Source organism: Bombyx mori, chromosome 10, assembly GCF_030269925.1.
Source record: "Bombyx mori chromosome 10, ASM3026992v2".
NCBI classification, from domain to species: domain Eukaryota; kingdom Metazoa; phylum Arthropoda; class Insecta; order Lepidoptera; family Bombycidae; genus Bombyx; species Bombyx mori.
In genome coordinates, this window is record NC_085116.1 from 17,352,435 (window position 1) to 17,496,613 (window position 144,179).

Sequence of the window (144,179 nt, forward strand, 5' to 3'; positions counted from 1 at the left end):
AGCGCCCCCGAGGCGCGGGGACCTCTTGGAAGGTACAGCCCAGGCTCGAAAAAAAAAACGCACGAATGAAATAAATATTAACTTTCGCGGCTTTCGACGTGGTTTTCGCAGTGAAGCCAGGTCACCTGACATTAAGCGGTCACTGAAGCGAATAACATACCGAGATTAACTCCGTTGTCCTTCTTAAAACATGACGAAGTATTGCATTATTATAATACAGACAAATAGCATATAGAAGTCGTCGTGGCCTAAAGAATAAAACATTCGCTGCATTCGTGTCCAGTGATGCGACCGTGGGGGTGGTTTTTCTAATCAAATACTATTTTCATGTCTTCCACGAAGAACGAACAATATTGTGTAGTAAAAGTCAAACTTGGTAAAAAATATAATTTGCATAATCACTGCGGGCAGGGCGTCTTGTGAGCCCGCCCGGCCTCTATCCCGGTAAAGTTTCAGTTTAAAGGGTGGGACAGAACTTATACTATATAACGGAGTCTTAAACATGATATCTCAATGCGGGTGGCGGCTATCACGCAGTAATGTCTGAGTACTACTGAACATCAGATGGGCAGAAACCCTGGTCACTCGTCTAAGCGATCAAAAATTCTTTGTAAAATGACTGACATCGGACTGGCAACGGATCACAACTATGTCTACATTGAAATGTTTAAACCTTAAACTCCGATTGAAGAAGTTTCATAACGCCGAGGGATCATGGAGGAAAGTCGTACTCATGAATGTGATTTCTTCACAAGACCACTGTCAAGTTTTCATTTATTAAAAATTTTATTTGTCTGCGGCACGGCGTGACTGGTAGCTGGAGTCATTGAATTAACATCAAGCTCGATGTGATTGTGGTAATTGAGTCACGTTGACTCGACTGCGCATCGCAATCCTCCGAAACCACATACCGGTGGTAGTTCATGTAGTGGGCCTACGTTAGCCTGGCAAGACGCAATTTCGGCGATATTATAGTTATCTTATACCTTTAAACGAGCAATTCTTGTATATTAACATATATGTATACTTAGTCTGGCCATAAATACTGTCACAATTAAAAAAAAAATAATCTATGGCAAATAACATTAATTACTTTTACAGTGTGTTAGTTTAATACATAAAAAGTATAAAAAGCTTATTCGAAGTGGTCTCCATTGGCTGCAATACAGTCATTTAAACGTTGAGGCTAGTTATCAATAGAAGCATGCACTCTTTCCATGGGAAAAATTTTCACTGCCAATCGTATAGATTGTTTTAGGGACTCCAAATTATCATGGCGTTTAGAGCAAGCCGTACTCTCTAAAACTGACCATAAATCATAATCCAGCGGATTAAGATCGGGCCTAGACTTCATAAAATTTAGTACACAGGAGATTTCGGGGGCGATAAATCGATCTAGCTACGATTTATTTTCAGAAAATGTTGTTTTATTCGTATTTTCAATAATCAACTCTTCCCGACATCTATTGGCGAATAATAATACTATTTTTCTTAATTGAGGGCAACTAACCGCTTTAAAGACACAACAAAATGTCGTTTTAAAAAAAAAACCGGTCATCATCTCGTTATATTTATGAGCTCTAATGTCAGAGCCATGAGTACGTTTGCCTTTACATCCATAAGCATATATCAAAATGGAACACAAACGAAAACGACTTCGGCTGCTCTACCATCAAGGAGATGCGAAAGCATCGATGTCAGATCGTTTTTAGTTTTTTCATAAATGGCTATCTGTAATGAAAAACATCCTTTTTGAAATGAATGCATTAAGTATTGTTCTATCGTTTGTCAGCAAGAAACAAGAGACTGCAAGAATTAAATGTCTCGATGCTCTAATGATTAGGGGACGTGAATGCTGGACCACGGGAGGGGGCGTCGAGCCCTGGTCTGAGTGAGTTTGTTGAACGTATATATCAATCACCGCGGTATTGATTTTGTTCTGGCTACGCAGCTAATATTATTTTCATTTACAAAATCAGCGAAAAGTCCTAGATGCTTAAAAAAACAACATTCTAGATTTTGGCTTAGATCAGTGGACTTGCTTACGTGTTGTCCATCTAGCAATGTTAAGTGATGATATTTATTAACAACTAGCTGACCCGGCAGACTTCGTAGTGCCTCAATCGATAAATGAAAGACACATCAAGGGGACACATCAAAGGAAAAACAAAATTGTTTGTTTTTATATAATTCCGAGTTTTTTTATATTTTCTTACTTTTTAAACCTTCCCTGGACTTTCACGAATAATTCAAGACCAAAATTAGCTAAATCGGTCCAGCCGTTCTCGAGTTTTAGCGAGACTAACGAACAGCAATTCATTTTTATATAATAATATAGAGATTATAACTTTAATGCTTATAGCCTACTTATAGAAAAACAAGTGGGAAGAGGTTATGAAGTTATGTGTATATAAAATACGGTAGAGACTTCGCCTTCATGCTTCAAGTACCGGTAGGAAAATTCACGATGTGATGTCTATGAACGATTCAGATAATCTGTAGGCTGGGTTACCCATACATGCAACTATCTATCTTTGTTTATTTGTGTGAAAGCTTCCAGATTGATTCAATGTTAATATAAAGTTTGTTAGGGCAAATCTCCGCGGAATAGGGCAGCGCGTTGCCAGTAGTCACCACTAAATCGTCAAGTGATGCACTGAAGGACGAAGCGAGTATGGCGGGCTGGAGGGCAGCTCCGCAGCCGCTGGTCCCACGGCGGGCTGCGGGCTGCGACACTCGCGTTCCACCCACCGCTGCGGACGCACGTTATGGCGGCCACGCGCTAACTGAAAATCGTGCAGTGCTGTGAATTGTACGCTCCAATCTCTTCGAATAACAATTCAATTACAAAACATCATGATAAGGTATGTATTATATTGTTCTGTTATTAAAATAACGACCGTGGCACAGACGGTCTAATTTTCCTCTGGGAAATCCGCCGCGTCCCGTGAATCCGTGGATTTTTGTAGGGTTAGCTTTATTGACCCGAAATCGCATGTTTGTCGTGTAAAACGGTATCTGTTACGGTATACGACGGGACGGGCCGCCTTCGACGCGTCTCGACGCTGGATATTTGCTTAATCTGAACAAACTGAATGAGAGGTCACGAAATTACATTAAGGTTGGCTGACTGTTGACTCAGTGGTCCATCGGAATCTGGTTTGTGCGGAAACTACAGCATTTCGGGTCACGGATAGGGCTTTTTCGCGAGAAATCTTCGTTCGGAAATAACCACAACGTCTTTACTTAAAAACAAGTTTAAAAAAGTCAACTTAAGGAAAATCGTCCACCATTTATGAGTATGATACGTTTTATGAACACAATTCCATTTCATAAGCCTACTGTAATATAAATAGCATACAGAACAGTGTGTAATTAGAACAATCAAATGCAAGTAACGGAACGTGTTTAATTGTTGCATTATTACGAATGGCGTTATAAAGATTGATGTACCGGTGTTATGATGAACGGAATCTAGCACGTCGATCGCCGTCTGAAGGCTGAACAGTAGATCTTCGGAGAATTTTAATTAGTGACGCAATGACCTCAACTCGCATCTTTTTGCATAACGTCGAAAAAAAAGCAAAAACCAGTTGTATCATAATCGCAAAAACCGACAGCGTGAGTCAGTCTCTTGGTTCGTGCTAGTGAGCCGGTCACATCCTTGCATGCTTCTCATTCGAAGAGACGAAAGTCTTGGATGCGCAATATCCATTTTCATAAAAAAATAATTCGCGAAGCTGAGCACTTTACTGTTACTTTTAGTGGCAGTATAATTTAATTTATTGGTCCCGGTAATGTGGAGGCTATGTTTGTCCATTTTTATTTAAATAATTACGTTGCGGTCCATTTGTCATATTATATGCTGTTTTAAGAAATCTAAAAACTTTTGTTTATTATTTAACTGGCTTTTCGAATTTCATACTTAATTTCTATTTAATATCATTAAACTAGATTTTTTCGTTTATAATGGAACTTTTCAAACAAGTGCGAAAAGCTCTGCGCTCCTGAGCTTGACATTTTCTTGTTTTAGGTGCTGATAGGTGGACGAGCTTACGACTCAATTAACTTTAAGTTATTGCGATATTACAATGTAAATGCAGCCATCCAATGCAGCAATCATTGAGATATGAGGTCGAAATCTTAAATATGTTGCATAACAACTACCACGACCCTCAAACCGGTGCGCATTACTACACTACGGCCTAGTAATGGGCAGGAGGGTGGCGGCAGTCCGCTGTATGTTCTATTAACAGCATCTTGCTCCTTAGTAGGCAGTTTTTCAAGCGAATCACCGGGTTGTCACTGTCGTCTATGGGCACTGGCAATACCAGTGGCACATGCGTACCGCTACCAGCGGTGAATTGGTTTACATTGCCGGCCGGCCCCAATGATTGTTCTCAATAGCTCTGCGATTAGACCCGCGCAGTATCTAGGTCACAATACCGTGTAATCATTTACGACGCTAGAGACACACAGATGGACTCGCAATCTTTCGATTGTATGTAGATTTGCTTTTTGGCAGTAGACTGGGTTATAAACTAGCACGGATTGTTACCAAGCCTGATTTAGCTATAGGCGTATTTAGGTTCGAAGGATATGATGAATTTCTGGTCGTAAGCCTGTCTACTTATCGGCTTTTTTTCTCCTACCTATGCTGATAGCCCTAACATGTAGGTGAGCTCTCGGGGCTCAAACTGCGACGTCGCTCGTCTTTTATGGAGAGATACTATAGGATTGGAGTTATGGTCGTCGAGCTCCACTACAGTACACGGGTCTTTCTTCGCTGGCAGTGTTGATTCTTTCTCTGGTTGCTCGGATTGTCGGTAATCCTGAGCACGCGGCTGTTTGAAGCCTCTGGATCTACGGATGGGCTTTAGTTCATTTTCTATATTGCACCGTATGGTCTATAGGGAGTGCTTTGAGAAGTTTGTGGGAACAGATCCGTTATTCCTTTTTACCATCGCACCGCGATCATCAAAGTTCATTTCTTCTTCCTGAAACTATTGGGTTCATGCACTTTGAATTTCTAGAGATTGTTGTCGTCACGTAGCGAAGGTTCTAGAATAAAATTACATTCCAGTGGAGCCCTTAGCAAGCAATGCTTGTAACCGCTTACGATTTGGTCGTAGGGTCGCAGGCTCGCCTGTCGGTGATGGCAATAAAAAACGACCCTCGTTATGTAAGAAATAAAATTTACAATACTATAATAGTTATATACTAGTTGCTAAATGGTTGCTAAGTCGTCAGTATTTTGACATTGACGTAGTCCTGACATTGTTGACGTTCGTATTTAACTATCAACCAGTGAATATAGTTTTATTTTAAACCAGTAGTCCCTCAGTAGTTGAAATTCGATTTTAATTATAATAATTGAAATTATAAGTTTGAACATTATTATGGTTCTATTGTCAGAAACTATTATACTTCTAATCACATATTTGGCCAAGATTACACTAGACAAATAATATTAAAGACAAACAATATTAACCTATTCTCAATTTGCCAACAGACTAACAAAGAAGTATAAATGCGTGTGTGTGTCAAACACATGGTAGTGTGTGTAATGTATTTTTATTCATAATTTTAAAGAAATATTAGAATTCTGTACTCCGTTTCTATATTCTCTATAAGTGTGGGAAATTTCATACTCCTCCGTCCTCATTATTTTCGTAAAAAGGGGTAAAAAGTATTTTCTTTACGTATTAATATATAGATTATAGTTTTAAAGGAATATAAATGAAAAACTTGTTCGACATTTGATCGCCTGTTTTTTTTATTGCTTAGATGGGTGGACGAGCTCACAGCCCACCTGGTGTTAAGTGGTTACTGGAACTTGAACTTACTGGTTGAGATATAAGCTCTAAGGTCTCAGTATAGTTACAACGGCTGCCCCACCCTTCAAACTGAAACGAATTACTTCTTCACGGTAGAAATAGACAGGGTGGTGGTACCTATCCGTGCGGCCTCACTAGAGGTCTTACCACCAGTAATTACGCAAATTATAATTTTTCGGGTTTGATTTTTATTACACGATGTTATTCCTTCACCATGGAAGTCGATCGTGAATATTTGTTGAGTACGTATTTCATTACAAAAATTGGTACCCGCCTGTGATTCGAAAACCGGTGCATCGCTCAACACGAATGCACCGGACGTCTTATTCTTTAAGCCACGACGACTTCAACTTTTCTCCGACAGAGTAATTTCCTAACATGAGATGTTACTTTATTAGCTTTGTAGGCTATCACGGGCGATGGGCAGGACGAATGAGGATAATATTAGCGGGAGAAATACGCATAATAGTGACAGTGTAACCGGAGCGCAGTATGACTCTAATAGTGTTTGACGCAAGACAACGCGGTAATATAAGCATTTTTGCAGCTTATGTAATTAAAAAAAATCGCGCACATGATATTAGTTTTGTAGTTGTATACGTGAGCGGATACTTGCGTAATCTAATTGTTGGAGCGTTGTGTGAATCGCGAATAAACCTCGTTACAATAAATCCGTGCGACGTCGCGTGGTGTCGCAAGAGCGCGGCGCTTGTCGCCCGGGACTTGCACGGTACGACCGCGCGGAATCGCAATGAGAAACGTGCGAATTCGATCGTGAGTAATTCGGATGGACAGCGATAGTCCGGTACAGTTGCCGTAGTCTGGTACAGTTGCGCAGAGAAGGGTTTTGTTCGATTGGTATTTAGTTACCAGGATTTATTGTTTTTTTTTTTTTTTTATGATTGGAAGTTTACTGGTGGCCCGAAGGCCTTTCCAGTTTCACCAGGACAGGTGGGCGAGCAAAGGCTCAGCCAAGAGGGGTGGGATTTGCTAACAACTGCCCGAGCGCCTCCGAAGGAGACCTAACAACTCAAGAGCAATTGTTTCGCGAATTAATCTACTACCGGATCGGAATCGCGACCCGCTGAGAAGATCCGGCGAGAAACTCAGCGGGCTGATGCATGGGTTAGGTTGCACGTCGACCTCTTTGTCGAGTTCGACGAGTACGGTTACCGGGGTCCCTAAGCCTGCCCCTAGTATTAGAGCTGAAGGCATCTAATGCAAAGGTTATTGGATCTGATGGATCCGTAAGGACGTGTCTAGGGCGTCGACGGTGACTGGCTCCTGCATGATCAGGATTCGGGGAGTAGTCAGCGGCGGCAACGATAAGGCGATTATCATGACGCATAGCCTTATCGAAGTATCGTTCCGACGCTGACTTCATGTATTTCCGAATTGATTCGAGGCCCAGGTCGTCGTGTAGGTCAACGTTCCTCACGAACCACGGAGCCCCGACAGCTAACCTGCAAAAGCGGGATTGTAGGGATTGGAGGGTGTCTATGTGTGTGCGGGCCGCGTGAGCGAACACCACACTCGCGTAAGTCATGACGGGCCTTATGCAAGTTTTGTAAAGTGTCACCTTGTTCCGAAGGGACATTTTACTCCGCTTACAGATCATGGGGTAGAGTCTACCGAGAATAAACGCGGCACGGTCACGGACTGATTTTATATGCGGGCGGAATGTCATCGATGCATCCAGGGTAACGCCCAGGTACTTGACCTTCCTGGCCCAGGGTATGGGTTGTCTAAAGAGAGTAATCGGGGGTGTGAGATTCCTCCTCCTAATCCGGGAGGAAATCCGTGTGGAGCTTCCCCTCTGAAATAGCACCGCAGTACTTTTCGCAGGGTTGATGTCTATGCGCCATTTTCGGAACCACTGTCCTAGGGCTAGGGCTGCGCTCTGAAGCTTCTTCGCGATTAGGGACTTATTTCTACTAGAATAGTAAACAGTCGTGTCGTCGGCGAATAAAGCTAAATGGGTCGGCGGCGACCGGGGAATATCGTTGACGAATAAGCTAAATAGGAGGGGTGAGAGGACAGAGCCTTGCGGGACTCCAGCTGTGAGAGGTCGTGGGGAGGAGCGGGTTCCCTCGACTCGATATCGAAAAGAGGATTTATTGTATCATTAGGCACACTCAAACTTCGTTATCTTTTTTTTTTCGTTATATCTTCTGGTACTTATTAAAATTAACGCATGAAACGTTAAAGATTACAGTACAGTTCAGTAGCCGCCTTGGGTTCTGGAGGCGAAGGCGCTCGCCGCTGACTATCAGTGGCGGGCTGACCTTCGTGCCCAGGGCGTGACACGTCCCAGCCCCAGTGTGGTCGAAGCGCGGAGGGCCCAATCTCGGCGGTCCGTACTGGAGTCATAGTGCAGGTGGCTGTCCGATCCTTCCGCTGGTCGTAGGACCGTCGAGGCGATTCGCCCGGTCCTTGTGGATTGGGTGAATCGTGACAGAGGACGCCTCACTTTCCGGCTCACGCAGGTGCTCACTGGGCATGGTTGTTTCGGAGAGTTCCTGCACCAGATCATAGCCGAGCCGACGGCAGAGTGCCACCATTGTGGTTGCGACTTGGACATGGCAGAGCATACACTCGTCGCCTGCCCCGCATGGGAGGGGTGGCACCGTGTCCTCGTCGCAAAAATAGGAAACGACTTGTCGTTGCCGAGTGTTGTGGCATCGATGCTCGGCGACGACGAGTCGTGGAAGGCGATGCTCGACTTCTGCGAGTGCACCACCTCGCAAAAGGAGGTGGCGGGCGCGTCCCTCCCTGGCCCGCCGCCGTTGAGCGGGGGCCAGGGAGGCGGATCTCGCCCAAGCCATGGACCTCTAAGTGTTTCGGTTCCCCCTCGCATGTCGGCCTGGGGACCGGCGAGTGGGGCCTAAGAAGGCGACGTGCAAGTTGCTCTGCACGCGTTTTACGCAAGAGCATCCGGGTGATGGAAGGCCGGCTATCCTCGAACTACGCTGGTTCTGGCCCAGCGGGGTATTCCGTAGGATAACTCACTCGAACCGGCGCCATCTAGGCGGGCTTCGGATAGCCTGCTGTCCGAGAGGGCTGGTGGTCGTGGCGCTGATGACCACCGGTCCGGCGTCCCGAGGGGGAGGGTGATGGGAGAGATGTGCTCCGCACTAAACGCTTCACTTTCCCCCCTTTGCCTTTTCGTGAGTTCTGTCTCATGCGAGGTTTGGACGTTGGTTGTTGAGCGACAGGAGGTTTTAGTCAGTTCGACTCCACCCCCATCCTCAGTGGAGGGCGGAAGTCCGGCGATTTCCTCCTGAACAAAAAAAATACAGTTCAGTAGTTCATCCGGGCTCGGCTGTCACTAGAGACCACACCGCTTCCAAAGGACGAGTGCTTAGACAGCGTTATGAAAAAATCGTTGAAAAGTATATTTCGAGATAAATTCTAAAATATACAGCGCTAGAAGCTACGTGCCTTATCAATATCAACAAAAGTGTTGCCACAAGACACAAGGACTGACAATGCGGTAATAAAGAAACTGCGCTTCAGCAATACTTGATTTTTGTATAAAGATTAAAAAATCTGATTCTTGCTACATCATTTTATTTTCGGAACAACGATAGATAACTATAGGTAAAAGTTGTGTCCCAGTAGTCGTCAAAAGGCTTGCTTTACTCGCCTCCTAGGTTCACCACCAGCAAGACTGGTATTTTGAGACCCTGAAAATCACAACGTGAATGCCTCCACCAACTCTAAGACAAAGGATGTACTATATTTAGTTGTTTCGTCCTTCGTACAGGAACGTATAAGTATTTGTCACAAATAAAAAGTTTAAGAAACACACCTTGTAGAAACAATCATGTTACATACATAGATGGTGCCTCTGAAAAATAAAATAAAAGTTTTGCAAAAAATGTGGCTGTCTATTTCCTATGAAATGTTATTTATATTATAATCCACGTATTTATTAATTGAAGGTGAAATTTAAGAAATCCCGGTTAAAATCCACTGAAAAATCATTTCTCAAAAAAACCGCGTAGGTATGTACTTTATACGCACACAAGGACTTAGGTATACTTGTTTAGGGTAATTGAATTATGTTGTAATATTAGTATAAAAATTGAAATTCGCATAAAATATTTATTTAATCATTAATAATTTACTTACATAAATACAGCCTCAAATCTTGATACGCGGCTAACAAACTCTTGCAATGAAAATCACAACAACGTAACAAATCATGTGTTAGATCGACATGCGGCGGCTTATCGCGCGCTTAAATACAAGTTTCAAAATTTAACTTCAAAAATCTAGGTCTACAAGTGATGTGAATTATTTGTAATTCGTTCGCAATTTTTGTAGCTACACATACATTACTTTAAATTTTAGTTGGTATCACGTGCACTAAAGTGATTCACGTTTTCTCCCAGGTCTATTGTTTACTGAAATAAAAATATCCAATGCTTCAGCATACATTTATAATAATACAAGCTTTATACGAGGTTCCACTAGCGTTAATCATGAGGACTTATAGTATTTCGCTTGTGATCAATACTTTTTTGTGGGTAAAAGGTACCTTATGTTCTCACTGTGCCCCTGACGACGTGTAGACAAACTTTCATGACGATGGGTTGAGCAGCTAGACGCGAAAGCCGAAAAAACAAACAAACATACTCACTTATGCCGTTAAATAAATAAATAATGGCGAATAAATTTCATACGGTTCATGTGCTACAAGTATACAGTGCAAAGAATGATATACATTATGTATATATCATTTATGGCCACAAGAATGTTTGTGTAGTGGGAATCTCGGCCCAGAAGCGAGGTGTGCCAACTATCGTAACAAGCGGAGTATTAGTAAATACTTTAAATATTTTTGTATGTCATTTTGTATGTCAGTGTAAGGTATAATTTATAATTGTAATATGTTTCACATTTAACATATATATGGTTCCTCCATAAGGTCGTATATCCATATTTTTAAATTAATAATATATTGCCAATATATTTACGCATGTAGACTAACAGTTTTTGTATTAATTGTAATTAATTGATCAAAATGATATTCTCGAGGGCGACACAATGAGAAAGAAGACGAAATAATTAAGCACGGATCTGTATGAAAGCCTTTTTTTGTTAAAAGAATACGTGAAAATATTGACAAAACAATATATGTACTGACAATATATGTTACGAGGTTATATTCAGTAATAATGTATTCGTATTGGGGACATCAGCCGTGCCGGCTTACAGTCACGGTTTCTGCGTTCCACGCCACCAATTATTGTAGCCAATTGTTGTAACACCGGAAATAAACAGTTTATCAACAGTATATTGAATTTTGGTAATGTTTGTCTGTAATATTGACGGCAATATAAATGCAAACTTTAATTCATTAACTCCCTTCCAGATGTACAAACAGACAGAAATTTTGTGTGCGCACTCAGTACCAACAATATAATAAGTAGTATGTACAATGTTTTCATGAAAACAAGAATACACAATGCTCATCGAATTAAATAGTGTTTTAAATTGTAACTGTTCTCATAAACTTATCGGGGACATGACCCTTTATATGTTTAGGTTATTTAAATGCAGTTGATATATTGATCTCAATTTCTAATGTTTGCTGCGGTAGTACTGGCTCCAGTTACCAGTACGTCAATACCTGAGATCACGATTTGTTTTTTTTTGCACTCACCCCCCGCCTCGTAATGTCTATTTTAAATTAATCATATTTTTTATTCAACGCTTACTTACTTGTTTAGTCAGAAATAACTTGATGTTTCATTGAAATTTTGAAAATCTTTACAAACGCGCCACGCCTAAATACTTTTCCAAATCCATTTGGTTCATATTATTATTTAATTTCGTCTTTTTTTTTTCCTACCTAAGCTGGTAGCCTTGAGAGGCTATTCCAACGGAACCTTAACTAGTAGGTGAGCTCACGGGGCTCAAACCTAACCAAGTTGCTAACACGAACCCTAGCAAGAGCCGTGCTTCGCAGAATCTACCACCAGATCGGAAACGCGACCCACTGAGAAGATCCGGCGAGAAACTCAATGGGCTGTGTCTGTGGGTTAATTTACTCGTCGAGCCCTTCGTCGCAAGCGACGGGTTCGACGAGAACGGTGACCGGTGCTTGAAGTACCTAAAAGCTCCGTTAGTGGATCGGGAGGATCCGACCGGCGGCCACGATGAAAGGGTTCTCGTGTCGTGCCGCTTTATCGAAGTGGAATTTCGTCACTGTCTACATACAGTACTACCAGTCAGTTACGTAATTCCGTGACGTAGACCTGGGCAGAATGAAATACTACGTTTGTTCATTTGATGTGAGCTCATCTGCCCATCTAAGCAAATAATATTAGTACGACATATTCATCTGATTTAAAGTACTTTTACGAGATTAAACCAACTTCGTGTTTATTATTGTAATTTTACAGTTTCCGATATTAAGCCGTACAAGTAATTATAATTTTTTCTACAACTCGCGAAATTTGAAGTAAATCTATACTAATATTGTAAAGTTTGTTTGTTTGAACGCGCTAATCTCAGGAACTACTGGTTCGATTTGAAAAATTCTTTCAGTGTTAGGTAGCTCATTTATTGAGGAAGGCTATAGCCTATATAATAATTTAAAATCACGCTAAGATGAGAGCACCAACAAAGATTATTTCAAAATCGGGTTTTTTCCCTTTTGAGAGCTTCCGCTGCGTGCGCTGCGGAAACGGTTAAAGTTTCGCTAAAATAATGTATGACAGAGTTGTTCCCCTTTAAAAGATCTAAAAAAAATCCGCGATAGATATGTTTGACTCGCTACAACGTTTTTTTATGTTAAACAAATTTGTTTTAAAATAAAGCATTATTTGTGAAGGTGTTTTTATAAAGATGATATTAATCCTTATCCAAACAAATACGTTATTCATTACAACATTGAAACAGCCAAATCACTTCAAGATAAGCTTTGAAAATTATAGATTTTTCTAGATTTCTCCAGGATCTCATCATCAGATATGATTACAGGACCATTCGGGAAGTCTACCCTTTCGAACAAAAAAAGAAAAAAAGAATTATCATACAAAAAAAATATGGTCGAATTGATAGCTTCCTGTTTTGAAGTTGGTAAAAAAGCGTGATTTTGGTACCTTAAATAGCTCCTAAACATTCTATTATTCAAAAATAAATTCACTTTCTACGTAAATGAAGAGGCGGGTAAAATTTAGCGTTATGCCAAAGTAACTATTCCACGCGGACGAAGTCGCGGGCAAAAGCTAGTATTAAAATAATTTGTTACGTTTTGCCCTAAATGTCTAAAATTCATTCATATTTTGCACTTTCTTCTAGCCAGCCGATATACATCTTCCGATCATTTTCCGATCCGGTGGTAGATTCTGCTAAGCACTGCTCTTACTAAGATTAGTGTTAGCATCGTCGTCAGGTTTGAGCCTCGTGAGCTCACCTACTCGCTTGGTTACGCTGGCATATCCTACCTAACCTCCTAACCTAAGCTGGAAGCCTCGAGGCTTCAAAGCAAGCTTGGGTAGGAAAAAAAACGGTCCACATGATTTGCGTAATAAACCATCTGCATGTTATATATATATATGCCTCGTATAATACAAGAGAGATGGCACATAACGCGTGTGTAATATGAAACAATAGCGTTACTACAAACAAGTGTCACTGGCCACCGTCCATTGTTCCGGCCTGTTCAAACAGAATCATAAATGTTCATTATACACTATTCAGGAATGTACCGATACCGAATACATCGAGAAATCGCGATTATAATAATCTAGCGACCCGCCCTTGCTTCGCTTCGGAAACTGTAATTTATTATTAATTTCTCCCCTATTTAATGGATGTTATTATACATAATATAAAACTTCCTCTTCAATCACTCTATCTATTAAAAAAACCGCATCAAAATCCGTTGCGTAGTTTTAAAGATTTAAGCATACATAGGGATATAGGGACAGAGAAAGCGACTTTGTTTTATAGGTACTTATTTTTTTTTTCCTACCTAAGCTGATAGTCTTGAGAGGCTATATCAGCGAAACCTTAACTAGTAGGTGAGCTCACGGGGCTCAAACCTGACGACGTTGCTAACACGAACCCTAGCAAGAGCCGTGCTTCGCAGAATTTACCACCGGATCGGAAACGCGACCCACTGAGAAGATCCGGCGAGAAACTCAGTGGGCTGTGTCTGAGGGTTAATTTACTCGTCGAGGCCTTCGTCGCAAGTGACGGGTTCGACGAGGACGGTGACCGGTGCTTGAGGTACTTAAAAGCACCGTTAGTGGATCGGGAGGATCCGAAATGACGTGTTTGGGGCGACGTCGACTGCTTTCCATTTATAGGTACTATGTAGTGATGTATATCTACCCGAACGAAACTCTTAGAAGCATATTACTTTTGTTATTTATTCATGAGCGAATCAAGACCCTGCTTCAGTGTACTACACGGGCGCCACCCCTACGAGCATCACCATATATGTAAATGTGGAAAAGTTCAAATCAATCTTATAAAAACCATGTGCAGCAATAGAACACAAACAAAGCCGTAATTACATTTCTACATACCGGAAGACTAATAGCAGGTAGATAAGCGGTTGCATTTGTCGTCAACACTCAGTAATACATTTGAAGTTATGCTCAAAATATTTTATTTTGCAAAACTGCACTAAAAACTATTCTGACATAGGAAGTAGGACGCTAGGGCAGATGCCAGCTAACACGAAGGCTTTGAAATAAATCGAGCAAGAAGTAATAATACGTTTTATGAATATTGTGAGAAGTATAGAAATCAGCTGAATCACTGGGTCAATGCTCTGGTATGGCGGTTTGGCGTTATATCAACATTGTGGGTACATAAAATATTAGTTTGCTAAATGAAGCTAATAGATATTGTTTTTAATCCAGTCTGGATAAAATTTTATAGCTATTTCAGTTTAGCGTAGCGTTTTATAGGCAATCAGGCATTAATTTGGTAACTAAAGCGAGCTTGCACCGTGTTTTGTCTGTTTCGATATTTGTATCAGAATCTAATAGTAGGTACTTTGTCAATCTTTTTTAAATATTTTTTATTGCATTTATAGGTGGAGGCTGGAGGTGCTCACGGCCCACCTGGTGTTAAGTGGTCACTGGAGCCCATAGACATTTACAACGTAAATGCCGCTTGAGACATGAGTTTTAAGGCCTCACACTTGTAACATTACAACGGCTACCCGCCCTTCAAACCGAAACGCATTACTGCTTCACGTCAGAAATAGGCAGGGTCGTGATTCCTACCCGTGCGGACTCACAAGACGTCCTACCACCAGTAATATACCAGAAACATACCAATTAAACCAAGACCCAAGAAATTACTACACACGATAAGTTTCGCCCCTTTCATCGTTTTATAGCTCACGTTAGTAGCAATCGACAACAGCAGCCGCCGATGTCATTAACAATGCCGCAGTATTCGAGAGCTGAATTATTGTTCGACACTTTCCGTACGTCTTCGCCTAAATATTGCGACCTTCACTCATCAGTGAGCGAACTACTCTGAGTGTAACGTAACTATAATTTAATTTTTAATTATTAATTTTTGTAGGATTTTTGTGTTATTTTTTTCACGAGTTTTAGACATATTGTGAGTTTTCTGAACAAGATATTAATTAATATTTGTGACCATAAGAACAGTTAGTGGTTTGAAGATATGTCTGTTAGTTTATGGTTCTTTAGTTAACGTTGTTAATAGAAAAAGTATTGTTTGGAATCTTGTTGGATAGAAACAAACCGTGTTAGTATTATAATAAGCGGGCCCCGAAAAACATTGAAAGAATAGGAGTGTGGGAGAGTCTTGCGCTATTTTCCATATCTAGTGAAAGTGTCTGCGGAGCGGTAGACCGACGCTCTTACGTCATCAGTTTACATTCTACTTTATATGAGTTCGTTTGTTTTGTAACACGCGCCGTTTATTAGTATGCGGAATCTTGTTTTAACAATAAAACAATTTTTGTATTGAAATTGGACGATCGATCGGTTGGTTTTTACATCAAAACGTACGAAAAAAATATGTGTGCCAGTGTGTGATGTGTCAGAAGATTGACACTTTTGTAGATTCCGAAATGAGCACATTCAAGGATCGTTTAATTTTTTTTCCCCCTACCTATGCTGATAGCCTTGAGAGGCTATTTCAGCTTCTCCTTGACGTGTAGGTGAGGTCACGGGGCTTAAACCGGCTAACCTGCTAACACTGGCCTTAGCAAGGGCAGTGCTTCGCAGAATCTACCACAGGATCGAAAAAAGGCGGCCCACTGAGAAGATCCGGCGAGAAACTCAGTGGGCTGTGTCTATGGGTTCATTCACTCGCCGAGCCCTTCGTCGCAAGCGACGGGTTCGACGAGGACGGTGACCGGTGCTTGTGGTGCATAAAAGCACCGTTAATGGATCGGGAAGATCCGTAATAACGTGCTTTGCGCGACGTCAGGTAGTGGTGGTCAGGTAGTGGTTAGTGGATCAGGAGGATCCGAAATGCTGCTGCTTTCCATTCGGTCCGCAGGATCGGGTATGTAATTCCCGGCGGCCACGACAAGAGGGTTCTCATGTCGTGCCGCCTTTTTGAAGTGGCGCAATGATGCCGACTGTAGATACATACTGACTGAGTCAAGCTCCAGGTCATCATGGAGATCCACGTTCCTTAGGAACCATGGTGCTCCGACAGCTATCCTGCAAATCGTTTAATGTGGCAGTCGTTTGCGAAGTATATGAAGATCGAGAGAGAGAGACCTGGCGGGCGCAGTCCGACTAGATGGTTCGACAAAATCCGCGCCACACTAGAGATCCCATTACACGAAGCCCTTCATGTGGTCAATAAGCGAAGGCGCTGGAAGGACATTACAAGGAGTAAAATCCTCAGCAGTGAGGAAACAACGCGAGGAAGACGTATGCGATAAACGATCAATTTTATAGCTCTGACGGGAGAATGAGTTTACAGCTCACCTAGAGTCAAGTAGTACCTAATTGGAGCAGGTTGACATCGGCGCCATCCATATTTATACGTGAAGTCGGAGTATCAGTTGTATTGTATAATGGCTGCAAATGTATTCTTTTAAGCACGATTGCATCCAATATAACGCCAGTTAATGCTCGTTAGCGATCACTGCACGCTGGCATCTGGCTCTTACGACATCCATGGGCAGAGATGGGATGAAGCTATTTAAGGTGGACCCCTCAGAGCCATTAGTGTTATTGAAACTTACCACCTCATGTACCAAGGTGTTCGCGCTTACTTAACACGTTGACTGCCATGTAGGTCACCGGTGCCCTACGCGGCGCACAGAAGTAACTACGTCGATTTCTTTCTTTTTTTCTTCTTTTTTACTAAGGCGCCGGTATATCTAGTAAACTCTTGATAAGACGAATCCGAAGATACTGACAGTGAATCTATTTCTAAGAGACCTAAGAGATTAAAAAAAATAATTATCAAACAAAAGAAGACAAAGTTAGGCAATTCAGGCGCTTAGTAACAGAAATCGACATCATTACTTCAGTGCGCCGCGTAGAGCACCGGTGACCTACACGGCAGCGAATGTGTTAATGATTCATGTGACACCAACAAACTACGATATGTTTGATCTTAAACTGAGAGTCGCACTTCTTGCAATAAGCGTTTAAATGCATACCATCACGGCTGGTTCTGGTTCTCGGAAACAAGTGTCACTGTATGAGTGTAATGAGTGAAGTTCAACACATTACGCACGTGTGCACTTGTAGAAATATTGAAGTATGTATGTGTGGGTGTCTTGATTCATGCGTTCGCATGTAGATTATGGCATTAATGAGCCACGTAAATCACCAATTTTTTTGTGATATCTCGTACATAATCTTAGGATACGTTTGAGGTGATCCCGTCATTTTCAAAAAACCATTGCATCCTGACAAGAGCGAAAATAATTCCTAATTCTGATATTTCCTTGTGAAATATTCCTTTTGGTCTTAATTAGTCAGCAGCAACGTGTTCGTAGCATTGCTGATCTTGATCGAGCTACGAAGGATAGATATTTGCAGAGCGATGGTCGATTTTCATACTATATAGTATTTTTATTTTATAACTTAGATGGGTGGACGATCTCACAGCCCACCTGGTGTTAAGTGGTTACTGGACACAACGGCTGCCTCACCCTTCAGACCGAAACGCATTACTGTTTCACGGCAGAAATAGGCAGGGTGGTGGTAGGCAGGCTTAGTCGTCGTGGCTTAACGGATAAGACGTCCGGTGCATTCGTGTTGAGCGATGCACCGGTGTTCGAATCTCAGGCGGGTACCAATTTTTCTAATGAAATACGTACTCAACAAATGTTCACGATTGACTTCCACGGTGAAGGAATAACATTGTGTAGTAAAAATGAAACCCGCAAAATTATAATTTGCGTAATTACTGGTGGTAGGACCTCTTGTGAGGCCGCGCAGGTGGATACCACCACTCTGCCTATTTCTGCCGTGAAGCAGTAATGCGTTTCAGTTTGAAGAGTGGGGCAGCCGTTGTAACTATACTTGAGACCTTAGAACTTATATCTCCAGGTGGGTGGCGCATTTACGTTCTGGATGTCTATGGGCTACTTAACACCAGGTGGGCTGTGAGCTCGTCCACCCATCTAACCAAATAAAAAAAAAACCTACCCTCGCGGACTCACAAGAGGTCCTACCTCCAGTATAGTACTATAACGAAAACTTTTGAAGCAAACAATGATAATGTACTATACAAATTGGAACGTAAGTTTGTCTTACGTCAGAAGTAGGTAGAAGGCAGGTGAAGTAACTGCCTGTACCATTAAATACCGGCAGCGCCGTCACCAAAATTGTAGCTGAATTCCAAGCGCATAACTTATAAGGAATGCGATTTTCCTACAATTAATTCTATTTATAACGTGAATGCTTTCATTTATACCTCTACATACACTTTCGACTGACGCACGGTCCGAATGCTAAGCAGTCAGTTTATTACGAATGCGAACCCACGGCCCTGCGTCTTCTGAGCATATAAATGCTTAGGAATATGCATATGCATTAATATTTACTATTAAGAGATGCATCGGTGAACATTTCCTGTCGTACTTTTTTTTTTATTGCCTTTGTAGGCAGACGAGCATACGGCCCACCTGATGGTAAGTGGTCACCGTCGCTCATGAACGTCAGCAATGGCAGGGGCAGTGCCAAGCAGCTGCCTACCAACAACCTACACTGGTATATCGCTCCTGATGGCCGACACTGCAACACCTTGAGGTCTTCCAATTCGCAACAGAGAACTTGGTCGGTCTTTACCTGGAGTACTCTTATTTTGAAGTCGAATAATCTGCTGGAATTCAATATCCTATAAATAAAATTAAGCGACGCGGCACATTTATTTATTTATTTATTGCTTAGTTGGGTGGACGAGCTTACAGCCCACCTCGTGTTAGATGGTTACTGGAGCCCAAAGACATCTACAACGTAAATGCGCCACTCACCTTCAGATATAAGTTCTAAGATCTCAGTATAGTTACAACGGCTGCCCTACCCTTCAGACCGAAACGCATTGCTACTTTACGGCAGAAATAGGTAAGGCGGTGGTACCTACCCGTGCGGACTCACAAGAGGTCCTATCATCAGTACAAGAGGTCCTACCACATATTACTTTTTTTTTTTTTTTTTTATTTTTTTTATGATTGAATGATTACTGGTGGCCCGGAGGCCTTTCCAGTTTCACCAGGACAGGTGGGCGAGCAAAGGCTCAGCCAGGAGGGGTGGGATTTGCTAACAGCTTCCCGAGCGCCTCCGAAGGAGACCTAACAACTCAAGAGTAGCTGCTTCGCGAATGAATCTACTACCGGATCGGAATCGCGACCCGCTGAGAAGATCCGGCGAGAAACTCAGCGAGCTGATTCATGGGTTAGGTTGCACGGCGAACTCTTTGTCGAGTTCGACGAGTACGGTTACCGAGGTCCCTAAGCCTGCTCCTAGTGTTAGAGCTGAAGGCGTCTAATGCAAAGGTTATTGGATCTGATGGATCCGTAAGGACGTGTCTAGGGCGTCGACGGTGACTGGCTCCTGCGTGATCAGGATTCGGGGAGTAGTCAGCGGCGGCAACGATAAGGCGATTATCATGACGCATAGCCTTATCGAAGTATCGTTCCGACGCTGACTTCATGTATTTCCGAATTGATTCGAGGCCCAGGTCGTCGTGTAGGTCAACGTTCCTCACGAACCAGGGAGCCCCGACAGCTAACCTGCAAAAGCGGGATTGTAGGGATTGGAGGGTGTCTATATGTGTGCGGGCCGCGTGAGCGAACACCACACTCGCGTAAGTCATGACGGGCCTTATGCAAGTTTTGTAAAGTGTCACCTTGTTCCGAAGGGACATTTTACTCCGCTTACAGATCATGGGGTAGAGTCTACCGAGAATAAACGCGGCACGGTCACGGACTGATTTTATATGCGGGCGGAATGTCATCGATGCATCCAGGGTAACGCCCAGGTACTTGACCTTCCTGGCCCAGGGTATGGATTGACTAAAGAGAGTAATCGGGGGTGTGAGATTCCTCCTCCTAATACGGGAGGAAATCCGTGTGGAGCTTCCCCTCTGAAATAGCACCGCAGTACTTTTCGCTGGGTTGATGTCTATGCGCCATTTTCGGAACCACTGTCCTAGGGCTAGGGCTGCGCTCTGAAGCTTCTTCGCGATTAGGGACTTGTTTCTACTGGAATAGTAAACAGTCGTGTCGTCGGCGAATAAAGCTAAATGGGTCGGCGGCGACCGGGGAATATCGTTGACGAATAAGCTAAATAGGAGGGGTGAGAGGACAGAGCCTTGCGGGACTCCAGCTGTGAGAGGTCGTGGGGAGGAGCGGGTTCCCTCGACTCGATATCGGAAAGAGCGGTTCGACAAGAAGTCCCGTATGATGAGCACGAGACTATCCGGCACGCCCATGTTGAATAGTTTGAAAATCAAACCGTTGTGCCAGACTTTGTCGAACGCTTTTGCGACGTCGAAGAAGAGAGCTCCCGTGTATAACGGTTTTGGTCGATTAAGCCCCACAAGAATGTGCTCCGTGAGGCGGTGCACCTGTTGAACGCATGAGTGATTTGTACGGAATCCGAATTGTTCATCGATGAGAATGCCCTTGGATGAGACGAAGTCTCTGAGGCGTTTGTAGAGCAGACGCTCATACAGTTTGCCTAGAGACATGAGGAGGCTAATCGGGCGGTAACATATTACTATTTACAGGTGGTAAGGCGTATTGTGAGACCTCGTGAGTACCAGTTACTCGTTTGGTTCGAATGGAGTCTGACAGCCTCTTATAATTAGGTGAGATCGTCTGACCTAACACAGTAATAAAATATCCCACTAGTGATTGTGTGAATGCCCTTAACTGACTTCTGTACTATTGTGGTAGCAGAGTTTGTGAGGCCATGGCTATCTGAAGTCTCTAAAAAGTTCGCGTAACTTTGTCAGGCTTTGTCGCTGTTTGGAAACCTTAAAAAATACAAGGAATATTTTTTCCAGATAAGATAACCTACAACAACAGATATTTTATTAATTTCATACAAACAAATAGTATCTATCTCTCATCTGGTGATATTTCGGGGCATCTGGAAACATGCCTTTTTATCTAATGGTAGAGTAGTCAACCTTTTCTCTATTATCTACTATTTTACCAGAGCCGCTAATGTCATATTCAATATATATACTGAGTCTGACGGTGGCCCCGTTACCATCTCAAGGGGTCGCAGGTCGGGAGTAGAATATAAATTTTGCACGACTCCGAAGAAGCTTTCCGTGTTTTATTAAACAAATTATCATTTGATTCCGTCTGCATAATTATAGTGTCTCGAGAATTTCAATTCTCAACAGATTTAGCACAGTGCATTATTTAATGTCTAGTTTTAGTAACTTGCTAATAAACAAGCTTAATATTGTATATGTGGCGAAGTAGCGAACGCACCGGCAAGCCCAGTCAATAAACTTATTAATATCTAAGAATGACTATGTTTTGCATAACATCATCCATACCTCTCTAACTGAAAGTAAGAATCTGATATTATATATCCTGTTCAGTATTCTGCATGCCTCGGCCCAATTCTTTTTTATACCAACGTTCTCTGTGTGTACATCAAATTTATGTTTGCATAATTAGGCGACACTCAATTAATATTGTCCTTACTGAAAACGTGAACAAGCCGCATACATTTCCAATATAATATCTTATTTACAGTATTGCTGTGCATATACAAAGATATGTATTACATAAAGTGACGTAATTTAAAGAATACAATCAGGTAAAGAGCCAGTATGCGCGAGTATAATATTGTTAATGCCGGAGAACTGTTTCGGGACCCTCTTCTTCCAAATGTGTAAAATCATATCATACTAGCCATTTATACGAGAGTCGTACTAGTAACTTTACATAAGTAGATGAGTTCACAGTCCACCTAATTTTAAGTGGTCACCAGTACCCATCGATACTATTGTTCAATATGAAAGCCTCAATTGTATTGTAATAACTATTGTGATATGGTTCAAATCAAAACGCCCGACAATTATTGTAGCGTATGGCAGGACGGTTGTACTTATCCAGGTAGTCTTGCTATACGCATAACGAGCATTAATGCGAACCGAAAATGAGTATTTATATATACTCCAGATATATGAGGTCGTCAGCGCAAAAGTGGCCTAAGCTTATCATAGCAATTAGGTTTGAATTTTCATGAATTTGAATTTGAATAGGCGAAAAAAACAATACGCGCAAAAATAATGTTTACAAAGCTATCTGTTACCTATGGGTGAAACTATCGATAGACCGGTTTTGCATCAAAATTTATTATATTTTAAATAAATTCCAATACACGTCATTTATTTATATATACATACACAAATAAATGACGTGTTATATATACCTATATATGTTCGAATTCCCAATATCTTCAGTCAACCTTCTCCGACCGGAAATCGAATGATCACATTTTGTATGAAAACAGGTGAAGCTAATTAAACACATTAAATTTAGTTCAAGACATTGAGCCGTGCCAGTATTATAAATACAGTCTAGGAGTAGCTGTCACTGAAAACTAAAAGCTGAGAAAATACTCTTCTCTACACACGCACATAAATTTCCAAATAAAATATTATGCTCAAATTCAACACAGACTCGTAATATTGTATTTTCTAGGAAGCCACCTTTCTCGTATTTTCCTTAAGTGACTCACTTTAAACAAATAAAATACATATTAGGAATTTGTTTGTCGCAACATGGACGCCGCCGTCTTCAATTTGTGCCGTGTATACTCGTACAAGGCGAGGTCCTTGTTTGACCGCGAAAATAAACGTTAAACGAAGGCGGAAAACTTTTTATTGTCGCCATTAAAGTTAACAATGTCAGGGGCATAGCTGACGTTCCTAAACTTAAGCCGTTTGAAGGACATGTCAAGGTTCTACATTTTATTCACACCCTTTGAATTAGCTTCACTTGTCCATAAGTACTATCAGTATAACGCTATGTAACATGAATGAATGTCGTCGTGGCCTAACGGATAAGACGTCTGATGCATTCGTGTGTAGCGATGCGCCGGTGTTCGAATCTCAGGCGGGTACCAATTTTTCTAATGAAATACGTACTCAACAAATGTTCACGATTGATTTCCACGGTGGGTACCACCACCACCCTGCCTATTTCTGCCGTGGTGAAGCAGTAATGCGTTTCGGTTTGAAGGGTGGGGCAGCCGTTGTAACTATACTTGAGACCTTAGAACTTATATCTCAAGGTGGGTGGCGCATTTACGTCCTAAATGTCTATGGGTTCCAGTAACCACTTAACACCAGGTGGGCTGTGAGCTCGTCCACTCATCTAGCAATAAAAAAAAAAACAAGTGTATATTTATGAAGGTATTTGTCGCAATACAGACTCGTATGCTCCAGATTATTTATTACTTAAAATATTTATACACAATTAATTTAGTAAAACATTTATACAAAATTAATGAAATGGAGTGAGACAGGAAATGTTTTCAATATTTGAATGTCTGTCGACGGTGCTTGACATAAATAATAATTAATCAAAATCAACGTATTCATCAATATCTCAGCCGAATTATATTTATGCTATTATACTCGTAAACAGCTGTGACGCATAATTAATTGGCCGCCTTAGAAATAAGATAGTGTCAACAGCGCCCTGAGCCGCGGTAGCCCCCCCTAATTTTACCTGAAGAATCTGAAGCGATAGAATGTAGAATGAATAGCTTACATAGCGATAGCGAGAATCATCGTGAGGTAAACACGATCTGTTAGTATAACAGCACTGAGTCATTGGTGATTCATCGAGTTAACATCGAGTTTAGTTCTGATGCTTATTTGATAACGAATACAATAGTTATTACCGACGTGTACAGGGTTTGTTATGATATTAGACAAGTTCTCATGCATGTTGTCACAAGTTCGAAACTGGACGCGAGCCTCCACCTTTTCAGCATCGACATACATATATGTATCGGTAGAATATATGTCAATGATTTTTAGTAAGTCAAACGAATGGTAGCTCACCGTGACAGTTCCGTTAGCGACTATCAGTTAGCAACTACAACCACATTGCATCAATGTCGGCGTTGCGCTATAATATTATAGCTAAAATGTCACTGAACCCCTATGCTACTTGTACTATTCCTAATTAAAAGTACTGTTACGTTTTGATTGCGTGCTTATTAGTTTCCAACATTTCGAACAATTTGCAGTTTTCACGCGGCGGTCACCCACGACTTAGAATGATTTTATCCGACCCAGGCGACGGATTCACTCTCAGTGCTTTTAGTCCCCTCGAGCATCGGTCACCGTCCTCGTGAAACTCGTCGACTATGACGAAGAGTTCGACGTGCAAACTAACTCATAGACACAGCCCAATGAGTTTTTGGCCGGATCTTCTCATAGGGTCGCGATTCCCCTCCGGTAGTAGATTCAGCGAAGCACTGCTCTTGCTAAGGCTAGTGTTAGAAAAATTTCTGAGGTTGAGCCCGTGACCCAACTTACCCGTCCTGGCGTATCTGGAATAGCCTCTTAACCTACCAGCAAATAGGCAGGGGAAAAAAATTGTCACTATTATTGTGAGAATAGAAGAGACGCCGTTGCTACTCCTATTCTGGATCTGTGCAGGCTGTACGACACGTGCCTTCTAGCGCTCGTGGCCAGCAGCTGTGAGCGAGCGACATAATTAGACGACGGATGCCCTCTAATCTGTGGTCGGATCAGAGACGTTACAATGTTATTTATGTTAATTATTGTTAATACGAGAGTTATAATTTGCGAGTTGCGAGTTTTAAGCACGTGCGTTCCGTTTTAATACGATCAGTTTTCGCCGGCCTTCGACCAGCGCAGCTGTTTCAATTAGGTTCCGTCAAATGTTTTAGGATAATAAAATTTAGGCCATTATATATTTAATTGATAAAAATTATTTAAATATATGAATTTATGGAAGAACGTTCTAAATTTTGAACTGACTACAAGTTCTGTTACTTGTATTAATTTAAATATATTCCTAGCGGAGTCCTTGATGCTCTGAGCCTATTATTATGTGGACATAGTATTTGATGTATACATCAATTATATTATTTTATCGATCATAATCGAATGCAAGTATTGAAATCAACTTATTTGATGAATTTGATCAAGTTCGGTTTTAAAATAAAATAAAAACATTGCCATATTATATTTCGTCCTCAACCTCCTGATTCTAGTGCTCATCAGCCTAGTAATAGAGGGTAGTAGTACGGCTAAATGAGATTATGAAGTCGGCGCGCTGAATGCAAGGTCGAGTTTGAGTGCAACATTTTAGTGCAGCGCGGTCTGTCGTCATGAAAACGTATAATAACTCTCATCACTCTCGGTCTCCGCCCTCGAGGATCGGTAGAGTTACACGCCCTCCCACACTTTTATTTCAAGAGTCCGGGTGGATATTGTTTTTTATTATCATCAGACTTTCCTGTCTTCCATGCATATGCATTGAATTAGTATATTCCCCGGTTTTCTCGAGTCCTAGACATACCTAATCAAAACCACTTTTACAGTTTAAACTGTTATTTTACAGTTACCATTTAAGTTAGCCAGGTCGACCGTGACCACAAAAACTGTAAAGTGACCTAATTCATGGCGCACCGTGGAACTCAATAGTGCCATGTGTCTTCTACTTTCAGAATCACATCTCGACGTTAATTTACGAGTGAATTGATACGAATAAATGTTTTTTGTTACAGGTAATAAAAACCAGGAAGGACAAGACGATTCATTTGCATACGATTTCAGAAGAAAAAAACCATTACACTGGTAATATAACTTGAATGTGTTACCAACACAAAAAATACAATGCCTACTAAGTTAATTGCTAAAAATAGACATTGTTTTAAGACTTAGGAAGTTGTCTAGTCTGCAATCTAGTGCATAACAATGAATCTTTTTACGTACAATTTGAGATTTTTGTCTCATTGCGATGTTTTACGTAGATTGAATTTAAAACGCAAATTAAGATGCACGGCGATTAAAATTTAGTTTAAACGGTGACTGATTTTGATAACGGGTTGGAGACAACTTGAGCGCATATTACGTTCATTACATTAGATATTCATAAGAGCTTACAGTTACATTCCATACGATCATCCTGCCCAAGGATCCCGCTTATTGCTAAGTACTCCAACGTTTTAATTTGAAGACTATGGCAACCGTGAAATAATAGTTGAGACTTCGACATTGCCTCAAGGAGGGCTGCGGTATTCGCTCTGTGATGTCCATGAGCTTCAACAGCCACTTAGAACCAGATGGAGTATGAGCTTGATTGCACATCTAGAAGCTATAAAAGCCTTTTTTTTAGTGGGTCAATGACTGCGTCTGTCCCTTGGTTTGACTAATTGAATACATAGCTATCAATAAGTTTTTAGTACAGTTCCCATGGGTGTTCTCTTATATATTCGATTTGTGACTAAACTAATGCAATCTGCATATTTATGTCGTATTGCTGTGTGAAGCAGGGACAATGTACCAAACACCCATTTGCACTCTTGTTGTTATTATATTTAAAATCAGAAATATTACGAAACTTACACATTTACTTTTAAAGGCTTGTAGTATATCGCTTTATTATATATTTACCAGAAGGTTTTTACGCTTTATTTTATATATTTTTTATTTTATAATTTTTTTTTCTTAGATGGGTGGACGATCTCACAGCCCACCTGGTGTCGGCCCAAGTGGTTACTGGAGCCCATAGACATCTACAACGTAAATGCTGCCACCCACCTTGAGGTATAAGTTCTAAGGTCTCAAGTATAGTTACAACGGCTATTCGAACACCGGTGCATCGCTCAACACGAATGCACCGGACGTCTTATCCTTTAGGCCACGACGACTTGAAATGTATTAATAAATTGAAATTGCAAGTAGCGGCACCATATTAATAAGCGTACATATGTACCGACACACAATTGCGCATGCGTCAACGGTAGCCGCAATTGAAGTCTCGGTGAAAGTATGAACTTTCGCACATCTATCATCTCTGTCATTTATTTTGAATTAGAAAAAGACAAATGGCATCGGTTCGAAATGATTATTTTTGGCAATATTTGGGTTACCTGGTCATTTCTTTTAGGTTTTTTTTGTTATGGTTTGGTTGATTGACTGGTATTGATGTTAAATAATGTTAGCGTCGCTCCCAATAGAGTAGCAATAGTAATTGGGTTATAAAAAATGCTTCGCATCGTTTTGCTAGTCATTTTGACCTGGATTTCTTTGATGTCAAGCTTGATGTTCCGTAAGCATTCCTATAATACAATCAAACTAGATTACTTTCAGATTGTATTAGTATGAATTATTTCCTAATGTCATTTACCATCGTACCGGCCGCTGCTACGTAGGGTTCGACCTAAAGCGGTTCATCAACACTGTGTTTTCAAATATATATTTTTTAACACACGTCTTACGGAAACTCTCCTCTCTCATTTCTTTCTCCTTGGAATGAGTTCCCTTCCCTGTTTTTCATGAGAGCTATGACTTTATCCAAACAAAGTTTGAAAAGAGTCCTCACGGGAGTAGCCGCTAATGATAAGGTAGATTCGCTGCCTTTGAGGACAATAAAACACGACCTTCGTTATGTAAGAAATCGGAATTATCATTGTATCTATTGTAATAGTTATACAGTGGTTGCTAAATGGTTGCTAACTCGCCAGTATCGCGGCATTGATGCTTCGTTCGACTCCCGGCCAGGCAAGGTTATGTAACGTTTGATCAAACTGTCATAAACAAATAAACAAATTGTGTTTTATAAACATGTGTTGGTCACGGAGGACTTTAAATTTACACATTGTCACATTAGCGGTGTGACGTCTGCTCCTGACTTGTTAGTGGAAGGTAGTATTAAGGGTTCATACGCGTGAGTACCTCTATCCTGCCTACTTTAACCGCGAAGCCAGCTTAAAGAATAAGATATACAGCTTAGTTATCCATATTTTTATTTATTACTAGCTGACCCGGCAAACATTGTTTTACCATATATGTTTAAGATTTCTAGGGAATTTCTAGTGTAGAAAAAAAACTAACTTATTGTAAGTGTGTAAGGATGTGGTAAATAAGTGAAAGAGGTATGTAGTGCTGTGAACGATGAGGGAATATATAATAAAAATAACAAAACCTCATTCAACCACATAATACCTCATTATAACAAAAAAAAATGTCCAAATAAAAAAAAAAATGTTAGGGGTGGACAACCCTAATCACTTAGGGGTATGAAAAATAGATAGTAGCCGATTCTCAGGCTTACTGAATATGCATAAAAAATTTCATGAGAATCGGTCAAGCGGTTTCGGAGGAGTATGGGAACGAACATTGTGACACGAGAATTTTATATATTAGATTATATATTTCTTTAATATGTTAATTAATAATTATTCATTCAAAAATGAATGAAGAAACAGAATACTTAAAAATGAATGTGATAATTCTCAAGTGTTATTAGTTTTAATCGACCAGTGTGTGAACACTGGTACTTATAGAAATAAAAATCGACTTAACAATCTGGTCCACGAGGCTTACTGGTGGTTGGTCGTGCCGCGAGTCAGCAGGCGTTAGCGCCGCCGGCTCCGGTCGGTCTGCCAGGACAGCTAGGTCAGGTGCTCCATTATTGCACGATGAAGACTTCCACCACTATAGGCTTGACCGGTCACCGTCCTCGTCGAACCTCGATGAGCGAATTAACCCACAGACACAGCCCACTGAGTTTCTCGCCGGATCTTCTCAGGGGGTCACGTTTCCGATCCGGAGATAGATTCTGCGAAGCACTGCTCTTGCTAGGGTCAGTGTTAGGACCACTCCGGTTTGAGCCCTGTGAACTCACCTACATGTTAGGGCGAAGCTGAAATAGCCTTGAGAGGCTATCAGCATAGGTAGGAAAAAAAATAGGCTTGAGTAACTGATAAACGTAAAATTTACTACCGATCTGTACTATAAAGTGTTTTAACGTCACAATATGACATCACCAAGTTACATCTTATTTGTTTATATAGACCTGATCACTCAAGCGTTTTTAGTGCAAACTATTATAAATGAAAATATTACGGTCTCAATAGAAACGTATTGTATTAGGGACGGGCGGCAGGCGTTGTCTGTGACCTCCGCTGCCAACCCTCAACTCGGCAAGATGGATGAAGTCCGCGCACGCACACATCAGATCGTTTCACATTACGTACTCAACAATTAAAAGCAAAGTAATGCTTTGTCCTGTCTCGAACTCACGATCTGGGAGTCTTCGAGTGTAATAAAGTGACTGCGACCAACTGACCTACAACGTTGTGTCGGAAACAATCGTCATTACAAAATATCGATGAAAACAACTATAATATATAAACGAATGATGTGTATAGTCTCGTGTTTCGAAACTTTTATTATTGTAAATAGTCTTACACGCAGGCTACCTACCGTTTGAAAGTAGACGTTAGTTCGTTAGTTCTGAAAAATAAATTTGTTTGATAAAAAAATACACTTACGTCTTTATGGTTCTGTTTGATTGTTCTACGCGCTCGCAGTTATTTAGGCGTTTAAAGTTACGTTACTTAGGAATTCAATTGTTGTGTAAATTAATTAATTCAGTTGCGAACTTATTTGGCTGATTAAAAACTGTATTTAAGTATCGGCTGTACGTTTCGGAGGCCTCAGTAGCTCGGAGGGTGTGAAAAAAAAAAAACTGGAAACATCACTACCAATTTATTCATAGGTCGGCTTCGTCGTCCTACCTATTTCAGTCGAGAAGCAGCGGGATGACCCTTATTCAATGCAAGGCAGTCTCCGGTCTCTAGGTCGCGGTACAGGTGGTGACTATTCACGATGAGCAGACACCACTGGTGATAGGACCTCTTCTTGTGAGTCGGCACGGGTAGGTACTACCACCCTACCTATTTCTATCGTGAAGCAGTAATGCGTTTCGGCTTGAAGGGTGGGGCAGCCGTTGTAATTATACTTGAGACCTTAGAACTTATATCTCAAGGTGGGTGGCGCATTTACGTTGTAGATATCTATGGGCTCCAGTAACCACTTAACATCAGGTGGGCTGTGAGCTCGACCAATCATCTAAGCAATAAAAAAAAACACCAGTCTAGGCTGTCGTGATGGTTAATCAGCCGGCTTTTTTCGAGTTCATTCGATGAAAACAAATCCTTATTAATTCTGGTCTCGCACAATCGATACAAGTCCATCGTCTGTCCTCAAACGTAATTATATCGATATGTTCTCATCCCTGTATGTGGATCACGTAGTTAGGAAGCTGTGACTAAAGCAGGGTTTTCCTTCGACCTCATGAATCTTGCAACAGCCGGTATTGTATGTGATTGCGGGCACTGATGACTCGTGTTTGTGCTGCGTTCAATCATCGCTTCCCCGTATCTGCTGATATGTAATCGTGGATACTGGTTTGAGGTCTCTGAACAAATATAACGTTTATTATACGGTAAATAAAAAAGAAAAAATTAAAGGTTTATTATTCTAGTAGATTTTTACAGACGCTTTTAAATAATCGTAGCTTACCACCGGTTCGGAATGCAGCTTCGGAAAGCTCGGAAAGCTTAAAGCTTTTTCTTTTTTAGTATGTATAAATTTTTTTTAATATATTATTCCAAGTCCAATATTACCTGTGTATATTGTGTTTACTTGCATTTGTATAATATTATTATTTATTATAATATATATATTCTGGTGAAGCGCACCACCAACCGAAGTGATGACCACGACCACTCTGCCAAGAGTGCATACGACTGAGAAGAAATCAGAGGATATCATATTATTATTATCATACTTCTAGTATTGATCGCGTATATCTCAATATATTGTGCAGAAAGACACCAGAATTCGGTTTGTCTGTATATTGTCTGTCAATGAATAATAAACATATAAGGGAGTAGTAACTAAAATAGAGTAAAAGAATATAATCCAGTTATTTTTAGAATCCTATTCATATTTTATGTCTGTTTTGAGAACCCCTCTTGAACTACTGAATGGATTTCAGTTTTTTGTTACCGATGGACGGAGATTAATTTAGAGGTTTAGTCAGTGCTCAGAGTAGGCTCTGTGTTATTGAAATTGAAAGTAGTAAAAAAAAATTGTGTGGTAAAATTGTGCAAATAGTTTGAAAAAAGAATGCACAATATTAAGGCATCTCATTTAGGTACTAAGTAATTAATAAATAATTTTCAAATTTCGTCCCACGTGTCACAGTCCCGTGTGATTCGGCTCGACCTAAATAGCAGTTAATCTGTGTGAGCGAGTGTCAGAGTTTCCTGGCGCCGGAAAGTCTCGTGTAGCTAGACCCGTACACCCGCCTCCTGTCCTGCACCGCAGCCTGGTCCCTTTAATTATAATTAGAAGAACTAGAACATTGCCCAAAATCTGCTACTGTAGATGTGTGCAGCATAATTTCACAATTGCAAACGTGCGTGTTGTATATGCTATTCTCAAACCTGCGACCTAGAGCTGCAGCGTCATCATCATCATCAACAGCCCACAGTCATCCACTGCTGGACATAGGCCCGGTCTACGGCTCTCCTCATCCACTTCTTGCCGGCCACCGTTCGGAGATCATCGCAACACCTAGCCAGGGGGCGTCCCGCGTTACGTCTTCCGCAGCGCGGTCTCCACTCGAGAACCCGTCTGCTCCAGCTATCGTCAGTTTTACGGCATGTATGGCCAGCCCAGAGCTGCAGCGTCACATTGATTTAATTCAATTAAAGTCATTTTAAATTCAAATAATATTATTCGATTCACACCTCAATACCCTTCATTAAAAATGGAGATATTGTAGTCGAAAGCCTTATGTAAGATAGATTATTGGTTAGAATTTAAATATGTGTGTTTGTATGCCGGCCGGGTGTGCTGCGGCCATCGGTCAACAAGGCGTCGACGACGGCATTGTATCAACTTTGTCATCGAAGACTTGGAACTACGTGGATTGAATGTGTCGAGCTATGGGGAAAACGGTCTATGGTATTGTTAGGAACATGTCATTAGTTTTTCCCACCGCAGAGAGGTACTTCTTTCGACGCCATTCAACACACATTTATATCAATTTTATATCTTAATCTACTCCTATGGCAGATAGATTTCCCTTGCTTATTGTGTCTGTCGAATAAATTTAGTTATTTAAAATTAACAAAGATGATACTCACTATGCGGGATGTCATTGCATTGAACACAGCTGTGGCTGTACGCGCAGCTTCCTTAGAGACATTTTCTTTAAGGAGCTAGTAGATAGTTACAGTTTGATCTTGGGGGAACTCTTCGGTTCTACTCCTAATTTGTACAGTTTATCGCTAAACGTCGCTGCGCTATAGTACTAAATGGGCTGTCGTTGAGAGCTCTAAATATACTAATAGCATTAAATATATGCCATTTTGAAATAAATCCGATAAAAAAATAAAAAAAGTTTAGCTTGTTTAGTATGTTAGGTGTTCAACTCGTTTAAATTTGGAATTAGTAATTTGAATGTAATTCAATGGAAGAAAATTTTCTCGTGATGAAAAATGTAGTATTATGATCTGAGCTTCCGTCATCATAGTCAAATAGCAAAAACCGCGTTTGAGCTTTGTGAGCCCGTAATATGGAATACGTTCGCTCCTGGCTGGGCTCGGCTCTCTAGAGACATAGGACATAGCCCTTTAACTGACTTCTTCTTTTTATCCTACCTAAGCCTCAGAGGACTATGCCAGTGTGTGACTTCTAATTGTGTTCCATACGGTTAATGAAATGGAATTAGTATCGTTTTACGTTTTATTAGCAGTTTACGTCTCTGGAAACCTTTTTCAATATATTTGTAGTGCTATTACTGGAATAAGACGCACTGTGATCCTGCGTACATACCACTATCCTGCTTATCTACCACTATCCTGCCTATCTACCGCGAGGAAGTCACTTGTTCTGGTTTAAGGGGTGGGCAGCCCCTATCCAATACATTTGGTAACCACTAGACTTCAGGTGAACTATGAGATCGACCGTCCATCGAGAGATAAAAACAGCTTATAAATATAAGATATGAGATATGAGATAAAAACCCGTTAAAGACACAAGTTTGCGCGTTCACTGCGAAGAAGGACCCCTTTGTCATGGCGCCGCAATTCCAAGGAGTATCCCTGCAACCTTCCGAGAGTATTGGGATACTTGGGGTCGACATTTCGAGCGATGTCCAGTTTCGGAGTCATTTGGAAGGCAAAGCCAAGTTGGCGTCCAAAATGCTGGGAGTCCTCAACAGAGCGAAGCGGTACTTCACGCCTGGACAAAGGCTTTTGCTTTATAAAGCACAAGTCCGGCCTCGCGTGGAGTACTGCTCCCATCTCTGGGCCGGGGCTCCCAAATACCAGCTTCTTCCATTTGACTCCATACAGAGGAGGGCCGTTCGGATTGTCGATAATCCCATTCTCACGGATCGTTTGGAGCCTCTGGGTCTGCGGAGGGACTTCGGTTCCCTCTGTATTTTGTACCGTATGTTCCATGGGGAGTGCTCTGAGGAATTGTTCGAGATGATACCGGCATCTCGTTTTTACCATCGCACCGCCCGCCACCGGAGTAGAGTTCATCAATACTACCTGGAGCCACTGCGGTCATCCACAGTGCGTTTCCAGAGGTCTTTTTTGCCACGTACCATCCGGCTATGGAATGAGCTCCCCTCCACGGTGTTTCCCGAGCGCTATGACATGTCCTTCTTCAAACGAGGCTTGTGGAGAGTATTAAACGGTAGGCAGCGGCTTGGCTCTGCCCCTGGCATTGCTGAAGTCCATGGGCGACGGTAACCACTCACCATCAGGTGGGCCGTATGCTCGTCTGCCTACAAGGGCAATAAAAAAAAAAAAAAAAGCTTATGAAAAATAACTTATCAGTTAATGTTGTTTAAATGAACAAGCTATTATTAGGGAAAACATACTGACGACTTATTACAGTAAACTTATATATATACAAACTTTTAATGTCTTTTGAAAACATCTTTTGTCATTATTTCAAACAGAATGATGAAGCAGATGAATACAAAAAAAAAACCCATTAGTACGTTTCATAAAAACCCACAAACACTCTGAAACACACAATTTTATATTGTACGGAAAAACCATTTATTATTTTACTGGCTTTGACTGAAGTTGTCATCAAGAAAATTGCTTCGCGTTAATGTGACAATTGAAGTCATCTTTTGTCAAGTGCTCAGTGACCACATGTAGTCGATAAAAGAGGCTGTAAGATTTTCTTCTCTAGCTATTTCCTTCTGCACGAGTCAGAGTTGTCCTAGAATCGATATAATCTAATTTTATGTTTTCTCTGGCGTTTTCAAGATCTTAAATTTCCAACATTACAGGCGGTCGATGTGTCGTTATCAAATTCAAATATTTTGCTACCTATCATCTAATACACGTTCACGTTTATCTGCACTGGTTCCTTTCAAAGAGCCTTGAGGTCTGGCAGTTTGTTGATCTGTTTTAGATTTCGGATTCACGACAAAAGGAACCCAGAATAAATAAGTAGTTTTAAATAAAATATCTGTGACTCTCTGCCTACATCTGCTTTGTTCTGACCCTGCTCACTGGGGCTCGGAATAGAGTTTAGGAACTAATTTCTAAGCTGTTAGACCTTTCATGACCGTAACTATCAAGTTAGACGCGCCGTGGTACCTTGATGTAAGCAAAAAGTATATTTTCTCAAGAGATATACATGTATTTAGACAGTGTTTCTGCTGTGAAGTTGAAATATTTCGCTTGTGATTACCATAAAGGGCTCGGTATGATAATTTTGCATTGCTAATTTACGAGGCAGTTGCTGGTGGTGGAATTATTCATAACGCCAAGTTGATGTATCGTTCCGGCATTCCCTTGAGAATATTTTGGGATTTGAAGGTAAAATTATAAAATTTATGGCTCCCATCTGCCAACCTTTGCCTTTTTCACATTGATGCTTTCTTTGCATATAAGAATAAGAATACGTTGCTTGTAAAAGGTATCTGTTAACATTATATATTCTGGCCTGTCATGCAAATTAAAATGAGTTTACTTTTTTGTGTAGATAGGCTAACAGCTTAAGTTCATAGTAATTCCGCGCTGATAATTTCTTCTGCTATAGTTCTACACAAGAGCATAGGAATGCTCAGATTTACTAGCAATATTTTCCCTATGATTTGTTTGCAGTAATGTTACTCTTACTTTAATTTCCTTTACTCTTCCTCTAGATTGTTATCCTGAACAATGAATTGCATGGTTGGAGTTTCTATACGCTACATTCCCACCGTTGTGCCAATTATTGGTGTTAGGCAGTCGTGCGATCGATACGAAGTGTAGGGTATCTGTTAATTCATTGCAACTGAGATTTCAACGAAATATGCTAAGGCGACATTACGCCATGATCCAGACGTCAACACATAACAACAGGTGGACAAACTACGCCACTATAAACAGTATACTTGGACGGGTCATGCCGGCTTTATGCATATATTGGTATCAGTAAGGGATTTATGTTTGATGCAAAGCAGAGCGTTGGCCTTCTGAAGCGCGAGGTAGTCAATGCAACTGAATCTTCGTCCTCGTCTTATGTATTTATTTAATTATTTCTTACGCCACCGCTCACCTCGATACATGAGTGCTAAAGTCTCAGTTTTTACAGTACAGACTGCCCCACACTTTAAGCTATATTACTTCTTCAAGGCAGAAATAAGCGGGGCGGCAGTTCCTACCGTCCTGACTCAGCACGTTATTACGGATCCTCCCGATCCATTAACGGTGCTTTTAGGCACCACAAGCACCGGTCACCGTCCTCGTCGAATCCGTCGCTTGCGACGAAGGGCTCGACGAGCGAATTAGCCCCTAGACACAGCCCACTGAGTTTCTCGCCGGATCTTATCAGTGGGTCGCGTTTCCGATCCGGTGGTAGATTCTGCGAAGCACTGCTGTTGCTAGGGTCAGTGTTAGCAACTCTCCGGTTTGAACCCCGTGAGCTCACCTACACACGTTAGGGTGAAGCTGAAATAGCCTCTCAAGGCTATCAGCATAGGTAGGAAAAAAAAAAAGTGCTGACCCACAATACATCTTACCCCCTATTGCTTCACAAGCCATAACGCTGATCTGACTAGAGTGAGCTCCGTACAACTGTCTAAATTCCAACCTCTGATTTGACTTCAGCGTGATCGTCTACAAAGTCACGTAATAACTCTTGTAATTTACATTAAAAAAATATTGTATTATAATGAAATGCATTAATTACACGGAACTTACATGAACATCAATCCACAAAAACTGAATTACTAAAACAAATAGCATTTAAAAATATGTTAATTAACATTACAATTAGTTAGATATGATTCATGTTTAATTAAGGAAACTGTAATAATTCTTTGTTTTATTTTGAAGACTTGAAACCATAAACAGTAGGAAATATGACGATACATCTGTGTTGTTGAAGTAAGATGCTTTTGTTACGTGAATGAGCTCACGACTTGCTTAGTATGAAGTGGCTACAGCACGCATGGCGTCACTCATTTCGGGAAATAGACGGCTCGATGGTGTTGTCCAACTACCGTCCCACCCTTCAAACCGTAACGAATGATTGCTTCGCGCGGCAGAAATAGGAGCATATTGCCTACCCGTGCAGGCCCACTATTTGCGGTAGTATTAGTCTTAGGTTAAGACTTCATGTGTGTGAGGAGCATGTGTGAATGTTGATTATGGCAGATGAACTCACGCTTCATCCGGCTTTAGATTAGAACAAATCCATCACAAGTAACTAAAACTTTAAATATGCGAATAATATGTGCGGATCAGCATCATCATCATTCCGCATTTTAATGAGTTTTACTGTGCATGATCCGAACATTGTAAAATATTGTTTGTGAGAGGTAGATTACAGTTTATATTCAATCTAAGGTTCGAAGGTTCAAGTTCGTATTTCGTTACATAGTGTCATTCCTGTGGATCGAAGTTGTTAATTGACACTTGTTAGGTAGGTACTTATGAACAAATCGTAGTTGCCGCAGAACGTGAACCCCGGCATGGTCGCATCACTCGACACGTGTAATATCGTGTACATTTCAATCAATCACTGAGGATTCAGGCAAGGTTTTGGCTTCACTTAAAATGAGCAGGACACAGGGGCTATATTTGAAAGCCTTATAACGAAGACAGGTTTGAGTGGTTGATTCCTAACACGAAGGAAGATTTGTAGTGGGCGTGACACTTCGTTTAAGTAATGTATTGTTGCGCTGCACGTAATGTACGAGTAAGTAAAAATCAACGGATGTGTGCGTGCTGTCTCGGGTGGTGTGTAGAGCAGCCGCCAGTTGACTTCGCAATGCATTGCGTGTTAAAAAATGTGATCTTACCAAAAGGACACTTCTTGAGACTTAACTTAGCAAAATAATATTGTTTTCCATTGCCGATAATAGTTTCAGAACATGGCATTGTCTCTTCCTCCCATCTTAAACAGCGTTACGGCAGAACAGTAAGATTAAAACGAATGTATCTTTGTCTGTTTGTCCTCAATGCCTTCAGAAGACATTCATCTGATTGTAGTGAGACTTGGTACAGTTGAAGTACTTAAGGTGGTTTTTTTTTTTATTGCTTAGAAAAGAAAAAAATCGTTGAAGTTGGTTAGGGTGTTACGTTAAGATCGGAGCACGTCGAGCGATGCCCTTATTGTTTCAACAAATAGGTATATTTGATTGATATAAGGATGGCGCAACGTGGCCGGATTCCTCTATTTAACTATAAATTAAATTGAGCCGAGAACAATATACTAATTAATTCCAGACGATTAGATTTTATAAACGGTATAATCTTGATGTTAATGTCAAGACAGCTATTGCCTTGCATTTGTTCTGTTGTTCTCGCTGTACTTAACACGCCGCGCTGTCTGTTCCAAGTGCGAATATTTATGAACAAAGACGTGATCACTTAGATGAGTATGAGTAGGTACTTAGCGGTCACTACATATGTATATGTAGTACAAGGTATTTGAAAAACAATCTGGTGAATTTAATCATTACATTTGTCGATATTAGAAAACATAACATTCATTGTGAACTTTACAAACTGAAAGCTTTTTGTATCGCTTTCGAAAGCAGACGGCCCGCCTGAGGTTAAGTGGTCACCGATACTTATGGACATCAATGCTAGCATCGTAGTGGATCCGTTCACCACTGTTTCAAAATATAATCGATTCTAAGAACTAAAAAGATCGATCTAACAAGTCAAGACCCCAAGAAAATTATAAGAAAAAACACGCACTAATCCGCATCAAGAACGATATTTGGGATAAATAGATCCAACCGCATGATTTACAGGAGCGTCTTTATGTCTGCATGAGTAGCGCACGACAATAGACCAAGGCAGGTATTCAAAGGAACGTTCAAATTTCAAGGTAACAAATACTTATATCAAACAACAAATGTATAATATAAGATATACAATAATAAATGAGTATGTAATATGAAGTGAATTCACAAATTTCCGCAGGTTACTTGACTAAACATGCCGTTTGAGTCAAGCGGTTTGATCTTGTGTCAGTGCTAAATATTTTTCAGAAAACAAATACAAAAAATAATGAACAACAATCTCGAAGATTACCAATAATAAAATATTACAAGCGCTGTACGCAATCTAGCCACCATAAAAAAAGAATCGGCACCAACCTCGGAGTGCAAGGTTGGCTGTTATCTGCGCATGCGCCAAGTATGGATTACGCGACTGTCTTCAAACAAGTCTGACTAGTAAACTAAAAATAAAACTAAAAAAGAGACAACCCGGTGTCTTCTTCGCAGGTTCGATGAGATACTCGTAGTATTATGAACTTTCTTAGACGCAATACGTACGTACGTACGAGATAACAAATTCAAAACGTTGACTTGAGATGTGGCGTGACTGATAAAGTTTTTGTATCTTTGAAGTTTTCGTGAATCGCACACCAGGAACAATTCTTTGGATTAGCTTCTTTTAAAATATTGTAGCAAATAAAATAAAAGGGAGCTTTTTGCTAGCGTATTAGGATCATCCGATGTTAAGCGGCTATGCGAGTCCAGAGATTCGAAGTCACGATGGCCGCCACCCGCCTCGTAATAATAGGGACAACCTAGGTTATTTTGAGCAACTGGTGCCTAGCAGGATTGCTTCGCCCATTCGCTTCGTAAGGCATGCTGTGAGCCCATACATACATATGTGTGTGTGAAGCGGTCGAGACGAAGCAAATATGCATTCCGGTTTCAAATTTAGGACATCCGCTCCATTAATGAAACTGAGACGTCAGTCTAATGGAAGCGGGCAGCGGTGTGGTGGTTCGGCTCAAGTGACTGCTTCATATCAGATGGACTTCTATTATTTTACTAAAAAATTCGAAACACTTTTTTTTAAATACTTTAAGAATCGTGAATATAGTGGTAGGATTTTATTTTATTTTAGAAAATAAGATATTGATACTCATTTTGTGAATATTCTCCACATTGTAACTATACTGAGACCTTAGAACTTATATCTCAAGATGGGTGGCGCATTTATGTTGTAGATGTCTATGGGCTCCAGTAACCACTTAACACCAGACGGACTGTGAGCTCGTCCATCCATTTAAGCAATAAAAACAAATGGCTCAGATAATCTCACTAGCACCATTCAGCATGATTCCCTTGTTGCTACATAGATAGATGCTGTACTAGAATGACGCAATCCAGTCTAGGAATGTTTCTGCTTGTGTATTATTACACGTACGTTTTTTAAATAAACCTGTTTCGCATGAATACCACACATCTCTCAGAGATGAGTTAATTGTTCTCTTGTATGTACGAAGATAATTTTTTACGACTTGTTTATTTTTCCAAAGAATATTGTATGGGTCGTATCATATCATAATAAACAGTGGATCCTTGAGATAGAGAGAGGGATCTAACTGGTGTATCAGTCGTATGTGACATGGGCATGTGCGGGCCTGGCTGCGTGCGTACTACCACGAAGCGGAGGTCCCGGAGTCTATATGTTTTTTTTTTTTTTTTTTTTTTTTTTTTTTTTTTTTTTTTTTTTTTTTTTTTTTTTTTTATTGCTTAGATGGGTGGACGAGCTCACAGCCCACCTGGTGTTAAGTGGTTACTGGAGCCCATAGACATCTACAACGTAAATGCGCCACCCACCTTGAGATATAAGTTCTAAGGTCTCAGTATAGTTACAACGGCTACTCCACCCTTCGAACCGAAACGCATTACTGCTTCACGGCGGAAATAGGCGGGGTGGTGGTACCTACCCGTGCGGACACTCCCAAGAGGTCCTACCACCAGTGATTACGCAAATTATAATTCTGCGGGTTTGATTTTTATTACACGATGTTATTCCTTCACCGTGGAAGTCAATCGTGAACAATTGTTGAGTACGTATTTCATTAGAAAAATTGGTACCCGCCAGCGGGATTCGAACACCGGTGCATCGCTACACACGAATGCACCGGATGTCTTATCCTTTAGGCCACGACGACGTCCAATGTGTCTATATTCTTATTTCGTGTGTGTCTCCGGTGTCTATATTGCAGGACAAAGTTCTAGTTTGGGGTCATCCAAATGTAATTAATATACAGAAGGAAAAAGCTTAGGGCTAGTGGCCAAGCAGAATACGGGCATCTACCATTCTACCCACCTATTACTGCTGTTACAGTAGGATAGGTTTATATTTCGACATCAAACTCTTATGTCAGTGTGTGCGTGAGCCCTATTTTTCAGCAATAACAGCAACAGGCTTTATCAAAACCCTTAACAAGAAAATGATACAACTAGTGATAGCTTTCCTAACACATTATTAATACAACAGATTAATAAGGCCGGAATAAATGCACAAAACAGCCCCTACAGTGAGAGTTCTATAACACGGTCCTAAGCCCTGCGTGTAGTATCGCCATACATAAGAAATATATGGTAAAAAAGGTCTTAATAAAAGAAATTTAACATTGTTATTAAGTATGTTAATCAATTAACCTCGCACACATAACAAACACTTGACATTTAGAGTGCTCCTTCCCATCAATGATCAATTGGGTGAAGCTCTTAACATCGATCTTACAGTTACTTACGTGTATGGATGTATATTGATAATAATATTTACAGTCGAATTGAGCGCAGCCAGTTTTCGTATATGTCTGGCGCTCACCAAGTGTCAATGTCAATAGGTTTATAAAGAAAATTGGCAAATAATTTGACAAAATATTTGGCAAAAATTTTACAATATTACTGGAATAATCAATTGTATGTTTCATAAATAAATTATAAAAAAAAAACTTCTTCCATGCAGTAATTGGTACAAAATGAAACCACCGTTATAATAAAAACTTCGACCATTTGCTCGAAATAACAAAAAAATGGGAACAATAATACATTTCACCGTAACACGTTTCTGTCAATCATAATACAGCCTTTATAGCCGTCGGTAATGGAATGTCATGACGCACAATAAACGGCGGCCCACATTAACGCTTATAATCAATTAGTCCAGCTACACGATGATAAATCGTTTACCGTGAAAGGGGTACACGCTTGAAGCATTCTGTTATGTTTGTTTTGATGAGATTGCTATTTTTAAATTACTTTTCACTTAGCGTTAACTTGGTTTAATATGAACTGTTTTATAAGTAGGTAATATTAGAATGTGCGAAATAAATAGATGATTGAATAGTAAAAAGTTTTTACCCGTAATTCATATGTTTAATTTCTTTGTTTCCAAACCAGTAACCACTTAACACCAGGTGGGCTGTGAGCTCGTCCACACGTCTAAGCAATAAAAAAAAACAAATTTAATATAAAATAATGTATTTATAAATCTAGGGGAGTCCGAATGAAAGCTAATATGGAGTTTTTTCTAATTATAGATACATGCGCTCTCATATTATTGATTCCTTCAATGGATCTAATTCATATGTCTAACAATCACAAATCACTTTAACCCGTCATTAACTGCTTTCAGATATATTTTGCGTTTTCATCTAATATTTAGATTCACTAGAAATTCTACATGAATGTACCAAATGCAGAAGTCACAAAATGTGGTGGTAGATATACTATTTTTTATTTATTTATTGCTTAGATATGTGGAAGAGCTCACAGCCCACCTGGTGTTAAGTGGTTACTGGAGTCCATAGACATTTACAACGTAAATGCGCCACCCACCTTGAGATATAAGTTCTAAGGTCTCAGTATAGTCATAACGGCTGCCCCACCCTTCAAGCCGCAACGCATTACTGCTTCACGGCAGAAATAGGCGGGGTGGTGGTACCTACCCGTGTATACTCACAAGAGGTCCTTGCACCAGTAAATTAAATGTAGAAAACACCTCTAGTACCGCGACTGTGGCTGTGGCTTCCAAACATAGCACATACTAAGAGACAGGTGGGTTAGAGTTGCAGGTTGGTTAGGAGCACATTGCTGATGACAAGAGTAATCGGGTACAGAAATCCGCAGCTTGAGAACACGATATCGACTGGCCACAGTGGATTAGAATAGTGCACTAAATACAAGTATTCGCTAAAGAAAATAAGTCGATTCGACGTATCGTGCCCTATTGAATTTAAAAATAACTAATTCCTCTTGTCATGACTACGAAGACCCAAGTCAAATAATCTGCCTGTTCCTCTAGGTGCTGTGAATTCATAGTGAGTGTATAGAAGAATATATGTCAATAAGTAATTATTATTTATTGTTAGCATAATTTTCAAATGATCACGAATAATGCTTCGTTCTCTTCTGTATGTGACTGTAACGTTATATAAAAAATAATCAATATGAGATTACGACGGTAAAAGTGATTTTAATAATGTATTGATTGTTAGTTTGAACCGAGAATCGAACACCGACTACCGTACCTAAAATGTCCTGATACATGAAAATGTTCCGAAGTGTAAAAGTAAACAAGCTGAGCGAAAAGGGAAAACAATTTTGGCACCTAGTATACTTATTGCCTTCGCAAGTTTCCATTAGAAAAACTTATAATATAAACTAACCTGAAGATGGTGGGCAGACGTCCCCGAGCCCACGAGGTCACGGGGTCTTGACCTCGTGCGTCAGTAAATTTCATTGCGTGCTGTACAAAAAACAATCCTAAATATTTCGATCACATTTTTATCATTATTGTGAACCTGTTTTATTTTGCCGTGATAGTTCATTCTTCATCCGGTATACTGTAATTTAGATTTCACATTTTATTACAGGTTAAAAGTTTACATTTCCTACAACGATTCCCAATTTCTTAGGTGAACCAAAAAAGGCATCTTCGCGGCATCTACAGGACATAGCCATAGCTGTTTAACGCATCAGAGATCTAGACAACAGTTAATGCAACCAAAAGTGGAGTTGAATGAACTGCAGAAAAACATGATGAAACTCATTTCTCTAATGTCATGTATTTAATGAGAATGCCAAAAAAACATGATCGGTTCTGCGGCGCCGGGTCTGTGGCGTTTAGCACGTCGCTAACTAGCGCTCGATTCATTTTATTTTTCATTCCTTAATGGGTCATTGACAGGGTCAATAACTTTCTTTATGCTTCTTTTATTGGCATAGCTGGGTAAAGGTTTGATGGATACGACTTTTGGTCTTGCGATTGAAATCCGTTTGAGTCGAATATTCTAAAGCTTTCTTGCATATAGCTTTAAGAATTGGTGCTTTTAATCTTTTTAGAATACGGGCTAGCGTTGAACTTTGGTTCTCTCAGTGTTGTGTATCGTACGCGGAGTGGTTTGTTTGAGTCGATTCTGTCATTTCATTTTTACCAACCATCGCACTGGCCACCACCGGCGCAGAGTTCGCTCGCACCACCTGGAACACCTGCTTTGGTCGATGTTATGTCTGAGGGCATCCTGTTTACCATACTGGTTTTGAAATGAATTACCCTCTACAGTCCCTCTTCATATGAGGTTTGAAAGGACTTCTTAGTTTGGTGACAGGTTTTTTTTTTATTGTTTATGATTGAAGGATTACTGGTGGCCCGGAGGCCTTTCCAAATTCACCAGGACAGGTGGGCGAGCAAAGGCTCAGCCAGGAGGGGTGGGATTTGCTAACCGATCGCCTCCGAAGGAGACCTAACAGCTCAAGAGCAGCTGCTTCGCGAATGAATCTACTATCGGATCGGAATCGCGACCCGCTGAGCAGATCCGGCGAGAAACTCAGCGAGCTGATTCATGGGTTAGGTTGCACGGCGAACTCTTTGTCGAGTTCGACGAGTACGGTTACCGGGGTCTCTAAGCCTGCTCCTAGTCTTAGAGCTAAAGGCGTCTAATGCAAAGGTTATTGGATCTGATGGATCCGTAAGGATAGTGGCAAGTAGCGCATTAACTATGTCCCTGGGTGACGGTGATCACTCAACATTAGGCCTTACCTCATACTTTTTTGGCTTTGGTGACACTATGTACGAATTTGTTACACCCGATTACTATTCATAGTATAGTCACAGAGCCTGGAACATACAACTTTAAAATAAGTAATTTATAAAATGTGACCCAGTTTTTATTTATTATTGATTTACTTTCTGGTATCATTACACTAGGTAGGGTTAGTATAACATGAAGCAAGTTGTAATTACCATGTGAAGCATCTTTTACGGACCGAGGATAGGGAATGGAAGTATCGTAGCTCACCTATGTATGTGTATCTTGAAGTCGTGATAGTCTGAGATCCTCATAGAACGTGTACCTTACTGGCTGCTTCTTTTGAAGAACTCTAGCAAGGTAACGATCTGATAATAAATCATTGCATTTAAACATTCGGTGTAAAATTAAGCACACTGGACGCTAATTTAAAAAATAATGAAAGATAAACACACATCTCAGATTACATTACGAAATTATTATATGTTTATGTATACATTTACATAATACTGCCGTCGTAGCATATTATTCTATTGACATAATCGCTATTGTTTAAATGATTTGTCTGTTACTAGCTTAGCTTAATTAATAAAAAAATGGATTGATTTCATGATTTAAAATTGTAATAACCGAAGTCTCCATTACAAGTCATTAATTGTGGCATCTTTTGGCTGTAAAAATTCATAATAAATTGTTCACTTGATTCTGTTTTATCTTCAATTGAATTGAATGGTATAATCTCTTGTTTATCTCACAAACATAACAAGATGAAATAAAGTTTTCAAAGAAGCCGAAGCGATGATGAACACTCACAATCAGATGGGCCGTAACCTTATTTGCCTGTCGAGGAAAAATAATTATGGTGATAATAGGTGTAAGGAGTTAATAAGCTTGGAATCTTATCTGAGAGCACTTTCACACGATGTCACTCTCTCTCTTGTCAGAAAGTCACTTATAGGACACGTAGGGTTGTCGAGTTTGATAAAATAAAGTTAGGGATTAGCCCAAAATCTATAACATAGCGTTGGCGATGAAAATGACCTTAATAAATAAATGGTAATACATTACCATGTCATGATAATTGCATTAAATGAATAAAGTCCTTTGGACCCTGAAATGCTGCGTTTAAAGCTGACGTTACTAGGGGGTGCAATAGATGCGGGGGTGCGGGTAGCGCGGGGTGGGTCGTCGCGGCACAGACCTGAGTCACATCCCCTTTGATTACTGTTGCCCCGCGAAACGGAATGCTGCGTTACAACTCCAATTAAACTGAAATATGGACAAATGTTACATGTGCACACAACAGACTTCTAATACATTCAATTTTTACTAAAGATATTGCTTTTAAGGTTCATTATTTTACTACAAAATAAACGTAGGATCAACCCTATCAGTGCCGATTATTCTATTGAGTGTATTACGGTTTTCTGATTGAAAAATGACTGCCGGTCGTCTGCCCCTACCGTTGAACCCTTATTGGGACACGTTTCATTGAACCCTATCGAGGACATGCGCTCATTGCTTCTGAGAAACAGGGTAACCAGGCTTTTAAAGTGTCTGTGGAGTAACAAGCACTTAGGATACTCACTGAGCTCATGTAACAGAATTCTGTAATTTGGTGCAGATCTTATATATTTTGCTTAAATATTTTACCTAAGGGCCACGAATGATATACAGTACTAAGGAATATCAGTTTTGATTAAGGTTGAAGTCAAAGTCTACTCACGATCTGACGGGAAGAACGAATTCAGGCGTGTATTATTACTGTATGAAACCATATTCAGTTTGCTTAAGAATCGGCACTAAAATATTTTTCTGGTGTATCACTATTTTTTGGATTACTATTTTTTGTATAATTTATAACTAACTACGTAAAGAACATTGGAGAGAAAAACCCAGGGCAGCTTCCATTTGGAATTCACTTTTGAAGTTATTTAGAGACTCCATACTACACTTTTCCTGATATGAAAAACATATAAGTACGTTGCAATACCCATCAAGGACTGAAATAAAGCGATTATATGTATTTCAATAATAACAGTACACGGTTTCGCAAATTTCAGTCCAGGAGCGGTGGAAAACGAATGATCAGCTCTTTGTACAATTTACAGTCAAAATAATGGCCTGTCTACTGTCGATCAGGACACGTTCTCGACTACACATCCCTTCATCAGTCATTGGGCACCGTTATTTGTCACGTACGAGATGTATGACAGTATTTATTGTTGCTCGTATATCAGGGTGCTCTGTAATACGATCGGAGCGGATAATTGATGGGTCATTCATATAAGTCGGTTCGCGTTTTGAAACAACAACGTTTTGATCAAACTTCGTTCTCATTTGTGAATAATAAATGATTATTTCGCGAGTGATTATGTCTCCTTTAGTAATTTAGGCCCTTTCACACTACTTATTATACTACATAGTATTTATACTTTCACACTACATAGTATAAAACAAAGTCGCTTTTTCTGTCCCTATGTATGCTTAAATCTTTAAAACTACGCAACGGATTTTGATGCGGTTTTTTTAATAGATAGAGCTATTGAAGAGGAAGGTTTATATGTATAATAATATCTATTAAATAGTGGAGAAATTAATAATAAATTACAGTTTCCGAAGCGAAGCGAGGGCGGGTCGCTAGTTGTAAATAAATTGAAGACATTTTGTTTTGGTTTCTAACCAGTACCGCCCGCCAAATGCTGACCACCAGTAGGCCACGTTACAAAGTAAATGCATTGTACTGTATAGTATTACGTGGGCAGTTAAGATTGCATCTTCGGACGTTGCTCCCGACTTACCCATGTACGAATAACGTTCGGTTTTTGCCATACGTTCTACAATATTGTAGTGTCCTTTGTATTTAGTTATGTTATTGGGTTGCTGTAGGCGTATTTTTCTGTGAAGAGTGAATTTTCTGTGGGGGTTTACGACAAAGGGAAGATCTTCCACCGACCGGGTAATATTGCGCGTAATATTGACCGATGGTCCAAATGTTGTTGTTCGGAACTTGTGTATATGATTGATGAGATTCAGGCATCTGTCAAATATCTTGAGTTCTATGATGGTTACCGCCCCATGTACATCATTGTCTATTTTGTTAGTAAACACAATTTATGTTTTAAGATATAATTGGCTTTACGCCTGAAGAATTTTTTTAAAGCTTGTCCAGTTGTGCCTATTTCTAACAATAAATTTCGTTGTTCCAGGTCAAAAGGCGACATGGCGTCGCCAAGATTTTCAACCATTTTGCTAGCAGCATTCCATCTTTTTACCGTATGTTGGGGAGGTGAGTTAAGAAATAATTTTCTACCTTTAAGATATTGACGTTACCGATGTCTAAGAAGGCAACGAGCATAATGATTCATCAGCATAAATTAAGAAAACGTTACAAAATAACGTAATCACTACTCGAAACAATAAAGATTATTTCCTTGAAAATTCTTTATAATAATATGTATTTTGAAGTTAAATATATCCTTGACTTTAATTTATTGAGCACAACTGCCAGTCCAACTGAATTCTTCTCTTGCTTCTGTCACGGCGGATGCGTTAGCGCCAGAGCGACTAAAATGATATTATTTATACCAAAAAAAAAAAAAAACTCCAAACTCAGTAATCAGTGGCCAAGTCTTTTTTCCGCATATTATGATGAATCACGATTTGAAGGTTATGAAATATTGCGTCAGATTCGGAGACGCAAACTTTATGACAAAATTGTTTTTTTTTTTTGTATTTCTAATGATGGCGTTAAATACTTAATGAGTAACTAAAGCGATATATGAGAAATTAAAGTAATTTGCAAATCATAAGTTAGTAAACTAGTCAATCGTAAAGATGTTAACTTGTAAAGAATATCTTCGTAGGCTATTTCGATAAAAGTGACTTATGAGAATGTACGTGTTATGCGCGTATATTCCAGATCAGTAATGAATTCCTTAGACATTCCATCTCCATAGCGATAGTGAGATGAGCGCGCTCATTCCGACCGCTTGCTGGTATGTAGCTGTCACAATTATAAAATATTTATGTAATGTATATAACTATCATTTAAATTGAGATGACAACAAAAGAACTGAAAAAGACGTGGATTGTGTGTAAAGAATTATGTTATGTAATATTCAGCTGTGAAAGATGCTTTATTATATTATTGCACCAACTCCGACTATTCGCTTAGGGAGTCCGTAAATCGCAGAATTACAGTATCACGGGTAGAAATGAAACTTAATACGGCTTTACTTAGGAAGACAAATATATATTATAAATATATTATATACTCGCTGGGCTAGATTACTGTGAAGATAGCGTAGTTACGAAGCAAGTGACTTCGGAAGGTACATATATTTCCAAGGACAATTTGTTTTTTTTAAGTTTAAGGGGTGAACGTAATCCCATCGCTAAAGAACTGACACATAAATGTCTTAAAACTCTCTAAACTAACTAAAGAAATGTTCATAAGTACATCGACGAATAAGTGAGTAAAATTGGAAATGGGTAAATTAATTAGAGATAGCTCCGAAAAACTTTCTTAAAGAAATAAAAGAAAATCTTTGAACATGAAAACGACTTGCGAAAAAAATGAACATTAAATCAGCTGTCAATAAAATTGGTCGCAGTAACTTACCTCAGCGCGTCCGTTGAGTCACGCGAGGAATGCCGTTTGACCGCCGCCCCCCTCCCCTGACCCGTGTCTAGTCCATGGGAATTGCATGGCTGTCCTCATCTAGTCATTAGTAAGGCTAAAAATAAAACTGCCCGGCGTCCTGTGGGTGTTCAGCGCCTCAACAACGTTAAAGGAACCTTTGTCCTTACGTGCCTTTTTAATCACGCTTTATGACGAGAGCACTTATATTTGTAGTGTGATTTTAATTTGGTGTAGTTTTAAAATATAGAAATTAAATTGCTTTTTCATAACTTACCTAATTATTTGTTTAGATTGATAGAACTAGTTCATTAATGCGTGTAAATACAAATGGTGGGGTTATGTTCTAAATTCGCACGGGTCGGTAGCACTGTCCTATCTATTATTTTATTACTATCTATAATACAACTGAAATATCGACTTCGACTGTGGGTCGCAAGCCCGTCCGCAATACACAAAGCATCTGTTTCATTTAACACAAAGTAAAGTTCAAAGAAAAGCTCACAGCGAAAGTATCAAACGCGGTAAGCTCGTCAAAGTAAAATCACTGAAACAGAGGTATGTATTTCAAACGAAACACGTCTTCTTTGACTCGCTTAAGATATTTGAGTACTTTAACGTTATTTCGGTTTTTCCATTTTATTTCCAAGTGGTTGTGTATTGCCGACTCTGAATATTGTCGAGAAGAATATTCTGAGGACATTTCTGCCGATGCGTTGGTCGTAATCTGTATCCTAACCTTAAAATCATCATTATATATATTTAATTTATTAAACAGAAGATTAAGAATTTTCAATCTGGTCGCGGTATAAGCAGATGAAGTAGATTGATTGATTTTAAATTAAAATTATGTTTACCTAACTTCATATTGTAGTTAAAACGATTCGTTGCAGAAGTACTGATTAATTCATTAGTACCTACATCTCCAAACTACATTTCTTTGTGGGATTTAATTAAAGTTTCTTCATAATAATATCCTTTTCTTCTGAAACAAATTGTCATACAAGTTTTATATTAAAGTACTAAGTTTATATTTTATATTAAGTTTTATATTGTTATTTTTTATTAGCTTTTATTGTAATAAAGAATAAGTAGATATCGTGTTTATTGGCATAATAACATTAATATAATATCTGGCTTGTCCCTGTGTCCAAGTTGCTTTATAGTTTTGATCCATGATGGGAAAAACGCGTATTCCATATCTTTACATTCTCTAAATTATGTAAATATTTATACTCTTGTATTGTAGCTTTTATGTTTCTTCGTTGATATTTCTACTTAAGCCAAATGATCAACCTGATCTCGAGTGGTCAATGATCAAATAGACCGATAGTACTAGTGGTAGCTCACAGTTGTTAAGGCCAGAGGTTAACCCATCAAGCAATTTAAATTGGGGAGCCGAGCGGCTTGTGACCAACTTCATTCAACTTCAACTTCATAGTCCGAAGAGAATTTGTATTCCAAATCGGACTGGGTGAAATATCGACTTGATAAAATTGCGAACAGTAAAAATTTAACCTTCAAAACTATCGGTACAATACACACTAACAAAAAGTAAATACATTCCAATTTAAGTTCAGAGTACGAACCTGTTTCACATATACAAGATGCTGTCTTTAATACTCATTGCGGTTCAAGCAATAAAAAACATTACGCTGTGATAAAAAGGTTCATTTAAGTTCATGTAGCTTATTTGGATGGATTTGAAAGGGCTTTTTAATTAAGATACACAACAACACAGCATTAATTAAGCGGCGCGATAGCGTCGACCGCTCCGATATAACACAGAACTTATAGGGCAATAATTTGGTTTATATGAGTTTTAAATGAAATACATATATGAAATACTACCTGGAGCCACTGCGGTCATCCACAGTGCGTTTCCAGAGGTCTTTTTTGCCACGTACCATCCGGCTATGGAATGAGCTCCCTTCCACGGTGTTTCCCGAGCGCTATGACATGTCCTTCTTCAAACGAGGCTTGTGGAGAGTATTAAACGGTAGGCAGCGGCTTGGCTCTGCCCCTGGCATTGCTGAAGTCCATGGGCGACGGTAACCACTCACCATCAGGTGGGCCGTATGCTCGTCTGCCTACAAGGGCAATAAAAAAAAAAATACATGACAAACTTTGTTTCGTGGCGGGTTCGCTAGACATAGCTATTGCCAGATGGCAAAGAACAAGAAAACGTTTTTGTTGCATAGAAATAATTAGATCGCGGCCCATGTGTTGTTAAATGGTTACTGAAGCCCGTGGACATTAATTACAATGTGAATGCCGTCGTTCAAACATGAGGTCTAAGTCCCAATCGTGTCAGATTCAGATCTGAATCAGAACATACGACTTATTCGCGACCGATATACGTACCATCACCACCAGCCACCCTTGCAATCGTACCACCAGTAAAAATAATTTAAAAGTAAAAACACAAAATTAATTATGTTCACATAATTGTAAGTAACTTAAATTGATAGAGCTTCAATTTTGTCGCTTAACAATATTGCTATGTAATATTGACGCATCACGTGACAAACATTGCAATAATGATGTGTCCGCTTACGTTTCTACGTCACGGAATAAGTTTTTGCAGTTGAATTAATACTTGATAGATTAGTGTTGATGACGTCATCAACATCAGGCTGTGCGTTACTCGTATTCTGTGTTGTTGTGCGTGGCCCCATCGTGTAGAATCGGGCAAGCGTGTGCAGCAACACGCGGCGTGAAGAGTTCCGTAGATCGCAGTCATCCGTCGGAGTTAATATGAATTTCATAACATCAAGTCGAAATTTTGAAGAACTTAAAAAATAAAAGGAAAGCTACATGTCGTAATTGCATTGTTTTATGACCGAATTCGCGTTTTATGTTCATTGTATATAACAATATGTTACTTTATGCACACTTATTGCTGTCAATTTAATTGAAAGATTACTTTGGTTAGTAGTAACTAGACCAAACAGCATTATGTTATTCGGGCTGCTTATAAAACATGATAATATGTATACGATGTCTCCACACTCAAATTTTGTATCTAAATAATAATATAACAAATCGACTTCAATAATTACGAACATCGAATAGATTCTCTCGCACAAATTTATAATAAGCCATTTCCTCTCATTCACAAAAGATGTTAATTTTAAAATTTTTGGTTTTACTTTTTGAAATTATACTTCTTTATTTTGAAGATTTTTTATTAAAAAAATTGATGAGTGAAATTTTACGATGTGCGCGCACCGTGACATAAAAATTAACAGAATGAAGTTGCCCACTAAATCGCTCATTACAATACGACCGACGTAACTTGGCGAGTCTGAATATAGCCGCAGGTGAACATTCCGAACCGTACCGAGAATTACCGAATTTATACGATGTCAAGAAAAGGGATGTCCAATATGCGTGTTTGAGGATGTTGTTTAATCGATTTTTTTTCAAATTGATTAAAATTTAAATAAAAAAAAGAAATAAATTTAATAAAAATAAAGTACAACTTCTTACGCGCGTACACAAGTACCCTTTTTTATTTTAGTTTTCAAATTTTCACCTTAGTTTAGTTTTAACTTTGATTTCGTTTACAATTTAAAAAAAAAACTCTATTAACATTATCAGATTAGTAAATATGACGGAAGACAAGTTCACACCTTCTCTATACTCCACAGGATATAAAATTTGATTGCCACCATCCTCTACAACCACTTTGGTATATAGGGTCGAAACAACTACTATCACTTTGACTGCAGTGTGATTACTTCCACTTCGAAGTGCGGTGTCTCAAGAACTGAGTGCTATACGGGGTTCTTAATGAAGTTAGTCGGGCGATTAGGACTGTAAAGACCTACATAGAGCGGACGGCCAAATCTTGTTGCTTAGAGCTTGTATAAATAGGAATGTAAGCGTGTCGATGTCCTTAGCGCGATTTAGGCTTCTGCCAAATATTTACTATTCTTCGATGGCTTCCGCTAGATTACATTTACCCAATGCTAAATATTTCAATTATCAAAATCATTATTTCAGTTTCTAGATTTTAATACATTATCCGAGTCAGTATCAAGTGAATATACTAAAAGGAATCGGATGGGCTGAAACATCTAAGCCGTAGAGTCTAAAAATAATTTTAGATGCGTCATGTTGCTCTTACTCCAGGACCAGCCCTGACACAGCACTAGCCGCTAACAAAATCTTATTAGGTTTGAATAGTCCCTCTCGTCGCGACAAGGCAGTTAACACAAAAAAACCATGATCGTGTATAACACGTACGGCAACCAATAAATATTTGGTTGTGACAAGTTTTGTGACGTCATTGTTACATATTTGCTCAGCATATTTGCCTTGTAACACGTGTGTCTGCCGAATCTAATATTTTTGTAGTCGATATTTTAGTGGGAAAGCAAATAATGTTTATTCATTTTGTAATTTGCTGTGTGATTTTTAGGATTCCGCAGCTGAATGCTACATAAGGAACCTTTAAAATGTACTGCTTTGTCGAGATTCTTTGTCCCATGGCCCCACACAGTGTTCCGTAGGTAGACTGAGTGAACACAAAACGTTTGTAATGAATACAAGATAGTTCAATAACACGAAGGCATACATTATCACGTAAAAGATTGAAGGTGTGAAGATTAGAAAATATTATGAGGTTACGAGAAAAAATAACATTCAGAGACATCTTTATATTCCAAAGGCAGTGAAATCAGAGAAGCTCAAACCAAATGAACTCTAGTTCAAGCGCCCTAAAATACAAAGAGGAAAAGAAAAAGAAATTTAAGCGCTCAAATAAATCAACGGAGCCTCGCTCTGTCAGTGATTGCCGACTTAAATCAAAAGTTTTGTAGGGGATTCTGTCAGAAGCGGGGGGTGAGAAGGGGGTAGAAGTGCGGAAAAGGGTAAAAGACTTCTGTTCATGATGTGATAGCGCTGGTTAATTTTTGTCGCAATATTTTTTTTTGGAAATCTCTAGGTAACGATTTTAATTATTTTATTGTATTAATATAACGTAAAGGGGTGCATTGTAGAAATTATTGACACAGCCAGGCATAGTGGAAGTGCCAAAAAGCTCTAAATGGATTGTGTTAACATTACGTATGTTTACTTATCTCATGCCAAATAAGAAGCTACAAAAACACAGATTATAATATGTTCAGCTCCAAAAACGAACCGCAACCAGTCGAATCATGAATGGTCTGCCTTCCTTTTATATTCCGAGGGGAGGGTGCCCTCCATTCGTCATCCCAATCTGTCGCAAGGAGCAGGATTTGTCTGAATGAGCTTTGCTGAGTGGAAATTAGTTGGTCATTCTGTTCTCGAGAGGAACTCGACGAAAGGCGAGTCGTTGGATAACCTACTTTAAAAAAACGGTTGTCTGTAAAGTCGGTTTACTGACGATAGTTGAACGTGACAACGTCATAAGAAAATACTGATGGAATGGTTTCATTTTTCAAAAGAAAATTTTAATTTTATTTGTTTGATAGATATTTTGTATGGATATAGAGAAGGAGGTAAATGGAAATCACTATTGAATTGATCGTGACGCTTCAACTTCTCTCATGGCGTTTTCAATGTTCAAATTAGACTCGAATTGACCACGGCGTTCCATGATCGCGTCTTTGTTGTCGTCAAATAATTGGACAAATTTATTGCCAGTTTAGCCACGTGATCGTGGAACGCCTCAAAGCGAGGGCGAGGTAACGCCGCATGAGTCATGTTTTTTCGTGCGTGCAACCTGCACCATCGAATTATAAGACGTTGTCACGTCAAATAATAACTGATTGTGGTTCAATATCGATAACTGTGCAAACACAAACTATAATTTGACATTGAATGCAATTTAGCAGCAAAAATATTTGAAATTTGCATATATTGTGAGTGTGTGTGTGCATGTTTAATAGTGCTTTAAATTAGCCTATAAATTTATAACTTGACGTTGATATATGAGTACATCTCACTTCCCTTGTTGCCAGGTCCGGTGGGTCCGCTACCGAATGTAACGAGCGTCGATTTGGGACTTAAAGAAGGTTTGTATAATAAAGGATTTGAAATATTTATTTTATTTTATGATTCACTGGCAAGCTTGCTTTTCATATAATTTGCTTATAATAATATTAGTGTAGTGTAGTAGGATAGTGATATTTTCACCGAGTATCGATGCTATATATTTGGCCAGAATACAGAGAGGATCTCGCTGACTGATAATGTGTGGGCATTTATAAATGAAAAGACGTGGGTAAACATTCCTGGTACTTAATGCTAGCTACTATTTTTGCTTTAACATCAGTCGTTCTTACATCCCTATCTTATTTACTAACTTTTTAAATATTATATTTATAATATTATAATATTTTAAATATTTAATATATAAACTTTTTAGTCTTCATTTCATAACCCTTTACAAAATATTTTTGTAAATCAAATCAACTGATATCCTTTACATTTTCATCCAGCTTAGTCTTACCTTTTCTAAAAAAAAAAAATCGCCAAATTTTCCTTTGATGTGTTATTTTCCAATTCTTATCCTCTTGTTATCGAGTCTATTATTTTCTGTTCTATGCGTTCTGATCCATCACAAATTCGGTCTGCGCATTTCCTCTTTAATAGTCTGACCCTTCTCACAATGTCAGTTAACTATTGAAGTATTGACAGACATGGCTTCTATTTTCTTGTTTCTTCTTTTGTCAATGAAGAACATAGCTCTCTTATTTATTAATGTTTATATACTCTAATAATTCACGCTGTTTGATTTCTTTCTTAATTCGCATTGTCCCGTTAGGACTTCACTGCTAATAATTAACATTTTATTACTTTTACCAATACAAACCATACAACGCGAATTCTGATTCATCTTTTGGCGTTGTTGTAGTCAGGTGCAAACACATTAGGTTCTTGGGCTCAACCAACTGTCTACTCCCACGTATAGGGATGCAACCATGCCATCGAGTATCCATTATAGTTGTAAGTCATTTTAGCGTTAACGCTAAAATATATAAATACTAAATTTCTACAGCGATAGTACATAACATTATCGCGTGTTACATAAATTGGTTATAGAAGCACGTTGTAGCGCACGTGTGTTTGTGTGTATGTGCAATTATAAATAATTGGATTTTGTTCCGTTTCCTCGGACCTAGCTATCGACGGTTTTGTTTTATGCAAAATTCTAAGTCTGAACTACATGAAACTAGAATTGATTTGATTGAAATAAGCAGGTCACCGACTTGCAACCTAATTTCCTTACCTATTCGCTGGTGGCCTAATGGGCTATCCCAGTTTCTCGCTGACGACGGGACGTGCAACCTAGCTCAGAGACACTGATAGCTTACTGGTGGTAGGCCCTCTTGTGAGTCCGCACGGGCAGGTACCACCGCCCTGCCTATTTTTGCCGTGAAGCAATAATGCGTTTCGGTTTGAAGGGTGGGGCAGCCGTTGTAACTATACTTGAAACCTTAGAACTTATATTTCAAGGTGGGTGGTGTATTTACGTTGTGGATGTCTATTGGCTCCAGTAACCACTTAACACCAGGTGGGCTGTGAGCTCGTTCACCCATTTAAGCTTACTTAGTAAATAAATAAATAAAAAAGCCCACAAAGTTTCTCGCCGATTCTTCGCAATGCGTCGCGATTCTAATTTGGTGGTAGATTCATCGAAACACTGTTTTTACTACGGCTAGTCTTAGCAAATACTCTCAGGTTGAGCCCGGGAGCTCAACTACCAGTCCGCCCGCTGTTGGAATAGGCTACCAATGATTAAGCAGAATGAAAAAAAACAAAGGTGAATCGGAACACACGATTAGCTATCTTCTAGTAGTAGATAACGATGAGACGACAGTAACAACTCGTACTGGCTTCTGGTGCGATCTCAATTCAGGAAAATGTCGCTTGAGGCACCCAGCAGCTAGCGCCAATTAACGGCCCATAACACAGTGCAATTTGAAACTGAAGAGTAGTAAACGTCAAAGCGTCACTTAATCCTTACCACTGAGTTAAACTAAGAAGAAAATCAAGTTTTGTGTAACATGGATGATTATGTTTTTCAAATTGCATCAATTTATTATACATTTTTAAAAATATTCTATAACATGTCTATTTCCTCATTTTCCAGGTAGTTGCGCGCTAGGAGACGTGGTATATCTTCCCGGAGACGAATTCCCAGGTTCAGACCCCTGCGAGAAGTGCAAGTGCTCCGATGGAGGGGGGGTCCAATGTGAGAAGCAGCAATGCGAATCCAGGCCTGGCTGCAAGGCTGTGCATCGACCCGACCATTGCTGTCCAACGTATCAGTGTGGTACGTAGCCGATGAGCATATAAAACCTAATCATTGCGCATGCTGTTGATACTTTGACGACATCCCACAAATACATATACGGCATTAAATTAAATAAAATAAACGGCAGGTTAGTAGGGTGCGGCCACGTGTGTCCTATTAAAACTCCCGACGCATAGACACATTAAAAAATAGATTATATTTCTTAGTTTGACGTTCGCGTTACAAATGTATTGAAACATTCCAGTCCGGCGTGGTTAATCAATTTGCGCCCGCACTTAATCAAGTACACATCACCTGAAAATAAAATTACAATAATATTTCTATCGTGGTCCTACAAGGACGATAATCACTTGTTGACTTTTGGGAAGACATTTGAGATTACCTTTTGCTTTCCGAATAATGACCATATGGTCGTCTTATCCTTTAGGCCACGACAACTTCACAATATCCTTCAATATCGGTGACTTTAAACAATCAGGTAAATTCAACGTCTTCGAAAGCAATTCAAACACGCTTACAATATTGTTGTTATGCCACGGTCTAGGCTTTTTAAGTTATCAAAAACTAAGTGAAATAAATATAAAAAATATATTTTAAAATACACTTTTTAGTTGCATATTTTGAGTGAGGATTTGTAGATAAGAAAGGAAGTTTTATAGTTGAATCTCGGGCTAAATATACATATTTATTGGTTTCGATTACCATTATTTCGAATACGCGCACTTGTCGTGGTCATTTCGTTTTTTGATTTATTGCAAAGAATCGAATGGCAACTTATTTGTCGAAATTTGATAGCCTAATAGAAACGAATTCACAATGAAATAGTTCAAATTAATTACTCACTTCTTCAATATATAGGTATAAAACAAATCATCGAATATTCTGATGGTTCTGAAGATTATAAGTTCAATTTAATTCCATTCATTCCTTTTCGTTTCAGATTGCGAGCAAGAAGGTCGTGTCTACGATAACGGTGAAAAGTTGGTCGATCCTGCAGATCCCTGCCGCGTGTGCTACTGCCAGGGGGGAGAGGTAGTCTGCAGACGGATCGCTTGCTTCGTCAGAGATGACTGCACTCCTCGGCTTGTGCCCGGTAGATGTTGTCCTGAATACGACAACTGTCCTGTCAGAGGTGAGTTTCTCTTATAAAAGATATAGTATGAAACCTGACAGTTACACAACTAGTTATGGAGAGTGAAATGCATAGACTTGGTCAGCTAAAGTGGCAGTTACTTATAACTAAGGTATTTACAATGAAGACCATAATACATGCACAGTATGATGCGAGAAATGAAATGGATAGATTAAGCTCTAAGGTTAAAAATGCAAGTAGACTCTGCAGGCAAAAAAAAAGACTTAAAACCAATCTATTTGAGGAAAGGCTTGAACTTTTTACATCTGGGTATATGGCTAATTCCTTCTTCTTCTTTGGAAATCTCTTTAACCGTTGTACCATCAATCCCATCTCTGATGGATAATAAAAACAAATTATTTTCTGTCATCCTACTTAATTTAACTCGTATATAAATAAGTAAGTAATTAAAAGAGAGTAGTAGTTAGGTTGGTACTTAAACCTGGATATTGTGGTATAATATGATCAACGTCACCCATCCTTAAAAACGTGGGCTACTAAAAAAGAAGAAACAAAGAGATAATTCTCAAATTCTAAAATCTAGTTTTTCCCACTATAAGGCTATTGCGTTGCTTAGCGTTAGAATTAGACAGCGGCACTAACTCCTCAGACTCTCAGACTTAGTAGAAGCCATCACGTAATCTACTAATTTACAGTCTAATAAACTAAAATTTTTCATTTTGAGATTCTATTCAAAATCTGTAGCATGTTTGTACGTACCGAATTCTTGATGGAAGTGGAGCGGAAGTAGGCTAAAACCACAACGGTAGTAAAATTTTGATTACATGATTTATTTACAGGGGTAACCATGCTTCCTGGCGTCTCTTCCTTGCCGCCCAACCTTTCACCTACAGAAGATATCAAGGGTAGTGCTGCACCAACTGCTCCTAAGGAAAATCTTAAACAAGAATTCACTATTAAGGAAATAACACCAGTATCTGAGATTCCTATAATGAATGATGTGAAAATTAAAAAGATCTTACCATTTCCAAGTATCGACGTTGCCGAGTATTCATCGTCGAAGTCTCCTCCTATCACAAGAGAAGCTACTTCTGAGATATCCGTTAAAACAGAATCTGAAATCGTCAAAACGGACGCTCCTACGATCACTGAAGTCCATCAGAAAGAGAGTGACAAGAAGCCAGATGATACACAGCCCTCTAAAATAAGTTTTTCTACTCAAGATTCTATTAACAGTGATATTTATTCGTCGAATGAATCAACTGTCACAAATGGATTACCTACAGCTCCATCTGTGACTACAACTAAAGCACCGATCATTGAAGAAGAAGACACATCACTTTTTGATCATAACCCAGCATTCCCACCTATTCCAGACGATTTAGCAGTCTTGAGCAACCACGGAGATGAAATCGTACCCGAGCCATCTGCAGAGGGCGACCACATGACTGTGCACGACACCGTTCCCAGCTTGCCTTCAGTAGAGCCAAAGCTTGAAGAACCTATTGAACCTAAAGAAGTCACTGACATTATACTGACAACTGAAAAACCATCGGTCACTTCAATCGAAACTAGTACAACAGCTAAACAAGAAAGCACTACAGTTGTAGAACAGCTCAAAGAAAGCCCAATGCTTAATTTGAGGTCCGCTATACCAACTGAGATACTCAACGCTCCATCTCTTGTACCAGCAGACACCGGGGAGCCGTTAGATGATGGCATAACTACTGATGTACCAGAAATATCCTCAACCACAGAGGAAACCGAAACGTCCAAAGAAAGCTCTAACCACACTATTGAAGTTTCTGAAACTCCTGTTATCGAATCTTTTGCTACAGCTACTGGTGCAGAATTAGACACAACCACTCCTAAAGTATCCACTGAACATGAAATTGAAGTCACCACTAAAGACCTGGAACAAACGACCAGTTCGATAGCAAAATCAAATAGCGCAACGGAAGTGACGTCCCATACTGAAATTAGTTCTTTACCGATTGAAACGAGTGATCAAAATCCACACGAGTCTGAAGCTGTGGTGAAAGATAAAATCGTAGACTCTACTATCGACCCTTTTGCAACTAGCGCTAAGGTTTCACCGTCTGAAGTAATAACCGTTTCAAGGGCGGTGTCAAATGAAGATAACGTATTTGAAAACGTTGAAACTACTGAATTTATTTTAACATCGTTTGGCTCTTCCGAAACTGCCACCGATTCTGTCGAATTGATCAAAATATCTGGTGATCCTGAGAAAAGTGCTCAGATAGTTGTAGAGCCTGAAGAGAAGAGGAATAGTGTACTCGCTGATTTAATTAATCTAGTTAGCGACGTAGCCACGATTAACGACCACACTGAAAACCCTAATAAGGAACAAGCACCGAAACCAACTAGTATATCTGATTCTGAAGAACTCATACCAGTCAACGCTGGGTACAAAAGCAAGAACAGTAATTATAATCAAAACTCTATAACTGAAATTCCTTACAAATCAAAAAATACTCCAGGAAACCGTCAAAAAGTAGTCGAAATAGAAGACGACGAATCTGAGAGTATTACTGATCTTCCGGCACCACACGACAAGGTGGAACCTACCACACGCCGACCGATTATCGATAATGTGTCGGACAAAAAGATGGAGAACAAAACTCAGGAAAAAGATACCGAAATCATAACGCAGTCTTACGTCCCGACGATCAACAGACGGCCGATAAAGGTCATCATGAAGAAAAATAACGACAGGCCGGTTACTGAGTCACCCGAAGGCTCACTGGTATCTGTCTCGAGTGAGGCCTTTACTGATGACATAACCGACACCACAGAGAATAGCGTGGCTGCAGAGGAGAAGAAACGTACAGAAGATTCCACGGAAACCGTGCTGGTCACAGAGGCTCAATGAGGGTCTCCTGACTACTTCCGAAACCTCAGCTTTCAGCATTTCATAGAAAATAAGTTTCGTTCTTGAAACTGTAAGTTAAACTTAGAGACAATTAGTTAGTGACCCTTCCGGGACTTGATTGTATCCATTGTCAATTGAAGTCCGTGTCAGCGGGAGCTTTAGTATAATAATCGTAGATGGTCGAAATATTCGATCGACTTAAGTGAAATTTGGACAAACTATAGTTAAGATAGGCAACAAGGCGCATCGCGTCACATGTGTCAAATTATGAGTTAAGCTGGAGTTCCAATCCTTTTTACCACACGACGTTGCCAGTCGTCGCTGTCGGGATTCCGCCATGGGTTTCCCTATGTAGTAAGTAAGTTATTTATTTTAGTGAGAGATTCTCGAGTGATAGGTGAGCAATCTAGCTAGTCATGGAGTGAGAGCGCAGCCTCTGCGCTCCTAGAAGCCACGTTGCCATACTGCTAGCTTATAAAGAACATGACAAACACATACTCTGAAATTTCATAGCACGAAACGATCTTATGATAATTTAATAAAGAAATAAACTTTATTTCGTACGTTATAAGAATCATTGTTGTATGTTAACGTTTTGCGTTGTATGTGTACTGACATTCCATAGATGTAGTTCCTTTATATCGATGTAACACAGTGAGTGATCCAGTTCATCAAAACTGGGTTGAGTGCCGCGGAGACAACAACATTGGGTACAAAAATGAATTTTAAAATTGAAACAACCTTATGAAATATCTCTAGTGTATCTCTAGTTTAGAGTGTAAATGTGAACGCACATACTCGTAGTTTATATATTGCACCAATTCGGACGATCGCTATCAATGAATAAGTCCATACACAAAATAATTGTCAAGTGTTTCCGGTACTTTACCATATCATATTAGATATTTTCTTGAAAACGCTTTCTGCAGTTGTCAAATTTGATAGCGATCATTTATTATTATGAAGCATTCTTTGACGAGGCTCAGTGGTAGAGTTGAAGTTATGTGTTATCGATTTTTTCGTATGAACATTACGTTGTGTTGTCTGCAGCCGGTCGCAGCACGTGCCAGCATGTTGCCCCGGAAGACCTTTTCTTTTCCCGGGTAATAAGCGCACGTGTTCACTGTTTTATTTAAATATTTGTTTTTTTTTATAATCAATTAAAGAAACCTAGACTGATTATTGGTTTTATTATTTCATCACCCTATTTATTTTATGATATTACAAGATTTTATGCGATGCACTCGTTAAAAAAATAATCTCTGCTTGTTACTGAAAAATAGTAGTTGAGTGAAATCCACGTGATGGTCTATGATTCTAATGATGATATCACGCATACCTACATACATAATTATGAAATTAGCAAAACTTCGGGTTCCAGTCCAGGTCAGGTATGGACAGTTTTTTTCTTCTCCAATAAAAAACCAATAAAAAAACCCACATCTGCTTCAGGATCCCAAGCGCGTAATCGTAGGACCAAAATTACTATATAAATGACATATAGATAATATAAGTCTTGATCTTGAGACGTTGTTTATGTTTATGACTCCGGTAATCACTTAACGACATCTGGGCCGAGGGCTCGTTTAGCCATCTAAGCAATAAAAAACCACGAGCGCCTGTTTTTTATGTAACATGATTGAGAGAAAAACTTATTTTGTTGACAACACAATCAACACACGCAGCAATATATGCCTACTTTTTTGCGGCTACAAGCGGCTGCTGGGGCGTGGGAGGAAAACGCGAATTCATCTATCCAGTTGCGAAGTAGCTTAAAAAGAAAGAAGTTGGATACATTTTTTTTTTTTTTATTGCTTAGATGGATGGACGAGCTCACGGCCCACCTGGTGTTAAGTAGTTACCGGAGCCCATAGACATCTATCTACAACGTAAATGCCGCCACCCACCTTGAGATATGAGTTGTAAGGTCTCACTTTTAACAGTATAACGGTGGCCCCGTCTTTCAAACCGAAACGCATTACTGCTTCACGGCAGAAATAGGCAGGTTGGTGGTACGTACCCGTGCGAGCTCTCAAGACTTCTTACCACCAGTAAGGATATTCTGGCGCGGCCCTTGCTACCGTGTCGAACACACTGACCGTATGTATTCTATTGGTAACATCACCGCTGTCAGAGAATGGAACATGTTGCAACGTGCTGTCAATCCGTATCTACGGTTCTTCTTTTTCTTAATCATTTCAGTTAAAGTCAATTGCTGAATCTATAAAATATGTCATTTATTATTGCCAGTGAGAGATTGGCCTAGTCTTGAGTGAAACCCGAAACATCACGATGTGAATTGTAGCCTGAAATTTCTAAAGTTTCCTTTTAATAGCGCCTGTCTGTAATATCTACTTTTCAAGCCACGTATGCCGTAGGAGGTCATGATGATGGCACCCGGCTCTTCGGTTCTCATTATTTGAGTAAGCATTGAGAACTGTATTAAGTTTGACTCGGTGGTGCAGTAATTAGTGCCCTTGATTGCGGGACCGAAGATGGTGGGTTTTCACATCGGCAAATATTCTTGTGATGAACAGGTTTGTTTGTTATTTGGTTATGTATGTCTAAGTATGTATATCAATCTCCGGTTCTTATAATCCAGGGGGAGACTAGTTGGGAGCCGGATGAGCGTGCGTGACTTGTTTTCGATTATTATTATTACTTCTGTTTAATTTCCTACATTTTGTTAAATGAGCATAGATTTCGTGGTCACCGACGACTAATGTATCGATTAATTTTTAACAATGCGCTAACTGTCATATAGTAATTTAAAATGTTTCGTTACTGTCAGTTTGTTTGATTTAGGATTTTATGTTCTCGACGATGCGGCTTGTTTTTTGGGCTTTTCCTGTATTCAAATATGGACTATTTCATTCTTCAAATTAGGATATAAAATGCCTGAGAGAAGTAGGCAGCTGTGTGCATAGCCACTTATAATAACGATGCCCCATAATTTGCTAAACCGGTCCCCAAAAGCTCACTCCTATTATGCATGCAAAATGCCAACTTGTCTGGGTTGGAAACTAGGACGCATTCCTAGCGAGGAGCCCGCATGGTGCGACGACCTCGCTACCCATGTAGGGACAACTTGCGTAAATATATGCACTGCATTACGTAAGGTTCAGATTACACACAAATTGTAATACCTACATTAGCCTACGGAGTGTGTAAAATAAAATGTATCGGAAATTGTGTGATAAAAGTACGCATGCTAGTCTTTTTTTTTATTGCTTGGTGTTAAGTAGTTACTGGAGCCCATAGACATCCACAACGTAAATGCGCCACCCACCTTGAGATATAAGTTCTAAAGTCTCAAGCGCAGTTACAATGGCTGCCCCACCCTTGAAACTGAAACGCATTACTGCTTCACGGCAGAAATAGGCGTGGTGGTGGTACCTACCCGCGCGGACTCACAAGAGGTCCTACCACCAGTAGTCGTAGGCTTGTCGTATTAAGCTAATGCTAGTTTCAATTGACGAAGAAAAGAGAGACTGAATTACACTGATTGACTTAGACACTGATCGTAAAGGTGGTCCGCGAACGCATACGTTAATGCGCGTCAATGAAAACATTAAAGGACTGATCCCAAACAAAATATGATAAAAGCCAGAAACTTGACCTATTTAGTGTAAAAAAAAAAACATCAAAAATATCGTACATTTTATTGAGAATATCCGTAGCACGCGCCAAAATGATTGCAATTGTTTCGATTCCTCCCGCACTCCTGCCAGTGACGTTAAATACAGTGTAAGCAAAGAAGAATATTTAAAACTTTCGAACGATATCCTGTTGTCATTAAAATCAAATGGGTTCGTAAATGTTTTTTGAATATTGATTGATTTCCTTTCTGAGATTTTTCCACACAAAGACGAACGGTTACATAAGTGCGAGTTATTCACGCGTCACAGAATTTATCTTTATTCATACTGAATTTATATTTCTTACGTGATTAACTTTACATTATTTATTCATGAAAATTTTGAGACATTTGTGATTTTTTTCATTTACATAATCTGAGGCTTTTACCTGTCAGACATTATCAATAGTTTGACCTTTAAACCTCGTATCTATTTGACTCACATTATGGTGACTGGTTTTTGATGAGGGTGCAGGACTATGAGTATACGTCATTTGATGGGCGAACATCACATCTTCGGCCACCGAATCCCGCACGTATACAATAGTAGTGTTTGTAATGTAGATACATAGAAGCTTACAACAATCTTTAGATCCGGTCAGACGAGTGAAGGATCTTTTAGCGCACTTACAAGTCCGATTGCCTAACTTACACTTTACATGGTAAAAGCTCTGCTCATAAAAGTACATTCCGTTATATGAAAAGTACGGAAGCGATTACCCATTATGACGTGCAGTTGAATATCATCATATATAAATCCTCAGTAATGCAATAGTCCACGACTGTTGCGTTGCATCGGTTGTTACATCAGTGCTGCATCGCGGCGTACAATGACGAACATTACGTTCGGGTCAGTCAAGGAAATTTTGTATTGTTTCGAACTTTTAAGATTTTATGACGCTTAAGAAGTTTCGGCGCACTTTGGCTTGACGCTACAAAACGGATTCACGTTAATTTATATTTTTTGCATGCTTCATTTGATTACACGCTGACAAAGGATAAATATGTTACAACCGCGGCCCCGGAATCAAATATCTACAACAATAAATCGTGGAACAGCATAACGGGAGACGCAGAACTAAGTCGATTCGTATTTACAAGTTCAGCACACGACTGCCGCGCGGCTGGGTGGTGTGACGCCGCGGTCACGGCCGAGGGTCCCGTTATGGTTGATCGTGTGGTCGACTCGCGCAGTTTGATTACCAGGCGCCATCACATTAAGCAAATGCGTGATATGGCCGCGTCAAACTGTACTCCTTACCTTAGTTAATTTGTTAGTGAGTTTTGTAAAATAGGAATAAGAGGTGGTAAGGGCAGACTTCATTCTCACGACGGGTGGTCGCGGTCAACATCAGGTGGGCTGCGGGCTCGTGTAATCATCTACGTAATAAAAATAGTAATAATATAAAACATTTTTTTCCCTACCGCTATATCAGCGTTACTCTAGCATGTAGGTGAGTTCTCGGGGCTCAAACTGGGAGCGTTGTTAGCACTGGCCCTAGAAAGAGCAGTGCTTTGCAGAATCTACCATCGGATCGGAAACGCGACCCCCTAAGAAGCGGAGATACGGCGAGGACGGTGGCCGGATAAAACAAAGAAAGTATTTCTTAGTACCGTAGTTTTGAGGCATGAGGGCCTCATCGGACACACGTGGAGAGTCAAATAATGCTATTGAGAAGCAGGCAGACACCACGAATATGCTATCCTTTAATACGGACTCCTCTATCTTCTAGACTTGAGCAATATGTGGCAGAGACTCTTTGTCGCAAAGACATACTTCAGATTGTCATTGTTACTATTTTTTTGACTCTTTAAGATTTAAAATTTTCCCATATTCTCGCGTATATGATTAAAACTACCCTTATGTATACTTATGCGTTTGTTAATTTTTATCAATTGTCTTTTTTATTTTATGGTTTATCGATTGCGATTATTTTGTATTGAAGCTAGTCAATTTCTGAACATCGTTAAAAAAACCCATCTATCTTCTTTATTAACTGTGTTGATCAAATGTGATATCTATTATTCCGTTTGATGACTAAGCACACACACATTTGTGTGACGACAAATACAACTGTGTGCTTAAAATATTTGACTGTTGTTTTTGCGTCGACTATGTTTGTATTGTCAATAATAGTCACGAGTATACCTACCATACGATTATGGCCCCAAGCCGTCACTTATTAGTATAGCTTTATCTACGAAAAGAAAAATATCAGAAAATCAGAGACCATAAATTGCTAGCGGACATGTTGTTGTGAGCCCGCTGAGTTTGTTTCGCTGGTTCTTCTCAGGACTGTGGCTTTTTTTGGAACCGGTGGTAGAGTTAACATTGTTATTTATATTTTGACATTCAACAAGTGTGTTATACTGACATCGAAGTTGAAATAAATGATTTTGAATTTGAATTTGAATTTGCCCTCACGGAGCGACATCACCGTCCTGAATTAATCCTGCATTGCGTTTTGAACATTGCGTTTTGCGTTTTACACAGGAAAACCCAGGAAAAAAAACATAGGAAAAAAAATAATAAAGCAAATTAAATATAAATCTTATTTTTCAAGATGTGTCAGGGCTCTGACGTTTAGAATCATTCAAAGTGAGATCTGACCCGAACCCAAAATCCTAGCTTCCAGTTCGAAGGGTCGGTAAGCGGATACCTGTAGCCCGGATACGGATAGCCCTTTGACTTCAGGCTCCAAAGTCTCAATTATGTTGTGTCACGCAATGACGTTGTATCTCGTAGCTCCCGTTAGCTTAACACGAAAGCTCGCTGGCGTATTATACATTGTCTCTTATACACGGAGCGACTTCAAATGGCATGTGGTCCCACTCACTAGCCGTCACCTATACTTGAAAATGTAATATTATAACGAACGGGGAATTGGCTTCACGCATGAGTTTCTTACTTTGATAAATCGATTGCTTAGATGGGTGGACGAGCTCACAGCCCACCTGGTGTTAAGTGGTTACTGGAGCCCATAGACATCCACAACGTAAATGCGCCACCCACCTTGAGATACAAGTTCTAAGGTCTCAAGTATAGTTACAACGGCTGCCCCACCCTTCAAACCGAAACGCATTACTGCTTCACGGCAGAAATAGGCAGGGTGGTGGTACCCACCCGCGCGGACTCACAAGAGGTCCTACCACCAGTAATTACGCAAATTATAATTTTGCGGGTTTCATTTTTATTACACGAATTATTATTTAGAAGTTGAATTATTATTTAGAATAATTCAACTCCAACTATTCGAATAAGAAGATATCGTTCATGCACCTTCTACGGTAGGCAGCAGCTCGGCATTGCTGAAGTCCATGAGCGACGGTAACCGCTTACCATCAGGTGGGCCGTATGCTCGTCTGCCTAAAAGGGCAATAAATAAAAAAAACCATAGTAAACTTCAGATCGCGACTACCAAATTAGGACAGTGGTTCCGAAAGTGACGCTTCGGCATCAGTCCCACGGAAAGCAAAGCTGTGCTCTTCAAAAGGGATCGCCCTTCCAACACCATAGCTAGTAAGTAGCTCGTCCCGGATTAGGCACGGTTACTCCATTCCCGCCATCAAAATCTCTGGCCAGCCCATACCGTGGGCTTCGAAGGCCAAGCACCTTGCCGTCACCCTCGATAGAGGGATGACATTGAGGCCCTATATTAGTACAGTACGCGACCGAGTTGTACCTACTCGATCGACTCTATCCGATGATTTGCAAGCGAAGTAAATTGTTCTTTCGTAACAACTTTGACACTCTACAAAACTTGCATTTAAGGTCCATCATGAACTATGCAAGTGTATGCGACGGATCCTTACGCGACCCGCAATCACATCAATTCTCTCCTTGTCATCCATTCCCGTTTCTGCAGGATAGCCGTCTGAGCAACGTAGTACGCAAGGAAGTTAATCTTAAAGAAGACCTAAATCCATAATCGATACGTAAGTATCTTAAGGAAGTGTGAGAACGTTACTTTGATAAATCGGCGCGACACGAAAACTTTCATAACGTGGCTGATGCCCCGGATTTATTCTCGGTTCCTTTAGGCATCAATCACCGTCCTCGTTGAAATCATCGATTAGAATTCGAGGAGCGCACGAACCAATAGACACACGCTACTGCGTTTCTCGATAGATCTACTCAATGGGTCGCGATTCCAACCTGGTGGTTGATTCTTCGAAGTATTGCTCTTGCTAGGACCAGTGCTACCACATTCTCTCAGGCAGAGCCCCATGAGCTTACATATTAGTCTGTGAATAGCTGGGATAGTCCCTTAGGCTACCAATGATTAGGACGAGTTTTGTGCGAAAGAAAATTATTGGAACGTCCACGGGAAAATATGTCACAACTAGAAAGCAGTCATAACGGAGCGTGACTGGGCCCCTCAAGTTCTCCAACCAGGAGTATAATGTAGTTTTGGTTTAGCGGATGAATTTCGCTATTGGATATAGAATATCCTTCGACATTTTAATGGGTATAGAAGCTGTTCATTTTATATCCTATTTATCCTCTCTCCGGTTTTGGACTTAAGTAATTGCGTCATAGATTTGAAAAATCTAAAATGATATTTAATTACTCGTTTTACAAAGAAACATTGCTTTGGCGCCTAAGGGGCTATTCCTACTACGCGGACCGATAGGTGAGTTCACGGGTTCAACCTGAGAGAATTGCTAACACTAGCCCTAGCAAGAGCAGTGCTTCACTGAATTTACTACGGGATTGGAATCGTGACTCACTTGGAAGATCCGGGTAGAAACTCAGTGGGTTGTGTCTATGGGCTAGTTCGCACGTCGAGCTCTTCGTGGGAGTCGACCCAATCACGCTGTCATCAGACTGCCTGGCCGTGCGCTCGGCACACTCGCACTACACGGGCTTCAGAAGGCACACAGTCTAGTGCGGCGAGTGCAGGTGATGCGAGCGAGACTACGAGCTAATGCGAGCAGCATTCAATTGTGACCTAATACCAATTACTGTGACTTTCGTAAACTTACATTCTAAAATTTACAGTCACCATCACTTAGAGTCACTTCACATTAAACTTTTAATAAAACTACATTTAATCATATGTATATATAAGTTTCGTAGTCTCATTGGGAAGTCATGTAACTATGGTCTCATGTGACATCTAGATAGAGTATACTATAATTTAGACACAAAAATGTAATGGTCGGTCTTCTCGGTAAAATAAACCTCTTTCAGGCAACCGGTTGCTTATCGGTCAAAGAACTGATTGGTAATACTAATTATGTGAGTAAAAACCCATAAATTTTCTTAATATGAAATAGTTAGTTACTGGAGTCCATGGAGATCATAACGTGAATGCCACCACTTACCTAGAATTTTAGCTGTATTTTACAGCGGCTGTCCAGGCTAATCGGAATGCCCAACTGCTTCGCACGAGAAATACCGTCGCCTCTCATCATTATCTGGAACCCTTTAACTCATGTCGCGAGCTCAGGTGAGTTCGGATGGAGAAGAAAACATGATTACTTCTCAAAAAAAATCGAAGTTGTTTTTTAATAAAATCACTTTCATATGTATCGAAAGCCAAAACTTTTATTTGTTTTGTAGTAAGTAATACGGATGCGGACTGTGTGCTCTGCTGATAACTTGTAATTGTATGTCGATGTTCCTTCTGGTCCTATGTGAACGTACGGCCACGAAGTGAGAGAGTACCGGAGCGGCAGCGGGTTTTATTTAACGAATTACTACAGCTCCATGCGTCACTTGACATTTAATGTGTGCGGTGTAATGTCTGTGCTAAAATATTGGTTGGATTGTGATTTCATTTAATTAAATCTTAAACCACCTCCGTTTTCAGAACAGTTTACTTAATATAAGTATTGTGTGTGTAACAAAACACATCGCTAGATTGCAAATAGGAATTTTTTTTTGTGGTTTAATCAAATGTTTATTATATTAATTTAAAAATTTCCTACACGTAGAATACTTGTCAGCTTTCGAAACCACGGGCGACTGAAGATTCGAGTAGCAAACGTGAGATTAAACTGTTAAATACTGCTTACAATGGCTATTTTCCAAATTTAGTAAATACCAAACCAACGCCGCGGTTACCCCCCGTTAAATTTGCATGAAATAAAAAAAAAATCGGCGTACGTAAATTTGTAATGAAAAAAGTTATATTTTTTTAGGTATTTTAGGTATCTTTACCTACCTATTCTAGTAGCCTCGAGTGTTCTACTAGATTCGCAGATTAGTAGGTTAGCTCTCGGGGCTCAAACCTGACGCCGTTCCTAACACTAACCCTAGCAAGAGCAGTGCTTCGCAGAATCTACCACCGGATCGCAAACGCGACCCACTGAGGAGATCCGGTGAGAAACTCTGTGGGCTGTATCTGTGGGTTAAATTATACGCCGAGTCCTTCGTCGCAAGCGACGGGTTCGACGAGAACGATGACCGGATTGTGTCTTTGTTTGGTCCATAAACTACTAATCGTTTGGAGATCTATTGGTACCAAGAGGTATCTGGGTAATTAGTGCAAATCTAATCCAAATCTATTAAGCAAGTTTTCCATGATTGAGTAACAAACATCTACACATGCATTGAGATTGACGACTTAAACAATAACCAGACCACAGCAAGAAATCCCATTGATTGCGAGCTGACCATCAATAGATCGTTAACACAGTATAGATCAATGCGCATTTCGTGAACACAACAAAGTGTATTACGAAATAACACAATTAGTAGGATGAGTCTTGTGGCCCCGCCGCGGCGGTTGCGAAGGCGATCGAGGTGAAAGTACCGCGGGAGGGGAGGGGAGGTATATGAGTGCCCCATGGGTACGCGCGCTTCACTACTCCGAAGCTACACAGGTGAGACCCCATATAAATGGCTATCACACACAAAACTACCATTCTGTAACTCATTTTTGATAAAACGGTACGTTGTAGGTGTATTTCTGTTTATTGTGTAAATATTTTGTTTCATTTATTAATTTCAATTCAAAGTTTTGTCACTGAATGTTTTTTGTGTGCTTCGAAAATGTGTGATTCTTCTTTAATTTGTTTAGTGTCTAAGTGCTTCCGAATATAATTTCTTATAACTTGAACGTGAAAATACTAGAAAAAACATTGCAATAAAATAAATTTACAAACAATGTCATATTATGTAAACGCATGAAGTTTTATTAACATTAAACAGTGTAATAGTCAAATTGTCTAGTTCTCTCAAAAAAAAAAAACACATATTTTGAAGTAATCTGCATTTGAAATCTTTTTAATATAATATATAAACAATCTCTCTCAAAGTGAAACTGCTTTGTAATGGCAGAGCTCATATCTGATTATCGTAAGTCCGTGAATGATACCGCGTGCTTTACATAACGGCCACAGGAAGACCACACTTTCATTGATATTATGTAACTAATTCTGATTCTGAATATCTCGCGGCTACGACAGTTACTTTTGGACTTTATCGCGCCAAACACTTTATTAAAAAATTTTGTTCGTCCATGATAGTAGACATAATTGAGATGAAACATCGAAGAAAAAAATCTACAAGAACAATTATTATTAAAGTTTAGATTAAATGAAATTTGCCGTCTTATACCCATACCTCCGACTTACAGTGAAGATCGGCAATGAGCTCTTCCCCGGTGTGTTATCTGCTATATTTTTATTTTCGTTCACAGATATTTGACACAACAAACAATGCAGTCCTACGTGTTCTGCCTCCTGGTCGTGGTTGCGGTCGCCGCTGCCGCCCCGCAGCGCGAGGGTGCTGTCTTCTCAAACGAAGCCATCAAACAGGCCCAGAACACTCAGCTTATTCCTAAGGATGCCGTGATCCAGAAGGTAATAACCGACCATTTCCGGCCAGTAGATTTACGTTATTACGACATCGAAGCCAGCTGAAATATAACCCACAATTCAGACCGTTTGTCCAAATGTAACGTGCGTGGTTGGCGTTGGTTTAGGCAGGTTTGTATAAGCCCGGCCGTAACCGTAGATCAACAATACTTTAAAATAATAAGTGTGTTTATTGTACTCGTAATTAACTAAGAGATGATATAAAAGCACGGGTTGGTGCTTGGTGGGTGCTTGAGACAAACTTGGCTCGCAAAATACGTCCACTAGTTCTCGTCTATCTCCTTATATCAAAGAACAAATAGTTGTGAAATTTAAGGGAAACTTAAAAGTTTACATATAAAAACAAAATTTAAATGCAAATTTTATAGTACTCAAATAATTTTTATCGTGTTTATATTAATACGAAATTGAAGATTTTTAATTTTTTTTTTTTTTTTTTTTTTTTTTTTTTTTTATGATTGAAAGTTTACTGGTGGCCCGAAGGCCTTTCCAGTTTCACCAGGACAGGTGGGCGAGCAAAGGCTCAGCCAAGAGGGGTGGGATTTGCTAACAACTGCCCGAGCGCCTCCGAAGGAGACCTAACAACTCAAGAGCAATTGTTTCGCGAATGAATCTACTACCGGATCGGAATCGCGACCCGCTGAGAAGATCCGGCGAGAAACTCAGCGGGCTGATGCATGGGTTAGGTTGCACGTCGACCTCTTTGTCGAGTTCGACGAGTACGGTTACCGGGGTCCCTAAGCCTGCCCCTAGTATTAGAGCTGAAGGCATCTAATGCAAAGGTTATTGGATCTGATGGATCCGTAAGGACGTGTCTAGGGCGTCGACGGTGACTGGCTCTTGCATGATCAGGATTCGGGGAGTAGTCAGCGGCGGCAACGATAAGGCGATTATCATGACGCATAGCCTTATCGAAGTATCGTTCCGACGCTGACTTCATGTATTTCCGAATTGATTCGAGGCCCAGGTCGTCGTGTAGGTCAACGTTCCTCACGAACCACGGAGCCCCGACAGCTAACCTGCAAAAGCGGGATTGTAGGGATTGGAGGGTGTCTATGTGTGTGCGGGCCGCGTGAGCGAACACCACACTCGCGTAAGTCATGACGGGCCTTATGCAAGTTTTGTAAAGTGTCACCTTGTTCCGAAGGGACATTTTACTCCGCTTACAGATCATGGGGTAGAGTCTACCGAGAATAAACGCGGCACGGTCACGGACTGATTTTATATGCGGGCGGAATGTCATCGATGCATCCAGGGTAACGCCCAGGTACTTGACCTTCCTGGCCCAGGGTATGGGTTGTCTAAAGAGAGTAATCGGGGGTGTAGATTTTTAATTTGATAACTCGTTAGAACAGTTTCCGGTCTTCTGACGATAGCTCGTAAACTATTTTGGCATTCCGATGTGGAGGTTCGAAAGATCGTTGTCACTGTATATACATACTTGTATAGACAACAGAATAAGTGTTTTCTCCGGTTTTCAGACATAATTAAAACTATTTTGCGATTTATTTATTACGTAGGTATATTATTTCTGAGATTTCGGATCCTTTCCAGTTGTCGTGGTCTCAGACGACAGACAGAGGACGGACAATATAACGTCAATAATAAAAGCGAGATTAAACTGTACATTTAAGTTAACTAGGGTTTCATTTAAACTAGCTTATTATGTTCTCGTACATTAAGCACAGCCGCACGCAATAGTGCCCAGAGGCTGCTTGTTAACAGAGCGTTGAGACTGTTGTCATAGATGCCGCGGCCCAATCTCGGCAAAGGTAAGCCCGATGTAGCCGCGAAGACTTGAAAGCTACACAATGTATCGTGTCCGGTGGAATTACCGATGTATAAATAAATAATCAGGAATCATTGTGTCAATTTAAATCGAGAATTTGAAGTAATTTGACACTAAGCTTATCACAAATGTATCTTTATGCATTTAAATCAATATTAAAATTTATTTCAGAATTCTATTAAGTTCATGCTACTATGTGTTTTCTTTTTTACATAAGTACAGTATATTTTTGTTATTATATGGATGGATGTGGATGAAATATCAATTTCGTCACATCAAAAATACACCGTTACGAGCCTGGTTAATCGTAAAGTATTGATCGTGCGCTTTCAAAGCATTTGAAAGCAAGATCTGTGCTTATGTTGTATAGTTTAGCGTAGTCGATAACTGTCGAAACCTTAGCGTTCACTCTCTTATAAAGTTCACGTTAGAAACACAGAGAACCACGCTGACATGGACGGATTCGTTATTTGGTTTTGGTATTGGTATTGGCTTTGGAAGTACTGAAAGAAAACTCGCGCATGCATTAGACAATGTCCGACATTCTGCGTCGAGACCATTCATTGCAAATAACGCAATCATCTTTATCACATATCATGCACTTTAGTGTTAGTGCAAATTGATATGTTTCATCATTTTTCTATTGATTTCATTGCGATATCGGACACCCTTGAAATGAACGATGTCGTAAAATATGATTGCATGACATTGTGGTTAAGTACATATGTTTGGATTTCGGAAACTGTTTCGTCAGAAGCGCGTTGTTCAATTATGATGATTTATTATAAACATAATCTTCATCTTTCTACATATCTAGTTATTAATTCCTATCGTAGGATGGTAGTACGATAGGAATTAATAGCAATGGGACTAGTAATGGGACACGCTGTAGGCTCACACGTGTGAATACTAATTTGAAGGGTAGGTCTGCCGTTGCACTAATTCAGTTTGATACTTTAATGACAAGATAGCGTGAACGCCACCACACATCTTGAGACATGAGGTCCAAGTTTCAACTGTATTGTTTAACGACTGTCCCACTCTTCAAAACAAAACGATTGACTCCTTCGAAGCATAAATAGTATAGGTAGTTAATCAGATTTACCACACCTGCAGGAACAGATGAGGAGATGCTGTTCTGGGCTGATACTCATACACCCCACTACCAGTCATCCATTGTACCCTCTAATTAACGCCTACATATTATGTTTAACTAAATACTAACACAGGTCAGGTGGGCACCAGCTCTTAAAAGTGCTGACATTTTGTGCTGACCTTAATAATAATGGCAGAATACATGATTAAATTTCACAATTTATGGCACAGGTCCAAGAGGGTATTGAACTCGCGGCCTACCAGTCAATCCCTGGCAACCAGAGGATCAACCTGTACGAGATCCTAGGAGACCAGGTGCCTTCTGAAGTCATCAACAATCTGCAGAGCCAGATTGACCAAGTCGGCAGGAACTGATTAATTAATATAAGAAGAAACATGTTTTGAGGAGACTGTTATGATGACAAGAAACCCTGCTTAAAAATTTAATTGAACTAAAAATCTCTGAGAGAGCTTCCAACTCAAGTCGCAAGCTTACGTCATCTACATAGTTTGTGTGAGCTACAGTTATTTATCAACAAAAATTTAATGAGAGTTTATCATTTTCACTTAATCCAGCAATCGACGATCTCAACCAGTAGAAGATACTATAAAAATCACAAATTCATCAAAATAATATTACCGAAACAGTTAGTCGATTCTGGTTATTAAAAAAAATCCGACTTCAACACATTATCTACATTCTCTCATCTACAGTATTCTACTCCACGTAGATAAGCATGTGAAAACAAGAATTGGAAATATGAAAATAAGTTTGACACATTTTGTAATGAACATCATAACTGTCTCTGATAGCAGCCATGTCAACAAATTAGATATTAATTTATTCGTGTCGAACCAGTGGAAGGTGCGCAACGGTATTTTGTATGTTTGTATATAAAAGAAAAATGTTATTTAAAAATAAAGATGATCGTGTTTTACTTGTTTCTCTTATTGTCTAAAATCAATGGGCTTATTATTACCAGATATTGTGTGGCTGAACCCTACAAGTTGACGTTTGGCGCGCCAAATAGCAACAATTTAAGACAGACATAACAAAAATAACGCAGGGAACCTAACTCAGAGTACAGGTTCATACCCGGGCTGTCTGATAGTCGGTTTGTTCTTCTTTCAACTAAAAAGAGTACTTCAGCATATTTAGTTGTACAAAATATTCGAGATAAGAGCCAACAGAGATTAAAAAACACAGTGACTTGCTTAACAAAAAATAGAAAGCCTTGGGGGAATTGAATAAACCATCACGCAGCGGTTGTGGACTTTATTACGATAAGCACGTATCGAATGAATAAGTGTACCGAACCTCCGCGGTTCGTGTCCTGTGTGGTATAATGTATGGCCATGCCATCCGTCTCTGTGATGGAGCACTCCTGCTTCCAATGAAAAATTCAGAATACCCATTATTGTAACAGTGATGAGAGATCACGTCAGAAGGTAGGATGTCGTGGTTTTCCATGGAAAGGAGCTAATTCGGCTACTCATCGAATATTTAGGCATCAGCATTTAAAACGGTTCAGTTATGTTTTTATGATATATAATTTATATTCTATTAATTAACATAACGAGTTGAAAATCAGATTACCTACTATTAATTAACATCTCAGTTGTATGAAAGTAGATATTTAATTAATTTATTGTTATTTAATGTATTATGTCATTAGTTTGGTAATAATATCATAAGTGTTTATTTTATCGTATGTTCTCTTTGGGTTCTAGAAGTTTTCAGTAAACTAAATCGAAGCTTACAGTTATCTCGGTCTTAAAACAATTCAAATGCATCTGTCAGCCATATTGTAGTAACAATGTTAATGTTGATTTTAACGAAGCTATCTATCAAAAATACGTGGACGAGTGCGAGTAGAATACGTTTGGAGTTCCGTTAGCTTATTTCACACATGTATCTACATATGTAGATAAATTGTTAGCTTTGCCTGTTTTTGATGCTGAGAATTTCGAAACATTTGAAAATCTTTAAGTTACTTTTTTTTTTAATTAAATATTTATTTTCCGTAGTTTAACTCAGTAGGTGTTCATGTACCTGCGGAATAAACGTATGAGTTCTTAGTGTCGTATACAGGGGAAGACAGATAAACAAGAAAATGATATACATATTTGTATTTGTTTGGAGTTACAGAGCCACAAATACGATACGAATTTAATAATATTAAACTATTTAGGCGAATCAGATTTCCCTAAATAGTTATTACATTCTGTGCGTTGGTTTGTCTTGGTATTATGCAACTGATTACTGATGTGATGAAAAGCTTCAGGCCAACCGCACAGATTTTTTATAAATATGGTTCTTATTCATTGCCAATGTGTCGCGGCCAGCTCTGTTGTCGTCATTCATGTTGTAACGAAGATGTTAAATTACTTTGCTTATTTACCGTGAGTTTGAGAGTCTTGGAATGTACTGAACTGATTCTAAAAATATTTCATTCTCATATTGTTTTCCAAGTTTGTTTACAAGTGTAGTCAGCTGTAGGAAACGATTTGATTATTTTCTTAGCATTGGTGGAACTCAGGAGCTTTTTTTTTTATGATTGGAAGATTACTGGTTGCCCGAATGCCTTTCCAGTTTCACCAGGACAGGTGGGCGAGCAAAGGCTCAGCCAGGAGGGGTGGAATTTGCTAACAACTGCCCGAGCGCCTCCGAAGGAGACCTAACAACTCAAGAGCAATTGCTTCTCGAATGAATCTACTAAGTACCGGATCGGAATCGCGACCCGCTGAGAAGATCCGGCGAGAAACTCAGCGGGCTGATGCATGGGTTAGGTTGCACGTCGACCTTTTTGTCGAGTTCGACGAGTACGGTTACCGGGGTCCCTAAGCCTGCTCCTAGTATTAGAGCTGAAGGCGTTTAATGCAAAGGTTATTGGATCTGATGGATCCGTAAGGACGTCGACGTCTAGGGCGTCGACGATGACTGGCTTCTGCATGATTAGGATTCGGGGAGGAGTCAGCGGCGGCAACGATAAGGCGATTATCATGACGCATAGCCTTATCGAACTCATGAGCTACGAGCCCATGCAATCGTCTAACGTCAGCTGTTAGCTTCACGGCAGTAAACCTAACCTAAAAAAGAACATTAATCAGTAAAGTTGTGAAAAATTGTTATGAATAATAAAATTCAAGAGAATGTGTCGAGAACGGGCACACAGTACAATTGCAATGTTGCGAAAATCATTACGAGACCATTTCGCAGAAACACATTAGACGCTACTATCTGCCGAATATGTTTATTTACCTACTGAACTTTTAGCATTTTATAAAATGTATTTTGAAAATAAGCGTTTTAAGCTATTTGTTAACAGATTTAATTGTGAATTTATAGTATTATATTTGAATTGAAACAATTTAACCGCTTCTACCGTCGCAAGTAGATAAATATGAGAGTGGTAAAGTTTATCTGAGACATTTTCAGCAGCACATCCTATGATTTGTTGTACACGTGGTCCTGTGACAAGCTCTGTGATCAGTACGGGAACATGGAAACATTATCATTCTATTCTAGTTACGATGATGAGTTACACAAGCTACTCGCAAATGTTGTACTTTTTTTTCTTTTCTTCTCAGTCATTTGCACTCTTGGCAGAGTGGCCGTGACAATTACTTCGAGTGGTCAGATAAATGTATCAGATTAATATTCTTCTCCCTTCCTGGCCCAGCCCTTGAGTTCGCTCATCGGTCCTAGCCAGGCGACGATCAGCCGCGGAGGACCATCCGCGATCCTTCCAATCCAAAAAGAGTATTCTGTGAAAGTATCCCGACGTACTTGCGAGTACGCCGGAGATGCATGTGACTAGGAGATGTATGGAAATGGTACTGCTAGGTAGAGAGGGAAGAGGTCGACCGAAGGAGACATGGATGGAATGTGTGAATGACGATATGAGACAGAGAGGAGTGAGTGTTGGAGCTGACGGCTGATAGAAGAGAATGGAAGAGAAAAATTAGCTGTACCGAACCCCCCTATTGGGATAAGGTGAAGAAAAAGAAGAAGAGTAGGTACGCCGGTATTAAAATCTCGCTCCTGTCTATAATTTTTCTTAAATAGGTATTTACGTGAGAATCACGTGTTCACAAATGATGTTCTTTTATTTTATTTTATTTTATTGCTTAAATGGATGGACGAACTCACAATCCACCTGGTGTTAAGTGGTTACTGGAGCCCATAGACATCTACAACGTAAATGTGCCAACCACCTTGAGATATAAGTTCTAAGATCTCAGTGTAGTTACAACGGCTGCCCTACTCTTCAGACCGAAACGCATTACTGCTTCACGGCAGAAACAGGCAGGGCAGTGGTGCCTACCCGTGCGGACTCACAACACAAGAGGTCCTACCACCAGTAATTACGCAAATTATAATTTTTGCAGGTTTGATTTTTATTACACGATGAATGAAACCCGTAAAGTTAGTAAAATGTCTGCTGGTATTACGGTGGTGGTACGCGCGTAATGAGATTCTCAATACCGACATTTGTAAATGTCATAATAATATGTCGAGGTGTAAATGCTATCGTCTGCATTATATTTGATTTGCGCCACTGTTGGTTCAATCGTTATTCAGGATCGTGTGCTCCTTGGGTGAGTTGCGATGAGGTTTCCCAGTCAGTTATTACAGCATCGTTACGACACGTCGCGACACCGGCATGATAATCAATTTATAAAATGTATGGGCCTGGAGAAAGTTTGCTGATATGTGGGCTCGTGGCCGCGGTATACTCGCCACAGGTGACGTTAGGGAACGATTATATTGGTTTCGTGATTAAAATTTTAAAACTATTGGATAGACGCCGAATTAATTAGTTTTTTTTTATTATTTATCATTTACATGGGTGAACGAGTTCACCAGGCCCACCGTACATTGAGTGGTTACGAGAACTTATGGACATCATTAATTCATTGCGGTCACAGTTTTAATCTATGTAATCTGTAGAAAATCAATGAGAATACGTATTGAAGTATTCCATAAAATGGCATAAAGATTTATTAAAAGCATTTCATAGAAGTATTTTTCGGGTTATTATGCGTTAATCATAGAATATATAAATATAGGCGTGCATACAGTTTAGTATATTATTTTGTAAAGAATGAATAATGATGTACTATTACAATTAATATTATAATAATTTTATACAATTATACAGACGGCGCACGCCAGCAAGCTACCAGTCGCCATGATCTTTAACGAATATCGACACATGTCAGTCAATTTGAATAAAATTTAAACCATTCTGACGAACGACACTGGTGAAAGGCGCATGAAAATCCATTAGGAGTTTGTTTTATAGTATAAGGGTTATAGTATGTAAGGGATTTGTTTTATAATTGATGTTATATAAGTATAATATACGTGACAGTGCCAGCTACAATCATATTAGAATTGTGTTCATCGCCGGCGCGGCGCGGCGGCGGCGTTGAGAGCTAGTCGCAGGGCGTCACGTAGGAACAGTATATTCAGACTTTCGGGTTTGTCAAGGTTCTTAATCCGGTGTTAAGTAGCTCGCGTGATCGTTGTGTATGCAGCCCTTATACTACGTTCACAAGACACGACATTTATACTCCTTACATCCTTTTTTTGTTCCGATTAACAGTCAATCGGCTTAGCTGTGATTTAGATATTTTTTGTAAATCTAGGAGTTTTAAAGCAATCTTGTACGGCGTGAAATTGAAGAAATACTACAGTGTTTTCAATTGACGGGGAAATACATAGTGCTTAGTTGAATGAAACTATGTATCCATTATGAATAACAATATCACGTACCTAGTGGTAAATCAAAATGAAGCTCGCATGGCTAGTTACCGCCATCTTAGCAATTACTCCCGCGAAATACGCACGCTTTCCGGCATTGAAGGGAGGGACAGCTGACATTAAGTACTATTGAGATTTCGAGCTCATGTTTTAAGGTGAACGGCGGTGCGGTATTCATGTTGTGATATCCATTCCGGTAATCGCTTAGCGCTAAGTGGGCCGTGAGTTCGTTCACGCATCTGTACCGTGAATAAAATACTAAAAAATATCAGGAATGCAAGATTAGACGACATCTAAAAATACCTAATATTAAAATAATACACATTTGTATGTACAAATTACAAAGCCTGTATAATGCGTTTCCAGATGCATTCGTTTCATTTTTGTGATACAGCGACATCTCGTGGTCAGTATTAGAACCATTTGATATTTTTAAAACCTTATTCTGAAAGTGCTTATGATAATTATTGCTAGATGGTACTAACATATAAATTTGGTATTCTAAAAAAAGTCTTAATTAAAACTTTATTAATTTTATTGCGTAAATAACAATTTAATATTATTCTTTGAAAGTTCTTATGAAAATTTTATAATTTTGGTATTTGGTGTACTTATCTACCGATGCGGACGCACGATACGTTCTACCCTAAAATTTCACGGACATATTAAAATGATATTTTGACAAAAGCCAGTTCGCCTTTAATTTAAAGGCAGACATGTCAACCTGCGCCGGTTACTACTTGACTAGAGCAACTAGAGCATTACGAGTATAACTACGAGGCACCGACCACTCGTAGTCTACTTGAGCTGTCCATTAAGTCCGCGGTCACCGTCATCGCTGAACCCGTCGCTTGCGACGAAAGGCTCGGCGAGTAAATCAACCCACAGACACAGCCCACTTAGTTTCTCGCTGGATCTTTTTAGGCCGGTTCAGGCGTTTCCGATCCGGTGGTAGATTCTGCGAAGCACTGCTCTTGCTAGGGCCAGTGTTAGCAACACTCCCGGTTTGATCCCCGACAGCTCACCTACACGATAGGGTAACGCTGATATAGCCTCTCAAGGCTATCAGCATAGGCAGGGGAAAAAACTAAATCAATCTTCCTCTTGGCGGCTTGTTTGTATGATGTTGTACGATTATTTTATTGAACCTTGTGTATATAAGTCTTCGCCTACCTGGTTTTAAGTGGTTACCGGGCCCAATGATATTAGAACTTCAATGCGCGTGTAGCCGGATCCTGGGTGTAGAGTTGCCTCGCTGTGGCACGTATCTCTTCACTGCAATATCGTTTTCTACTTGCACTTGTCAAAAACATGACAAGAAGGGTCGTTAGAGATTAAACTTACTCCGGCAGGGTGTCGAGCCTGGATCTCGGGTTCAGTGGCCGGGGACACAACTACTGGACCAACGGGGCGATAGAATTCTCTATTGTCATGCTTACGTTTTCATTTTCCCCTTTTAGCGCCTCCAAAAATTAGCCTCTATTAGAGCCAATTAGTGTTCATAAAACTTAATCATTTCTCTCTAGTCATTCCGCCGTAAATTGTATTTCCATGAAAAATGTTTTAGAGCAGGGATGCCAAAGTCTCGAGCATCTACCAGCGGATACTTTCATAGAAACGATCAACGTGACAGATTACTAAAACTACTGTATTTTACTTATACGCAATATAAGACCATTCATAGCTACATCCGCGCGCCCGAGTCCCGAGGCGCTAGAATCATCAACTACCCTCGCCATCGCCGTCGATTGCGATTTACTAATATGAAACTCTTTATGTTAAAATAATTAATGCATTTTTGTGCCCATAGTAAGAGCAACGCCATATATCGTCGAATAGCAGAAACGAATATCAAAAGACCTAGTGAGATCGAGAACGCTCGAGAAGTATAACGCCATCTGTTGTCAAATGGCGGAAACGCATATCGAAAATACTCGACTTGTGAGGAATGTTCTCGATAATTCTAGGGATGTCGTATCGACTATAAAAACGTTGCAGGGATGTCACGAAGGCAGTCAGTAATTGGAACTACTCGAAGCGAAACAGCGAAAGGATTACTAAAAGCGAAGCGGAATGTAGTTCTAATTGTAATGCAGTTCTAATTTGCACAACGGTAGAATTTTTATTTATCTCGAACCCCAGAGAGCGTAACAATACCTTATTCGCTTTTTAAGCAATCCTATTCGTGAATGATTTTTGTATAAAAGTTTATTGAATAATAAATTAGTTTCGTATCATAACAAAGTTTTGGTACATATAATTTATCAGCCATCCCTGAGCGGGAGCGCCTTGTGCTTTGTGATGTTCCCAGAGTTTTTACATTTATACCAGAGTCGTTTAGCTGTCCACCATCATTCGATTACGGTTAATTACGCTGGTCGGCGCGGCAAGGAGACACCGCGACTTTTTGCTGCTTCATTTAATAGTTTAATTGTCATCTAGAATGTCATTTCGCGCGTCAAAGAGTGTGTCTGAGAAGTAACGGTGGACTAATTGTGGTGTTAGGATTTGGATAGACAGAGCACGATGGAACATCAGTTTTATTTTTAAAAAAAACATTGATTGGATCATTCGGCTCCTATAGACAGTTGACAAATTTCAAAAAAATAGCTACCTTCGAATTTGGGGTTCGTTGGTAGACTTTCATCAGCTACCTGTCAGTGAAAGTCCCGTCAAAATCGGTCCAGCCGTTCTAGGTTAGCCGGAACAAACAGACAGACAAAAATTGTAAAAAATGTTATTTTGGTGTATGTACCGTATATATATTCATATGCATGTAGTAAAAAGCGGTTATTTCGATATTACAAACAGACCCTCCAATTTTATTTATATGTATAGATGTATAGATTGCAAGCATATTGTTTTTTTGTAATTTAAATTTCTAAATTTCTCTTCTCTGTTCACTTTCTACTTATATGTGATTTTGATTGTGGTAACATGTTTGGTTATTGTTTTAGCTATATTTTTTAAAATATTATATGTTTGTATTGTACTGTTTGTTTTCCAAATAAATAAATAAATAATGGCTTATTAACTTATATTGTATTTAATATCACCGTCTCGCTCGTAGTTGCAGACAAGCAATCTTGCATATTATTATTTTTTTAAAGCTAAGAGAGTTTTTTTTTCTTTTTTTGCCTACATGTGTAGACGAACTTACAGCCCGCCTGGTGTTAAGTGGTTACTGGAACAACGTAAATGCGCCACAAACCTTGAGATATAAGTTCTAAGGTCTCAGTATAGTTACAACGGCTGCCCCACCCTTCAAACCGAAACGCATTACTGCTTCACGACAGAAATAGGCGGGGCGGGGCGGTGGTACTTACCCGTGCGGACTCACAAGAGGTCCTACCACCAGTAAGAGGTCCTACCACCAGTAAAGAGGTCCTACCACCAGTAAATTTTGACACATTTGAAATCATATGTCTGGAGGCTTGTTGTGTTTGTACTGCGGTTCATCTCGTGAGGTGTAAGTGGGATGTGAGTTCTGGCACATACAGAGGCTGTAAAATGTAGAAAAACAATCCTAAATCACTGAGTCGGTCTCGTTCTAGAAGCGCCTTAACAAACCTGAATGTTAATTATAATAATACAAAAAGCATCGTGTAATGGTATCGTCTCGTTGTGGCACCGCTGGCACGTAACGCTTAGTGTTGAACGATCCTGTTTGCGGAGAAACCTGACAACAGATGTAAGAATGCGTGTGAAGTTTTATTTATAATTGTGTAGTTTAAAGTTCTATGCGAGCTTTCCGCGAGTCGGAGCCGCAATTAAAAGCAAAAATATTGTTTGATCTCGGACCCAGTAAATACTGAAATAGTAAATTTCTCGTTAAACAGTGTCGTGATCTATCAAAATTTCCGTATTCTGCAACAAAAATGAAAATCAACCACGGATCTGAGGGCTTAGACCAGCCTTTCTCAAAGTGGGCGATAACGCCCCCTTGTGGGCGCTGCAGGCTTAAAAGGGGCCGATAAGATAATAAAAAAAAGGGGCGTTGTGTAGAGGCTTAGGAGGCGATTTCATCTAGGAGGACTCTTAGACAACGACTGAGCTCTCTGAAAAAATGGGGGTGCTAAGAAATAATTTATTCTCAAAGTGGGCAGTAGACAAAGTAAGTTTGGGAACCCCTGGCTTAGACATTCCAAATCTGTTCAAAGCTTCGAAGTCATGTCATGAACAGCAGGATTGGCGCATTATATACATTTCTATCTCCTGCCTATCTAAGAATAAAACACAGTCGATTGTGTGGGTTTCCCTAGTCGAGTACGTTTTGGTTAATGGCGGAGTGAAAGTCGGCGCGCACTGATAGTGATGCACATCAGACAGGATGTCACCCCATGCGGGTCTTTTCTAAATCAAAACAGACTTGTTAATATTATAGTGTAGTAATAATCGAAATATTTTTATTTTAGTAGAAGCATTAGTGGGGTGACACTGCCGACTCGGTCTGTAGTGATGGGACAATCTCCAATCTGAACAAAACAAAGAGAGTGAGAGGCAAAACGGCTAGAGAGATTCCTCATGAATATAGTATATTATGTGACTTGCATATCCGCGCGTCAGTAATAAGCCTTATGGAGGCAACTACCCGTGTGGTCTATCAAGACGCGCTGAAATAAAATAACTTCAAAAAAATTTGATCCATAGTTGTAGATGGTTAAGATTAATACGTTCCCTCTCAATGCGACTCAACTTCCAGCGCAATATTTTTTCCTCAAACGTTTAATGTATTGCAGCAACAATGTATCGACGTATCTGAGGTTCTAGTTGTTAAATCTTGAAATGTACAAGTACAACAATACACACAAGTACAACAAGTATTAAAGAGATACGCTATAAATTATATAATACAGTTCTGTCACTCGCTTGTATTTTAAGCACGCTACATGGTGTACGACAGCGAACGGAAGTTACGTGGGGACACATAAATCATCTGGACCTCTATCAGGACCTGTATCTATCTGACTAACGACGTTTTCAAGGAATCTTGCTTAGTTATGAGGCCTTTTTTTTATTGCCCTTGTAGGCAAACGAGAGCATACGGCCCAACTGATAGTGATTGGTTACCGTCGCCCATGGACTTCAGCAATGCCAGGAGCCCAGCCAAGCCGCTGCCTACCGAGTGACGAGATCGAGGTGACGTCGAGGTCGCTCGGTGACAAATAACGGTTGGCTGGTGTTCGAGCGTTCGGCACTCAGCACTCTCTGGAGCCTTACGGTGGATAACCTCCGGTCCAGTTTCAGTTTATTCAGGATGGATATACGGAAGACCCCCTCGAAAATCTGTAGTATACGCCGCCAGCGCCATATCTCAGAAGCATGAATGTGTCAGCTGTTTCTCTGGTCCAGGTCTCGGTCCATACAGAATCAAATCTGGAAAATCAGGTTTCTGGCAATTCTAATGTTTATCTTCTTTAGTTCATTTAGATCTGTATTATATAATATAGCATGTAGTAGGGTGCAGTACAGTTGTTTCACGAGTATAATTTTAGTTCACAAATAATTTAATATATTTCGTTTTTTTTTTTTTATTGCTTAGATCGGTGGACGAGCTCACAGCCCACCTGGTGTTAAGTGGTTACTGGAGCCCATAGACATCTACAACGTAAATGCTGCCACCCACCTTGAGGTACAAGTTCTAAGGTCTCAAGTATAGTTACAACGGCTGCCCCACCCTTCAAATCGAAACGCATTACTGCTTCACGGTAGAAATAGGCAGGGCGGTGGTACCTATCCGCGCGGACTCAGAAGTGGTCCTACCACCAGTAGATTTTTGTCCATTTCGTAACATTTTTTTTTAATTCTTGTTTTTTTTTTATATTTTACATTGTTGTGTACTTGTGTTTGTTTAAATCTAGCTATCTTATCAAAGTATAGCGTGTTAAAAAAAAAGTAATAATTTGCTAAACTCAAACTCAAGTACATAATGATTGGTCGGTCTGATGCTGGTGTGCGGGTCACTCCGCAGGTGCCGGCGGAAGATCAGCGCCGCAGTACCGATTGTTTCGGTACTGTTAGGCATTGCTGAGCCGGTAACCGTTTCCAAGCCTCGTTATTTTTCTTATCCTTGTTTTTATTTTTTTGTACCTAATGTTTGGAATAAATGTTTATTATTATTATTATTAATTTGTAACCGTAGAGCGATGTCAAACTGCCCGTCGGCTCTATTAGTGGAAGGCTCGGTTTTTGTCCAGAAGGATAGCGCGAGCGGTAGCTGCCAGTCCGTACCAAGAGCTCACAGTGTCTCGCCTCACACTTACATGCGTCCACCTCCTGTCCTGGTGAAACTGGAAAGGCCTCCGGGCCACCAGTAATTCTTCAATCATAAAAAAAAAACTTACATGCGTCCAGTCCTATTCATTATTTTATATATTCATATCAGATATATTTATTCAAGTTTCAAGTACAAAGCCTATGTCTTAATGTAAAGCGCAGCTAGCACGACAGTTGCGAGCGCTTGCTCCCGGTGCGCCGTAAGCATTCTATGACACATTCACGTCATTACGGATACTTCTGATCCATTAACGGTGCTTTTAGGTACCACAAGCACCGGTCACCGTCCTCGTCAAACCCGTCGCTTGCGATGAAGGGCTCGACGAGAGAATTAACCCATAGGCACAGCCCACTGAGTTTCTCGCCGGATCTTCACAGTGGGTCGCGTTTCCGATCCGGTAGTAGATTCTGCGAAGCCCTGCTCTTGCCAGTGTTAGCAACACTACGGTTTGAGTCCCGTGAGCTCACCTACACGTCAAGGAGAAGCTGAAATAGGCTATCAGCATAGGTAGGGAAAAAAATGACACATTGTTAATCAAACATGCAAATTTAGCGTTACAAACTGTAGTAGGTATCAGGCACCGTTTTCTCATTGTAATGCACAAAGTCTCGCTGTATTATTTTAATTCATAGTAAGTCATAAATTTGAACAATATTAATAACGTCGTAAAATATTAATAACAATATTAACAAAGGGTGGGGAAGGCACCGCGGATCGGACGAACGTCTGTCCAACGGTCAATGACCTGGCCCTACAAAGTAACCACAGGTTGCGCAACATGTTAATTACATAATATAAATTATATATTAGGTAGAATGAAAATGAAATGCTTTTAAAACAAATATGGATCTCGGTTCAATTAGTTTCAAAATTCGTTCTAATAACAATACTTGCTGTGTATGACATTCGCACCTCTGTTTGGAGACTTGGGCCCAAATCTCGATTGTGGCAGAAACGAGCGGGACGACGACAGATCTCCAGTACACAGATGAGTATTTAGGAAGATAAGTATATAATGATGTGGAATATTCTAGAACGATTGAACAATAAAATACTTATGGCGTTTTCTGTTAAATACTAAGAAAACAACATTTAAAGCCTTTAATCTTCTTTTTAATATATTATTAAATTATGCCAAACTGAACTCCTCTTTTTACCGAATGACAAACAGATAGGTCAGTCAACCCGTTTAAGAAAAAACTTTTTTTAAAACTAAAGAGTTTTAAAGGTTCTAAATACTAAAGGTTTTTCTTTACAAGTTTTAAAGAGACAGATATGTCATAGAGTTTGAAAGAAGAAATAGGTATATGTTGCCGACACGACCGATGAAGCTTAGTCCTAGAACGGATGGGTGCAATACTGTGCAAACAGTGTACGTCGTATTATGTTGCCAAAGACAGCGATGGCGAAATATTTTCGGGGACGCTCCTGAATGATGGTCACAAATATACTAATTGATGTGTATTATCTATGATTCTGACAAACATTCGCGGAGGATCGGCCACCGTCTGCGATGAGCGATGGAGTTCAAATCAGTATACTTTTTAAACGTCCTTCTATTTTTCTTCAAACGTATCTTAAGGCCAAACGTATCATCAGCCTATATCTCTCCAATGTTGGATGGAGGCTTCTCCAATCGTCCGCCACAATGAACGATCTTCCACCTTCCGCGTCCAATCTTTCCCAGCATATCGCCGCAAGTCATCGATTCAACGGGCAAGGGGACGCCCAACGCTGCGCTTACCGGTACGTGGTCTCCAATCCAGAACACGTCTGCTCCATCGGCCATCGGTTCTGCGACACGCATATCAACAAAGTAAGGTAGATACGAAGTTTTTGTATTCCTGTGACCCTGACTCGTTGGCAGCTATGATCACAGATGTGACCCACGGGTTTGCCTGCGACAACTCGCTTAACAATATTTATATTTTTTTTATAACAGTGATTTATTTAGTTTTGATGACATAAATTAGTTAAGACACATGCGTATAATGTTGTGTATTTTATGTAAATCAAATCCTATATATTGAAATGCGTCGAATCCCAAAGTACAAGAGAACATGTATGATATTTCATAATAAAAATACTCATTATTATACGCAAGAATAATAAATTAAACACCAAAGCCTGTTGACTAAGAGCCAGTAAATGTTATCCGTACGACTTAAATTAAAAATGTGAGACAATTGTTTGCAAGATGATATTATTATGATTGAGTCGTAAAAATTTAGTTCAGTGTCAATGAATTAGTGATTAGTAAAATTATCATAGACGTTATCTTTTTCACGAATAAATACTTTTACTGTTGCGCGATGTCTTGTGTAGCGGCTATTAGTCCGGTACGGGTGACATCGTCAGGATCAGGATTCTCCATTTGTAACCAAAAAAAGGACAAACGATATTAATCTGCTTAATGACTACTTGCCAAGCCTGAAAGTGCATCGTTTTGAGACAAATTTTGTCATTAAATAATAATTAACCGATGAGCTCAGAGCGACCTCCAATTTAGTCGTTTACCGTAATCAATGTCAATCTTTCGAACCAAAACTATCTTTCAGCGGTCCTTTTTTTCATCATATGCGTACTACGTCCTTTACAGACTCGTTATCTTTACTAACTCATAATAATATTTAAATTTAAACACCTGCGAACCGATTAAAAATTCAAAAGCTTAAAGCTCTCGGTGACGTAAAACCGGTGAGTGCTAGCTTCAAATCTACAAGTGGATGAGTCGTTGGTCGAGTCGCGGACCGCACTGCCTTTGGGTGCGCAGCGCTAAGAAGTAACAGATCTGCCATAAAATTAATGTTTTTCATAAAATTAAAATGAATCTTTCGTTTTTTAACTTATTTTGATAAACATTTATTCTAACTAAATTTCTTTCCATATATTGTAACTTGCATAGGCACGTATGTATCGTACGTAGGCAAACGTAGGCAAAAATCAAAGAAGGACGATGGATGAATATTATGTTCCCTGGTATCCCCGGACGACCGCTGTATTTCATGAATTCCCCGGAGCTGATGTCATCATGGTGACTATATTGAGTTAAAGTGTCACTATATGGAAAAAATAATTAAAAAACATTTAGTAGCTCAATAATCAAGTAATATGTAGTTCTAAATATCGCTTCAAGCTGGAATAATCCACGCTGAAAGTTTTCAAATTTCATGTTATTTCAACTTTACGAGATTAATCTTGAGTTTGATATTATTGACTAGAGACAGGTTATGAATATAAAAATAGGGAAATTATATTGGGATATATTACTATATTGTCAGCGTTTTTTAATTGCCTTTTATGCAAACGAGAAGATGGCTCACCTGATGAAAGGTGGTTACCGTCGCTAATGGACGTCAGCAATTCCAGGAGAACAATCGAGTTGCTACATACGGCAGTATGAATAAACTTTCCTCTGAGGAAAAAAAAAACGATTCCTCAGTACACTCCCCATGGAACATACGGTACAAACACAGAGAGACTCAAAGTCCATCCGTAGAGCCATAGGTACAGTAATATGATTATGAACACATGAGAGCAGATATTCTGACTATGAGATATTCGATGGATACAATTTGTTGAAATGAATCATTGATTTCGTTACTAAATTGTCGACTCAAAAATGAATAAATATAATAAGCCACCTCTAAACATTCTTAGTCGAACCGTTTCCCACAAGGCACGTTGTCGGAGCCGCCTGACCGCCTGACAGAGCGCGGGCTCAGTGAAGCTCGGTGGGACGGTGCGTGATGTCGTTCCCGGTGGTGACTGTCGCGCTCGCAAGCCTCCTCGCCGCGTGCTCAGGTCCTTTGTCATCATGCAAATATCGGACGTTGACCTCTGGCACGTACTCAGGAATGAACACGGTGCTTTTAAATACTCACACTAGCCAAAATTTTAGTTTTCATGCTGTGATTTTAAATGTTTCTTTTATTTCGTATTCATTCGTTCTTTTATTAAGTTGTTCGTTTTTTTTGCGATGACGGTTAAAAATTGAAAGTTGATCGACAGTTGTAAATCACATAAACCGCTCGTAATAACTGAATTGTGTTATGCTCGTAGAAATAGTTATAAAGTTCAATAGTTTCATACAACGTAAAAAAGATAATAACATTAACAAAATCCAAAAATAATAATAGGTGAAGAAAACATTACGTTGATGCTTCCGCCGCGGTCACTAGTTAAGTTCATTTAAGACAGGAATAACAATGTTTAATTGTTATTGTTATAAGGCGTGTCATGAACAGAACCTGAATGCGTGCCGTGGTCAACGAGATGATCCCAGGTGGATCACTATCCAATTGCCAAAACATTTAGTTATTTGCCGCTGACAATGAACGAATTGACGATACCTGAAAACGGAAAAAACGAAACCAAAAATTTTCGATTAAAAAGCCATTTATTGTATAATTTATAGCCAAGCTCTATTCAAGTTCATATTTTTATTGAACTTTCGAACATCCGTAAGTATCCTCACTTCATTCATAAGCAGCGTGGAAAGCTCAGGTGTGCATATTTTTGACAAATGATTATAATTCTGATAACACGCTTGCTTCGCGATTTTACATTCATTGTTAATCTAATTTTGATAATTAATATTTGTGGTGTACACTGTACAGTGGTAATTAATATGTGTTAGAGCTGCCTTTTGAACATTTTTAATGTAACATTCAATCATTCTTATTTTTGATGTTTCTAGTCAATTCAGAACAATAATAAACCATCTAGTATTTCTGACTGATGATTTCTGAGTAATGGTGACTCTAGTATGTATAGTATAGTTGAAGTACCTGTATAGTTGTGGCATGCGAATAATTTCAATGTATAGCCAATAGTCACAGTAAAAACTTGCTCGGCGTTTAATGTATAAAAACATAAAATATTTTTTATTATCCCATAAGTATGTTAATATCAATGTAAATTCCACCTTAAAAGATCCGCTGTAACCACTCCAGCGCGGCGCTGGTTCAATCAATTCTGATAGCATGTTAGGACACGTTTTGACTCGTTATTTTTAGCAATGATAGAGCTGGATGTTGTACGAGTATAGTATAAATTCCTCGTCGTGATGGTTAATAATTTGCCAAATATTGACAATTTTATCTACTTACATGGCTCATGGATGTAGCCATGGGGAGACATACAATAGCCGGCCTGTCGCAAATTCAAATTATTTGCAGTATACTAAATGTTGTAAAACGCCGGTACATCAAACATAGCTTCAGTCAGGGATAGGCGAGGATCATCCCACACCTTTCATCGATATTAGAACTTTGTTCTTGCATTATTGTCTTGGTTTTGATTTTGTCGTAACATTCATTTTGTTTCACTGCTAAAATCAATTTTCGCATGCGTCTGGAAAAATCGATGGATCCTGAATCAAGATATGGAAGGATTGCCTAATTCAATTGTCTCATGTAATCGCATGGAGCTTATGTTCTCATGTGATAACGAGTAATATCCACGAAGCATGTGTTTTGTAACTATTCAGTTCACAATATTCTTTGGAATAGGCTTTGAATAATGTAAATTAGAGTGTGGACTAGTGAGGCGTGTTGCGAGTATCTGGTTGCAGTGACAAGAGGTCTAACTCGCGACGTCACTGGGTCAGTGGGCCTCTAGAACAACGGCTCAAGGACCGCGTATTTACATTACAATGTCATTGACGTGTGCTTTTTAAAGTCTCTTCACACTAATAGGTATTGTATTTATTTCTCTCTCAGTATTTGGCACTGTATGTTGAGTCTTCTCAGTTAGGTAGGTATATATTTTTCTAATTATACTAAATGTATGTAGCTATTATTTTACACCAAAATCTCAGCATAGGTTAGTTTTTATTTGTGGAATTGTTTTTTTTTTATTGCTTAGATGGGTGGACGAGCTCACAGCCCACCTAGTGTTAAGTGGTTACTGGAGCCCATAGACATCTACAACGTAAATGCGCCACCCACCTTGAGATATCAGTTCTAAGGTCTCAGTTATAGTTACAACGGTCAAACCGAAACCCTTCAAACTGAAACGCGTTACTGCTTCACTGCTGCCTACTCGCGCGGACTCACAAGAGTTCCTACCACCAGTAAAAGTTTCTTGAGTTGTAGATGCCTTAAACGCACATGCGGGACTTGAATATGAAAACCCTTACCCCGAATAGTCAACACTATAAATAATCCTCTCGTGATGTAGTGTTAAGTGCACACGCCATTGAGGCGACAATGATGGAAACTAACTACTGTGGCCAAAATTTCAGGCAGGATGAATCATGTGCTTATTTTATTTTGGTAGATGTGCTCAAAGCACACGTGGTAATATGCGCTAGCTTATCTGTACACGAGGCCGAAGTGTCAATTACATTGTAATTCTTACAGTTAGCATTATAGTGGACTGCAGATACTATTGATCATTCATAATACTAATGCTGAATGCTAATGGTACAGCCAGTTATGTTAACGTTGATACTTCAACTCTATGGGGCAGTGGTAAGGTGGCCTAGGCGATATTTGAAGGTTGTCAGACACTTTTTATAATAGTTAAAATTACAATTATATTGGATCTCTTAGGACTAATGTTTAAAAATTCCATCAAGCTGAAAATTTTGGCATTTCGGAGGCCTTCTAACTTTTCAGGACTTCCTTCAACTTTTGTTTTTCCTACCTCATCTTTAGTGGGAGCTCACGGCGCTACTCCAAGTACGTGCGGACGGGCTGCTTCAACAAATAGCGTAATCTATATGATTTGTTTCTCTTCGCTTGTCTTATACAGTTATTTTCAGCATTTTTTTGTTCTCGTGGAAGTTTTCTAATCGGTCTGCCATCGATCGGTTTATTATATTCTACAGTGCACTATTATTTACATGCGTACATGCGTTCGTTGTCACTTGAGGAGTGTAACACGGCGTAGCTTGGACTCACCTATGGCGCAGGCCTAAGCGATTAGTTGGTATATAATAATTAGGTGTATATGGGGTCTTAGGTAGGTCTACTGTCTCTAATATGTTGTCTTTATCAAGAGTCAACCGGAATAGTAATGAATGTGAGATATTTTGTTCTGCAAATTCTATGAGTGTTTGCGACAATGACAAATTTGTAATTCCGTTATGTGTAGTGTTACGTTCACCGGTCTTGTGATTTTTAATGATTGAGTCTTAGAGTTCGAGTGTACACATGACGTGTTTTGTAAATGTAGGTTCAACAGACTGTATGATTTTAGTAGATAAGGCCGATTTATCATGATCATCATATACAAGAAAAAGTTATGAATTTGGGTTTAACTGTACGGATTTGTTAGTGTAGGCGGCAGGTGACATCACGACCAATCTTGTATTAAGTGACTACGGAACTCTACTCAGTTCACATGATGAATCTTGCAACGAGATTTTGTGTCAACTGTAATGTATGGCTCCAAACTTCAGTGTTGATTTGTGGCAGTAGTTAGCAGGATGGATGTATGTACCTACCCGTGTAAGCTTATATTTACTTCAGAATAGAACATGCTTTTAGGATTTGTGTCCTGGATATTTTCATCACGTTTACACCGGGATGATTATGCATAAGATCACAGATACGGGTCAAAGTAAATTTCTTTGAACTTCTTTACAACGCGTAATTTAAAACATATTTGGCAAAAAAAATCTCGTTTATATCTACATTTTATTGGGACACTTTTTAAATTGGAATCTATTTTTGGATTTGAGGTATTTGAGGTATTGAGGATTTGAGGTATAAACGAGTCATAGTTTCCTTAGACTGATTTTTTAAATAAAACCTTTTGTAGATTAATACTAACCTGTATCTTTTAATCGATACTGATTATCTAAGTTAAAGTTTCGTTATTTCGATAAAAAAAAAAATTATTGCCCTTGTAGGCAGATGAGCATACGGCCCACTTGATGGTGAGTGGTTACCGTCGCCCATGGACTTCAGCAATGCCAGGGGCAGAGCCAAGCCGCTGCCTACCAAATTCGTTAATAAATACAAATATAATATATGTTTGTAAAATATTTTACCTTAGATCCGTATGTATAGTCGTACAGTAATAAAACAAGCGATGATAACGTTTAATTGAAGGTTTATAAAGGCTATTTCAGTAACAATTAAAAAGTCTTATTGTTACCATGCTTAGAGCCGTGTGAAGAGATTTTGTTGAAAGCTTGAGATATCTACCAGCTACGAGTCCAAGAGGTCGGTGCTCGTAATTAAAAGCATTGTTTTGGAATTACCATAGTATTCATTACAGATTAGACAGAACGTTTCACTGTTATGTTTTTGGTAAGTTACCATGCAAGATTTCTCGTGCGAATGGAATTTTATGTATTTCACAAAACAAGCTCTGTATGTGAGAAAATGGAGTAGACGTTACACATGTGCTGGTGTGGATTTAAGAAAGCTCTGAGTCATCTTTAAGCTATTAGTGTAGTGGCGTTGCATGTATCGTCTGCTGACCGATGCGGGTTCGATTGTAATTAACACGCACGGGGAACGCAGAGTCACTAAAGTGTTTACTTACACATAAAGTCAGCATTCTAAGACATTATGCATAGGTAGCGGCTTGGCTCTGCCCCTGGTATTGCTGAAGTTCATGGGCGACGGTAACCAATCACCATCAAATGGGCCGTATGCTCGTCTGCCTACAAGGGCAAAAAAATAAAAAAAATAAAAACTTAGATCAGTCGTAAAGAGATATTTGACTCTAAAAATGAAGCCACTGAGCCTCGTTAGTGGACAATGGGATCTCATGACCCTGAGAATTTTCGTAGTTCCGGTGTTCTGCATGAGATTTGGATTCAAGCAACAATTGTTTAATTTAAAGAATCGTAACAAACAAATCCAAGTACAAAAATGTCAGAATGCTTCCTCAGATTCATAGTGACGTCATAGGCAATATGAATATAATATCTTGAGTTTTGATACGTGCTCCCAGGATAAGTAAAATCTGCTCTTCGTCTGCGCTGTTCTTTTTGTTGAATTTTGTTAGGCACGTAGTTGGCTTTTTAGTAACTACTTATTTTTACTAATTATAAACATATCATCGTAATGTTCAATTATGTAAAATCTATACTAATATTATAAAGCTGAAGAGTTTGTTTGTTTGAACGCGCTAATCTCAGGAAGTACTGGTCCAATTTGAAAAATTATTTCAGTGTTAGATAGCCCATTTATTGAGGAAGGCTATAGGCTATATTATAACATCACGCTAAGACCATTACAAGCGGAGCATCAATAAAAAATGTTTCAAAATCTGTGTTTTTTTCCCTTTTGAGAGCTTCCACTGCGTGCGCTGCAGAAACTATTAAAGTTTCGCTATAACAATGAATGACAGAATTGCTCCCCTTTAAAAGATCTAAAAAAAAGTCCGCGACAGCATATAGCAAAAATATTATAGTAAAAATCCTAACTTCGGCACTACTTAGGATATTGTTATGTTGCTACTGAGGTCGTGTGAGTCATTTGAAGGATATATACATATATTTATTATTGGACACCCTGTCTGACAATTGTTCACGATTGACCTCCACATTGAAAGAATAACATCGTGTAATCAAATTGAAACCGCAAAATTATAATTTGCGTAATTAGTGGTGGTAGAACCTCTTGTGAGTCCGCACGGATAGGTTCCACCACCTTGCCTATTACTGCCGTGAAGCAGTAATATGTTTCAGTTTGAAGAGTGGGGCTGCCGCTGTAACTATACTTAAGACCTTAGAACTTATATCTCAAGGTGGATGGCGCATTTACGTTGTAGATGTCTAGGGGTTCCAGTAACCACTTAATACTAGCTGGGGTGTGAGCTCATTCACCCATCTAAGCAATAAAAAAAACAACTGTTCTCGAATACGAATGATTAAGTTTATTATTAAGTTTAAGTTTGTGCAGTAATATGATCCTAGTACTAACACTGTCGCTTTATATCTGTGAAGGGATTTCGTGTATCATTTTAGAACAGGCCATCTGTTTGAAGCCTTTAGAACTGTAGATATTAAAATGGCTAATGTAGTTAAAGTTTTTTGCGGCCGCCGGTTCGGTTCCGTAGCGTTTTCCTTGTTCCGATCAACTCAGGATACCGGTTCCGATGAGACTTCGAGATAACATCATATCCCGCATTGTTTAGTAGCTACTCAATGTGTGCTGGAAAAGTGATTGTCTTTTGTATGAGGTTAGATAAGCAGGTATTGGATATGGCTTTGGTTAGCATTTATCATCGACATTATCATGTCAGCGGTGAACTCATCCAAGCTACCAGAATTGTGTATTTAATAACGGGTATACATAATGTAGTACAAACATCCATTTTTAAGTCCAATGGTCTTCATAGAATCTGGTGTTTGAGGTGTATTATAATTTCGCATATTAATGTGTATAGTAAGCCGGGGTCACTGGACCGATTGACTTTTATAACAGCCGTCTGCGAGCCTTTTAAAGGCAAACGATCATTTCAATTTAGTACAAAGCTGTATTACAATAGAGACAAATTTCCCTTGCAGTGAATTTAAGGACTTAAAATTACTTGAAGTGCTATGGAATTGTAGGCTTTTTGATTTGAATATAAGAGTGGTTTTATCCCGCTACTTTATGGTTGTGTTTATAATGGTTTTGAATATACACATTCAGACAGATAGTGCGAAGATTTAGCTAAATTTAAATTTAGAGGTCGAACCCCACCATGTTTTTTTTTGGGCAGGGGTCTCTTAACCTCAAGCACGGGGTTTCCGTGCCTAGGGGGCGCATATCAGTGGCGCATATATCATGGTCTCATCAATCATCATGGTCAATCGTGTCAATTTGTTAAGTACGTATTTCATCAGAAAAATTGGTACCCGCCTGCGGGATTCGAACACCGGTGCATCGCTTCAACACGAATGCAGCGGACGTCTTATCCTTTAAGCCACGATGATTTCAACATTGAACATTGCACAATCAGTTGAGTCAGGTCCAGGCGGGCGTGTGCAGGATTTAGTTCTAATAAAATCTAAGAGTAAATCATCTTATTTACTCTTAGTAATGTTTTTTTTACGAATTGTTGGTTATTTTTCAAGGCTTTCATATTTAATTCGTATTGCGCTGTATAACGCTGATGATTTCATTTCGTATTGCGCTGATGATTTCAGATATACATATAAGTTTAAGTAATAGTTTGTGGTTGTTTTATGTTTTTAGGCACAAATATAACGGAGAGGCTGCTTAAGGAACGAACTCACAAGGCACTTGGTGAGTCGTGGACGTATAAACTTTTGTAACTACAACCAAATGAATATTCCATACTGGGTACTGGGTACTGGGCAGTGATTACTGGGTTCTGGGATCAAATTATATCGACATAGCGGTCCTCATGTTAATCTACTAGTAGTAGACTGCTTCTGAACTCGCATGGACCAGTATAGCTGCCCCGGCCATTCAGAACACCATGTGTAACAGGTTGAAGAGTATGAATTCAACCTTAAGGCGGCGAGGCTATCCTGTTGTTGTATCTCTTTCTTTGTTCGATATCCAATTAACGTAAGCTTTATAACACTAGTCACCCTGCTGTGAATTTGACAATCATTCAACATCAGGCGGGCCAGGAGCTCGGCCGACTACTCATCATCATCAGCTTATAGCAGTCCACTGCTGGACATAAGCCTCTCCAATTGTTCGCCACTGAGCACGATCCTCGGCTTCTCTCATCCAGCTCCTGCGAGCCACCCTGCACAGATCACCACTCCACCGAGCCTGAAGGCGTCCTGCATTGCGTTTTCCAATTCGCGGTCTCCACTCAAGAATACGTTTATCCCAACGGTTATCGGTTGTCCGGCTAATATGGCCAGCCCGTTGCCACTTCAGCTCACGAATTCGCTGTGCTATACACTTAACTTTGGTTCTCTGTCGGATCACCTCGTTTCGGATTTGATCTTTCGGAGAAACTCCAAGCATAGCCCTCTCCATAGTTCACTGAGCGACTTTAAACCGCTTACTGCAACCAATTCAATAATTTATAAATAATCATTTTAACTTTCAGGTTCCAGTCTACCAGCAGACTGCCTGTACGGCGGTCGTTGGTTTAGCGACGGAGGGGAAGTAGACACAAGAGAAGCTTGTCTTCAATGTATCTGTAGCAGTGGAGCCCTGACCTGCCGGAGAAGAGCATGTGCCCCACTACCGGATCCACCTCCTAGGAAGTGTCACGCAGTCTACAGGAAAGGCAGCTGCTGCCCAGAACTTCAGTGCCCTGGTCCGTGTCTTAATCTATATATATAAAAATGAATTGCTGTTCGTTAGTCTCGCTAAAACTCGAGAAAGGCTGGACCGATTTGGCTAATTTTGAATTATTTGTGGAAGCCTAGAGGCTTAAAAGGTAGATAAATATGAAAATGATCGAAATTAAATAAAAATAACAATTTTGTTTTCCTTTGAAGTGTCCCCCGTCGGACGGATTCCTTTTGTTTGTTTTAAGTTTATTTTATACAAAAGTTTAGGTCTTTTGTTTATCGATTGAGGCACTACGAAGTCTGCCGGGTCAGCTAGTTTTATGTTGTTGCGTTTATTCATAAAAGTTAGAACCACCACTCACAGTAGCTTTTTAAGAGATTCAAAAGAGGAGCGGCCTTGCTCTATCTCTGTCAGTGCTGATGTCCATGGGCGACTAATTTCGGTTAAAAACAGACAATGAGGATAAATTGTAATTTTGTTTCAAAGATGGTGTCGCGATAGTAGATCACAGTGGGGCAGCAAGATCCGAAGACAACCTCAAAGAGGATTTCCTTCCACCTACCAACGGTGAGTTGGCCAATGTCTATTACATGTGTAAATTTTTGAGTAGTGTATCATTAAAGAGCTCGCAGCATTGATGTTTGTAGGGACACAGTTTAGTAGCGCGTGCGGTTTTGTACATCGCTGGCATTAGTCAGTCGTACATAGCCCACCCGACACATCAGACACTTGTGACAATATACGAAGTAAAATTGGAACTAACTTGTTTTATTAATAAAGGGCCAATTACACCCTTTACATCGCATAAGTAACTGTACAATGTTTAGCGAATAGCCATCTAAGCAATAAAAAAAAAGGTTAACGAAGCTCACAGAGAGTGTAATGTGGATTCCTTCACCAAGCTTCATATAGGTTCGAATCGTGTTTGACTATAGCGTACCCTGATACAACCAAAGTCTTTGATAGCTTCATTGAGGTAAAAGAAGAGGCAATGAAAAAATTGGTATCAATTAGTACCGTAAACAATCTATTCAGCCTGATCCATTCAATCAGCTGAGAACGAGGGAGGGGGAGGAGTACATGATAAACCGACAGACGATGGAAAAGTGGTGGTAGCTGAAGGAATTGCCACCTTTCGCATAGAATCATTTCAGAATTACTAAATAAATAAAAATCACTTAAGACCAATTTACATAATAATGCTCGGATCAGGCTTAGAAATATTATAATTCCTTAACTACACAATTCATAGAATTATACAGGATAATTTGTGGTAATAAGTTAATTAATTGTACTATCACAAATTACTCAGTAATTGGAGTTATCTCTTATATTAACCAATTCGGTAGAACGCGAAGAGGATATTACGACGTAACGGTAGTTTTTTAACTAGTCTTTTATTTTTATTGCGTAGACGTCCGAATGAGCTCACAGCCCACCTGGTGTTAAGTGGTTACAGGAAGGAACCCATAGACATCACAACGTAAATGCAGCTATGCACCTTGAGTCTTGGACTCTACGTCTCAATGGCTTAATAATCGGGTACATATAAAAACAATTTTCGTTGGTTTGATTTTTGGTGTGAAAAATTTATAGCCGCACGTTAAACCAATTATTATTGTAGTAGTGTGTACTGTGTGGCGACGCGTCGCCATGCGTATGCAACTGTTTTTTAATATTAGTATTTTAATATTCATTATGCGAAATGAATTTTCTGCGGTAAAACTATCCTTTTCTATTAAATTTTATCTATACCTGTACAAAATAATATCAATATTTCACATCTGCCAGCTTTCCTGCAATGGCTTATTTTTTTATTCCACGATATTCCTGCAGCGTTGGTAAAAGTCATCCGTAAATAGTGTTAAGTACATAGAATACGTAATACGTATGTACTTAATTCACTCGTTAGGACATTGCGCATTGGAGTTAACGAGTTCAGGGCAGAGCGGGTTCTGCAGCCTACAGACATCACACCGTGAATGCTTCCACCCACCCAACTAACATAACATCGGTAAGCGATAAAAAAAAACAAAAAAAAAGTCCCGGTCGGCGGTCGCACTACCTGGGTATGGGGATAGTCAGGGAACGCTGCCACCCGTTATTTTATTAATTAGTTCCCTTTTACAACACTAACAGGAACAGCATGAATGGTGTTGTCTAAGGCATCTAGGCACCGAACAACGTCGGCGTTATCACCTCATCTACAATTATAAACCTTCGAATACTTATTCAGTGTTTCCAGCTTGCGTGGAAGGTGGTACCGTGTATGCGGCAGGGTCAGCCCTACGTCCGACAGCAGCATGCGAATCTTGCTTCTGCCTTCAGGCTGAACGTCGCTGTCTCCGGCCTAAGTGTCTTCCACCGCCCCCGGGCTGTAAGCCTCAACCGGCATCTGGGGCCTGTTGCCCTCAAAGATATTACTGCCAGCATGCATATTCACCACATAAAAATAGTACGCACGGTGAGTAAGCACGTGAAAATACAGATTTTTTTTAGTAGGCAGACGACCCTACGATCCACCTGATGGTGAGTCATTACCGAAGCTAATCGACGTCAGCAATATCAGGGCAGCAGTCAAGTCGCTGTCTACCGGTGAGTACTCTCCGCAAGTCTGGTTTGAAGAAGAACATGTCATAGCGCTTGGAAAACACCGGGAATGTTCTAGTAGCTGCCAAAAGAGCTTCTAGAATACGAACAATAGTGATATATGTATCGTTCACGGACGTTCGCTACCCTATTTCTATTGCAAAGCAATAATGATTTTGATATCAAGGGTAAGAGAGTCGATGTACAAAAGTTCAATTGATAATTATTTTGATGGTATGTCTCAAGGTGAGCTGTGACTTATTCAGGTTATGTTGTCGGTGCGGCGGTAACCGTAAAGTGGGTAGAGTTTCCGTCCCGTCAGTAAAAAAACAAAGGTATAATACTGTATGTCAAAAGACTCGGCTAACAACGATGGGTGGAGTGTTCTAGTGTTACAAATGTATCAGCAAATGTTTGTAAATGTGTTTGGGTGTTTAATTGTTTCTTTCGCAGTTTCTTGGGTACTCATTATTATTTTGTGGTGATTACTCAGAAAAAAAATATTTAAGTATGAATTAACGAAAAACAGAAAAATAATAATTTTCAGACTGTCAAGTAAAGGGTGCGTGGGTACCTGAAGGACAAAGAGTAAAGAAATCGGAAGAAAATAGTTGTTCCCAGTGTTTTTGTCTGCGTGGTGCCGTTCGGTGCCATACGGTCCAGTGTGCTCCGCCGCTGAGGGGTTGCACTCCTTTTGTGGTCCCAGGGGAGTGCTGTCCACGACATTACCACTGTGAGCACGGGCAAGGTATAAAACAGGGTATTCTCATTAGTAGGTTGTATAAATTTTAACTAAAAAATTCAAATTAATATCTTTCTGACCTCATCGAACTAATTAATATTTCAGAACATCGTATTGTTACATATTCATACAAAGCACCTAACAGCCTGCTGGGATCCGGTGATAATGAAGATCGTTCATTCCACGACATGAAGACAATAGGGCTTGAAAGCACAACCGGTAGCATTATCACTAAAATAAATACACCGTCAACGGTAATTACAAATGACCTAGTTGCCACAACTAAAGTGAAAAGGAAAACTGACGAAATATCAAATCTGCAAAGTGCTAAACCTGATAATAGCACGTCAACTGTAACCCCAGAAAAAGTGACAACCACAGACCAAATGCAGACTGACGTTACTACTGAAAAATCCGTAGAACAATCCGAAGGCACTGTGAAAATCATGGTTAATGGTACAATTAATTGTACAGCTGAATTGTCATCCACAAAAATACCATATAATACAACTTTAAATGAAACTAATATTTTCGATGTACAGCCGAGAATACCCATAGTTAATACTGATGACTTTGAACCGCAGACCTATCCTCCAAATGACATCATCACTGATAGAACCCTAGGTTTTGACGAAAGCGAAACATTCACTATAAATGTTACTAGTTCGCTGGTGACGAATACAAGTCAAACCAAGCCTCCAATTGTGTCTGCATCTAAGCCAATCCCAAATGACATGGTTGACGCTGCGAATACTTCTAAGAAGACCAAAGGAGATTATGACTACGATTATACAGAGCCAACTTTACCACCATCCCTACCTAATTTAAAGTATGTTGACCCTTTTCAATTTTTTTCATATAAATAGATATGTTTCCATCTAATAATTTGAATATTTTAACAATGAAATTAAAGTAGAGATAGCAGCTTAGAATTAGTCTCAATATTTTTGTTGGGTAAACTAACCTAACGTGAATGCATGAATGGTATGGATACCATTAATACGGAAACGCATCCGATTCAATAAAATAACAAACATACTTGTTCTTTTCTAACTTGGTTTGCCCTTACTGTATTTTTTTTGTATTCGTAATGTTAATCACATGTTGATCACAAGATATAACGTAGTTTTGAACATCTGTATTAGAAATGACATCATGGAAATTTAAGAAACAAACTTTATAACAAAATTCAGTGATGGTAGGGCCTCTAGTGAATCCGCTCGGGTAGGTACGGTCAACCTATCTATTTTTATCGTGAAGCAGTAATGTGTTTCGTTTTGAAGAGTGCAGCCGTTCTAGTGTAAAACTGAGACTTAACTTTTAAGTAGTTTTTTTTTTTTTTTTTTTTTTTTTTTTTTTCGGGCCGGGGGCCGAACCTCCTACGAGGTCCCCGCGCCTAGGGGGCGCGCGGGGTATGTGAGACTCAACGATCTGCAGGTGTTGAGAGCAGATCGCGGGCCCAAGGATTTTAGGGCCCACCCACTAAACGACTCCCCTGCACTCTTACACCCGACGTCCGATCTCCGTCCGGGGTCAGAACCCGTTCAGAGTAGGGGGGTTCCCGCGGTCAACACTACAACCAGACACGCGGCGCCACCCCGAGGACGCCCGACCGACGGGTCGTCGAGGCGATAGTCGACGACCAACGACGTCGGTCTCCGCGGTACGGCGGCCCTACCAGGCCGCCCGGGCGGTGCCGCTGGTGTTCCGGGATACCCCGCTGGGCCAGAACCAGCCTGCCGGGTCGGAACGCGATACACCGCCGACCGGGTTGCTCTTCAACAGTATGTTCGGCGACGACAGCGACGACGAAAATGCGGACCGCATCGCAGTCCGCAGCCGCCGACGCGCCGTCCCGTCCTCCTGGTGCCAGCGCGCTAGAGTGACGGTAGCGTGCGGCGCAGCCTCAACCCCCTTAGGTCGCCCCGTGACCATCACCGGGAGGAGACTGCCTCCTCATAGGGGCTGGAGCTGGACAAACGCCCTCCTCCGACCCCCGGCTCGACGGCGGCGGCACGGCGCCGAGAGGGAAGAAGAGCTCTCCCTCTCCCGTTCCGCCGCCTCCTTCTGCGAGATGGTGTACTCGCAGAAGTCGAGCATCGCCTGCCAGGACTCGTCACTGCCGAGCATCGTAGCCACGACGGTCGGAAGCGACAAGTCCGGTCCTATTTTTGCAACGAGGACGCGGCGCTGCTCCGCGAAAGCGGTGCAGTACGCGAGCGTGTGCTCCGCCGTGTCCTCGTTGCAGCCACTGCAGTGGTGGCACTTCGGCGTCGGCTCCCTCCGGGCGACGAGGTGTAGGTAGCGACCGAAACAGCCGTGTCCCGTGAGCACCTGCGTCGCTCGGAAGGTGAGACGTCCTCGGTCGCGATTCACCCAGTCCGAGAGGACCGGGCGGATCGCCTCGACGGTCCGTCGCCCGTAGGCGGGGTCCGCCAGGCGGCGAGACCACGCCTCGAGCACGGCACGCCGAGATTGAAGCTTCCGCGCTCGAACTTCCGCCGCGCCGGGACGCGGCTCCCCCCTGGAGCGGAGATCGCATCGCCACGCGTAATCCGCAGCGAGCGCCTCCGCTTCCAGGTCCCAGGGAGGCGTCCCAGCTAGCACGCACGCCGCCTCGAACGAGACGGTACGGTATCCACGAACCGCCCTGACCGCAATCGCGCGTTGCGGACGTCGCAACGCCGCAACGTTGTCGCGGGTCAGGGCGTGGCACCACACGGGAGCCCCGTACAGTGCCATCGACCGCACCACCCCCGTGTAGAGGCGGCGCACCACCACGTCAGGCCCCCCGACGTTCGGCAACAGCCGACTCAGCGAGCCGGCGGCCGCCATCAGTCGGGGACCTAATCTTTCAAAGTGAGCGCGAAAGCTCCAACGACCGTCCAGTAAGAGACCGAGGTACCGCAACCCGGTTGCCTCGATCTCGACGCGAACGCCTCCGATCACGAGGTGGGCCCCCTGAGGCGGCGCTCTCCGGGCCCCGTGAAACAACAGGGCCTGGGATTTATCAAGCGCCACCTCCAGACCCAACCGTCGGATCCTGCCGATGACGAAGGCCACCCCCGCGCAGGAAAGACGGGCAGACTCTCGCAAGTCCCTCCCCCGGGCCACGACCAAAGTGTCGTCCGCGTAGCAAACTACGCTCAGACCCGGGAGAGGAGTGCTTAGGGTGCCACGCAAGACCCAGTCGTAGCCGATGTTCCACAAGAGAGGGCCAAGGACCGACCCCTGTGGAACACCGCGCTGGACGGGGAAGCGGAGCACCGTCCCACCGTGCCCGGTGCACACGACCGACCTATCCTCGAGGTAGGACCCGATCAGCCGACGGAGATACGCAGGGACGCCGTGATACTGCAGCGCCCCCGCGATCACCGACCAGGGCAGGGTGTTGAACGCATTGGCGATGTCCAGGGACACCGCCAGTGCAACCCCGCCCCGGCTGACAGCCTCATCAGAGAGGGCGCGCACGCGCATCACCGCGTCAATGGTCGAGCGGCCCTCCCTGAATCCGAACTGCTCCGCTGACAGATCAGGACCCACTCCCGTCAGGTGCTGGACGATGCGGGCGGCCACCACTCGCTCGAGCAGTTTTCCCGCCTCGTCCAGCAACACGATGGGACGATACCCCGCAGGTGAGTCCGCAGGGCGTCCCTCCTTCCTTAGCAGAACAAGTCTGCCCGTCTTCCACTGCTTTGGAAACCGCCCCGACTCGAGGCAGGCTTCAAAGAGCCGCACGAGCCGGTCCCCAAGGGCACCGAAGGCCAAATCCCAAACCCGACCGTGAACACCGTCAGGGCCGGGGGCCGCGTCTTTCCTCCGCATCCTCGAGACGGCCGCACGCATCTCCTGCTCCGATATGCTCGGAGGGACCACCTCAGCAGGGGCATCACCGCTCGCGTCAAGGCGTGGCGGCACGCCCATGAAGGGGGGCTCAAAGTCCCTCTCCATCCGCGGGAATAGCCCGGAGACAATATCCCGCAGCTGCTGAGGCTGGAGACGCTCCGTCACCGGGAGCGCCCACGGTCGCAATTTCTTGCGTACCGTCTGGTACGGGCGCCCCCAGGGATCCTGATCGAGCGTCTCCAGGAGCGTCTTCATGCTCTGAACTTTTAAGTAGTAACTTAAGTAATTAAGTACTAATTAAGTATTTTAAGTTAATTCTAGCCTATTCAAGTTTAATTTAGCCATTGACTTCCGCAACTAATTAAAAGTTGAATTAGTTACTAATTCGTAATACTTTAATTTCAGAATAATACCCTTCGTAGCAGCAGATGCCGTGGTGGATGATGAAACTTCTAAAGCAACCTTAACGTATCCAATTTTAGAAAGAGAAGATAAGTTTCCTGTTTATTACCCAACAAGTGACACCAAAGACACTTTATTTGCTACAAGAAGAGAAGATGTCTATCCTCCGAAATATCCTGTGTTTATATCCAACAAAGGAGCAGAGTACCCTAGTTTGCTACCCGAAATCAACTTATCAAATTCTGCATTTGGGAGCAGCAGTAATGACCTCGAATATACTGTACCGACTGCCCTGGACGATCAGGCTAATGTGCCTAAAGTCATGACGGCTAAACCTTCAAGTGAACCTTCCAAATACGAAGTGGACACTCCTGCTATCAGTTTGTTTTCGCCACCCGCAGAAACTGAAGGTAAAATATGCTTTTAAATATGCTATATCTAATTAATACACATACAACAGAGTGATATGTGAACCCAAAGTTCCAAAGTGGACCAATTGCTAAAAAAATATGAACGATATCTGAAGTAAGCGGATGTACCGATTATTTTGGACTCTGCATCTACCAGTTTTTAGATAAATTGCAAGTTATTCTGACAAAAATGCTGAAGAAATTTCACAAAGTTAATTTTTCATCTGGAAAACCGTTGTTCGAAATGTAATTATATATTATGTAGGCTATTTATAAACTTAAAACCAGTCTTTTTTGTCTATGTCTCTTTTTCTCCTCTCAAATTGTTTTAATTTATTTTAAAGGGGGATTTGTACCGAAAGATCCTGAAGATATCGACAAGTACTACGCAGTGTATCCTAGTCCAGCGCCGGGGCCGTCCATTCCACATTTGACCACCTCGATGCAATTAGATGTTGCCAAAGGTAAAATTGTAAATAAACCAGGTCACGAATCATTAATGTGTTCTAGCTTAAGGAAGCTGAGGCCTTATGTTTCTAAATTGGCAGTTGTATCTGTGGATTCTTGTTATTGTGCTTGCAGTCTGTACTCGACTCTCTAACAGTAAAATTATTTAAATGCTCCCATCACGTATGTCGTTATATCTGAGTGGTAGTGGAGAGATATATATATAAATCAGATAGATATATACTTATGATCTATATAGATATATACTCAGATATATATAAATTATACTGTACTTGTTTATATTTCAGAGTGTATAACCAGTGACGGTCGACGTGTGAAAGATGGTCATAAAACATCAGTGTGGTGCTCAAACTGTGCCTGTCAGGATAGAGAGTTGAGATGCATTCCACGGGACTGCTCTGTACCCAGTGGGTGTAACCGTCTACCTATTACTTCAGAAGCTAAAGACTTGTGCTGTGGCGATTTAGTCTGTAACTCGGGTAAGTTAGTGAAGAGAGTACATACTTAACGGTACGCAGAATTTTGTTTGTGACCTAACAATGACATTTACGATTTACCACAAAGGCATAACCATTCCTGTGTTTGTAAGCCAGTAACTTTTCCATGAATGAAAACTAAATTCAGATAAAGTACTTTTTTATGTTGTGTAAAAATATTAAAATGTATTTTAAATTTCAGTGGAATCTACAACAACTCCTACCGCAATAACAACGGAAAATCAAATAGTTGATGATACAAGAGTTAAGGTAGAAAAGTTCTCGATAAAACAAAAAAATGATTCACAATCTCAAACTGACAATCAACATGAACTCAAAACAGAACAGAATATTAAACCTGTCGAAGTTAATTCCGTTAAGGATGTAACTGATGGGATATTTACTGCAACACTGCCACCACCGACAGTCACTGCTGCAGAAATAATTACAACACCAGTTTTTGTCACTGAAAAGATACAACCCAATGAAACCAATTCTAATGAGTATGAAGATGATGAAGACGATTCCTCGTTTGGAAGTTTACTTCAGTTGCTATTAAGTGGCGAAATCGAATCCACTACAGCGAAACCTAAAACCACCATGAAAACCAGTACTACCACGAGTACTGCAAGACCATATCGACCCACTTTAAAGCCATTCATTCCCTTACCGCCTCGTCCCTACATTCCACCATATAAAGCGTCAGTAAACAGAATAGACCACTTAGTCTTAGGGGAAGCTACAGCTATACACACCACCCCAAGGTCCGAGCTCAAAACGAATAGACCTGAAATCACAAGATCACCAGCCGTCACCGAGAAAGACAAGCTATCGGTACAGTATACTTCGGTGACGCACGAAGGACCCAGACCACCAAATCTTGGTTTGGGAGGAGGAATCTTGAAGATATCAGGCTGTAATATTTACGGAAAAATGTATGGCGTGGGACATTTTGTTCCTGAACTAACAACAAAATGCCAAGAGTGCTGGTGTGCTGATTATGGAGTACAGTGCAAGTCTAAAGGATGTTAGATGTTTTAGTTAAACGGGTATTATGAATTTCAACTGCTAACTGAGCTAATTCAACAGCTTCTAATTCAAACATCAAACAAGGATCGGTTGTAACAATACGGCCTACTGTGATGTGCTTGAACAGATTCATTTTAGTGTAGTGTTAATAATTATATGTTGCTAGAATACGGATAATTTATATTGATTTTATTGTATAGAGCGTTGGAAAAGGTTTTTGACGAGTTCTAGTTATGATTATAAAAACTTTTTCTGTATAATCAGACTATAAACGTAACCTCATTCGCTGTGAAACAAGTTTTAAATTCAAGTTGTACCACAACTTCCTATTGTAATAAATCGGTCATTGATCTCAGAAAATCATGACACTAAAGTAAAATTTCATAGGATAACCAAAACTTAAGGATTTTTATATATAATTATAAAAGATAAGTCTATGTCGGTATTGTTAAAGGTTCTTTATATTTCCTTCTATCCAGCCTTCTAAATGTAATGGACATAAAAGGCTAAGGACGAGCGCCTTGGAAGCAAATTTCGATTCAAGCCGTTGTGATGCGTAGCTGAGAATACATACCGAGCTTGTTAGCCATCTGTCTTAGATTTTGGTAGTTTAATGAGGTATAAACTTGTGTGACCGGACTGTCAGTGTGATGTGGCTCCTTAATAACAATACTTAATTAGTAAGGATAGGACAGCGTTTGTTGAAACATAATTAAAAGAAACTCGTCCCAAACCAAAGGCCGGTGGTAGACTAATTATTGAAAAGATAAATCCAAATGATTAATCGTCAGCTAATAAATTTACCTGGTAACGCTATTAGAAATAAGCTGGGTCGAGTCGCACGTACTGTTGTTTGTTTTTCTATTCCATTTATGTATATGTTGACTTCAACAAAAGACTGAGCTGGGGGATACCATGAAGGGGTCTCTGAATAATTCAGAGACCCTTCATGGCATTTGCTGAGCGAAAGAGTCCTTAAAACTAGAAACAACAGTAACAAGTTCTTAAAAAGTTCCCTACAGCAGGCATCGGCTAGACTATACCTCTGAAGTTGCTAATGGTTTTGACAGTGACAGAGGCTAATATATCACTTAGCCCATATTTGGGACTGCCTTCAGAACGAATGAAAAATATTATATTCTGTAAAATAAAATAAATTGTTCGACTCTTTACGTTTTTGGAAAATATATCTGATTTAGTATCAATCGATTGATGCTGTGCAGGTGTTCTCAGGTTGGATTACGGGATCACGAAATATGACCAGACTATTACTATTTATTCTTAGTCTAGTTAATGAATATCGTTTTGTTTTTGTGTATGTTGAGTAACACAGTTTTCAATGTTCTACTACAAGAGAAAATATTTTACAACCTATATATGTACATGGGTTTCGAGAACTTTAAAACAACGTGCGTTAAGTTAATATATTTTGATACAAAACTTATGAATAGATTATATAAATTGAAATCTCGAAGATCGGCGGCTTGAAGTGGAACCAGCAGCGGACGCGCCCGTGTTCCCTGGAGACCGGAGACTCCACGCGCTACCTACTCTTTAAGCGGAGTGAAATACACAATATATTTTTGTATTCTGCTAAGAGAAGACTCTTTATAAATAATATCACAGTATTTATTCATATCATAAAAATTAGGTTAATTATTTGTTAATTAAGAAAAATACAAATTTAGTGAAATTTTATTTTTGGGTTTGTCGTTAAAGATACTTCCCGTGATCGACATCCTCCTAATTAAACAGAGGAGTACCAACAAAATAAGATAAAAGTTATCATCGTCATGTTCCAGATTAGTAGAAAGGCAATTATAGCTTTTAAATGGCAAACCCATACAAAAAAACCTTATAAGCCGGTATCAGCTCCGAGGCCAGATCTCAGTTGCTGATACGTACACTTACAATCAAATCTAACTTTAGATTACAAATAAATACAAAAGATTAAATTTGGTACTTCATATTTTAATTCAACAAAATGAAAACAATTAATTGACGTCATTTACAATCAAATTATGTAAAAGATTCCGAGCATCCTCAAATTCCACTGAAATAACAAGTAAATGTTTTAATTCATAACAACACTTCGATTTCACGGAAATCAATACTTAAATACCTATTTAGTTATTTCCTTATCACGTAGTTCGTACAAAAATTGGTAACTACTACCCGTATAGGCCAATATGTGTATAAAAATTGATAATTCGCTCATACTTTTTTTTTTTTTTTTTTTTTTTTTATTGCTCTTGTAGGCAGACGAGCATACGGCCCACCTGATGGTGAGTGGTTACCGTCGCCCATGGACTTCAGCAATGCCAGGGGCAGAGCCAAGCCGCTGCCTACCGCTTAATACTCTCCACAAGCCTCGTTTGAAGAAGGACATACTTTATTGACAGTGAAATTAATGTTCAAAGCTCTCAATCTCAAGTCAATAGCTTTATGACATTACAATTCTATCACCGCCAACGAAGCTAGTAGACCACCATGACACCAACATAGTGAGGCCTCGTGAACACGTTGTTCATTACATTGAAAACATCATTTAATGTTAATTAATCGTTCAAATATTTGTACAAAATCTTATAACTAAATATTCAATTTTTTTTGTTTTAAACAAATTGACACAATTAGATAAACATCATCAATATCGCCATTCGTACTGTAGGCAAACACTTTTGTGTTTAAATTTAAATTACATTACAACAACTTAGCCACAAATGGTTTAATATCTATGTAAAAATGGACGGATCAAATACTTCACAGATACACGGTGAATATTTAGTATACCCAATTGTATTAACATAATAATTAAGCAATAAATTAATTCGGAAACGCAGCTCTTTGCTCAAGCGATTGAAGGTCAAATTTGAATGCGTTACCAATTTGATATACGACCAGAATATCTGATGAAATGAAATTGAATATTCAATTAACACTAATTAAAATTAAATATCTTTGGTAATTTTAATCACATTAGTAACTTAACTTTATTAAACTTAAGATTGTAATCATAATATCACAATATGCCGAGAAACGGAGAAGACTAAAACATTATATTCATTTTGATTGCAAAATCATAATGTGGAGAATATTAAATAGCTTTCATGGACTTGGTCCGCAACAGTACTCTGCACAGTAGGCCTGCAAAGAGGGTATCCTCCTTGGAAAAAATATCTAGTTAGCAATTTATACAAAATAATTTTTGAAATGATTGCCAGCGCAATTTATTATTATGATGGCGAGTGGATAGCACTATATCCTTTTAATTTGTCATGTGCATCTGTGTGTGACCACTGACGTCACTGATGATATGTCAGTATATGTCGTAGATTCTCTCCAGTGTACCTCACTAGACCACCTGGCTCTATGACTCGTAAGTAATATGGATCCTCTGCATCAGTTTCAGTTGTCTGCAAGAAGCTCTTTATCACTTGTCCTCTTCAGTCACATGTGCGAAATGTATAGCGGACATTATCACTCCTAAAAGTAGCACCAACGCTGATACAATTCTAGCTATGACGATATAGCGTTTGCCTTCGTTTTCACCTGCAATACACTGAACTGTTAGATAAGTTGTATTAAAGGTTGTCATGAGTAAACCTACTCAAAGTAATCCTAGTAATCAGAGTATAACCTATCCCGTAGAATAAGTTATACTTTGATTTCCTGGCGTTAGGGCGACTTGTGACCACCACCCTGCCTATTTTTACCGTGAAGCAGTAATGCGTTTTAATTGATGGGTGGGGCAGCCGTTGCGACTTGGGACTTATGTCTTAACGTACGAGGCGGTGTGTAAGGACTCCGGGAATCAAGTAGCATTAGGTGAGGCGTGAGCTCGTCAACCCATATAAGGAATAAAAAATAATCTCTGTAATAGTTGAAAGGCATGCGACACGTTTAGCTTGCTGGGTGAAGACATCAAATTCCCATTATTGTGACTACTTTCCTAACGGCAAGTACACGGGCTAGTTATCCTATTTATGGCAATATCAAAATATACTAAAATACAGTTCATTTTCACGTTTACTGATAGTCATGTTCTTAGTGCGTTCGGGATATCGCATGTGAGCTTATTATTGCTTGGCTTTACATCCTTACAGAGAGGCATCAGCATATCAGCACGTGCCTGCGAGGGTCGTTATGCGTCTCACTAAAATGCCTCTTTGTCAGCAGTTTACTTAATCCTACAGCCAGTCGCATGAGCACAAATCATCTGAGAAAATTAACGGCAGTAAAAATTTCGGCTCGCTGCAGAAAATTTACAGAACGAGCCTTCAAGCAGCTTGAACAAAGTCTGAAGTTCTCTCGGCTTAAGCCGGAAGTTATTTATAAATATAGAAATTGAAACCGGAAAACAAGATCTATCTACAAATTAAATTAAAACTTCTGTTACTCGGGTATAGCATGGTTTTCAAAAACTGTTCTTTTTTTATTGCTTAGATGGGTGGACGAGCTTACAGTCCACCTGGTGTTAAGTGGTTACTGGAGCCAATAGCCATCCACAACGTAAATGCGCCAGCCCACCTAGAGATATGAGTTCTAAGGTCTCAAGTATACTTACCCGTGCGGACTCACAAGAGGTCCTGCCACTAGTTCTTTTTAGAATCTGTACAATTGTACCAGAGACTATGTCCTATAATTCAAACAGACCCCTATTAATTGGTAGAGATGACTAGTGTGGTGTAAGAATACAAACCAGTGAAAACGATGAACGCAAGAGGTATTCCTGCAGCAGCTCCCAAGACGTGCGCCGACCAAGCGATGTGAGTGGAGGGGGGCGCGCGGGCAGCTGCGGCGGCGCTCTGGGGGGGCGGCACCGACGGGAGCAGCGCACAGTAACCTTCAGACGCGCTTAGCACTACCACGGACAATGGACGGAACCACCACAGTGGAATGTGGCCAAATCTGGAATTAAAAACAATTCATAATACACGGATACAGATTACCTGTTTCACATTTAGACCATCTTAAGTAATCAAAGTCGTCGTGGCTTAAAGGGTAAGACGTCTGGTGCATTCGTGTTGAGCGATGCACCGGTGTTCGAATCCCGCAGGCGGGTACCAATTTTTCTAATGAAATACGTACTCAACAAATGTTCACGATTGGCTTTCACGGTGAAGGAATAACTTCGTGTAAAAAAATCAACCCCGCAAAATTATAATTTGCGTAATTACTGGTGGTAGAACCTCTTGTGAGTCCGCGCGGTTAGGTACCACCACCTCGCCTATCTCTGCCGTGAAGCAGTAATGCGTTTCGGTTTCAAAGGCGGGGCAGCCGTTGAACTTATATCTCAAGGTGGGTGGCGCATTTGCGTTGTGGATGTCTATGGGCTCCAGTAACCACTGAACACAAGATGGGCTGTGAGCTCGTCCAACCATATAAGAAATATATAAAAATGTATATAAAAATCACAGATATATCGTCTCGTTGGTCCTAGATTTGATCGTGGAGACGCTGATTTCTGTACAACTGATCCGGATTCTATACGAGATTCAAGGCTTTGTATCCGGGTATGTTAGTGTTTCTTCTTAGGTCTGATCCGAATAAGCAGTTTGTCAATACATTGATTATAAAACATAGGTGCACGCGAACTTGGCTTCCTCGAGCTACCAAATATATTTGGCCATCATCCGTTGGTAAAATAAACAGTAGCTATTTTAGGTTTTATGGGCTCGGTGAACAGTTTTGGTGATTGAAGAGCTTAAAAGCACCGAGAACGGATTCCGAGGAACCAACAAGAAATGTTTTGGACGAGGGCGGCTTTGCGTTGCCACGTTGCCTGAGCCGAATATGATATTATAATAATAATAATTATATCCTGATTTATTAACACCAAAACATAGATATAACAGAATTTCTGTAAAGTCCTCCTTTAAAATTTGTACGGAAATCAAAAGCAATAATTTTACCTCAAGCAAACGTTTGGTAAATGAGCCGTTAGAAGTGCGTACACTGCGGCCGAAGACCCGACCACCGGTACATGGGGTTGCAGGACTCCAGCGCCTAGGGCTCCGGCGATCACTCCTCCGCACCACAACAGCACGAGGCGCCACCACCTTTGTTCTCTTTCTAAGCGCCAACCTACCTTAAGGTAAAATTTCAAACATATGACACATATAACGGCCGTCTGGTGTAGTGGTAAGTGACATGGTCACTACACAAGGGGGTCGCGGGTTCGAATCCCGCCAAGGGAAGATATTTGTATGATAAATATAAATGTATTTTCCAGGGTTATGGATGTATACTAAATATATGTATGTGTATAATAAAAATCTTACATTTATATCCGTTATCTGGTACCTGTAACACAAGTTCTTTACGAACTTATCACGGGTCCAGTTTCCGTGGCGTAATTGTTGGTAAATATATTTTTTAAGCCCGTAAGATTTTCCATTGTTTTATGATTTGCAATAGTGTTAGTCAACTGTTATTTTTAAAAGATCGATACTTACAGCTAAAGCTACAAGTGCATTTAGTGCTAGATGTAGGTGATTGGCGTGGATACAGCCGTACGTTAGGAGACGCCAAGGTTCTGTCCGCCACTTCTCTGGAGTCCACTCCAGCATGTCTCGAACTTCCTCTGAGACCAACAAGTGGATGCATACCTTAAAATTATAGAATACATCATGAGAGTCGCGCTTATGGTATTATAATCTATAAATATTGTCACCGTTCCTTTTGTTGATGAAGTCAATAGATTGCCAGCCTATAGGTGACACAACGTTAGCGTGGCTAAACGTAAAAGAATATTGTGCTTTTCAGTAAAATTAGATTAGTAAAGATTGGGCTAATTACACTTGAAACCAAAAAGCATGATTTATTTCCGCGGAAATATAATAGGTTAAATCGTGCCATTAACCAATGTGAGTTCACAATACTCCACACTACTAGAAAATTGCAAGTAATTGAACAATTTTTTTTTTCTGAAACTCACCATAATAAAGATAATGGTAACTATAAAGTAAGGAGGCTTCAATAAGACCGCGAGTCTCTCTAATCGCTTCTGTAAATTTGTCTTCTTCTGCTTCTTTTTTCTCTTCTTTGGATTTTTCTCGGTATAGCTTTGAGCACTGAGATTGACTACACCGTGAATTTGAAGGGGTTTTTCCGAGGAAACTAGCAGTTGTCTGCTTTCTCCAGGGATTTCATTCTCCACCCAGGCTTGCGCTGCAAGTCTTGTTTCTGGTAGCACCTTCCATCCAGTAGCAGGTGAGTCCCTCGTCAGTCTGTCGCACAGTTCGCGGGATTTGTTGCCATTTTCAAGTTTCATCTTCCGCCTGTCACCGGCCAAGCCAACTGCAGGAATGGAACTCAATGTCTAAAACCCCATGACTTTATATTACAATACGGAAACTACATTTTTAACGTATAAAATTAATGCCATTTAATAGAAATCGCGTTTTCCTTTATTGATTGTGGTTTATTCCCAATACACATATATGTAGTATAATAGTTTAATATGTAATCGGGATAAATCGGATCTTATTCTATATCTCATTTTGTAAAGTCGTTTGGTGAAGTTTGTTTAGTACTCCGTCTCCTAAAAACAAAGCCATGATACCCGGGCAGATGAATTTACCAACTGAACAATTTAAAAGGTTTCCGTTTTGTGCTATTTGTTGAGAATACCCATCGAAGCCTTTTATTCACTTTATCTTTAACGTATGTGTAGCTTTATCTACAATATTTACAATTTAGAAAAGTTTTTTAAGTATCGGGAACTGGTCTTGAGATATACTTAGTCTGGCCATAAATACTGTTACAATTAAAAATAAACAAAATGTTACATTTGAATTTGGAATCTGTCATTTTTATATGATTGCTCATTGAGTGATTTCAACTAGTGGTAGGACCTCTTGTGTGTCCGCGTGGGTAGGTACCACCACCCTGCCTATTTCTGCCGTGAAGCAGTAATGCGTTTCGGTTTGAAGGGTGGGGCAGCCGTTGTAACTATACTTGAGACCTTAGAATTTATATCTCAAGGTGGGTGGCGCATTTACGTTCTAGATGTCTATGGGCTCCAGTAACCACTTAACTCCTGGTGGGCTGTGAGCTCGTCGTCGTCGGCGTCGTCGAGCACCCATCTAAGATCTAAAAAAATACGCTTGGTATTAGTAAAATGTTTGTGTACCGGGCTATTAATAGGTGCAATGAGACCTCCTCTGTTTGTGACAGAAAAAGATCTGGCCGTCCACGTAGTGTTCGTACGAAAAATGTGGTCAAAGCAGTAAGGGAAAGAATTCGAAGAAATCCTGTCCGAAAGCAAAAGATTTTATCTCGGGAGAAGAAGATAGCACCTAGAACCATGTCGCGTATTTTAAAAGATGACTTAGGACTTGCAGCCTATAAGAGACGTACTGGTCATTTCTTAACTGATAATTTAAAAGAGAATAGGGTGGTAAAATCGAAACAACTACTGAAGCGGTACGCAAAGGGAGCTCATAGAAAAAATTTGTTTACGGATGAGAAAATGTTTACAATTGAGCAACATTTTAACAAACAAAATGACCGTATTTATGCTCAAAGCTCTAAGGAAGCTTCCCAATTAGTCGACAGAGTGCAACGTGGGCACTAACCGACTTCAGTGATGGTTTGGTGGGGTATTAGCTATGAAGGGATGACTGAGCCATACTTTTCTGAAAAAGGTATCAAAACATCGGCACAAGTATATCAAGATACCATTCTTGAGAAGGTAGTGAAGCCCCTTAACAACACCATGTTCAATAATCAAGAATGGTCCTTCCAGCAAGACTCGGCGTCAGGTCATAAAGCTCGGTCTACGCAGTCTTGGTTGGAAACGAACGTTTCGGACTTCATCAGAGCTGAAGACCGGCCATCGCCTAGTCCCGATCTTAATCCACTGGATTATGATTTATGGTCAGTTTTAGAGAGGGCTTGTTCTAAACGACATGATAATTTGGAGTCCCTAAAACAATCCATACGATTGGCAGTGAAAATTTTTCCCATGGAAAGAGTGCGTGCTTCTATTGATAACTGGCCTCAACGTTTACAGGACTGTATTGCAGTCAATGGAGACCACTTCGAATAAGCTTTTGATACTTTAAATTGTTTTATATTTTTGTATTAAACTAACACACAGTGTAAAAGTAATAAATGTATTTGCAATAGAATTTTTATTTATTTTTAATTGTAACAGTATTTATGGCCAGACTAAGTAATATCGGTAACATCCAGGAGAGACGTTCATTCCAGACCCGGTAAAAAATATATCTGAAAACGCACTGTGATTGTACGCAGTGGTTCTAGCTAGTATGGATGAGCTCTGCTCTGGTGGCGGCTGGTGCGCTGGTAAAAGTTACGAGATGATGAAATAATTTCAAACGATTTCTCGGAGTACTCCCCATGAAACATACGGTACAAAATACAGAGAGAGGCGAAGTCCCTCTGTCTCAAGCGTCAGTTGCGCACGCTACAAATGTCTTATTAGTTAGTTATGTAACAATGTTTTGTTTTAATATTATTACGTCTTCGAATCCCATTTACCTTCATCTTGAATTTATATTTAGCACAGAAATCAATTCTAAGAATAACGACTAACTTCCTCGACACAATTTTACATTGTAACACATTTGTTGTACTGTATTTGAATATTTAATTATTATATTATACTACATATAACACAATTTCAATACTATATTTCTGGGTTTTCCTAATGAAATACAAAGCAGGAAAGTAAACCACAATAAATTATCAATTTTATTATTTATAAACTTTTTGAACTAAGTGTCATGAAATAGACTTGCAAAATATTTGTAGCCGTTTCAAAACTGTGACAAATCGATAAGCCACCAGGTGGGCCATACGCTTGTCCGTCTACAAAGATATTTTACAAAAAAAAAGCAAAATTTTATCAAACCTATAGTTTTTTTTGCTGTAGATGGATCCATTTAACAATATGAATGCCGCCACCCACTGTGAGACATAGTGTTGGTAGTAGATATTACATTACGGCTGTCCCAGTGGGTCGCGGTTCCGATCCGTTGGTAGAATCTGCGAAGCACTGCTCTTGCTAGTGCTAGCAACGTCATCAGGTTAGAATCCAGTGAGCTCACCTACTCCCTTCGAGAATTTAGCATAACCCCTCGAGTTTACTAGAATAGGTAGGAAAAAGAAGGCTTTCAGGCTTACAAGCAATTACTACGCAGCAGGAATAGGCGTCTCGTTGTGGTCCCTGTAGCCTCATATCATATCAAATATAATTCTATAACTTAAGTTATTACACGCGTCCGTCACGAGTGACAATCGACAGGATGTCAAACCAAACATGACAAATGTATGCATCAATATACTTCCATATACTTCGCACTTAGTTCTATTATGGTCACTGTCTAGATCTTTGATAAAATGTAGAAATCTAGATAAAATATTAATGAATATTTATTGTTTCCTTTAAGGTAGAGTCGTGAACAGCTTGGAATATTATTATGCGCGTGGAAGACAAAGGAGCTCACGAGTGCTCTGTGGGGGGAAGTCGGTACCGCAGCTCATGAGCTCATGGGCAGTCGCACTTAAAGAACAACAATCAAGCCTGTGTGTGTTGTCCGGCTGTGTGCGAACGTGTCATAGCGCTTCAACTTAATGTAGATTGCGCCCGTAACATAGTACATGCTCGCGAACTGTGCTCAGGAACAGCCCAACGTGGACCGCCCGAGACCTGCGCACTCATGAGACCTCACGAGACCTCAGCTACGTAGTTTGATCATAAAATTTGACATCTTACAGATAAATTCACATTACTATCGTGACAGAGCTCGTGTTTTCATCGCGTCCATGTTGATGAAAAAGATACCAATGTACTGAAAAAATCATAACCAAAACCCAACTAAACCAAAACTTTAATCGATAAACAAATGACTGAATTAGAAATATTTTTAATAAATAAAAATATCTTTTTTTTTATTGCTTAGATGGGTGAACGAGCTCACAGCCCACCTGGTGTTAAGTGGTTACTGGAGTCCATAGACATCTACAACGTAAATGCGCCATCCACCTTGAGATATAAGTTTTAAGGTTTCAGTATAGTTACAACGGCTGCCCCACCCTTCAAACCGAAATGTATTTCTGCTTCACGGTACAAATAAACGGAGTGGTGGTACCTACCCGTACGGACTCACAAGGTGTCCTACCACCAGATCTCCTATAAACATTATTTATTTATTTATTTACTATATAAAATATATAGTCATATTGTGTGCAATGTTGTGTCAAATCAAACCGCAGAATTATAATTATGTTAATTCTGTCGCAAAGTTATCACACCTTCCCATTTTAAAGGTCCTGGTGGCTTTCAAGATATGTCACTGTGGCGGGTAGCCATCATACAACGCAAGATAATTGACAGATGCCTGAATCTCGCTTACGACATTTTCAAGATAAGGCGCATATATACAAGTTCCGAACAACAACATTCGGGCCGTCGCACACTGTATTATTATCGAGATCTAGCAGAACTTAATTAAAAAATAATACTCTCTAAATATTCCTAAAACTCTCTTTATTACACAGGTGTATAACTAAATAACCGATATTAAATAAAATTAATAAGTGTGTAACACCATACAACACAGGGGAAGTCTCGAAACATAGCTTATGCGTACTAGCACGAGTGTATTGTTTAGTTTTGCTTTATTGCAGAATGCGAACAGGTCTGTTCTTGTCGTTTAAAGTGCTATAATTGGTCATTTTTATCGTTCGTTATATCATCGAGGATACGTTAAGGTAAGTTTGAACCTTATAATATTGAAATGTTATTAATTAATAACGTTTTTGCTGTAGACCTTGAAAAAAAATTTTTTTGTGTGTTAGTGTTGACTTTTAAAAATGTATGCAAGTGTATACACCGGGAAATCACTGTTATAGCATTCTACGGTTAATGTTCTTTGAAATTTAGTTGGAATCCCTTGCTCCTATTTGCCCCGCTCATACATTTTTTTTTGTTTTCAGCGCAATGAAAAGGCGAGATATTTTTAATATATGGTTTCCAAGTAATAAAAAAAGGTCAAAATAACCTTATAATTGAAAAAATACTACAATATTATGACATAGAGAACTGTAGAAACCCTCCAAGATCACTTCAAATGTTAATAAGTAGTCTTACAACAAAAATAATCTAAATGGGAGAAATGTAAGCGAAAATAACAGGGATCAATCTGAATTTAATCAAACATTTCTGTTATCTTGGAGGCACAAGACATATGCCGAAGAGACAAGAAAACTTTATTTAGTACATTGTTCCTGGTACTACATGCCTTCTAGTATACACAAAATCCTCTCACACTCAAAAGAAGTAATTGAGATATGCGTTTTACCTTTGGACCAATTAGCAGAAGAAGCTCAAGAAGCGAACAATAAGGAATACATATAGGAGGAATCGCGAGCATTTCAGCAGGAAAACAAGCAGAATTAACACCAATCGAGACGTACTTAACCAATTCCTGATAGGTTCAGATCCACTTCTATCTTCCAAATCAACAGTGCAAAATAGAACATGGGAGAAGAAACTTACTCGACGGAGGAAGATGGGTAGAAGGTTATGCGAATTTTTTTTAGTCTTTAGAATATATTTAGGGGTGTAAAATATATTTCTTGTGTATTTAGAACAAAGTTACAGTATTAAAAATAATATTTTTAAAGAAAATAAAGAAATAATTGATTTTTATTAATAATTAATGTTATTTATTTATTTAGAAATACGAAATAACATCTAATATTAACATTTTATGACACGTAAAATTAAAAAAAGATAAATTCACGCAAGATTGAATTAAGTTCTGCTAGATCTCGATAATAATACAGTGTGCGTCGGTCTACCGAGTAAATATCACCCGCTCGGTGGAAGATCTTCCCTCCGTTGTTAAGCATTCCCAAATCACAATATTTCTGATCTCCAGAAACCGCTGTTCATCAGATGGTCAGTGAGCTTGTCGGTATCTACACCAAACACTACTTAAGTAAATTTATCCTTTACTGTTCGTGGGCGTGTTGTGAGCACGCACAGATAGGTACCTCCGTCCTGCCTGTTTCTGCCGTTTGAAGGTCGGGATAGCCGTTATGTAATGCATTTGGTATATCGACCTCACGTATCAAGGTGGGGTGGCAACGCTTAAGTTGTGATATATATGAGCTCCGGTCTTGATGCCAGGTGATCCGTAAACTTGCTTATCTAATATGAAATTCATAAAAAATTAAGCTTTTGAATCAATCTCCAACTTTTTTTAACGATCGCGGCCTTTTTTTTATTGCTTAGATGGTGGACGAGCTCACAGCCCACCTAGTGTTAAGTGGTTACTGGAGCCCATAGACATCTATAGCGTAAATGCGCCACCCACCTTGAGATATTAATTCTAAGATCTCAATATAGTTACAACGGCTGCTACACTCTTCAAAACGAAACGCATTACTGCTTCACGGCAGAAATAGGCAGGGTGGTGGTACCTACCCGCGTGGACTCACAAGAGGTCCTACCACTATAAAATACAAATTAGTTTTTATACAAATTCGTTTTTTAATTAAACGATACACACTCACACACACTCACACATTACAAGTATATGTTTAATGTAGACAAGTACACTCACGTGCAATAGTCTGGTTTTTGGGGACGCTACAAAAAGTAGATCTCCCTCCGAGCACGCCCTTTCCTTGGAGACAGGTGGGGCCGCATGGTCATGTACAGAACTGTAACTTATTAAAACAATTACATTTTATAAAATGCCTCATAAGCGTGATTCAAGTGCTTAATGCTGACGGATAGGTGCAAACATAATTAAATCAAAATCAATAACACATATGACGAACACGTTACACACGAGAGATATCAACAGGTACTAAAATTAAGAATATCGGAATTACGTTGTAGACATCTGTACGCATCGCGATGGGCCGGGTAAATAAACAATGGAACTAGTATTTTAGTGTGTGAAACTAATATACTATAATAGTATTGTAACAGTATTTTTTGTTAGTATGCTGATATTTGAGTTCCTTCGAATAGTGAATTTGCAAGTTCATAAGTAAAACTAACTTGTTTTGTACCTATCAAGGACTGTAAAAATGACATTTTTTAAAATTAAATAATGTTTTTTTATGATGTAGAAAAGATCCAGTCTATCTCTGAGGTAGGTATTCACAGAAAAATTGAAAATGCCAAGGTATGAGCTGTTTTAGCTTAAGGGATGCTTAACATTATCACAATTCAACTACGATTTTGATCCCATTTTTCGACATGGACCTTCACATGCCGAAATGGAAAAACCGTTGTGTGGGTACTTAAATAAATAATAGCCTTGTTAAAAAGATTGAACAATAATTTAAAAGGACATGGCTCACCTATTTTCAGCAATAAACTAGGTAACGTATAATTAGATACTAGGTAATATCGGAGTGCCGCGATGCCGCCTCTAAATACAAACATTTCTATTTCGCTACCTGGTTTCAGTTACCTTGGCCCAAATTCGATAATAGCATGCGCCTGTTCGGGTTGTTGTTATTTGTGGTGTTTGTTTGAACGTGCTGCGACGCCATGCGCCAGATGCCCAGGACACCAGTGCTACGAGGCCCCTATGGTGTTGTGCTGTGCAATTGTGAGGTGCCCAGAGCGCGCGTGTTTCATCTGGGGTTGCTGTGTCAAAGTGGAAATGCTTCCAACAGTGAGATGAAGGACCCGGGACCAGGTTAGTGATCGACACCTTCTATTCCTTAACAGTTTCCTGTTGAAGAGAGTGTGACAAGACGGGTCATGAATTACGAGAGCCGCCCAGCTCTGTTGGTCGGGGACCTCAACGCGAAGCACCTCGCATGGGGCTCCCGACTTAACACAGCAGTGGGCAGGTGGCTGTTAGAAGATGCCGATAGAGGCGACTACTCCTTGATCGGCCCTGATGAACCCACGCACGTTCCGTCCGCCGCGCGATCACAGCCCGATGTGCTGGACGTGTGTGTTCATATAGGCTGTGTAACGATCGAGGCACTGTACGACCTGGGTACCCTCCATCTCCCTGTTCTGATCACACTGGGAATGGGGCTTACCCGGGTTGCGACTTCGCCCCTACGACCGAAGGTCGACTGAGAGCTCTTCAAGAGACGCCTAGTCGACCTTCCCGTGATTCAGGACCCCAACACCCCTGATGGGGTCGACGACGCGGCAGTCCGCCTTGTCGACTCCATCAGGGGAGCGATCGACCAGGCGACAACTCTTGTGCCCAGCGGTGGGCCCAGGGGTATACTCCCGGCCCATCTGAAGGCGATTATTTGCCGGAAGAAGGGCTTGAGGATACTCTGGAGGCTCTGGGCGACAACTCGTTGTCCCAGGAGCTGGAAGCGGTATTGGCGGCGAAGATTCTTCTTTCGGGGACTTCCGTGTCCCTCCACCGACTTTGCCGCCAGCTCTCAAATCGGCCTCCGGCCGGTGTTTGCCTCCAGGTTGTCGATCAGGACTAGGCTCGGCTTTTTTTTTTAATTTTTAATTGCTTATGTGGTTGGACGAGCTCACAGCCCACCTGGTGTTAAGTGGTTACTGGAGCCCATAGACATCTACAATGTAAATGCGCCACCCACCTTGAGATATAAGTTCTAAGGTCTCAGTATAGTTACAACGGCTACCCCACCCTTCAAACCAAAACGCATTACTGCTTCACGGCAAAAATTTACAAGACGTATGTTCGTTTCCGTATCACGTACGCAGCTGCGGCCTACTGCTGGGGTCGGCAACCTGTTAGTCCTTAAGGGCGCAATACTAAGTTTAAAAATCACCGAGGGCGCATATTTTATAAGTAATCAAGAGGTATAAATAAGCATTAAAAAAACAGATTTATTTTGTTGGTGTCATACATAATGATACATATAATTCAGTGTGAAACTTGGGTGTCTATATTTTCAGCTAATTTCTTATAATTGGGGATATATTTAGAGTTCCCTGTCCTTAAACAATTATCTAAATGTGAGTCATTAAACTTTGTTCGGTATTGAAAGAAAATAATTATTTCGGATTACAGTCAAACCTGGGTAAGTGAGAATTGGATAAGTGAGAAAACTCTATAAGTGAGAGTAATAGCCAGGACCCGACATTTTCACAGCCCAAAACCTCTATTACCGAGAAACAGAAACCTTGGTAAGAAAGAGTCGTTTTTCCCTCATGAACCTCCGTAAGCGAGACTGCTACTTATCTATACCTCTATAAGCGACAGTCGAGCTTCATTTATTTTATATTATTTAGGAGGGACAAATGACAAAACAAATTACAAATTTAACATCTGCTATTTTATGACTCATGTTTAACTTTCGTGGAACTTCCTACAATTGTTTTTGTATTGTTTTCTCGTCAATATTGAACCTATTCTATTTCGTGAAACTAAATAACGGTGTTATTTTATCGCATTCTTTTCGAATGGACACGTGTGCCTGTGTACCGTCCTGTTTGTCGGACTTACTCAGTTTATCGTTAATCAATTGCGAAGAAAAGTTCTGTTCTGCATCATGTCAAAACGGAAAATTAAAGTACTGTCATTAAGTGAAAAACTTATAATAGTGAACGTGTTTGAATCTGGAAAATCGCGAAATGAAATTCAGAGGGTGTATTAGCGAGAAATTGGGCTTAGTGAGAAACCTCTACAAGCGAGAATGAGATTGTGCTCCCTTGAACTCTCGCTTATCCAGGTTTGACTGTTCTTGGTAGATTTTAAAGCACGGTTTACGCGTGGTCTATTCGAAATACGATCACACACTAACAAAAAATACGTGCGTGTTATTAGATACGCTCAACGTTCGCAAACTGCTAATTTTTGCACATTCCTAAATTCAACTGACTATTTGCTGTATATCGCCGTTTGACAAGAGTAAGTAAATCGCTTTGGCTATCATACAAATTAATTAGTCCAGCGCGGGCGCATTAAAAATCGACCGGGGGCGCCGCGTTGCCTACCCCTGGTGTATCGTGTTGAATCAGTAAAACCATAGAATTGAGACTTTGCAAATGTCAAGGTGAACAAAAAGGTGATCTTACAACAATTCTACAATCCGGTAGTCTACTTGCCTGTTTTCGGTAATAAAAGGAAGCCTGTTTATCGAGTAGCTAATTAGCTAACTAATAAAATAAACTATAGCTAAGCTATCAAATAAAAAGTAAAATGTAGATACAATTACAATTTTGTTATCAAGAAATAGAAAATTGTAAATGATAATAGGTCATTGGCCTATTGTATTGCTGTGACATTTATTATAGTGTTCACGTGACTTATTAAGGTTATTATTTATTTATTGTCTACTAAAAGGTGGACTCTTATCTCTTTGGTTTTAAGTGGACGATCAAGAAGACGGTGAAATTGTTTGCTTGTTGGCTGCGATCATAAAATGTTATAATAATAGAATTCATATTACCTGTTAGATTGTCGAATATTTCATTGGCACCTGCCTCTGTGTGGCGCTGCGACGGGACAGAGACATCCACCTGACACTGCCGGGCCACAAGTGAGATAAGTCCTAAGCTATGTGTAATGTTAGCACGCAACATTAATTCTTAAGTACATTTGTATTAAAGTACATAATTTATCTATTTCAATTACCACATGTTTTAAAGATAACAATGTATGTATTAAAAATAAACGAAAGATAAAACATTTTTTTTATCGAGAATCCAAATACGTTTATGCCAATCTCCATTCAACATTATTACAAAAGAATTTACGCATCAAACGTTTCAAATAACTATAAGGTGCCCGCGGAGTTCTTAAATGTCAATCAAGGCAAAAATCTCTTTTCCGAATAAACCTCAAGTCAAAACTCCAATCTCAAATACTATAAATACAAATACTTTATTTTATTATAAACTAAAGGTAGCCTATGATGCATCAAGTAACAGATGAATATACCCACATATTATATAAGAACCTATAACTTGATTGAACAGAGCCCACTGTGATCACTAAGATTGATTTTGGTTTTAAAGTCAAAAGCACTTGATGTAAATCAACTCACCGTGAGTAAAAGTATCTTCAAAAACTACAATTCCAACTACGCAATGCTGTACCTACTTCTGCGAGTTCACACTCGTTGTCCAATATAAAATTGTTGAGATTATTATTTCTTGTCGTTTTTTTTTTGTTTTAATATTTGACCACGATAAGACTACACGATAAAGGCACTCGCGACGCTACTGAAGTCGATCCACTAATGAGCGCCAATGAATTAAAGATTAACATGGTTCCTTATTTTGTTTCGTTAAACCTTCCTCAATCTTGTGCAGGTTTTATTTTCACGGAAAAATAAAAGTTTTCACCGCGTGTGCTTAGTGAAGAGAGCCCACCTCAAAGTATGTCCCCATCGTAACATCATATATCAAGTTACGAATTCAAAGTAATTCTACTGTAAGAATAGTTGACCTACCCTCAACCTTGAAACCATAATCATAAATTTCCTTAAACATTATGGTCGAATATATTAAGTGTATAATCTATGATTATGGTTCCTAGTCTAGACTTGCGCAAAACATCACTTCCCAATGTAATGTGATATGACATCACTTTTACAGATAGGTGATATTACTCGAAAACATTACACATCACTCTTAACATTACTCGGTGCGTTCAAAGTGATGTGTATAAACACATCACTTAGGTAATGATTCGGGTGTATAGATACAATGTATTCGTCGTCACAGTATCTATTGAACGCACCGAGTAATGTTAAGAGTGATGTGTAATGTTTTCATCAATCATTACCTAAGTGATGTGTATAAACACATCACTTAGGTAATGATTCGGGTGTGTCATTACAGTAGTGTATTACAATACAAAGTATGAACTTTGTATTGTAATACACTGTTATATTACTTGACAGATTGACTTACTTAATAATATAATAATTTTATTTTTTACTTAATATAATTTATTGTGGGATGAACGGATTTCATATGGCGACTTAGACTGCAAATTGAGCTCGACAATAATGTTAATATACGAGAGCAGTAGATGCATTGTTTCGGCGCGATATCCTCAAAGTGCATCCAAGGAGGACTGTACTTTCATTTAGACGCCGTTATTTCTTTCACTTATTAAACACGCATTAAAACAAATAATAAAACTATCTTCAAACAAGTGCTTAAGTAATTCAAATGAAACACAAAAATTAATATGAAATATTACTAAACAATTACGAGCGACTAACGATTTTACAAAAGTTGCGAATAAAAAATTAAGTAAGTACTTGCGGGGAGCTACCGGCTGGCCGCATGAAAAATATAAACACAAATACCTATATTAAAATTCAGACGTACCATAGGTATAAAAATGTACCTAGCGGCCAGGACATACGGTTCAAAATCACTAGGAATAATTCCGTGTCGCTTGCTCATTTATTTTGCGTCGATCGGTCTGTCTCGCTCGCTCGGTTCCGTTCGTGTATTAAGCAACATTACACGACAAAGAAAGAAACATGTTGGGTGATAGTGTGATGTTTGTTTCCTTCGCGTAATGTGTGATGTTGCATTACATCGTAGAGTAATATTACCCGAGTAATATCACTCGCATTACTTACACATGTCTAGTTCCTACCGTCCTCCAAGGTTTATTGAAGTCTTGTGAATCGTTTCGACAAGATCTTTTTAGATAAATAATGTAAAAACGATTAATCAAACCGATAAGTAGCAAATATTTTGTCGTTTTCTCATCAATAGTTTTTCGACAGTGAAACGAAAAAAATGTATGTGTGTATGTGTGAAACTTATAACAAATAAGAATAATCGCAAGGGTCAACCATCAAGCACTCCGCGGCGCCATAATGGAGCAGCCTCACCCTGAGGAACCGCTTGCATATTACGGTATGTCTACGCCAGGCTTAGAATGGTACTGCAAAAGAAATACGAGAGCGGCTATCAACTGTGTAGCATCTCGTCATCGCGATTCAGGAATTGTTAAATTTACGTGCAGCGACATCTGTTGATAACAAACTAAATAGTAATAATTGTAAATCATCTTTTATAGTATGAGGTAGCGCCATCTGTGAATTGATATTTTAACTTCACGTTTCATTTTTTCGTTTCATCGAGTTTGAAATCACATCACAACGATTCTAAAGAAGTTTCACTTAAAAAACGGAGAAACATTTAAATGTAGGTGTGCAATATATAGATCGAGAACCGTCTACATTTATTTCAATGTGTAGTTTTAGTTTTCTCACACGACAACAGCTGATAACGCGGGGCTGGGCGGGTTATCGCTCGCCGATTACTATGAGATTTGATAGATCAATTCATAACGAATAATTAGAATTCACTTGTAGCTTTTGTAGACTTGACTACAAGACGATGCTGCATAGAATGGAATCAGATTCGTTTTGCAAAGGCACAGAACGAATTTCCTTGAAATAAAAAGTGTCAACATTGTCCATAAATTGTTACCGTTAAACTTTCTGTTATTAATAATTATAAGTATTTGCTTGTTTCGCATTGGTTTCTTTAATGTATATTTGGAACGATGCCATTACAATATAAGATTAAAGGTATCTGAATAGTCCGTTTGATTTATCGTCGTGATTAATTTGGCAGCTGAATGATTGTCGGGCACCTAATATTTTTGGGAATGACATTCTGATTATCAATGCCAGCGTTTGGAAATTATTTTGAAAGGCTTGACGACTGGTTTGTCGATGAGGAATAGATAGATCTGTTTATGATATGCGCAGATGTACAGTCTGTTGCTCTAGCTGAAGGAGAGCTCGCTCTGTGTACGCGTCCATTCCACTCGCAACACCAACAAGTCCGGATGTGTTTTTGAAAAAACTTGTCGCTGTCGTCGTCACCTTGTTTTGTATCTTCGGAGCATTGTCGCTGGCGTCGCGACCTTGATTCGTAAAAGCACAGTCTCGAAAAAGTCACGAAAACTCCGTAAACTGTCTTTTTCGAGACAAAAAAAACCCAATACGATCTGTCTGCTTGTTGTGGCATCTCACAACCAAGTGGGGTCCCACGTTCCCAGGCTCCATCCCAATTCCTGCTGATTGTCGTTTTCACGACATAGGCACTCCCCCCCCTGCAAATCACTGCTGAATAGTACAGCGCAGAGAGGTCAAACCCCATTCAGGGGACTCGCCTTTCGGCGAGCTACGTTTAAGCCCTGGGGACGGGGATCTGTTTATACTAATCATCTTTCAGCAGGTCTGCTGATGAGATCTTTTAAGAAGTGAACAGGCCTTGTATCGTTGTCCTTTCTTTTCCATTACACTGTGCAAGACCCATAAGTTCTATACACTAAGTCGTAAAGTAAGTAAGTCGTTGTGGCCTAAAGGATAAGACGTCCGGTGCATTCGTATGTAGCGATGCACCGGTGTTCGAATCCCGCAGGCGGGTACCAATTTTCCTAATGAAATACGTACTCAACAAATGTTCATAATTGACTTCCACGGTGAAGGAATAACATCGTTTAATAAAAATCAAACCCGCAAAAATTATAATTTGCGTAATCACTGGTGGTAGGACCTCTTGGGAGTCCGCACGGGTAGGTACCACCACCCCGCCTATTTCCGCCGTGAAGCAGTAATGCGTTTCGGTTCGAAAGGTGGGGTAGCCGTTGTAACTATACTGATATCTTAGAACTTATATCTCGAGATGGGTGGCGCATTTACGTTGTAGATGTCTATGGGCTCCAGTAACCACTTAACACCAGGTGGGCTGTGAGCTCGTCCATCCATCTAAGCAATAAAAAAAATACAATAGAGAGGGCTAGTGAAGCACTATCGTCCGCTCCAAGCGACAGAATGTAAATACAGCGAAGAGCGACATGATATAGTAATTCCTTTATTAGTTACCTACCAACATTTAACTACTAACTACTAACCGTAACTGTACTACTACTAATAAAATATCAGTTGCTTGGTGCAAATCAAAGCTGGTTTCATGCTTATTTGTTGAAGTTTTGTATCATAATTCTAAAAGAACCGAACCAGCAGGGTACGACGGCAAAACAATTTATTGATAAAACAAGTACCAGACTCCCTTACCTCTGTCGAAAATCCAACTTGCTGCCACTGTTTAGCAAAACATGCATCCGATCAAAATGTTGACAAATACAGTTTTTCAAACACATCACAGCATCAACACTTGCTTAAATCACTGACGAGTTGTCTTATCCGAAAACAATGTATTTATAAATCGTTTTTATAAGAAATGTAAATACACAGGGCTTGTTTGTTACAAAATGTTTACAAATACGTGTAGGGCGGGCGGCGGGTCAACGCTCGACTGTAGCCGCCCGTCGTCATGGCGACTCGTGACATAGAATATCTCAGAGTAGACTGATTCTTAGGCGTGAACGTGGAGCACTGAACAGGTAGCGCTGTTCCTGAATGAACCGATTAAAAAGTTTAAATTGCGCAAAACATATTTTCTGTTTTAATAGGTAATGATTACTAGTATGGATTTTTTTTGAAGAAAATTAGAGAGGCCCTTTTAGTAAAAATAAAAAAAATCTGATGTAAGCACTAGATCTCATAGTCATCAGAACGTGAACGCTGCCACACCCATCTTGAGATATGAGATCAACGTCTCAACTGTACAACGGATGTGCCATATTTCAACCGGAGTGCATGATTGCTCGCGACAAAAAGCGGCATGACGGGGGAACTTTCCCGTGCGGGGTTACATTACGCCCTACCGCCGGTAAATTCAAACTAAAATATGTTTTGGGCTGGAGCGGCATACAAAACTGATTAAAATAGTCGTCTACTAAATATGAACTAAGAGCACTTTATGGAGACATATATTGAGATATGTCCTTCTTAAAACGAGGTTTTTTGAGAGTACTTAACGGTAGACAGAGGTTTGGCTCTGCTCCTGGCGTTGCTGACGTCTATGAGCGACGGTAAGCACTCACCATCAGGTGAACCGTATACTCTTCTGCCTACAAGGGCTATAAATATAAAACTCGTCCGTCTCTACCGAGTCTCGAACTCGCCTCTGTGGCTCACATTTAATTACCAGCAGCAATTAAACAAATTTATAAATTATGCAAATTTGATTTTGTTACACGATGTGTTAATTTACAGCGGAACTCAGTCGTGAGCACGTGGCGCTATTACGCGTATTTGTTTAGACAAATAGATCTATTCCCTAAATTTAGTCAAAATATTTGTGTAATGATTTTTAAAAACTTGGACCGAATATTGATTTTATCTGTTTTAATAGATGGAAGAAATTACTTTAACAGTATGAATTGAACAGTAAAGTAAAAAACTGTAATGTCAAGCGGAGACGAAAAGAAACAGTTTATTAATTATTATTATAATTTGTAGAAAACCACAATCATGTTCAGGTCTGTTTTTTTGTCTTTATCACTCACTCGGTCAAGGCTGGATGGATACCGGACCCTGTCGGACACATAGGTATTGCCGATATTTGTATAGCTTCATAAACTGATAAAAATAGTAGGTACTCGTGGATAATAATTAAGAGTTTATTATCTTTACAATTTTTTCATAAAGTAACATAGTTATTTTTAAATAGTGCAAAACATCATATTTGTGCTGATTTTGTTTTCATTAATAACTAATAATAATGTTAAAATAGGTAATGATGATATTTATTCATTTTTCTGACGTTGACTGCCGTGTAGGTCACCGGTGCCCTACGCGGCGCACTGAAGTAATTATGTAGATTTCTGTTACTAAGCGCCTGGATTGTCTAACTTTAGCTCCTTTTGTTTGTTAAAGTATGTTTTAGTTTTTTGGGCTCTTAGAAATTCATTCTCAGTATCTTCATATTCGTCGTCCTAGAGTCTACTAGATATTCCGACGTCTTAGTAAAAAGATCGAAGAGAGGAATCAACATGATTACTTGAGTGCGCCGCGTAGGGCACTGGTGACCTACACCGCAGTCAACGTGTTAAAGGTTTAGAGCACACTGCCTTGGATACGAGTCTTTTTCACAGTCTTGTTGTCAAAGACCTTTTTTTTTTTTAATTTATCCTACCTATGCTGATAGCCTTGAGAGGCTATTTCAGCTTCACCCTAACGTTTGTAGGTGAGCTCACGGGGCTCAACCGGAGAGTTGCTAACCTGACCCTCGCAAGAGCAGTGCTTCGCAGAATCTACCACCTGATCGGAAACGCGACCCATTGAGAAGATCCGGCGAGAACCTCAGTGGGCTGTGTCTATGGGTTAAGGAGAGACCATAAAGCGTTTCTTATAAGACAAGTGTTCTTTTGCGTGTGCTGTATGTCTGTGTGTCTGTGTGTGTGTGTGTGTTGTGTTATGTGGAGGATTAGATTTTTAAATGAAATGTAGTTTTGCATCAAGCATTTATGTAGGTACATCTAATGTATTTATTACATAGACAATGATTAATACCACAACATTCCTTACCACAACATAGTCCCCATTTCCTTAAACCTATATTGAGACCCCGATATAACTATTTTCGAGCAGATTATAGCCAAATCGTATCCTACTTAATTAATATTCATTGGAATGAAAAGTTAGAGGGGTGTCAAAATGTAAATGAAATGACTGACATATTTGATCTTTTTTTTATTTTTTGTTATTGCTTAGGTGGTTGGACGAGCTCACAGTCTACCTGGTGTTAAGTGATTACTGGAGCCCATAGACATCTATAACGTAAATGCGCCACCCACCTCGAGATACAAGTTCTAAGGTCTCAAGTATAGTTACAACGGCTACCCCACCCTTCGAACCGAAACGCATTGCTGCTTCACGGCGGAAATAGGCGGGGTGGTGGTACCTACCCGTGCGGACTCCCAAGAGGTCCTACCACCAGTAATTACGCAAATTATAATTTTGCGGGTTTGATTTTTATTACACAATGTTATTCCTTTACCGTGGAAGCCAATCGTGAACAATTTGTTGAGTACGTATTTCAGTAGAAAAATTGGTACCCGCCTGCGGGATTCGAACACCGGTGCATCGCTACATACGAATGCACCGGACGTCTTATCCTTTAGGCCACGACGACTACAATTGATCATTTCATTTATACGGCTATTGATTTATTTACTCCGCGAACGAAGCCTGTGTCTACTAAATTTCCCTCATGGTTTAGCAACTCTCTAATAAGACTGTTTCTGAGTAAAATAAAGTGAGGTATCGATTTAAGAAATATAAAAATCCGCGCGACCAATTAGAATTTGAGCTCCTTCGAGAGCGTGTTCACAAATTGAGCGAGCAATGTCTTCATGTATATAAGAAGAGAATTGAAGTTGATATTTGTAGGAATCCTAAAAGCTTTTGGCGCTGCATTAAAGATAGACGAAATGGTGAGACCACTGTACCAGCAATTATGTATCAGGGAAACCAGATCGCATCTACCGGACCGCAAATCGCACAGAAGTTCGCGAGTTTCTTTTTGTCAATATTTAGCAGAGATTCCCTAGCTGATTATGTAGACTTTTCTTTTAATACAACTCCTTTAAGTCGTATTAACATATCAGAACGTGACATTCAACGCGCAATTAAAAAGCTAGACATGTACAAAGGTGCTGGACCAGATGATATTCCCCCGGTTTTTGTTAGACGTTGCGGCTCTGATTTGACTTTACCTTTGTCAATTATCTTCAACAGATCCTTGAATGATGGTGTATTTCCAGACAATTGGAAGAGCTCTAAAGTAGTCCCAGTATTTAAGAAAGGCGCCACTAGCAATGTTAGTAACTACAGACCAATTTCTATACTTTCATACATTCCAAAGCTCTTCGAGTCACTTGTCTGTCCTTTTATTACACAGCATCTGAATAACTTTATTTCTGAACATCAACACGGGCTTAGAAAAGGCAACTAATTTAGTCTCATTTACGTCTTACCTCTGCCGGGAAATTGATAGAGGTCTGGAAGTAGATCCAATTTATATGGACTTTTCCAGTGTCGTCGATAAGGTCTGTCATTCTCGTTTAATAAATAAATTACAAGGCTTTGGGATTGGTCATATCTATGACCAATCCCAAAGCCCAAAGGTGATTTATGACCATTCACTACTATAAACTGGAGTATTTTTGCAAAATATGAACGAATAGTCCTGTGGGACTACATAGCCATTTCAGGCGTACCACAAGGCTCCCATCTCGGTCCTGTATTGTTTTCGGCTTTTATTAATGATATAACTTCAGAAATACGCGACAGTGAATTTTGTCTTTTTGCTGAAGATTTCAAAATATACAGAACAGTTACTTTACCAACAGACTCAGAACTTATACAATGTGACTTAGATAGAATAAATGTATGGTGTAATTTAAATGGGATGACAATAAATACAAAAAAGTCCTATTACATAAAAAATTCTGAAAAACTAATCCCTATGACATCCTGTTATGTATTGAATGGTGACATTCTGCAGCAAGTCAATGAAATTCGAGATTTGGGCGTGATGATGGATAACAAATTAACATTCAAAGCACATATTTATGCAATTGTTATTAAAGCTGCCAAAATGCTGGGATTCCTAAAAAGAAATACTATTTATGTCCCCAAACACTAAAATAATATTATATAACTCGCTGGTTCACAACTTGAGCTCGCATCAGTAGTTTTTTTTTAGTTTTTTTTATTGCTTAGATGTGTGGACGAGCTCACAGCCCACCTAGTCTTAAGTGGTTACTGGAGCCCATAGACATCTACAACGCAAATGCGCCACACACCTTGAGATATAGTTTTAAGGTCTCAGTATAGTCACAACGGCTGCCCCACCCTTCAAACCGAAACGCATTACTGCTTCACGGCAGAAATAGGCGGGGCGGTGGTACCTACCCGTGCGGACTCACAAGAGGTCCTACCACCAGTAATTACGCAAATTATAATTTTGCGGGTTTGATTTTTATTGCACGATGTTATTCCTTCACCGTGGAAGTCAATCGTGAACATTTGTTGAGTACGTATTTCATTAGAAAAATTGGTACCCGCCAGCGAGTTTGGGGTCCCCATTACGCTAATTACTCGCAGCGTATTGAAAGCATACAGCGTGCATTCTCTAAGCACTTGGTATTCCATTCTTCTAGCATATCTTACCGTACCACATATGATCTACGTCTTAAACATTTTAAAATGATACCGCTCGGCTACTGTCGTAGAATAATTAATACTAGTGGTCCCGCAGTAGTCGAAATTCGACTATAATTCTTCGACTACCTTTATTTCTTTATTATAATTTAATCTATTCTCAATTTGACCACAGACGTCAAAAACAAAAGTTTGACAATAAATAGTATGCATGCGTGTTGCGTCAAATACATGGTAGTGTGTGTAATGTTTTCTTTATTGATTTAATGTATTTTAAGCATAATTTAAAAAAAATATCAACATTCTGCACTCCTTCTCTATATTCTCTTTAAGTGTGGGAAATTTCACACTCCTCCGTCCGCGCAATTTTTGTAAAAAGGGATACAAAGTTTTTCCTTCACATATTATTATATAGATCATGTTCCTAAAAAACTAATTTCCGGAAGCATAGATAGAGCCACTTAATTCAGGAAATCAACTTTAGCGTTCCATACCACTGCCCACGGCATCCTATCACTAAATTTTTCTATATTACCTCCTTAAATATTCCCCTTTATCAAAGATTTGTAGTGAATATAATCAAATATGTGCATTAATTGAGGGCATCGACATTTTTGACGACACGTGTCCTGGTCTCAAAAACAAACTACATATATCCAAGTTCCTTTGTTTATAATTATTGATGAGAGAATGTTAAGTAGCTAACCCTTGTTTTCATGTTCCTCTCAATTTTTATTTTTATGTTGTACTGTTAACATTTAAATTTAACCTATTTTTTCGCTGTTTTTTAAAATTGCTGTAACATGTCATAGTGCGTTATAAGAGATGGCTGTATATGCCTGTAACTGGCTTACAAACCAGTACTTAATTTTATACATGTTCATTTTAAGCTTGAATGTTTTGTGTGTATTGCTGTTGGTGTGTTTAAATAAATAAATCAAGTAGTTGATTACATATTCTAGTGTGTTTGCCAATCGATTGTCTTAAAACGGTTTTTACGATATAATCTCGCATTTATCTCATTTTATTTTTTGTAACCTTTCGCACGAACTAGTTAGTCTTCATGATCACGAATGTGTAACGTGTTATTTGTCGACTTTTCAAAAGATTGCGAATAAGTACATTTCTTGTATTTTGTTTGCTTAGGAACTGTTGACGAGCTAGTAGTGTTAGTATTTTACTTATTTCTATAAAATACACATACACATGGAATTTCATACACATGGAAGCAGTTATTCACCTCTGCCATAACAAGATAAAAGATAATTACAAAATATGTATTGTTATAATGCCTACATACAATTATTGTTGGAATGAGGTGTCAGTGTATAAGGTCTCCACACGGATTTCCTCCCGTATTAGGAGGAGGAATCTCACACCCCCGATTACTCTCTTTAGACAACCCATACCCTGGGTCAGGAAGGTCAAGTACCTGGGCGTTGCCCTGGATGCATCGATGACATTCCGCCCGCATATAAAATCAGTCCGTGACCGTGCCGCGTTTATTCTCGGTAGACTCTACCCCTTGATCTGTAAGCGGAGTAAAATGTCCCTTCGGAACAAGGTGACACTTTACAAAACTTGCATAAGGCCCGTCATGACTTACGCGAGTGTGGTGTTCGCTCACGCGGCCCGCACACACATAGACACCCTCCAATCTGTACAATCCCGCTTTTGCAGGTTAGCCGTCGGAGCTCCGTGGTTCGTGAGGAACGTTGACCTACACGACGACCTGGGCCTCGAATCTATCCAGAAATACATGAAGTCAGCGTCGGAACGGTACTTCGATAAGGCTATGCGTCATGATAATCGCCTTATCGTTGCCGCCGCTGACTACTCCCCGAATCCTGATCACGCAGGAGCCAGTCACCGTCGACGCCCTAGACACGTCCTTACGGATCCATCAGATCCAATAACCTTTGCATTAGACGCCTTCAGCTCTAACACTAGGAGCAGGCTTAGGGACCTCGGTAACCGTACTCGTCGAACTCGACAAAGAGTTCGCCGTGCAACCTAACCCATGAATCAGCTCGCTGAGTTTCTCGCCGGATCTTCTCAGCGGGTCGCGATTCCGATCCGGTAGTAGATTCATTCGCGAAGCAGCTACTCTTGAGCTGTTAGGTCTCCTTCGGAGGCGCTCGGGTAGCTGTTAGCAAATCCCAACCCACCTGGCTGAGCCTTTGCTCGCCCACCTGTCCTGGTGAAACTGGAAAGGCCTCCGGGCCACCAGTAATTTTTCAATCATAAAAAAAAAAAAATGTATAAGGTTTAGTAAAGACAATACGGATCTAATTTTTTTTCCTACTAGCTGTCGATCGAATTCAAAAATCAAAATAAAAACTAATAAAAATTTTGTAATTAATTTTGCTAGTGTTTTAACAGGCCTCGCCATCTAGAAATATTGATCAAAACTAAATTCAGACATTATAATTATTACCGACTATGTTACACCTGTGAACATGTATTTAGTTTTCGTGTCGTTGTGTAGATGGCGCTAGGCTGATTGAAACACTTCTACTGCGATTTTTTATATATGAAAAGAAACGATTTCGAACCTTCCACATTGCTTAAGATAGTTATTTTATGAAGGAAAAGGTTCAGCTACATCACAGAGGATGTTATAACTATCGTTTTATATCAGACAATTTAGTTTAGTGTCTTTACCTTGGGAGGAAATAAGGAAATGCAATACTTATTATATTTGAATGGTCAAACTTCAGGAATTGATGTAGAGCGCGTGATTGGTTCGTGTTCGTAATATACAGTTCAGTGAGACGCAAAATTCATTTTTGCAATTTTCTCTATCATCAGTACCTAGCATTAAATTTATTGAATAAGTGTAGTAAATAGGACAATCAGTAAGGATATTATTTCTATGAAAGGCAATAAAGACTGCGGCCAGCAGGACAAGGCAAACAGCGTCTGACCAGATCCTCAGAACACATCCATCTTGACAATAACAAACACCCCTCCGGTACCTTCTTAACGCTGTGAAGGTTGTGTGTTAGCTCATTTGCGCGCAATAAAAACATCAGTAAAAATAAAATACCTTGAAAGCTCTAACAGATAACTTTGTAAGTATACTGCCCGTTTTCATGTTACCTGTCGCCCTAAGCCTTTAAGCTTTTACCTCTAACCTTTCTATTTAATTACGATCATTTTATTTAAGAAACAAAGCTCTTAATAACGGACTTTGTTGCTTCACTCCGTTAGTAACAGACCTCTCTAACCTGTACTAGTACTACTCATATATCAATATTATAAATATGAAGGTTTGTATGTGCAAAAATGTGTGAGGTTTGGATGAAATTTGCTCAGAATTAGTTTATAAGTTGGATCAGCCCAAGGGATAGTTTTTATCATGGTTAATGACATAACCAAAACAGGGTCGACTAATACTCATATAATAAATACCCCAGTAGCAAATTACGTACCAGCGGAGCTACAGGCCGGCTCATTATAATAGTTTTTTTTTTTTTTATAGTTGAAGGATTACTGCTGGCCTGGAAGCCTTTCCGGTTTCACCAGGACAGTTGGGCGAGCAAGGGCTCAGTCAGGAGTGGTGGGATTTGCTAACAGCTGCCCGAGTGCCTCCGAAGGAGTCATAACAACTCAAGAGTAACTGCTTCGCGAATGAATCTACTACCGGATCGGAATCGCAACCCGCTGAGTAGATCCGGCGAGAAACTCAGCGAGCTGGTGCATGGGTTAGGTTGCACGTCGAATTTTTTGCCGATTTCGACGAGTACGGTTAGTGGGATCATAATAGTGAACCAGAGAAAAAAACTGTTAAATGTCTTCTGAATAATGTTTTATTTATCCACGTTGTATTCTAGTATTCTAATCAAAAGTCGTCGCGAATTTCATTTGTGAACTTTCGACGTCAAATAAATGATGTTAAGTTTTGATGAAAATACATTCGCCGGTTGACGGATCATTTAATTAAAAGTTTGAAAAAGTAATTTCTTCTACTTCGTGTCTCTCGGAGACGCAGTGTTCGAGTCTCAGTCATATGTGTATTAACAATTATTTGTATTCTGCTCTCAGCCAACGGTTTATTTGGAATGGTAGCTCTTGTTGACTCCAAAATAATGTACAAACGAAATATACGAAGTATTGGCATATTCCCGAGATGTTGCAGGCGGCAGGGATTATGAAGCATTGCAATTAATGATTATTGATATCAAACATAATCAAAATGTCATGACTTTCATAGTGTAGATAAATTCAAATTAATTTAGCCGAAAAAGAAAATTAGACAGTTTCATTTAGGGCAGGTTAAATGACAGACAGTACAGAGAATACCATTTTTTTTAAGTGAAACTTCTTCAGGGGCGTTCAAAATAAAATTTCACTCGCGATAGATTCGTTACGTCTTTATAAAAAAAAAAAATTAAGAAGAGCGAGAGTGAGGAAACAGACAAAGCGTCTCGCAGAGCACTCGACCGTGGAAAGAGGGAAAGGACAAAGCCAGCTAGGCCGTTTCTCTTATGTATAAGCACAAGTAAGCTGTGTACAGCATTCCCTATTCTAAATGAAGAAAACCACAATACTACACACCGCAAAAGAAGTTTCACGTCTTTCACCCGGTCACCGTCCTCGCAGCGGCGAAGGGCTCGGCGAGTGAATTAACCCATAGACAAAGCCCACTGAGTTTCTCGCCGGATCCTCTTAGTGGGTCGCGTTTCCGATCCAGTGTTAGCAACACTCCCGGTTTGAGCCCCGTGAGCTCACCTACCAAGGAGAAGCTGAAATAGCCTCTCAAGGCTATCAGCATAGGTAGGTTAAAAAAAAGTGCACCAGGTTGCACGTGATAGCTTATGCCTATGTATAGGTATAGATATATAACACAAATAATGTTAGTAAATTAAGTAATAATATATTTATAAATAATTGCAGTAAATACAAATTTAAATTAAAGCCAACGTTCGAGCGATGACAAACAAGTATGACGCATAGTTGTTTGTCACCGCCTACAAAAGCCCCTGCGCCGACCAATCTCGATTCATTCTCGGTTGAGACGTCGGGCGGTGCGGAGCTCTCTCTCTGGCTTGATACTGTGTATAAGTGTGGACATTGTGAATTAAAAGATAAGTATAATTATTACGTTATTAAATAAATATTATTATGTATGTAAAATGTTTCTATTTGCCATTTATCATAAATAAATGAATATACAATGATTATTACATAATGGTATTATTATTACTCAATAGATAGATGTTCCTGATGAAGTAACTGTTTTGAACTATGCTTCAATATGCAATTCAACAAATATATAGTGTAGAATTACTAAATTGCTAATTCTTAGGTTGTTGTTAGATAAAATTGCTATTATCAGAAGTGGGATTCGATAATCCTAGCTTGTTGATTAATATTTTTCTTTTAAAACTCCAGATGGATTTACCTATCTTACAAGAGCTTCTGAAGGCCATCAAAGACGCAGTTTCCGGTTCCCGCCAGAACGACAGCGAGGTCGCCCTGCCCGTATTTGATCCTGCTAAAAGTGACCTTGGTGCTGAATCATGGTGCAACAATATTGAAACCCTCTCCAAAGAGTTTGGATGGAGTAACATCGCAACAGTCGCCAAAGCTGGTAAGGCCCTTAAGGGATCCGCCTTATTGTGGTTTGAAACATGGGACCCGGCTGAGGGTCGTTCGTGGGACAATTTACGTTTAGAGCTGGTAGCTTTATACCCTGAGAAAAAGAATCTAGCAGAAAAACTTCATAAGGCAGTACTATACACGTCGGAAACTGCAGATTCTTATTGCGAGTACGCAAGGGAAAAAATTAGGTTACTAAAGAATACAAAAATTACATTTACGGAATTACAATTGATTGAATTAGTCTGTGGTAGTATATGCGATGTTAATGTAAAAATGGCTTCGTTTAACAGCAATGTTAAAACTACTTCAGAATTAATTGCCCTATTTACTTCTTACGCGAAAACAAAAAAAAGGCCAATAGATGGTAAAGACTCTTACAATGCGCAACCCTCTAAGCGCTTTAAGACTGATTCTAAACCCGATGACACAAGGTGTTTTAACTGTGGTAAAATCGGTCACACCAGACAACAATGTTACAGTAAAAAAAGTACCCAAGATAATAAACCTAATTCGGAACAAGGATCAAATAATGAAAAAAGAAAATTTTGTACTTATTGCAAAAAACCCGGGCATTTAGATTCTTACTGTAGATATAAACCCAAAACGGACCCTTCTAAAATTGATAACGAAGTAAATTTTTTAGACAAAGCGAATTAGTTTTAACACCAGTACATATTAATAATATCTTAATTCAGTCACTTATTGATACAGGATCAAGCTGTAGTATAATCAAACAATCTATAGCAGAACGTCTTGGCGTCCACTTTAACCCATGTTATTTATCTCTTTGCGGGATAGGCAAAGGTACCTTGAAAGTATTTGCCAAAATTACAGTTCCTGTTAAATTTGATGAATTGTGTATCGAACTAGATATTTTTGTCATTACGGATACCGATTTTGAATACGGTCTGTTGATTGGCAGAAATGCTATCCAACATCCCGACATTGCATTAGTGACCGACTATTTAGGTTCTCGATTAGTGCGAAAAAGTATTACGAAATCTAGTTATAACGTAAATTTGATACAAAACGTTAACCTTAATAGTATAATGGAACTCTCAGGTGCGATAAACAGTCTAGATCATCAGCTGCAGGATAGGATAAGGGCTATTTTTCAAAAATACCCCTCTGTTTTGGACAATATTGGTCATGTAAAGACTGGTGAACTTGAAATAAAATTAAAAAGAGATGAGGTAATCTATTACAGGCCATACCGATTAGCCCCGATAGAAAGAGAGAAGGTTAAAGAATTAGTGGAAGATTTATTGAATAAAAAAATAATCAAAGAAAGTAATTCATCTTTCGCTAGTCCCATGATTTTAGTTAAAAAAAAAGATGGAAGCGATAGAATGTGCATTGATTATAGAGCGTTAAATAAGATAATAGAAAAGGATCGATATCCTCTCCCGCTCATTGAAGATCAAATAGATAAATTGGGAAATTCAACGTATTATATATCCA

General features: G+C 39.8%; 4 protein-coding genes across 7 annotated transcripts; 3 read left to right on the plus strand and 1 right to left on the minus strand.

Annotated features, from left to right (window-relative positions):
- Nucleotides 1-928: 928 nt before the first annotated feature.
- On the plus strand, nucleotides 929-62,743 carry LOC101745698 (mucin-5AC). 2 transcript variants are annotated; one of them, XM_062670774.1, is made up of 7 exons: nucleotides 929-1,891; nucleotides 2,592-2,864; nucleotides 47,894-47,973; nucleotides 55,278-55,331; nucleotides 57,413-57,595; nucleotides 58,518-58,709; nucleotides 59,510-62,743. In XM_062670774.1, exons 2-7 carry the CDS (start codon nucleotides 2,857-2,859, stop codon nucleotides 61,561-61,563), a joined length of 2,571 nt encoding a protein of 856 aa, XP_062526758.1. In that variant the 5' UTR covers nucleotides 929-1,891; nucleotides 2,592-2,856; the 3' UTR covers nucleotides 61,564-62,743. The 2 variants fall into 2 exon arrangements, with proteins under 2 accessions (XP_062526758.1, XP_004921556.2); XM_004921499.5 differs by lacking the exon at nucleotides 929-1,891 and having other exon boundaries at nucleotides 2,539-2,864.
- A 9,139-nt stretch (nucleotides 62,744-71,882) lies between these two features.
- LOC101745456 (uncharacterized) lies at nucleotides 71,883-76,849 on the plus strand. Of its 2 annotated transcripts, none has more exons than XM_004921497.4 (3): nucleotides 71,883-72,031; nucleotides 72,850-73,012; nucleotides 76,143-76,849. In XM_004921497.4, the coding sequence occupies exons 2-3, from the start codon at nucleotides 72,869-72,871 to the stop codon at nucleotides 76,284-76,286; spliced, it is 288 nt and encodes a 95-aa protein (XP_004921554.1). In that variant the 5' UTR covers nucleotides 71,883-72,031; nucleotides 72,850-72,868; the 3' UTR covers nucleotides 76,287-76,849. The 2 variants fall into 2 exon arrangements, with proteins under 2 accessions (XP_004921554.1, XP_004921555.1); XM_004921498.2 differs by having other exon boundaries at nucleotides 72,013-72,098.
- A 14,816-nt stretch (nucleotides 76,850-91,665) lies between these two features.
- LOC101735404 (uncharacterized) lies at nucleotides 91,666-112,058 on the plus strand. Of its 2 annotated transcripts, XM_012697410.4 has the most exons (11): nucleotides 91,666-91,762; nucleotides 99,109-99,159; nucleotides 99,947-100,159; nucleotides 100,624-100,704; nucleotides 102,374-102,601; nucleotides 103,274-103,474; nucleotides 103,574-104,297; nucleotides 107,720-108,126; nucleotides 108,471-108,590; nucleotides 108,882-109,073; nucleotides 109,273-112,058. In XM_012697410.4, exons 1-11 carry the CDS (start codon nucleotides 91,708-91,710, stop codon nucleotides 110,100-110,102), a joined length of 3,102 nt encoding a protein of 1,033 aa, XP_012552864.1. In that variant the 5' UTR covers nucleotides 91,666-91,707; the 3' UTR covers nucleotides 110,103-112,058. The 2 variants fall into 2 exon arrangements, with proteins under 2 accessions (XP_012552864.1, XP_021204867.1); XM_021349192.3 differs by lacking the exon at nucleotides 99,109-99,159 and having other exon boundaries at nucleotides 91,668-91,762.
- On the minus strand, nucleotides 112,050-124,599 carry LOC101745314 (protein rhomboid). The gene is made up of 7 exons (XM_062670775.1): nucleotides 124,568-124,599; nucleotides 123,704-123,803; nucleotides 117,040-117,423; nucleotides 116,558-116,710; nucleotides 116,015-116,190; nucleotides 114,802-115,010; nucleotides 112,050-113,651 (listed from the first exon to the last, which is right to left on the minus strand). The coding sequence occupies exons 3-7, from the start codon at nucleotides 117,373-117,375 to the stop codon at nucleotides 113,533-113,535; spliced, it is 993 nt and encodes a 330-aa protein (XP_062526759.1). The 5' UTR covers nucleotides 117,376-117,423; nucleotides 123,704-123,803; nucleotides 124,568-124,599; the 3' UTR covers nucleotides 112,050-113,532.
- Nucleotides 124,600-144,179: the final 19,580 nt, after the last annotated feature.

Bases quoted from the DNA above. Each gene is read 5' to 3' on its own strand.
- LOC101745698 (XM_062670774.1), top strand. The intron at 47,974-55,277 runs GTGAGTTAAGAA...CCTTGTTGCCAG, and splicing joins TTTTACCGTATGTTGGGGAG to GTCCGGTGGGTCCGCTACCG. The intron at 57,596-58,517 runs GTACGTAGCCGA...TTTTCGTTTCAG, and splicing joins CTGTCCAACGTATCAGTGTG to ATTGCGAGCAAGAAGGTCGT.
- LOC101745456 (XM_004921497.4), top strand. From the start codon at position 72,869: ATGCAGTCCTACGTGTTCTGCCTCCTGGTCGTGGTTGCGGTCGCCGCT. The intron at 73,013-76,142 runs GTAATAACCGAC...TTTATGGCACAG, and splicing joins AGGATGCCGTGATCCAGAAG to GTCCAAGAGGGTATTGAACT.
- LOC101735404 (XM_012697410.4), top strand. From the start codon at position 91,708: ATGTCGTTCCCGGTGGTGACTGTCGCGCTCGCAAGCCTCCTCGCCGCG. The intron at 100,160-100,623 runs GTCCGTGTCTTA...TTTGTTTCAAAG, and splicing joins CCCAGAACTTCAGTGCCCTG to ATGGTGTCGCGATAGTAGAT. The intron at 109,074-109,272 runs GTAAGTTAGTGA...TTTAAATTTCAG, and splicing joins CGATTTAGTCTGTAACTCGG to TGGAATCTACAACAACTCCT.
- LOC101745314 (XM_062670775.1), bottom strand. From the start codon at position 117,375: ATGAAACTTGAAAATGGCAACAAATCCCGCGAACTGTGCGACAGACTG. The intron at 116,191-116,557 runs GTAAGTATCGAT...TTTTACCTTAAG, and splicing joins ATGCACTTGTAGCTTTAGCT to GTAGGTTGGCGCTTAGAAAG. The intron at 115,011-116,014 runs GTAAAATTATTG...TTTTAATTCCAG, and splicing joins TTACCAAACGTTTGCTTGAG to ATTTGGCCACATTCCACTGT.